Source organism: Ochotona curzoniae, unplaced genomic scaffold (assembly GCF_017591425.1).
Source record: "Ochotona curzoniae isolate NIBS_2020 unplaced genomic scaffold, NIBS_Ocur_1.0 contig_293, whole genome shotgun sequence".
NCBI classification, from domain to species: domain Eukaryota; kingdom Metazoa; phylum Chordata; class Mammalia; order Lagomorpha; family Ochotonidae; genus Ochotona; species Ochotona curzoniae.
Window position 1 is genome coordinate 201,287 of NW_024465655.1, and position 144,179 is coordinate 345,465.

A 144,179-nucleotide genomic window follows, 5' to 3' on the forward strand; every position below is an offset into this window, starting at 1 on the left:
GGTGAGCTTGAGAACCATGAAGTACCATGTGATGAACCGGCAGTACCATGTGATGGCACCTCGGCCCTGAGACAAAGGCTTGACGAGATGAGAACAGCAAGGCAGCCAGAGTACCTGAGAGGCAACAAGTAACGGGATGGATGTGGCCCATTCGTTAAGACATTGGCGTTTCCTTGGGGAGCAGAACCTGTCTGAAGGTGTTGAACCATCTGATGTGACACTTTCAGAAAGTGGAACATTCAACACGGAGAGTGTGGCAGGAGGACTGGGAAAGAGGAAGAGGAATTTAGAAGGCTGTGACAAGAACCCAGGACACAATGATGCTCTTAGGTCAGACTAGCAACAATGTGTGGGGAGAAGCGATGGAACCAGGATTTGGTAACCAGCACTTCTGCTAATGGGCCACATTTCTATCTGAAAAAATTGGAATTATGTATTTGCTGTGTGTTCACTATATTATGGATTAGCTGTGCAGGTTTGCCATTAACTGAAGTAGGAAAGTTTAGTGGGAGAAGCAGCCTTGGGAAGGAGATTATGTGAGATTTGATTTGTGGTATTGCGGAAATCCATATCAGACTTCTTCCAAATGGAGGTCTTGATAGGCAACTGGGAGTGACTTCGCCGATGAGGGAAGAGACAAAGCTGGAGGAGTTATTATCGGTTCATACGTGACACTGAACCCTGAGTTTGCATTCCAAGGGGCTGGTGTTGCTCCTCCGAGCAGGGATGTCCAGCACTGTGACCTGGAGCTGTGGTCCCCTGCTGTGTGGAGAGCACCCTGTGAACCAATGAGCTGGAATATCGCAAGATACCAAGAAATCAGGACAGGGTTTTGTGAAAAGACCACATTGTAAGAGCACAAGACAGCATCGGGACAGACACAGGGAGAAAACGCAGTCATAGGACCTCTACAGACTTGATTGATTTGCTCAAACGGAAAAAAAGAAAGCTTTCTCCAACATTTATGTATAAAACGTCAGCTGGAAAGAGGTCAGCTTGTCTCCATCCACTGAGTCTAGGTCAGCAGGGAGTGGGCCGTAAACTGGGCAGGGATGGGTTAGGGTGATCAAGCCCCCTGAGGGCTCCCCTGTTTTGGGCAGTCTGGGTGAACTGAGATGGGGTTAGTCCCCCTTGACACAGGCTCCAAGGGGCCTCCCTTGGAGATCACTGCTCCCCAGTATGTGCCGTCCCCCACTGCTGTGTGAGCTGCTATAGGAATGCCCTTCACCCTGCAACCACCACCACCACACATGCACCCCAGGACTCAGAGCTGGGATCCTGGACGTGGTCACCTCTGGGCTTTTCCTTGGGTCATCCAAGTAGGAGCTCCTATCACCTTTTTGCTGGTCTGTTCCTTCCCCCTCCCCCCCCCAAGCAACTCAGCCATTAGGCTTTGCTCACTTTTAAATCCCCCAATCTAGGTATAACCCACTGCCAGGTTCAAGGGTCAAAGTCCTGGGAGGGCAGAAGGGAAATGCTCTTCTCTTGGCATCCTTTGTTATGGATCACTCTTCCTAGCCAGTTTTCAGCTCCTGGATGTGAACCAGATCCACAGCACCTGATGTTGGATGACACAGCATACTCTACAATCAGGAGAGAAAGTAAAACCAAGGCGGTAAGGGACTAAGCATCATGTCCAAGGCCACCCAGCAGAGCCCGTGGAATCTGACCATCACGGCCAATGCTCTCATTTCCCCGGAAACAAGGCACTCCAGAGGGATACAGAGACTCGGGTAGCAGACTGCACATGGCGGAGTTCAGATCAAAACCAGACTCTTCACTTGCTGGATAGCTGCTCCAGGAAATTCTGCCTGAACTGCTTCTAGGCGATAGACATTTGCATTGTGGCTCACCCTGGTTGGTTTTTCCCCTAACCTCTGCTGGTCTCTCAGTTCTGGCTACAAGGGATAAAGAGTTTGATCACTGGAAAAATCAGTATGAGGACCCCATAGGCTGTTTGCCAGCAACCCAGGAACACAGTCCCCTGGTCACTGGGATCAGGCTGTGCCCTGCGGACAGATGTGCACCCCCTCCCAAAAAAAGCCGAAGTCAGCACAGCAGATAGACACGCAAACTTTTTGCCACTTTTGTATTTTATTGTGGAACTGAGTTTTTTTTTTTTTTCCTTTACATCAAATATCCTCAATGGAAGAGGGGATATTGCACACAAATATCATAAAAGCACTACATATTACTTTCACTGGAAACTAATTTTCTACATTAGATATGACTGGATAGAATAGAAGTGATGCAGGATTATAAGACGTCATACCATACACAGCTGCGGACTGACACAAACACCATTCAGAACGAGAGAGAGGAGTGTGGAGAGCTTCTCCGCGCCCGGCTCAAGATGCGCCTCTCCGGGGCCGGAGCGAGAAGGACTGCCCGCAGCAGCCGGGGCCGAGAGCGGGTGGGTGCCACCGCGGGTGTCCAGCCGGGCCGAGAGCGGGTGGGCACCGCCGTGGGTGTCCAGCCGGGGCTGAGAGCGGGTGGGTGCCGCCTTGGGTGTTCCACCGGCGTGGCCTCCAGCCTCTCCTCTGTGGCTCTTGCCTCGCGGAGCTCCACGCGAGTGCAGGGAAATTGTTGGGTTTTTTTTCCCCTTCCTTTTCAGTCTTTGAGGCTGCCTTTTAAGTGAACTTCATAAAGTCACAGCTTTTTAAAAATTTTTTTTGTAGGTTTTCAATAGTAAATAGTTTTAATACCAGGTGAAAAACCTAATTGCTTTCAAAGAATGCTCATTCCTAGGCTGCTTTTGGTGTGTTGTTCAGTTGGCTAAAAGATACAAGCTTTACATCGCTTCTCGGCCTTTTGGCTAAGATCAAGTGAAGATAAAAGCTTACAGTTCCTTTCAAATGGAAACAGGATCTTTTCTTCTAAATTCTGAAGAGCAAAAATAAAATTTAAAACAGTTATTATCCTAACTTACAAGATCATGACTGAGCAGGAACCTCCTGTGACAGGTGACTGAAAGAGAGGCAAGAAAAGCAATTTCAGACCTGTAGCTCCTGGGAGCTGAAATTTGGTAACAGAGGAAAATAGAAGGTGGTAGAACTTCCATTAGCAAATGATTAAATCTTATTTAAAGAAGTATCAGAAAGTTCCTAAAACTGCATAAGCTATCGGAGACACTTAAAACATTCATATACACTGGGGAAACCATTCACTATGATATGTAATGTTAAGAAAGAAAAAAAATTTTTTTTGAACTCCATGGAAATGGTGTTTAGGGGAGGGGGATTCAGTCCTTGTATCCAGTCCCACCACAAGACTGAGGGAGCATGCATGGGATTCAGGTTTAGAGAAGGGGGCGTTGGGGGGGGGGAGGGGGAGAGAATTGTTCAAATTGGAAATGGAGGCTCATGGCTAACATCTCATCTCTGCAGAATTTTGGTTAGGAATACTACCAGAAGGGTCGTGATCGTGGGTGCGATCTCCACAGAATGCCGTCCTTCAACCAGACGGGCAATTCCACTCAAGACATCCATCTACACCTTCGGCTCAAGTACTCAGTGCGAACAAAGCTCTAGAGTCCGGGTCAGTCTCTAGTTCTCACCATGAATGTACATGGTACATCGTGATGGCTGTTGCTAAACCAATTGTGAGTTGATGGAACTAGCAAAATTAGGTTAGTCACACAGGTAGGAGAGGTGTCCCAGGACAGGAGCAACCTGTAATGCAGATATTGGTTTTCCTGATATACTCCATGAGGCTCCGTGGCCTTCACTGAGAACAATGGATGGAGAAAGATACAGGCAGGTTTCCTAGGAAAACAAGCCAGCTGTCCGATGACAGTTTATATACATGTATTTCCCCCCCCCCATCAAATCCCATTACAGAAGAAAAAGGGTGGGGGAGGATTTAGGGGGCAGAGGAAATATAACTGAAGACTGGCTATATTTTCCTAAAGTATTTGAATTTCTGAAAGCAAAATAATGCACATTACAAAAATTTCATTTGGGAAATTGGAACACAACTCCATCTTCTATCACAGAAAAATCAACCAGAGGTCTGGCTTTGGCAAGAAGGCTAGACGTGTTTCTCTTCCCAGGCATCATGAGGATCAACTCAACCTTACCGCCGTTAGGAAATTATTCTGAGTGTCTCAGGTTGTCTCACGAAACGAGTTCGAAGTAGATGAGTTTATACTCAATGAAATCCATGTTCATCACAATGACTTTTCCATCATATGTTCATTTTTTTTTGTACCTTTAATATGTTCTTTTAAAGGGCTTGAAAGAAATGGGGAATAAATAAAAGCTGCATTGCTGGAGAAGCCTAACAAAAATAGAATATTAATCTTCTTAAAAAAATTAAACATTTGAAAAATGTATTTCACAGCATTAAGTAGACTGCATGGGTCTTCAGCAAAGCGACGCCAAAGAAGTACTGTTTAAACCCTCATCGTCGTTAGCAGTGCAAAACATCCACTCATCAGACAAAAATAAACGAAAATGTTAATTCTGAAATAAATAACTAACATAGAAAATAAAATGAGGTCGTTGTTCACTATGCTGTAGCTCTTAAGAGTCTGCAGGAAATGGAACGTGGCAGCCTGGCACGGCTGATGCTGAGAAGTCCGCCCCGTCTGAACACTGGGTGCACAGGTCCACGGCTTGGAACTCTGATGGCAGTTCTCGCCATGCTCTGGCTTCCCAGGATCACAGTTCAGTGATGACAATGATGGAAATCGTCTCTGGATTCTACAAGGATGAACCATAGGACTTGGGAGTTCATTTGTATTCCATAAATTATTCCTTTTTATTTATTTATTTTTTTTCCAGAAAAGAAGATCCCAATGCAAATTTTGCCAGGGTTCTTTAATCTGGTTCTTTTCCCTCATGCTTGAAGATATTGAAACAGTGTCACAACTGAGTGATGGATTTGCAAATGTCTTGAAGAGTAGCTTTGCCATGCTATTCTCCCCCCCACTCTCAAATACCATATACGCAGGTTTTTACATTATCGGAACCAAAGGGTGGGAGGTATCATTATTCCTGGTACTCATGGATTTTTAATAAATATTACTGCAATATCAGACTTCAATCTTGCCAGAACTTCAAAAGACATTATTCAATTTTTGTCTTATGAAACATCTAAAAAAAAAAAAAGAAATCATATCATTTGAAAATTTTCTTTGCATTTTCCTGTAAATGAAACATTTGTTAAAAAGTTCATCTATGAAAAGTTCTCACATATTCTAAAAAAAAAAAAATTCTTCTGTACACTTGTTCCCATAATTATGTTGAAATGAATGGAAAATTTAAAAAGCCGATGTAAGACAAAGGAAGGCAAATACTGTACACTTGCTGAGAGCTCTTCCCCCGTAAGATTCACTGCTTTCCCAGTTCTGATTAGAGAAGCCATTTCAATCTTGAACGTGCAATAGTGAAGAAGCTACTAGTGGTACAACTTGTTTGACTGAAGGGGCCACAGGTGCACAGAAGTGGTATTCCAAACACATGACTCAGCATCAAACTGTTGGACCAATCAGATGAGCTTCTGGTACCAGCACACACCGCGCAAACACGTGCTCCTTGACCTGGAGTGTCTATAATCCTACATGGATGTGTTATAAACTTGCTGTCTCCCATGAAAAAATAAGTGTATCAAGTATCTTTGTACATTCAAGTCACTTCCTAAGGCAAAACATCTACCGAATGTACTCCCAACTGCTTTGGTATTTGCTTCAGTTAAGTGGGGTGAACGTGGGTATTGCTGCATGCAGGCGAGCCATCAGAGTGGACTAAGTGGGTGGACAAATGCTGGGAGCATGCCTTAGATTGGTCTACTCGTGTGTTGAAAGGGTCAGAGAGTTCTGAATGGGGCTCAAAACCACTTGTGTGTCCAGTCTACACTCGCTACATCCTGTCAGTGCGTGACCTTCAAGTCTGAAGGAGTTGAATTAAGGCGTGAAGTTCTCACAGGCCCTCCTAACAAGTTGCGTTTCTCTTTTGTTTTGTTTTCCAACCAACTTGTTGTAGCAAATTAAGACCCTTTTGGATGACTCAGACGGACACAAATGGTAAACTTGACCTCTGTCGATTACATAAGACCTTCTGCCTGAGAAAACGTAGACCTAAGCGTTGGCCATGTCCTCCTCTGCTACCCCACCCTGCTCGCTCTGTCTGGGTGTCTCACCAGGACTTTACCATGTCATCACCTTCCCTCGCATCCTTTTTCTTTCTCATTCTTCTCTCTGTCTCTTCCTCTCCCTCATTTCTGCGTTCCCTTTGTGCGTTCCCTCTCTTGCTTGCTCGCTCTCTCCTTCTAAATGTCTCTACGTAGCAGAAGTCAGTTGGGTTTGCTAGTGCATGGTTTCCAACATGTTCAGCAGAGATGCACTGGGGTAGGTCATTTTGCAGTAACTTGAACCCTGTTGTGGGAATACTGTGACTTCCCTTAGCAATCAGCAAAAACTGAGAAATAGTGGTGACTTGCATTACCATGACACAGTATGGCATTTGGCAGGTAATTGTTCAGCGACTTAATTAGATGAAGTGACTTTTTTTTTTTTTTTTTTTTAGAAAAGGTAGTTTCAAAGTGAAGAATTTCTGGAAGCAAAGTCCAAATCCTGTGGTGTGGCTGGCCTTGGCTTTTACAGTTCAATCTTGCAAGCGGGGAAGGATTCATCTTGCATCACTACTGTGCTGCTGCTTGCTAACACCATGATGTTGAGGTCTTGCTGCTTCTCGTGAGTCTCCTGGTACCATTCCCTCATCACTTCTGAGTCATGAGTTGGGATCAGTGTCACCTACAGGGAGAGGGAAAAGAGCTGTTTAAGCGAAGAGACAGAAACAAGAGGAAGGCATGAAAGGTGCTAGCCATTAGAAGACCGGAGAACATTTTCTCTTTTTTCAAGAAATTCAAAAGCTTTTTGGACTTACATTTGCTAGAAACCAGAATAAAGCTGCATAAATATAATTTTCTTTCCTGGGGACTAAAACTAATGGCAACAAGTGACTTATCAATCTGTTCATTTATAGTCACTGTCAAGCTTTCAGTTCTTTCATGTCAAGAAATGTAATTTCTTGTAATGTGATTTTTGTGTTGCCTGTCATTCAACTAATAAATTTCACCCAACAGGTATTGCGTGTGTACTACAGCTCAAAGCCCTCGGAAGCCTCATCATTCCAATTCACATTTTGTCCTGAGGACAGAGGTTTGTATCTCGAATTCCTGCATGCGGCTGAAGATGGAGGAGGCATGGAGGTGCATAATATCTTTAATTGTAAGTTTCCAACAAGCAGTTCTAAGGAATGGTACACAAATGCACTTTACCATGTGATTCTCTACAGAACAACAAGTAAAACTGAATTAATAAGAGACAGTTCATGGCCAGGTATGGCGTGTGGGAGCTCTGGGTCTCCTTTTCTCAGCCATGCTCTTCCTCCTGTGGCATTTCACAGGGCCAGTGGAATATTTTAAGCTCTGGTTCACACAGGAAGCAGAGAGGTGTCAAGACAACTCTACACCAATTTTCACGTGGAACTCTGACCGCTTTGATCCACACAGACATAACACTCTTGGTATTTGGAGGTAACAGGCAATTAATCCTGGACTCGTTTTGGCGATTAATGAATGATGCCTTAGGCCAACCAGCTGGCTTGCCTCCAATGCCATGGCTACTGGTGGTGGCAGAGAATCCCAGTGTAGGCTATCCTCTGAAATGTTAAGCCTCCTTTGTCCCTGGGATATCTCAAGTGTGGCAGAATCAGGACGACCCACACTCCTTCTGCCTCTGGACACAGCTCAGATGCAGGGCAGACATGGCCCTGAAGCCCTTACCTGCATGTTGCTGCCCCACTGAGCCTTCCCTTCCAACAAGGCATCCAGGACAGCCCGGCTGGGCTCCTCAGCAGCTGGGTCGTTCCCACTCACCACGTAGTAGGATGACCTCACTCTCTTGAAAAATTCCACATCAACGTTCTTACTATTACTGTGGTTGGGGATGTAGCACAGGTCCAGGTACACAGGGAGACCTGGAGGCACAGCAGAGGGCTTGGCTGTCTTGGTGGTTCCTGGACCTTTGATAAATAAAAAGGTAAGATGGTAAGACAAACGTCACAACCATGTGAAGAGATCCAAGCATCCAGGGACAGCTCCTCAGATGCTCCACCCACCCCCTGGGACAGGCAAAGGGGGTGCACTTCCATCTCCTTAGCAACTGCAGTGGGCACTTGGCGCAAACAATCTGAGAAGGCAAAGCAGGGCTGTTTCCCATCTTGATAGGGGAAATGACAGATCTAAGAAGACGTCACTGGATGGTAAGAGGCCTCCTAAAAGAACCTCTAACACAGCATAATTTGAAAAGTTAACTAGAGGCTGGCATTGTGGTACAGGAGTAAGCCGCTTCCTGCAATGCCAACATTTCCCGTGACATCAGTTTGAGTCCCAGCTGCTCAATGATCAGCGCAGCTCTCCACTAACACAACTGGGAAAGGAGCACAAGATGACCAGTGCCACCCACGTGGGAGAACCAAAACGAAGCTGCTGCTTTCTGCCTGGCCCAGCTCCAGCTGCAGCAGGCCATTTAGAGGGGACCAGCAGATGGAAGAGCTCTCTCTCTCTCCACCTCTCCCTCCTTCTCTATAACTCTGCCTTTCACAAAAAAAAAAAAAAAAAAGTTTTTAAAAAAATCCCTGAAAAAAGAAGAAAAGTGATCCCAGGAAGGATTTTAAAAGTCAGAAGGAAGTATCTACATGCATTTGGCAAATTCTAATGAAATGATCCCAGTAATCCACTTTAGGGTCTCATTTAGTGGCTATTTTACCCACAGCTGAATACCCTGATATTTGGCCTAGTAAGCGATTTAGTTCTTAGTCCCACATGATTTCCAAGGTACTCAGCACCTCAGCCCCATGCGGAAGCCAGTGAGACACTGCCTTCTGCCTGCAGTACAGTGCCCTGACAGTGCATCTCTCCCAGGACAGGGCTGCATACAGAGAAAGGTTCAGAAACACAAGGCTTTCTCTAACTGACCAGAACATTCTAGAATGCAGAAAGGGCGTCCTGAAGCCAAAAATCCCAGTCTAAATCAGAAAGGCCTGGGAAAAGGAAAAACTTGGATTTACCCAAAAGATTTCTGGATAGGGCTGGTGTTGTGTCATATCTCATTAAACAGCTACTTGCTATGCCAGCATTCCATATAGGGACTGGCTGAAGTTCCAGCTTCTCCATTTCCGACCCAGCTTCCTGTTGAAACATCCAGGAAAGCAGCAGGGGATGGCCCAAGTTTCTAGGCCCCCATATGGGAGACCGAGGAGCAGCTCTCATCTCCTGGTTTTGGCTTGGGCCAGTCACAGCTATGGCAGCTATTTGGGGAAGTGAAGCAGAGGATGGAAGATCTGCCTTTCCCTCCTCCCTCACTCTAACTCTGCCTTTGAAACAAATCTTAAAAGCAAACAAACAACTTGTGAATTCCACCAACTGTCCAGTTTTATTTTTCAAGGAAGTAAGGGAATGCTGAGATTAAGCCAAAGTGGAACAAATGAGCAGGCTATTTTAATGAATCTGAGTTCAAAGCTTTCAAAGTACCCGTAATGAGCTCTCCTAAAGAATACTGACGTGTAACGGCCTGCATTGCTTCATGTGCACCACCACCACCAACAGATGGATACTGGGTATAGAAAGACATGAGGAAACTGCCAAAAGCTGACTCTGGTTTGTTTTCAAAGTTTAAGGAGTAGATTGACATTATGTTGTAGTGGATAAGGTGACCGACCACCTGCAGTGAGTTCCCCATCACTTCACTTCTCATCCTGCTCCCTGCTAACAGCCTGAGAAAGCAGCACAAGGATGACCCAAGCGCGGCCTCTGCCACCCAGGTGTCTCCATGTGACAGACTCAGATGAAACTCCTGGCTTCAGCCTGGCTTCCATGTTGTGATGATGTGGGGATTAAGTCAGCACATGGAAGATTTCTCCCTCTCTCCCTCCGTAACTCAAATTGCCAAAAGTATAAATCTTTTAAAAGAAAAAGTACAATCTTACATCTTTAGAGTTCTTGACTATTTACTCATCTTCATTCACTATTTTTCCTTGAAATTATCTGTTTAAGTATCAGAGTCTTAAAAACTCAACTGCATGGACTAGGATATGTATGTTCTGGCAAATCTGGTAGCAAATTTCATTGGTTTTTATTTGTTTGAATGGATTTTGTATTTTCCTTTCAGAGCAAGGTGGAAATCACTTTTTTCAGACCAAAGAGTTAATATCCAGTGCTTTTCCATTCGCTCCATAAGTTGGACCTAATTTTTTGTAAGACTAAATTTGATGAGAAGTAAACCCCAAAATTGATGCTCCACATTGCTAAAGTACAGTTTTGTAGATTGAACTAATATATCCTAGTACACACTGAATTTGGACACTCCCTAATCAATCAAGGAGATGTTATTTAAATTATTGAGTTTGGGTCATTTTTGGTTACCTTGTTAACTGTCATCCAAAACCCCTGGGCAATCATATCAAGTCAATGAAAGGCAGCATGTGGATCCTTGCAGGTAACTTTAAAGCAACAGAGTGAAGCCGAGCTGTCGGAGAGTCAGACTCATCACTGCTGAGAACCTGGTACATACACAGGAGTACCAGGACCAAACCCGGAATGATCGAAAGTCAGGCATGTCAGCCTTGCTCTAGCAGGTTTCAAACCGAAAGGGCATTGTGAGCCTCTTGCTAGGTTGTCAGATAGGAAGGTGGCCATAGAAAAACCTTGGGTTTTCCTTTCAATAAGTTCTGAGTATTCACTAATCAACGGAAATGATGGGACTCACTGGTTAAGAAAACAGAACACTGCCTGTAATGATAACTGCTTAAACAAAATGCTTTTTATTATTATTATTATTATTATTTTTAAAGGCGGATATACAGAGAGGAGAGACAGAGAGGAAGATCTTCCCTTTGGGCCGTCCTCGACTGCTTTCCCGGGTCACAGGCAGGGAGCTGGAAGGGAAGCGGGGCTGCCGAGATAGAACCGACGCCCATATGGGATCCCGGGCATGCGAAGCGAGGACCCTAACCACTTGCGCCACCGCGCCGGGCCCTGCTTTTTTTTTTTTTTTTTTTTTTTTTAAAGGGGGCGGATTCTACATCTCGGCCTAGACTGGTTATTGCAAGCATGGTGGAGCCTCTCATTTTTCCCATGGCATTTGGGAGCTCCTGGTGTGTGTCTCTGAGGCTTAATTCTGCAGAGCTGCAGCACAACACGGCTTGATGCACACAGCCTTGGTACTATGACTTCAGGGTGGTGGTTTCTATGTGACAGCATGGTACAAACCCAGAAATCCCCTCCAAGCAGTCCTGGCTACTCTGGGCCCTGTGCCAAGCTAACCCTTCAAGCCCAAGGACCACACTGAGCAGGAGAGAAGCCCAAGAAAAGCAAGATGAAACTATGTAAAAAAAAAATGTTGTGGAAAAAAACGAAATTAAAAGAGAAATTGGAAAGTTTGAAATCCGTGCTCAGTTGTATTTCTTTCTCATAGTATGCACTTTCCATGAGCTTTTCAAGAACCCTCATCTAAAGGCTCCAGAGAGAGGGGCTTTTTGGTGCTGTGGCCTCTCTCGGGAGGCCTGGCATCTTCAACGTACCTGCAGTTGCCGTCTTGGTTGATTTGGATGCAGAGACATTGGCGGCATTCTTGGTCTCCTTATCTTTCTCGTCTCCACGTGCAGCTTTGACCTCAGGAGTGGTGCTGGTTTTCGGCACTTTCTCCACAGATTCTTTCTTCTTGGGGGAAGCCACTCGGGATACCTTGTCTGAGGATTCTTTCAAGGTGGCTGGTTTTGGTGAAGCTGCTGCTGGCTTGGATTTCCCATCGCTCTTCTTGACTGGTGAAGATGACTTGGTCTTCGTCCCTGGCTTCTTGGTTTTGGTCTTCTCCTTCAAGTCTTTCTTCAGAGCTTTGCCTAGGTTCTGCTCAATGGCCAAGGCCTCAGGGTCAACCATGGACACATCAGGGTGGCGTGGAGAAGGGCTGCGGTCTTGCACGGGGGCTGGAGGGGGATCCATGTGCTTGTACGTGACGGTTTTGTCTGTGGGGATGGTCTCTGACTCATCCTCAGAGTCGATATTTGCATCTGCTGTGATGGAGGGGCACTCTTCCGTCTCTGGAGGCACATCAGAGTCGGTCTGAGATGGGGCTGACTCGCTGACAGAGGTGGGAGGGGTCTCATCACACTGGCGCCCCTGAACCTTTCCTCCCGGGGGAGGTGGAGCACCCCCTAATTGGGTGAGGGGCTTTTCGGTGTCATCGGTGGGATCCTCACTGGCAAACCACTCTAGTGGATTGGGATTAATGAAGGAGGGTGAGAGCTCTGTCTTAGGATGTTTGTACTCACAGGAGGACACGAGACATAGGTCAACCTCCTGGCGGGCTTCTGAGGGCGACTTCTCTGCAGCGTAGCATCGGTCTGAGGTCTCATAGGAGTAAGTAGAGCCCTGCGGGGTTTTGGTGATTTTCTCTGAAGTCTCATAGCAGTATGTGGAAGTATCAGGGGTGTGTGTGGTTTTTGTAGATGTCTCGTAGGAGTAACTTTCAGACTCAGGGAAACTGGAGATTTTCTCAGTGGTCTCATAAGAGTAGCTGGAGTCTCCCAATGTGTGGCTGCCATCGTCAGAGTCATCATAGCCATTGCTGATGTCATCCAGGAGCCTTCGAGATCTCTCAGTCTTCTCATAGCTGTAGCCACTCACTGCAGGGGTCCTTGTTGTCTTCTCACTCATCTCGTATGAATACCCATCCTCTGCAGGTGTCCGGGTGGTCTTCTCAGTGATTTCACAGGCGGAGCCGCCATCCTCGGGGCTCTTGGTAGTTTTCTCAACGGTCTCGTAGGAGTAGCCACCATCACATGGGGATTTGATGGTTCGCTCTGTCTTTTCATAGTAATAGCTGTCCATATCTGGTGCCCGTGTTGTTTTCTCATAAGACTCATAGTCGTAATCTTCTTCATCTGGGGACCTGGTTGCTTTCTCAGGTGTTTGATAGGCGTAGCTGAAGTCTCCAGGTGTCCTCCCTCCACTGTCCTTCTCCACACCAGAGGTTGTCAAATCTCTACTCAAGGCTAGGTGGTGTTGCATTGTATCGAATAACATCGAGGCACGGAAACCATAGGGCTCTGCAGAGCCTGCACCTGTGGGTGGGGAGGAAGAAGTGGGGCAAGCTGCCATGCTCTCTTTGACTGCAGAGGTAGAATCTGAAAAACCAGGAGAATATAAAGGAGAGGACTCCCGTGGAGTGAGTGGAGAGATATCAGATTTAGGAGAGAGCTTCTCTCCTTCCAGACTTTGCACTTTTTCAGAGGTCAGAGAGGCATACAAGGCCATATCTCGGGGAGCAGCAACGTCAGACAGAGTATCTTCTTGAAGAGGAGAAGCTATCTGAGAAGGGGTATGAGCAGAAGAGGTGGACGGGGAGGCCTCCACCTGAGACACTGAGATGAGTTCTGAGAGATCATTATCTTGCGTGAAGGATGGCTCCTCCATGGGTGGTATCTTATGTGACAAACTGGAGTCCTGCATGTCAGAAGGACTATAGTCCACCTCTGTCGGCCCATTTTCTGTGATGTGGAGCACACCTGCTCCCACTGCAGACTGATCTGGAGACTGCCTACTGAAGTCCATAGCAAGGGAATGCTCAGGTGATTCTTGGCCAAATTCAATAGACATGGAAGACTGTTCCGATCTGTGATCCTGGACCGGTGTCCTGGATTTGGCTGTTTTAGGGGAGAAATCTGGTGGAGAAATTGACATTGGTCTTGGGCATTCTTCTTTTGATGGAGACATTTCTGTTTCCTGGAACGTGGTAGGTGTTTGCACAACAGACACTGAAAGGGAATCATCGACTTCTGTGGAGTGTGGGGAGCCCACCTCGGCATGCAGAGAAGGAGACACGTCATCTGTGGTTGGCTCTGGGAATGAGCTTGTAGCCACAGAGGCCGTGGAGACTGAGGCCACCCCTTCCATATGCGAGTAGGTGTCTTCTGCTACACCCTCGTCCACAGGTGTGGCTGACTTGTCTGAGACAGTGCCCTCAGAGATGGACATCTTAGTGTCTTCTTTAAAAGACCCAAACTGACTGACATCTACCTGTGTTGGAGAAACATCTCCTAATTTTCTTTCATCCAAAGCTAGTGCTGGTTGGGAACTCACAGACTCAACATCGTCAGTCTTCTTGTCTTGATCGAAATCTTCCTTTATCGGTATAAAGTCCATGCTCTTCCCTTCCTCTCTATCTGGGTAAAGACTCGTGGATGCCATGTCAGAGACTGGAGACATCTGGTCTGGGAGTTCTTGCTTGCCATCCTTTCCTTCAAATGGACTTTCACTACTTCTGCTCGGAGCCTTGTCATCAACACTCAGGAAACTGTCATAGGCAGACTCGGATCCCAACAGGGGAGGACTACGCAGAGGTGACAAGACCTTCTCAAGGGGAGACTCAGAGTCAGGCACAGGCTCATCCATGGGGCTCACGGAGGCTCTGTCACTCTCATCTTTGGCATCACTGAATTCGAATCTCACGGGGACAGCTGGTGGCTTCTCAATGACCTCTGTAGGCAGGTGACTTGATTTCTCTTCGGTGGGAGATTGGTAGTAAGGTGTGTGGCCTGCACTGCCAGTCACAGACTGAGAAGGGGACACCACTTCCAGAGTCTTCTCCTCGGGACTAGCACAGCGTTCCTCAACTACTTCCTGTGGTACCTCAGGAGACACCGGGGCTACTTCTGCCTCTGTAGAGACTTGAATTTCATTGGGTGTCAGAGAGAAGTTGACGCTACGTTCCCCCAGGGGCGTCTTCTCTACAGGAGACTGCGGAGATGGGCTCTGGGATGGGCTCTTCGGCGGGCTGAGTTTTTCCTCAGAAACTGTGGAGAAGGTCTCTTTGACCTCCAGCGTGGCACTGGCTTTTGCTTCTTTCTCTTCTAAGTAGTAGGCATCACGCAGAGCGGATCTGCTGAATTTGTCTTCCTCCATGGAGGAGGGTGGAGAGATGGTGGATGCTGAGGCGTTGTAGTCTTTGCCATCAGTGGCATCTGTTTTTGACCCATCCGACAGTCCATTGAGTGATGTCACAGCAGGCTTGGCGTATTCCTGGGAATACAAGGCAGATTCATATTTGGTGATGTTTACAAATTCCTGTGATGGGGACTCTGTTTCTTCGTTATTGGTCTCATCACTCATTACATCGCGAGGAGTGGACATCTCATCCATGGGGGTGGGCTCGCTGGAGATCTCAATGGTAGACTGAGTGTAGCCCGAGGTGGCAGTGAATTCCTCAGGTTGGTCCTCTCGATTGTCCTCATCAGAGGCCGTGGCTTCGCTCTCGGAGCCTCCAGGTAGTGTCTCATCATGAATGGAAGAGGCAGGCTCTCTGCTGGGAGACTGGGCCCCAGGCTGCTTGACTGAAGCCGTGAGGAAGCCATACTGGTCTTCCGCACCTCTGGTCTCTGCGGCCTTGTCAACCACGGCCATCACGTAGTCTTCAGCTTCTGCTTTCTCAGGCTCATAGTCCTCCTCCCTGGCGTCCTCAGCTTTGTCCTCCTCATCGCCCTCCTCCTCGGATTGTTCGGCCTCTTCTTTTTCAATTGCTTCGTCCATGTCTTCTTCCGCTCTGTCATCGGCGCTGGCCACCGACTCCCTCTTCTCCTTGATGTGTACATCCGCCTCGGCCTTAGCCACCTCCTCGTCCTCGGCAGCGCCATGCTTGGGGGCGCCCATGCCCATGCTCTCCTCAGCATCCTCTTCCGGCTCCTCGGCTTCCTCGGTCTCAGCCTTCTCTTCGTAGTCTCCGGCCTCCGAGGACTCCTCAAAGCCAGCCCCTTCGTCTTCGTATTTCTCCGTGTCCTCCACCCCTTGCTTCTCCACGGGCTCCAGCTCCTCGGGCGTCTGCTCGCACTCGCCCTCCCCTTCGGTGGTCGTGATGCCCTCATCCGGGGACTCGGCAGGGCCTTTGAGGACTTCCGTCTCTTTCTGGATGACGTAAGCTTCGCCCGCCTCGGTCGCCTTGAGTTTCTCTTCGTCTTCCATCAGCTCCAGCTGAGGCTTGATGCCCTTGGCCACGTCCACCTCTTCGGCTTTTAATTCCTCGAAGTCCTTGGTGAGGTCCTCGGGGGATGACATGAGCGAGCGCTCGGCCTCGAGCTCCTTGCCGGGACTGGGAGCAGCCGTCCCTGCCGCGGCCACGGCGGCCATGGCGGCTGCTGTGGCGGCTGCTGTGGCGGCGGCGGCAGCCACCTCGGTGGGCTTGCTTTCCTTCTTAACCACTTTGATCTTGCCCTTCTCCTTCGGCTTGCCCGCAGCCACGGTGTCTTTCTTGGCCGGTTCCTCCTTCTTGGCAGCTACTTTGGGTTTCAACGTGGCAGGTTTTTTCGCATCAGACAGAGGGGTGGATGGTTTCTTTGTGTCTTTAGTGAGCTTCTTGATGTCTTTTTTAGGTTCTTTCTCTTCCTTTTTCATCTCCTTCTTTTCTTCCTTCTTCACTTCCTTCTTGGCTTCCTTCAGGGGCGTTTCCTTCTTAACCTCTTTCTTGGGTTCTTTCTTCTCTTCCTTCTTGATTTCTTTTTTGACTTCCTTCTTCGCCTCTTCCTTTTTCGGTTTCTCCTCTTTCTTGACGGGGGTCTTGTCCTCCTTCTTCACCACCTCCTTCTTGGTTTTTTCCTTCTCCTCTTTCTTCTCGTCAGATTTCGCCTTCACCTCCTTCTTCACCGTCTTCTCTTTGGAGACCTTGGGTTTGACGTCTGTGGTTTGCTTTTCCGCCACGTCGGCTTTCGCGGGAGGCTGCTCGTCCTTGCTGGGCGCCTCCTTTTCCGCCACGGTTGTTTTAGCCTCTGCTTTGAGGGGCTTGTCCTTCTTGACCGGCGCCTTTTCTTTGCTCTCCACCTTGGCTGGCTTTTCCACCTGATTAGCTTTGGTGACATCGGGGGCTTCTTCCTTTGATTCCTTTCGCACGGGTTTGCTGGGCACCGGTTTGGCGGCTGGCTTCAGGTTTTCTTTGCTGTCGGCCCTCTGCTTCAGTTTGACCTGTTTGACTGCGGGAGCGGGCACCTGGCCAGTCAGATCCTTTTGGGTGGCCAGCGGCTGCTTCAGGAAGTCTAAATGTTTGAGTTTTTCCAGTCCTTCCAGGATGTTGTATTGGGTGCTGTTGCCAGGAAACAGGACGCGGATGATTTTCTCAGCAGGGTTTGCCGGATGCCACACGATCAACGATGAGACTGAAGTTAAATAGGGAATCGGGATATCTACTTCCTGGCCATTAGGCAGGATGAGTTCAGCCTTATCTTTGCTGGTGCCAGTCCACTGCTGCATAAAATACTGCATTTCTTTGCTGCTCTTGACTGGGTTAAGCACATACATCTCAAGTTTACCCACTCCCATTTTTTGGAAAAGAATGACAGGATCAATGGTGTTGCCTACATTTCGAAACAGAGGCTCTGGCTTCATAGAGAGCTTGTTCAGGTACTGGAGAGTGAAGCAGGCTTCCTCCAGGCTTCTCTTCATCTTGATGTTGGGCTCTGGGTTTTTCAGATTTTCCGGGACGTTGAGAAACACAACGCCCAAGTCAGGGGAGATGAGATTTTTCATCCAGTCACTGTTTGTGGTCGAGCCCTGTGACTGCTCCTCCTCAAGTTCTGCAATCTTGCGCTGCAGCATGCTGTTGATGCCCGGCAGGTTGTCATCGCCAATGTGTGTGAGCAGGATGGAGTCCACTCGGTCCAGGTGTCGGATGAGTTTCCAGAAACATGACTTTCTCTCGGAGCCGCCATTGATGAGCATGTTGAATCCGTTGACCGCAAACAAGGCGGAGTCACCTCTCCCTCCTGGGAAGATGTAACAGCAGGGCTTGGAGAGCTTCAGAAATCCTCCCGACGTGGGAGGCTCTAGGATGTCAAAAGGGGACAGGACTTCCACTGATTCTGAGAGATACTCGGTAAACTCAGAGAGTCCTTCCATTTCTGGCAGTATAGAAGCTGAGTTGAGCTTGATGTTGATGAAGTCTTGCAGATTATGTCTGTCAAGATTGGAATTCTTCCAGTCCCCTTCTTCGGGACAGAACAGGGTTAAGCTGGCTTTGTTGGCAGGATGGGTAGTGCTCAGTAACTCCCCAATCTGGATTTTAACAAAAGAAAAGAAAGGAAGAAGGGGTTTAGGTGACTATCACCATCCCATCATACCACCTAAAGTTGCTGACACAGGACCACAGGCTGCTTGGCGACAGAACAGTACTTTTTGTCTGAGTTCTAAAATACCTGCATGTCAGAAGGGGTACAGCCTGTGTCCCCAGCATCCCCAGGTCCTTCTGCCCCATTCCCTGTGACCTCCAGCCACTCCAGAACTCGGCTCCAGTTAGAAGACCAGTGGCAACCGGACAATCAGTGCATGGCTCACTGGGGCTATGAACTACTCTGGGTACTCTTGCAAAGACACATCATGCCAGGATGCCCTTTAAAAGACACTGAACCAGCCCAGGAAAAAGCTGTGTGAGTCATTTAATCACTGACACAAGACTGTTTCTTTTAATCCACTTAGCTTGGCAAATGGTAAGCAAGTGATGTGCACATTAAAGAAATTTAGATAACATATTTTATATCTCTTTTCAGAAACTGATAGGCACCAAAAAAAATTTTTTTTGGTAGACTGTCCCTGCATGGGAGGCAGGAAGGCATTGACTATTACTACAAAAATTTACTCATTTTTGGTATAAGTCCCTACTACCTGAAATATGAGTGGTTTACCCAGTGGATAAATAAATGCTTTTATGATTATTGTGTGATGATTAAACTAGCTGGCCAATTATATAAGCCAATGGCCAGATTTGATTCCCCATTTGCTCTCTATTTCTTTGCCTTGCAAACAAAAATACAAAAACTTTTAAAACTAAATAGCCATGACTAAATTCTTACTAGCAATCCAATATGGGAAGCAGGTTCCCCAGATGTCTGCCCTAGTTCATGCTAAAGTCCAGGATGAGACACTCTGCTTGCTTTCTGCACTCATTCTTTACTTTTTTGAAATTAGAAAATAATTATTTAAAAGGCAAACAGACAGATGGACCTACAGGAACCTTCTTTCCGTTGGTTTACTTTCCCGATGCCCGCATGGCCAAGGATGGACCAGGTCCAAGCCAGGAGCTGGGAACTCAGTCCAGATCTCTCATGTGGATGGCAGGTATCCAACTAATTGAGCCACTGCTGCTGTCTCCCAAAGTGCACATTAGCAGGAAGCTGGAATCTGGAGCGGAGCCAGGTCCCTAACCCAGAGCCTCCATATGGGATGCAGTTGTCCCAAGTGGTAATCTTCAGCATGGCCCTGAAGGCCTGCCCTCCCATTCTTCTCATGGTCGAATGGGCAGGCGTGAGTGGCTAAGCCCATAATTAGCTCAGCTGCTTTTGAGTACATTGCTAAGTAGTTCCAAAGTATGGGGATGTGGAAAAGCAAACTGGGATCAAAACGGTGATTGTGGTTTAAGGAAAACGCTGCTTGCCTTTTCACTCCAGATTAAGGCCAGATGGTTTTAGTTTAGCAAACTATAAGGCAGAATCATGCGATGAGTCCCAGCCCTCTTGCTGTTTCAGCAAGGTTGGTAAGTCAACTCAATGGGTCAGCCCACAGTTCTCTAGGTCCTGGAGGGGCAGTGAGGGAGGGGAAAGGTACAAGGTTTCCTTTCATGCAATCCTCACCACCCATCAGCTCTGCAATGTAGCCTTCTAGGATCAGAGTGGTCTCCACTGTATCGCCATCAGAACATTAATATTCAGAGGCCACTCTAAAGTGTGTGTGTGTTTGTGTGTGTGTGTGTGTGTGTGTGTTGGGGAGATTAAGGATAATTTACACAATCTGAATTATCCTTACCCTCACTCTCTCCCCCGACACACACACACACACACACACACACGATCTGTTAGATTGCAGTAAGACAGTCCATTTTGTTGCTAGCCTATTCATTTTAAGTGAAATATCTTAGTGAAGAGTTACAAAACAGCAAAATGGCAAAACATTGTTAATGTCTTCTTTCTTAACTTTAGGTGCTCCTGTAAAAATCATGGAATCCAATGCCTATTCTGGAAACTATGAAGACAGAAAAGGTTCCCATCATGGGGGTGGGGGGGGAGTGGGGCGGAATCTTTGCTTCAATCATTTCTTGACCAAAGTAAACATGAGCACCAAATAAGAATCCTTTAGATCCTAATCTTCACGCACAACACCATTCTTCATGTTTGCTAATACATTCTTAGGGTTAAACCCAGGGTAACTCAAAACTGTTCATAGATACGTGTTATTTATTTATTTATTTATTTATTTATTTATTTATTTATTTATTTCTTAATTTTAAAAACAAATAGAAATTTCCTATCTACCCGTTCATTTTCCAAATGTCCACAGCAGCCATGGGTCGAAACTGGGAGCAGTGAACTCAAGTCTTGGTCTGCAAATGGGTGGCAGGGATCAAGTACTTGGGCAATGACCAGTGCCCCTCAGTGAGTACATTAGCAGGGCACGAAAGAAAGACAGGAGCAGGCTTAGAATCCAGGCACTTCGATGTGGTTGCAGGTACATTGAAAAACACCTTACCCATAGCACCAATGCCTGCCCTTTAGAATGAATTTTTTAAAATTACATTATTTTGAAATTGTACCTAGCTGAGATATTGGTGGTTGGGGGAAAGGGAGTCAAGGGCAAAACTCAGTTGTGCAAAAATATTCAATAGCTAGTTCTTGCTTTATTTTGTTTTGTTTTGTTTTAAGCTTATTATCTTGGGCCTGGTGCAATGGCACAGTGGCTAAATCCTTGCCTTACATGCACTGGGATACCATATGGGTGTTGGTTTGTGTCCCGGCTGCTCTACTTCCCATCCAGTTCCCTGCTTGTGGCCTGGGAAAGCAGAGGAGGATGGCTCAAAGCTTTGGTGCCTTGTACCTGGGTGGGGGGGCGCAGAAGAAGCTCCTGGCTGCTGGCTTCAGATGGACTCACCTCCAGCCATTGCAGCCACTTGGGGAGTAAATCAGTAGACAGAATATCTTTCTTTCTGTTTCTCCTTCTCTCTGTAAATCTGATTTTCCAATCAAAATGAATACAATTTTTAAAAAAGATTCTTATCTAGATTATTTAGAAAGATGTGGGAGTGATCACCTATCCATTATGTTACTCCCAAATGCCCCAACAGCCAGGGCTGAACCAGACTGAAGCCAGAAGCCCAGAATTCCATTGCGGTCTCTAGTGTGCTGCAGGACCCAAGTACCTGAGCCACTACCTGCTGCCTCTTAGGGTTGACATTAGCAGGAAACTATCGCATGTGGGTCAGAAATCAGTCCCAGGTGATTACATAAAACAACAGAATGCAAATACCAGAAGCAGCAGCTTAACCCTCTGCACCAAAACACCTTCCCAGATCACCAGCTTTTTTACTAGAGGTGTGAAGTCACAGAGCCCAAATGTGAGACGACATAAGAATATCTCCCTGCGGTCCATCCTCCTACCAGTGTACATCAGTTTCTATAAAATGCAGGAAATGATATAAAGTAAAAGCAAGATTACACAGAGTTCTAAGGAAGTCCGAAGCCATGGAGGGGAAAAAGCAAACGGGGGGTGGGGCGGGGAGCAGGGATGGAAAAACCACAATGTTTAAGGCAAAGCAGAAGTCTGTGCTGATGGATGAGTTTCTTTTCCAAGAGGAAAAAGTCTGCCCCCATCTCCCCCAGAGGAGCACTGCATGTGGTGTGGGTAAGGGGATAGCGGTCCTGGGGGAAGGAGGGAAGCAAAGCAGCCTTGGAGCTGCACAGCATAAAGTGAGTGCCTCAGTGGAAAGAGCTGTCTCAAGAGTGCCCAGCTCACGGTGACAGCCACTCAGTGCTTCTGCAATGAATGGAAGACACCAGTGAGGAGGATGCAGCGATGACATCAGCGGCCAGGAAGCTCGCAGCTTGGAAGTAAGACTTGGACCTGGGGAATATCCATCATCAGAGTAAATACACGAAACGTTTCGGAGTAGCAGGAGACATCTGTTTTTTTGTATCTTAGTTATCTTTGTTTCCTGAAAGCTTCATAAAGACTATGAAAAATGGAATTAAGTAACACATTTACTTTGCTGCAAAATTTTGAAATCTACGCTTTGTCTTACTGAACTCTGCATTTTCCGTGACTCTTGAAGAAACATCCCCTCTTTCACAGTCAGGCTCCATACATGTTGAATGCAATGCACCATACAAGGCCATTTCCAGCGCTCACTGTCTTTCCTGGACAGGGCCCTTGGGACGTGCATGGGCCTGCTGGGACTCGTCAAACACACCGACTGCTGCTCTGCTTCGCACAAAGATGGCTGACAGACATGACTAGAAGAAAGATGGCTTCGGGCGGAGATCATCTTTTTTGTTAATTACCTTCCCTGATTAAGTGCAGGCATGTCGGGAAGAGGAAGGAAGATAGAGGGACTAAATGGCTTTACTGCAAATGACATTCATGAAACAAGATTTGAATTTCTAAACCACAGCCCACTAACCACATTTCCTTCTTTGATTAGGTTACTTTGCCCAGCGGATGCGGAAATACAGTAGACGTGGTATCGCTAGGCTTTAGCAAGATGCTCAACAGAATCTTTGAGGCAAAGGAGAGCAGAATTAAATAGATTTTTAAGACCACCATGTAAATAGTGATGCTTTGTGTCAGCCTGGAGGAGGGCTACTGGGCTGCTGGCAGACCCATTTCAGATCCATTCACTTGGATGGAGGTGGTAAAAACATAAAAGTGAGAGGCTTACAAAGCATGGGGTGGCTGAATTAGTATATTTGTAAGAAGCTCTTGACACTGGCTGATGATAGTTAAGTCTTACAGGATGGCATTCTAAAGGGATAAGTGTAAGGTGCAGTAAACCAGCAGCGTAAAGTACAGGATTGGGACATGTGACTAACAGCTCCATGCACGAAACAGAAACGACTTGGGGATTTTAGCTGACACTGGAATGGATTTATCATGACGCTAAACCAGCTTAAACTTCAAGGCTCCTCACTCGTATGGTCCCCTATCAAAGCTGGCTACTTAATTGTGTATTGATAATTGTGTTTTCTTCTTAACAGGAGCTCTAAAACAACATAAAAGGCAGTGCTCCTCAAAGCCTGCATTCCTGTTGACATTGACTTGTGCATTAAGTCAAGAATTACTTTTAGATTTATTTAACAGAAGACTGTATTGGATGCAAACTGTGGCAATCACTGATGCCCCCAACCCTCACTTGGTAAAATGAGTCCAGGGAGATGGTGTCCAGGTTGAGACATGATATTAAACAAAACGAAACTGAAACCAAATGGAAACACACCTCCTTCCTTGTGCTCAATCTCTAAATGCTAAACGTGGGACCCTTTCTCGTCTGGGTTCATTTCCCTTTGATGATGTTCTCATCTACCATGCTTAACATACCTCTCATATGATCCTGGATTCCAAACTAACATCCATCAACTCTGAGCTGCCTGAGCTCTGGACTCACCGTACTTTGACCATCTGAAAACATCAAGGCATGAACACGTGCCCAGGACTGAGCTCTTGTATTCTGCCCGCAACCTGTTCAATCTCCGTTTCTGGGAGGATAAGGACCAGGGAAGCTAAAAGAACTTGTCGTATTTTATGGATAACTGTGGGTGAAGATAAATAGTCTTCTGGATGGGAGAGATTGGCAGTGGTGCTGAGGACTATGGAAGACCCTGGGGTGGGGTGAGGGAAGGGATCGCATTCCTTCCCTTGAAGAAACCAGGACACAAATAAGGGGGAAGTTTCCAACAGGGACGCTGAGAGACAATGACTTCACCATGGCTGGGAGAGGGGTGAGCCACATGGCAGCTCTGTCTTGCTAAGTTCTGGTTTTGTAATTGACCTCTGGTGATTAATTCTCCACAACTCTGAAGTTCAAAGCATGCTGACAGTTTTATTTTTTACAGCCTATTTGTTTCTAGCTATTCTTGTAAAAAAAAAATTATGTTTTTACAAAATTGGGTCTCTGGTTTCTCTGGTGTTGCGTAGTATGTTTATAGGACTTGATCAAAAAGGCAGAGCTGGACCCAAATTACAATTAAAGACCCTCTGTCACTGAGTCATTATATCCTGAACTCATTTTACAAGACAACAACAGGCAGCACTGACTCCAAAGGCTGATACCATTGGTCTAGCCCAGCAATCTTCAGTCCACTGTGGCATCCTTTTGTTAGCATCCCTGATGGTTTTCTGTGGTCAGGGCAGGAGGAAGAGTGAATGCTATGTGACATCCTCCCCCTTTCCTCTCCTCCCACCTCCCCATCACCATGGATCAAACATGTTAAAGAAAATGTTTTCCCATTTGGTGAGCACCACTTCCTCCAGAGTGTCACAATAGGAGGTCACGGGAACACACAGAGGAGAGAATGACATAGTCTCTGGCCTCCACAGTCCTGCCTAAGTTCAACGGAGATGTGTGTCCTTCAGACAGCAACAGCAGTGATTACAGAGCCTAGGGAATCCGCCCTTGAATAGAACTCAAACACCACATGCTACGCTGCTTCTTTGTCATCTGCAATCAATGAAAAATCTGGCACATGCACAATCCATCGTGCGACAGCTCTGCCTTTGTGGTCTTGAAAAATGATTGAGGCAGCAATATTTCTAACACTCTTGCTCATCTAGATGGATGAACTGTGATAACTCCAGATTTAAAATCTTGGCAATGACAAATACTATGCATTTTCTTTGGGTTTTATGGCCAAAAATGATAAACCAATGATAGTAGAGGGAAACAATCATTAGCAACTGATTCTAGAAGTTATACAGGCATGCAGAAAAGTACCTATGTGTGTATAAACCAAGTCAGGGCTTCAGGGCTGACCTGAGCTAAAAGCAAATCACCGAACTGCCCACCATGTCCCAGAGCCACTTCTAGGCCTTCATAGCTCCCCAAGGAAAGGTACTAATAGGGCATGTGACCTCTGAGCTACCAGATGCCCATTTAGGGACACAGTCCTGACCTTTTAGTGATCACATACACCAATTTCAGGGCAGGAGACAGAATTGTAGCTCTAGCTTGGGGATGTCAATACAATTGAACGCTGTGGCCTAACAGCTTTACTATGTGTCAGTACAATGGATACCAAGATGAAAGAGCTAGAGCTACGACTGCTCCACTCTTGACTGGGCTTCCTGCTCATGTGCCTGGGGAAGCAGATGATGGGCCAATATTTGGGCCTCTGCACACCCAGGTGGGAGAGCTGGCTCTGGTTGTAGCCTATTCCTGCCTTGAACATTGCCACTATTTGGGTGAATGAACTAGCAGATGAAAAGTCTCTCTCTCTCTCTCTGTCACACTGTCTTTCAAATAAACCATAGAGTAACTGGCACTGTGGTGTGCTGGTGGTATGCTGGTTAATGTCAGCATTCCATATGGATCCCAGTTCTTGTCCCAGGTGCTCCCTTGCTGATCTAGCTCCTTGCTAATCCACCTGACAAAGTAGCAGAAAAAGGCTTCCAGTCACTGGGCCCCTGTGCCCACGTGGAAGACTCCAATGGAGTTCCAGACTTCGGGCTTCAGCCTAGCCCAGTGTAACTGCTGCTGATATTTGAGGAGTTAACCAGCGGGTGGAGGACCACCCCAGACCTCTAGACGTGTGCGTGTTTCTGTCCATCTTTCTCTCCCATCTCTGTAACTCTGCCTTTCAAATAAATCTTACACCCCACCCCACCAAAAAAACAAAAAAAGCAAGAAATCTGCCAGCAGCTCTAGGTAAATCCCAGCATGCCACGCAGAGGGCCCTAAATTGCTTCTGGAAGTGCTACTGATAAAAGAGCTTCATAAAAAATGGGGGGAGGGACATCATTTGGGAAATTGTTCCAGCTAGGATCAATGCTCAAGCAGAAATCAATAAAATCTTTGATCAGGTTTTTATAAAAAAAAAAAATCCCTGGTTTAATCTAGTTTCAATCATTTTACATTCTTGACTAAGAGATAGGCAGTGGAAATACTTAAGGATCCAATTCCAGTGTTTGTGCCCCACTTCCCTATGTGTCTCCTTAGCTAGACCTCTCACTCCTTCCGAGTGTTCAAACCCAAGTTCCAACCCTGTGGTCAAGTATTAACAGTATAACAGAGCAGAAATAGATCCTCAACGTTGGTACAAGTTCTGAAAAGAGATGTAAGGCAGTTAAATCCCAGCAAAAGCCCTAGAGGTTTTGGAAGTATTTCTTGAGAAGACAGGAAACCAGAGTTTTCTTTGGCGCTCTGTAATTTCAAGTCTTCTTGATTACTTTTGACATCTGTAAGTGTTGACTGTTCCACTTACCCCCAAGCCCCCAGCCTCCAGCCCATCTAGAGCTTTGGTACATGCAGAGTGGCCCCAGTCCATTTCAGACGACTGCTCTAAACGCTTCTGGCGCGGAGCCACAGGACGGAAAGTCTTTTGAATCCCATGGTTTTGCTGATTTCAAAAGAGCTGTAGCATGCCCTCCCCTTCTTCCATCTCCCCTAGTGCTTTCAAAGAATGGCCTCAAAGCTATGACAATGAGCTCATCCCTGCAAACTCAGACACTCCCCCACAGGAACCCACCTCTTGATCTGTGAAAATCTCTATGAAGTTCTGGAAGGAGAAAGAGCCGGACTGGAGAATAAGCTCTCCGGTGTTCTCAAAGCACTGCCCGGTCAGCACGAGCAGCTTGTGTCGGGCGGCGTCAGTGATCAGCAAGCGCACCTGAAATCAAGCACAGAGCATCGGCTGTGAGCCCCGGGTAGCACCGCCACGCCACTGCCATCCCACAGCACACCAGCCGTGAGCCCCGGATAGCACCATCATCCCACCATCCCAACAGGACCACTGAGCCTTCGGGGCCCTGAGGCTTAGTCACCCATGAGAGCAGCTTGCTCTCTGAGACTTGCAATCCCACCCTGGGAGTGAGGGCTGGGGGGCTGCACAGAGCCCTGGCTGGAGGAATCATCTACAAAGAGTGAGTGCCTCCGTTCACCCACCAACGCCACGTTCACAGTTTTGCTACAACTGAGACATCAATGCAATAGTGCACTTTCTCCCCCTAGTTTGCTGTTCTGTTTGAAAGCAGAACTCACAGCTGGCCAGCATTTGTTCCACAGCTGTTGGGAAGTGTCTGCTGGCCGACTGTGGTCTGTGAAACGGGTGGAGGCGGGGGGATGATCTCCCAGACTAAGTCACCACACACAGCCCAGCTTCCCCCAAGGGGGCCCAGCCAGGATCCCCAAATCAGCCTCTCTTATCCAGGATCCCATGGCTCCTAGCGAGCCACACAGACAGCACAGCTGCTTCACAGGCAGTGCAATCAGCAAGGTGCTTGACCCTGGACATAAAGGAAAGGGCTGCCCATCAATAGCAACCTCTGACATTGAATTGCAAATAGTTTGCACGAAAGAACTCTCTGTGAACTCTGGGTGGCAGGAATCCAGCTGTCCTTCAGCAGAAATGCCCGTTTCAGCACCAAGGTATTTGTTCGCAGCCTGATTCATGAATGCTCCTCAGAGCATAGTATGTGCCAGGCATCATGCTTGGCCATAACCCCTTACCCAGGAAGCCCTGGTATACTCCTAGAAAAACACGTGTGTATAAGTAACGCCTCAATCCCATCTGCTCTACAGGCAGACTGGATCTGTAGAAAAACTTTCCTTTTTCCCCATTTTCCTTTCTCAGAACTGTTGCCAGTGGTCTGCCTGGACAGACACAAGTCCTCCAGCTTTTTCCAAGTTGTAATTACTTCTTGAACTGGTTATTGAGTTTCCTATCCCCCTCACCTCCCTCAACCTCCTGCCATCAATGGGTCAAGGGAGTGTTGCTGATCATACGCAGGCAGAAGTGGGTCACACAGGCTCCGTGTCACAGCCATCAGAATAGCAGCATTGCACGAGCAGTATGGCATGGCCACACAATGGAATATTATGCAGCCATAAAAAGGAACGCTGTGCTGATACATGCTGCCACATGGACCGCCTCTGATAAGCCACAGGTTACATGATTGCATTTTAGAGGGAGAGTCAAGAACAGCTAAATCCACAAATGGGAAGTAAGTCAATGATTCCCAGCAGTAAGATGGAATGGGGATGACTACTACTGGGGCCTGGGCAGGTTGGCATTACCGCAGATACGTGCTGGCATTCCATAATGGTGGGGCGGTCTTACAACACTCCCAAAATGTACAAGCCAGCTGAAGAAAGCGCATTTTAGGGCGTCATTTTAATTTCATTTGCCCCACAATTCCAACAATATAGCACATAGAAATTCTCAAAGCAGGGGTGCAAGGTGCTGCAGATAATGGAGATGGCAAGATAACTGGTGACGCCCACGTTCCAGAAGCAGCTCAGTCTGCAAGGCATCACACCGTAACAAAGGGAGCAGAAAATGGAGCCTCATCACCTCTGGCCAAGTTCCGGCACGGTCACGGGCTCTGGGATATCCTATTATACCTCTTAGCAACAACTTCATATGGTAATAATAATAATAATGATAATGACCATCACACACATGTCAGTCATTACATGCCACTCTTTGAAGCACACTGTGGGACTGCTAAGCACAGCGTTAGATACAAACATTAAATGCACAGGCAAGTTATGAGCTCAGTTCAAGGACAAAGACAGGCAATGAGTTGCTCGCTTGAGGCCACCAGCTAGCAAGTGGCAGAGCCAGGCTTATGAACTCAGGTGGTCTCTCATGCTGGCCACTAGGCCTGCCTGCCTTCCAGCCACAGGAAGGGGGTGCAGGGCACCTCTGAATAGCAGCAGCGGGAGAGGGAGACCTCCGAGAAGCCATTAGCCTTCAGCTCTGGGTCCCGCGAGTTGCAGCCTGGGGACATGTGGTCTGTTTCCCCCGCTGCATCCCTGCTGAGTCCACCCCAGCACATGCTCCCATTTCTACCTAAACTCCGCAGCCCCTGACCCCAGCCAAACCTCACAGCGCTAGCTGGGAGCCTCCTCACTGGGAGAGGTGGTCCTGTGCGGTGCTGAGACCCCAGCCAAGAACTGACCATGGACCGGGGCAGGTTAAGGGAAGCTGATCCCCACATCCAGGTCTTGCCCTCCCCAGGTGGCGTCTAACTTACCTCAGTGCTAACGGCTTCATCGGAAGGGTTGATCAGGACGACTGTCTCTAACACATCACTTCGGTGATGAAGGATCTTTTGTCCTGCAGGCACAAACGCAAACAAGACCTTGAGCTTGCTGATCCGAAAGCTGCCCTGCCCACGGCTGGAGCAGCAGAGGAATGCGTGTCTCTGCCACTGCCGCCTCCGCTGCTGTCTGTGCAAAGGGGCTAGCGAGTCTTGGGAAACAATCGGTGCTCCTAAGCCGGGGGTTGTGAGGGCAGCAGGATCCCCTCCCCCCCCCCCCCCCCGGCTGGGTCTGTGTGGTCCAGAGCTCCTCTCTCTCTCACCGACCCCCTCAAGTTTTCATGCTTGATCACCGGGCAGCCTGGGTGCCTTAATGGCGATTTTCAGCTCAGACAAGGGGCGGATGCCAGAAAAATCATCGGGGCTCTTGACATTTCCTTTTTCATGGTAATTGGGGATGTTTCTTCGCAGCAGCCTTTCTTCTGGTGAGAACTGCGCGGAGATTAATTAGAAGCCTTATTGTGAAATGAATGACATCCAGAAAGCCCAGCTAACAATTAGCCCAGCAGCCAGAATGGCTGTCTGAGGCAGGTTCTTGCGGGTCTGGAGGGGAGGGGGGCATTCCTTAATGAATGCACTTTGCTTGGAGCAAATGGGAGAAACCGTGAGCAAACGAAACGTGGTGAACAACCCTCCCATAGGCCGCAGCAGCAAATGACAGCAGAGTGGCTGGCGACAAGCACAGCGGGGTGTGGGATGAGGGATCGAAATCCCACGGGGACTTGCTCTCCACATCCCTGATGCTAAACAACTTACAAATTCTAGGGTCACGCCCTGCGGCCACAGTGGGCTGGGGCCTCCGGTGGACCTTCCCAGATTCCTCCCCCCCACAGTGAGATGATGGCTGGTGGGTGGGACCACGGAAGTGATGGATGGTCTGCCACCTGACAACCGAAAAAGAAGTGGGAGTTCCCTCCAGGAAGTGGGAGGGTGACGCATGACTATGAAGCTGGGGCACGGAGAGGTGGAGGGACAGGACAGGTAAGAGGGGCTGAAAGGAGACAGGCATCTGGAAGAGAAGAGTCAGGAACCATCCAGGAGCAGCTCTTTAAACATCCCCAAACAAGTGCTCTGTGAGCCAGTAATTCCTCTGCCAGTGGGGACAGAAGGCAACCTGCCCCCACAGACGCTTCAGGTCAACGTCAAGTACAGTGTCATTCACAATGGGTGAACCTGAGACGATGCAAACACTCATCTTGGAAGGATTAGTTCCAATGCGGGTATATCCATCCCCCAGAATACTACGCGGCCACACAGAGGACCAAGTTCAGCTAATGAGACCTGGATGAACCCGGAAGACATGGCGCTGACTGGAAGAACCCAGACATGAACAGGCAAATAGAGGCTGATTACATTGACATGAAATATCTAGAATAGGCGTATTCACAGAGTGGGCCAGCGGTTACAGGGAGCCAGGGAAGAGAGAAAGAAGTTATTGTCTAAAAGGTACAGTTTCTGTGTGGGATAATGAAAACATTTTGAAAATAGAAGTGAGGGTTGTAACAACCTTGTCAATTTAATGCTACTCAACTGTACATGGAAAAAAAGAAAACAGTTTAAAATGCCAAGTTTTGTTATATGCATATTTCTGTCATAACTTTAAAAGTTAAAAATTATACATCAATGGTATCCTTTAAATTGGGAATTCATTTAAATTCATGTGCAAATTCTATCTCAACAAAGTGGTTAGGAAAAACTAGACAGAACCTATGGTTTTGGGCTTGGTCACCACGGATACAGAACAGCGTTGGCAGAAATGCTTTTACCACCCGCCAGCACCATCACTGGCAAGCCCATTCTTTAATATCTTCTCTTAATGAACATTTACAAAGATTTATTCTATTTATCTGTTTATTGGAAAGGCAGATATAGACATAAGCTTGAGACAGAAAGAGCTTCCATCCTCTGGTTCACGACCCAAGTGGCCACAACTCCTCACTGCCATTGTGGTCTCGCCTGGCGGGAAGTCACAGGACAGACAGTCATGCAATGCCAGCCTTTTTCTTCCCTCCGCAATCCTATGCGACGTCCCCGAGGCTTCCTGCATTCTCTAGGACGTGCATCCAAGCCACAACACCCACGCGACCCAAGCTACTGCCCATTCTGCACATCCCTTCCCACCTGGCAGCCAGCTTGTCTAGAGCCTGGCTGGGATGCGGCAAGGGGCAAGGGATGGGTTACAAGGACTTCTTACCGTTCGCCAGTCAGGCTGGTCCTCTTGGGCAGCATCCCTCACAAACACAACAAATGCCATGGACAGCTGCTCACCTCCACTCCTCCCAAGCTTGTTTTCAGACTAGTTCACCCAGGACTCCAACTAATGATGTGCTTTGAGTCCAACTTTGGAAAGACTGAGAGCAGTGACACCACAGGCGTACACCAAAAGGCCACGGCCGCTCCCCCAACAAAAGCCTTTTGATATGATGAATGTGGATGAAGGAAGGGATTGAGAGAGAGAGAGAGAGAGAGAGAGAGAAAGAACACGCCTCTGGCTCTTGTCCCAGCTATAATGCTGGCTACGTTCTTCTTCAGGACCACAGAACCAGGAGCTGGGCCTCCTGGGGGCCTGGCTGAGGGGTCCGTGGCACCCCGCCCAGTGTTCTCCTGGGTGCCAACCTCTCTTGCAGGCGGCTGGGACCTGCATGGAGCTGCATACTTGAGGGATGTCTCATTGTGGGAATCTGGCCAGGCATTCTGCCACTGAAGCTGTCGCCCTTGGCTGCAAAGGTCACATTTGGATGCTTCAGAAAAACTTCCAGAAGGAAAGGCAGTGACCACACCAGCCTCCACACCCCTACCCTGCCACCCCATGGACAAGTGAGTCTTTAGCAACAGCCTGGCTTTCCTGGGGTCTGGGACCTGAACCCGGTGGGGGCAGGGCAGCAGCCAAGGCTTTTCTGTGACAAAAAGGGGCCGGCTCCTCCACCTCAGGCTCCAAGGAGGCCCAGGGCTGAGGCCCCTGGAAGCAGCAGGGGTCTTCGCAGACAATGAAACTTTTGTCTGCAGTGTCCCCGCGGGCCCCCGGGTTGACAAAAAGGACTCAACAAAGCAGCCTGGACTCTTCAAGTCATTGCTGAGGATTCTTTCTTCTCCCCCTTTTGAAAATCGTTCAATCCGTATGTCATTGAAGGCGGTTTGGGGTGGTGTTCGCTTTAGCATCTCCACGTGATGGGGAGCGCTCTAGAAGCAAAATGTTATCTTCCATGGTGATCATATGCAGTCTTTTGTCCCTGGAGTGTAACACTTCTCTACACACACACACACACACACACCAGGAAGTCTTTGTCAAGCACAGAATTTTTCCTCTCCCAGTGCGAGCCCCACCTGCGGCAGCTAGGAGGCTGGGGGCCACGGCAAGCCCAGACAGGGACAGCAGTGAAGACGTCTGCCCCAGAGGACAGAATGCTAGATACAAAGTGACAAAGTGGTGAAAAGCTCCGGATGAAAGCAATCAACAAGGACTAAAGCCTTTCCACTGGTCTTCCCAGGGCGGTTACTGAGTATCAGAAGGATGCGTGGCCAATCTCCACTGCCCTGAATGAGTGCTTTAGCTGACAAATTCCCGTACCTGAAAAATGAACACTTTGCAAGAAAAATCTAGAAACAATAATTAAAGAATAAAAAGCCCTTTGATTTCCACGTAGCATGATTGTGAGAGGCTAGGAAGGTTGTTAATCCTTGGTAACCAGAGGCAGGGTAGGGGCAGGGGCTGGGGGAGTCCAATTCCTGTTCCGCAGGGCGGTGGGGTGGGGTGGATCCAGCTCACAGCACAAGGGGAGGGCAAACTGCTCCTGCCCCGCCCCAGCTCTGCCCCAGCTCAGTCAGCTCCCAGCGCTGCCCTGTCTGCTGCCTCCACGTTCTCCCAGCTACAAAGTGGAGCAGATTCTCTTTGGAAAAAGCATTGGCCTTTCTTTCTTTCTTTTTTCTTTTGAAAGATGTATTCATTTATTTCACAGATAGAGTTAACAGAGGGAGGCAGACAGAAAGAGTGGGCTGGGGAGGCTCTCCCATTGCTGGTTTACTTCTTAAATGGCTAGGCGGGAGCCAAGAGCCAGACACTCCATCCAGGTGTCCCGTGGTGTGTGGCAGAGGCCTAAGGACTTTGGCCATCCCCCACTGCTTTCCCAGATGCATTAGCAGTGAGCTGGATTGGAAATGGAGCAGCCAGGACTCAAAACTGATATGTCACATATAAATGCCAGTGTCACAGGTGGTGGCTTAACCACAATGAGGGTTCCCCCAAAGGCAGCTTGTTATTGTGATTCAACTCTAGGAAAACTTTCAATGTGAGAACAACTGCAGTCTTACAGAAGGTTAGATCTTGCATGGGGACAGGAAAGAGAGGACGGAGAGAGGGTGAGGGAAAGAGAAGGCAAGAACAGTGAGAGTTCCCTAATTCTACCTCTTCATCAAGGTGAATTTGTAGAGGAAACATCTTTCTCCTCCCCCACTCCATATGCAAAAAAAAAAAGGAAAGAAAGAAAAGAAAAATACTCCCCAGGCACACTGTGGTGCCCCAGACAAAACGAATCAGTAATATAAGAGTGCTTGCAGCTTTACAAGCTCTTGACCTGTGTGGGGGGTCATGTTTGAGCCTCGTGACCTTCCCAGGAAGTGGCCAACAATGTAAACCTTGCTATCCCTTCTTTGTGGTTCAAGGCCTGGGGTACCTGTGACTTCTCAGAGCCTCAGACACACCCGTGGCAGACCAAGGCTGAGACCTGGGCTACGCACCGCCCATGGCCACTCACGATCAAGGTCAGGCCATGGCATTCTTTGTCCTTTTTCCTGATCCATTTCCATCCAAAATAAGTTTTCTAGTTTCTAGTTTTGTACAAGGCAGACATGCAGTATGCCTGTTGACTTGCTGGACCGAGCGCCTCACTCATCTCTGCTTGGCCCAGCAACCTGGCCTCCTGCTTGCACCCCGAGACCAATTGCTTCTTTGTTTCTGGCCACAAATCAGCCAACTTTTCTCTCCCTTGCCTCCCAGTATTCCTGGCAATGGCATTTGTTAGAAATATTTTCTGTTTAGAAATAGATTTTTGGTTCTTTTCCCTCTCTGATGCCAGGTCCTGAATGTCACATCACCCTCCAAGTTTTGCAATATTGTATGTGTGGTTTTAACAGAATAAAAACAAAAGTCCCATTGCAAACAAGTTCATATGTTGTATAAGTAAATTTTTTTTTCAATGTAATGTGCTGATCACTGCTAGGGAGTTTGCTTTTTTTTTTCTTATCTTGGATAGCCTTTGAATTTTTGAATTTGATTTTCATTGAATGGAGTGTGTGCCTAGTTTGCTCTGTATTTCTTGGGGGCTTCACTGCCCCTGCCCCTCCTTTTCCATTTTGTCGGTTTGGGTTTTGGCTTTGGTTTAGGTTTGGTTCTCCACATGTCCGAGTCCTGCATCTCATCCTTTCCTTGGGTCTGCCATGGTGTGCCCTATGATGTCTGGGCTTTTACAAGCCTGACTGAACAAATAACCCAACCCCTGGGCCTAAAGTGTTCACAGGAGGCAGACTCTAGCCCAGCCTGCCAGCCAGTCACAGGAACCTGGCTCTCAGTTGCGGATGGAAGCTTGGACTTGCCGTTCAAACCCTGATGGTGCATGCTAGAAGCTGAACTTGCAGGGAGTGGGCTGTGGGGCCCATGGGGCCCGCTCCTTTGGCAGGGCTCTCATGCCACTTGCTTTCCGCTCTCATGGGCACCCTCTGGCCCTCGCCTTCTGCCTTTGTTAAAGCCTCAAGGCCAAGGGATGAGGACCCAGGCTATCTGCGGGCGGGGCGGGGGGGGGGGGGGGCAATGAAGCAGAAAGTTGCTTATTTGTTCTCACTTTCTCTTTACTCCTCCGGCCCTGCCGGGGGCACTAAAAGAGATAGAAATTATCAACCTGGCAGGTGTTGGGGGAACTTGGGCTCTGGGTAAACAGGCAAGGAGAGCCAGCAGCAACAATGTTGCACCTGCTTAGTCAGACACAGGTATTGCCGATCTAAAAGGAAAGAAGCAAACAAGGACACAGATGTGACAGGTGATGTAGCAAGCTGTCAAAGAGCCAAGTGCAGGTGTCCTTGCCAACAGAGGTCAACGTCTGCCCAGATTGTCACTGTTGACCAACCAGCAGCCTCTGTGTGTGGTGGTCGAAGCCTTGCCACAGGCTCTACTGGCTCCATGTTCCCTAACCACAACTGCTGCAGACTAAAGAACAGGTGCATCATGCACAAGCCAGCAGTCCTACCGTCTGTTCCTTATATGTGAGGGCCTGGCAGGGGAGGAAGGAAGCATGGTTGCCAGAATCACTGCGAGAGATCCGCCCCTCTGGTGCAGCAGGAACTGGACTCTCTTCACTGCACAGCCTGGGAGGCCCGGGAGGAGTCTGGTGACCACAGCCCTCCTCTCCTGCCAGTCATCCTTCAGCTGGACCTCAGATACACACACCAGCCCGTCATGCCGTCACAGTGGGCCAAGGGTGGGCTCTGTACCATAATGTGTTTATTGCTATCAGTTCTTTGGGGCAGGTGTAGATTCCAGCACACACTACCTTTCATCTGAGAAGCACCTGATGGTTCATGTTGCTTCATGTGTGCCTCGCAGGGATCCGTGATTACAAATCCTGCTACAACTCCTCTCTCACACTCGGGGAAACTGAGGCAGAGGCAGGGTGCCTGCTGAGCATCGGCTGCCTTGTCTGACATGAGGTGTAGGGAGGCTTTCAGCCAATAACCCACCTGACTCACTCTCTCCCTCTATTGCCTGCCACCCCCCCCCCATACCAGATGGTTGTTGTACTTAACAAGATCTAAATCCTTCCCCTTTGAAAAGCAAATGGCCCATGGTGGTGACCATAAAGCGAGCAGGAGAGCACCCGCCTTAAATTCTCCAGTAAAGATCCACTCCCAGGTTTCCAATTCAACCCCAAACACTTGCTATTCACTGTTGTGGCACATGATGTGGGCATGGCTTTGTTTTCCATCGTAGATATGGGAGAAGAAAGAGTATAGGTTAGATTGCAGGTGGGCAGTCCCTGGGCTTACACAGCACCACAGATAGGAGGGGTGGCACAGTTGGCATACCTGGCTAGCCCTCTCCTGAGGTGCCAACATCCCATATGGGCATTGGTTCATGTCCTACCTGCACCACTTCTGATCCAGATAGTGCTAATGGTGTGAGAAAGCAGTGGAGGTTGGCCCAAGTTCTTGGGCTCCTATACCCATGTGGGAGACTCAGAAAAAGCTCCCGGCTCCTGGCTTTAGATTGGCTCAGCTCTGGCCATCGTGGCCATTTAGGAGATAAACCAGTAGATGGATGATCTGTGTGTGTGTGTGTGTGTGTGTGTGTGTGTGTGTGTGTGTGTGTGTACTCTCTGCCTTCAGATAAAACTACATAAATCTTGTTTTAAAATGCAGATTTGCATGGCTCCCCTGACTCCTGAGACACCTGTGGCGCCTGGAATTCTGCAGGTGAGTCCAAGGGTGACGTGATCCCTCCTTTGAGAAACTGTGAGCAGATGATGGCTTCTCTATCTATCAAAATGAGTGACTGCATCCCAAACGACCCTCCCTTTGTCTGCCGCACGCCCCTCTACCCTCATGTCCGCACACACTGCTAGAGCTGTTTCCCTTCTGAGTGAATGGGCTCACTAAAGGCTCACAGGCTTTCCCCAGGAAGCACTGATTCTTGGAATCAACTGACAGGTTATCTGACATTGAATTTGCCAACAAATTCTGTCCAATGGTCAAGCCGGGGAAATAGTTGACCTTTTACTCCCATTGGAGACTATTCAGGATCAAAGAATTCACATCATTACTCACCCTGAAGCTGCCCAGAAATTAGAAGTCAGACTAGCTGTTATGAGTATTAAAAAGGAAAAAGTACAAATAGCTGGTGTTACACATTAAAACCCAGCATCTCATTACTGCCCATCCTTTGGTACACCCTTCGCCGCAGCCAAAGGTTACAGGGCCTGAGCTGATACTTTCCTGGTGAGGTCTACAGGGACTAACTCCACCAGCAGCCACATTGTGCTGGCATGCAGCATTCGGCCGCTTGTTCATTTGCCAGGAAGGACTCCTTGAAGTCAAGATCCTGTTCTACAAGGATGGAGCTTGGGAGACCCTCAGCTTCGGTCCTGGCTGGGCAGTGCCTCCCTGGGGCATCCTTCTGCCAGGACAAATCAGTCTGATCAGAGGCGGAGTCCTGGCTCAGCCCCAGGAGCCTGTGAGTCGTACTGCGTGTTGGAGATGTGCTCACTCCGACACTGCCTCGTCTGCAAGGGACAGGTGAAAATGGTGGCAAGTACAGACCCCCGGCCTCTAAGTCCACTTTCCACTCTGCCTGTGTGGCTCAGCCATATACTTAGATGTAGCAAGCTGGGTCTCCTATTTCCTTTAAAAACACTGGCATGAGGAGTAGCCAGAAGGTTAACTGGCTTTAACGGGGAAGATGCAAGCTCCCTGTTGGGGCTGGGCGTGGTTTACATCCTTGCCAGAGCTCTAAAATGTAACAGAAAGACACAGCACCTGCTTCGCATCCAGGAAGCACCACCCATCCCCTGGCCATTGATTCTGGAGCTGAGCCTGGGAGAAACTCGAGAGACAAAGGGCCTTAAACTTGCAGGCAGCACCACTGCTCCATGTGAGTCAACTTAGTGATCTGGAAGATGCAGGCTTCAAAACAAAGGCTTGGAAAGGCAACCTGGGGCCCCCTCAGCTCAGGGCTGTGGACAAGCAGCTTGAGCTGGAAGGGGTTAGGAGCCAGGCATTGGGGGGACGGGAGGAGGTTTGGCTTGTTTTTGAGCACCGGCAGTGTCACCAGAGGAGACGTTAAGTTTCTTCTTTACTTCAGCTCACCTGAGGGCAAAAGGACTCCCCAAAACAAGGTCATGTGACTTGTGTCCTGGGTAGGGATGGAGGCTGGGTATCTTCTCTACAAGGCACAGGCTGTGCCTCACTGTGAATCTGGCATGTGCACTAGGGGGAACCTGGTACCCTTCTCCATCTGGGTGTGGGGAGCCTCGCTACAAAGTGATCCCACACAACAGGTGCACAGTCCATAGTTAGCCCGCCAAGGCACTACAAACAAGGGACCACGCTGCACCTCCCTGTGGGCAAATCCACGGTGCTTCTCCCTTGCAGGACTGACCCCTGCCGGTCTTTTGGTGGTGCATGTCTTGCTTCTATTTCTAGTAAAATCTAGTCAAATTTCCAACGACAGATGCAGTAACACACAACATTGCACACAGGCCCCCATGCCCTTCTGCTTTCCTCCAGGCTTGTGCAGAGACCAGCGGTGCTGACAGAGCACACAGCACATCTGCATGTCTCATGCCTGGCTGCCTTTGTTTCTCATCTCTTTTTCATAAAGTCTCCATTTTGGCATATCCATGTGGACTCTTTTGGTTCCAGTGCTTTCCAATCTAACATTTTCCCAATGGAAAAGGGAAAAAGATAAAAGGCTCTCTATCACTTAGCATATATTATGTGGCAGGGCACACTCACACACTCACAACCAGACCTGCCTGACAGGCCAGCGTGGGTCTTATTTTGTCTCGATTCCTGGCCTGCCCCGCCCAGCTCACAGCCTGCTGTTTGCCAGGCAGAGCTGCCCACCCCTCCCTTCCTCTGCTTGCAGCTCTCCCAGCCACTGCACAGCCACCATGGCTCGAGCGGCTTAATGAGGTTTTAATTCAGCTTTGCCTCTGGAAGCCTGCCAGCTACCGCTCCCTGGGCTTTGTGGTTCCCTTTATACATCATTCCGAGTATACAGTTGTACCCACAAGTCGTGTCACTGCTGGTTTTCCGTGGGAAGGATTCCCTCAACCCTGCATTAGCTGCTGACTGCACACAGTAAAAAGGCTCAAAGGAATCATATCAGCGAGCCGGGGGAGGACCCGGGAGACTCCTTAAAACCTTGGGGAAGCAACTGCCTCTGCATTTCCAGGGAGGGAGAGCTGCTCTGTCACCAGTGGGTGGGAGCCCAGCAGGGGACAAGGACAATGAGACTGAGTGAATCATCCTGGGGGGGGGGGCAAAGTCAAAATGCATTCTTACAAGCAGATGCTGAGATAGTCTCCCCCTCCCTGACGGCAGCCACCACTTGCCTGCTAGACCCCAACGTGGATCTGTGCTCCTTGCACACGCTCTGGCTAAACCATCAAAGCTATTTCCCGAGAAGAAAACTCTCCGAGACTTAAAGCACTGACTTGGCCCTCATAAATGATTTAGCTGTTTTTCCTGCACTTGCCAAGTCATAGCTAGGATGAGACAGTGTGGAATTTCAGTGCCTGTAGCTGGCAGCCAGAACACCCAAGTTAAAATCCTCTTAGCCAGTTGAGTCATTGGGAGCAAGTGACTGAGAGCTGTGTTTTTCAAATGAGGAAAGCAATAACGCCTGCCTACTGCGGAGGGCTGGAGGGGTGGAAAGGCAGAGCGACTGAAATGGCTGCTACGATGCTTTCTCCTTCCTACTCTATCTGGCTGTGCTGAGGCAGCTCCCTTGATGATGGTGCTTCCCAATGTGTGGGGTGGCCTTACTGAGCATGTGAGATTGGGGTGGCTGCTAATGAACTGTCTTTACCCTAATAGGAATGTGAGTTCTTAGGCTTGCATATCACATAGTGACACAGTTCTATTCCATGAGTGAGTAAGTGAGTTAGCGACCACTGCATCCATCCTCTGTTGAGTGGGTGAGAAATGGAGCCCACGAGAGCTCATGTGATCTGCCCAGGTCCTGTTCAGACTTGGGCCAGGATCGGGTTCTCTAGTTGACGGTTCATCCTCCTGGCCACACACTCCTTCAATACCATCTCATGCCAGTTGGCATCTCTAGTCTCTTAGCACTTTAACCAAAGGACACATGGCTTTTTAAATCCTGATTTGTTATTATGAATACTGGGTCTGTGGACTTGACCTAACTTTTAAGGACATAAGTACCCACTCATTGATTCAACAAACATATTGATGGCAGATCCTAGGAATATAATGAACAGCAAAACCTACTCCCTATCAGGATAAGAGGAGTGAAAAATCAAAAATAAGAATATATCAGAGAGTGAATGGCAAAAATACTAAACCATGGACATGTGAAAGAGAAACATTAGATAACCACCTTTGAGTCACAGCGCCAACAAGGATTAACTCCAATAAATCCACTAACGATCAACTGACAGGGGCAGGTGCCATGGTGCTTTGGGTCAAGCCACTGCATCCCATGTTGGGACACATGCATGTCTAGGCCATTCACTCCCCACTAACATGCCTGGGAAGGCAGTCAAAGATGGACCAAGTACTTGGGACCCTGACCAAGATGGAGTGCCTGGCTTGTGGTTTCCCCTAGACACAGCTTTCTCAGCTCACCATCTGCCCCAAGAAGATGCTCCAAGAACAGGCTGGTTGTCAAGTTAGTGTCATTCAAGGAACAAGCCTTTGACTCCTCAATCCACAATGTCCACTCTAACCCATAGTTGATGCCAAGAAAGAAAAAAGTGAAGGTCAGACGTCAGATGTCAACCTGTCGTGGCCCAAACTTAGGGTATCATTACTCCTCACCTCTACTGTGAAATGCCTCCTACCTCATCTTATCTCCAGGAATGCGCCTGGCCTTTCTAGGAGGAGCTGCTTCTATACAAACTTGCTTCTGGTGAAGAACTTAGATTCTATAGCCAAACTTGATGGACCTCAAGTTTCAGTTCCACCTCAAGCTAAGTTACTTAACCACTTACTGAACATCTCAGTCGCTCCACCAACTCACTTCTAAAATGAGAATACTAACAATAGGGTTGCTGAGACGAACGCCTTAGTTGGCCATGTGCATGTGATAGCGTCAGTACTGTGTGTTGGATGTATCTGCTACACTTTGTCACAACCCTCAGCACCACCAGACCAGCTCTTCCTAGCCTGGTGCCTCTGAGATGAACTCAGCTCATTACCATGGTTCACAAAGCCACTCACCATCTGGCCTGCCCTCTTCTTTCCCCACTTCATCTGTGAGGTGTCAAAGCAAGGAAACCATAAGCACTTCTTCAGAATTTCTCTGCTCTGTCTGATATTTGAAACCTGGCATGCACTTTTCCCTGTATCTGGACTACTCAGTTTCTCCTGTTGACTTGTCTGTCCTGCCTGTCCTTTAGGTCTGAGAGACATCAGCCCCTCTGAGGAAGCCTCCGTGAAGCCTGTCCCCCAAACCAACTGGTCACACTCTTGTGGCCACATTATTCTCTAGGTGCTCGGGGCTGACACCCAGTCTAACATCAGAATTCAGCTTTCATTGTCATCTGGGGGCAGGCCTTTGACCTGAGGGTAAGATGCCTGTACTGTTATACCCAAGTGCCTGGGTTCAATTCCAGGCTCTGGGTTCTGATCCTAGCTTGCTATCAATGCAATACCCTGAGAGGAAGCAGATGCTGGCTGAAGTAGTTGGGTCTCTGAAACCCATATGGGAAACTAAGATGGAATTCCTGGCTTCTGGCTAGGACTTAGCCCAGCCCCAGCTGTAGCAGACATTTGAGAAGCGATCAGCGGACAGAAGCTCTGTCTGTCTCTCTGTGTGTCTCCATGCCTTTCCACACATATAAATTTTTAAAACGATGTCATCTGGTGCTTTCTTCTAGAGAGCTGCTTGGCATTTATTCATAATTCACCAGTAGAGATGACTGTGGAAAAGAGCTTTCCTCATCAAAACTATATCTGGAGGTTCTGAAAAAAGTACAGTCAATATCGACCAAATAAAGGGAGAGCTGAAAAAAAAAGTTTTGCAAATGAGCGAGACAAACAGAAGTTACAGTTAGCATTTTAAGTAGTTGTGTAAATATATCCCACACAAGTTATGATTCCACCTCTTCATAAATGCCTAGAAAAAGCTGTTAAAAATAGGCACTTGATTTTTATCTAGTCATTAGACAAATCACTATATTTTACCCATAAATGCAGGTTTAAGTCCAATCAACTGATAATTTAGGTGTTTTAAAGTTCAGGCACATTTCCAGAGACCAAATGAATGGAGTTGGTTGTCTCATGAGGCAGCCATGTCTCCATGGAAAAAAAGCAATTCTACAACGGGAGGGGGGGGGTCTGGCTGACCACCAGAAGCACATGGGATGCTTGTTAAATGATGATGTAATTGGGCCCGGCGCGGTGGCGCAGTGGTTAAGGTCCTCTCCTTGCACGCCCGGGATCCCATATGGGTGCCAGTTCTAATCCCGGCAGCCCCGCTTCCCATCCAGTTCCCTGCTTGTGGCCTGGGAAAGCAGTCGAGGATGGCCCAAAGCCTTGGGACCCTGCACCCGTGTGGGAGACCCAGAAGAGGCTCCTGGTTTCGGATCGGCATAGCATCGGCCATTGCGCTCACTTGGGGAGTGAATCATCGGACGGAAGATCTTCCTTTCTGTCTCTCCTCTCTGTATATCTGCCTTTCCAATAAAAATAAAGTTTAAAAAAAATGATGATGTAATTGCTGGCCTGGATCAAGAACCACTAATCAGAAGGTCTTGAAGGAAGTCTGACATCTGGTGACTGTGGGTATGCATGTGTTAATGTCACATGAAGACATTACTTGGTACCACATAAGTGCATATAATTATTATGCTTTATTAAAAAAAATAACCTTCATGCTGAGTCTGATCACTAGCAGTCTTAGGAACCTGTGTTCTAGAATGTTCCAGGGCTGGCTAATGGGATGACCTCCCCTAACAGCTTTTCCAGGCTGACCTCTCTCAGAGGTTTTATGGCCCTACAGGCAGCTCTCCCAAGAAGCAATCCCTCTGAAAAAGTCCTACTTCCAAGTCCCACAATATGGTCAGAATTAAGTTCAGGATATTATCTATCTGTAAGACGATCAATAGAGAGGCAACAGGATTTGGCCAGTCAGAAGACAGGAACAGAAGAGATGGCTTTGCAGAAGTCCTGTAGCCAGGAGGAAGCCAGGACTGAGAGCGAGAAGAGAAACCAGGGTGAGAAGGAGCTGGTGGCTGATGAGGGCCTTGCTTCATGCTGTGATGTCTCTAACTCAAGTCGGCACATGGCAGCAGGGCTCTCAGCACTGAAGCCTGGAATCAGCAGAACGAACAAGAAGGCTCCTGCCTGTCAGCACAGGCACGCCGTGGCAGGCGAGATGCAATGCTCAAGGGGGCACACAAGAAAACCATGGGGAGAGAGGGGGGGCTCCCAGATAAGATGACCTCAAGAGGGCTGCCAGTAAGGAAACCACCGTTCCTATGGGACAGAGGGGTACAGCTGCTTCAGAAATCCTATAGCTTAAAATTTGAGATTATACCACATATGAATTTGCATGGATCTGTTCGAAACTCTTGCTTTATAAATAAGATATTAAGACCGAGAGAATCTGAGTGACTCAGCCAAAGTCACACAAGATCATGGCAGAGCTGGGAGTAACGAGTAGGAATCCACACACCCTGTTTCCCCAAGGCAACCGCTGAGGTGGCTAAGGTTACTCCCAAAAGATCTCATGACCACAGCTCCCTGACCCCCACCCATTCCACAGCAAATGGGAGCCTTCTATTAGGTGATATCATCTTCCGTGGTATGAAAGGTGTCACTGATTCCTGATTCCAAGATACCATACTGGAAAATACAGGTGGGTCACAAGAGAAGTCACTTACACTTGATTCTTGGGTTACCTAACTGGACCAGTGATGGCAAAAACACAGGGAATCTCATTGACTTGGCTGAAACTGTGGACCTGGAGCTGGTCATGCATTCTCCTTTCTTTGGACAGAAAAGCGAGTTCAAAACACCACTGCCTTGTCTATAAAAGTGTTTACAATAGAGGCAGGGAACTCGAGTCACAGAACGACCTGAGAGTCTCCACTCCTCAAGCTCCCATCTGGCTTTACCACCTTCCAAGATCCTCTGACCAATGGGTGAAACGAAGCTATTCATCCACAGCATGAAGGGGCTCCAGCTCAGGTGCACATCCCTCCCCAGCAACATTCATGGTGCCGTAGTTGACACGCTACCCAGGTGCCTTTGTGCACAGGGTGATTTGTAATGCCAACAGTTCTACAACCACACTGGGGTCCTTGTTGGGCATAGAAATATCAAAGGTCCCAATAAGGAGACAGAATCCAAGCAAGGGGGCGAAAAATGAGCTGACAATCCTTATACTACATGACAACTCCATAAGCATGGCTCCGAATGTTTGCCTGTAACTGCAGCAAGCGGGTGGGAAATGGTCTGTTAGGAACACATGTGTTTTTATTAAGACCATTATCTGTTCATCTGTCCTGCAAGGACAGAGAAAGAGGGAGAAAAAGAAGACATCCTCCTGATCATGTCACAGCCTCTTCAACAATGGTGTCTTACATGGGCAACTTTCAATGCATCTCGGAAGGAAAGGAAAGAGCTTTAGCTTGTCCATCCTAGCCTTGACTTTGACAGCCAAACAAACAAAACCAAACGCCAAAACTTCCCCTGTTCACTGGCTTCCTGCCTTTGAGTGCAGCTCAGACACTCACTCTGTTCTCTTACTTCAGCTCTGCTCAGGGACAGGCAGGTGTTGGCTCGCCTGTGCATCAGTGAGTCCAGGGCCCTGCCTGGCACCTCGCCCGTTGCGTTGTGCCTGGCATGGAACTGTCTCAGATGCGCGCCCTTTCCGCTCTCTGACCATGCTAACTTAGCACTGGCTCATCAGAAGGCCTCTGCACTGGCTGGCAGTTCCGTTTCCTACAACGCCTAACTTCTCAGAGCTTAGGGAGCTGAAAGTGCAAAAAATGAAAATGTCTCCAGGTAGAAAGAAAGGGTGGAGGAAGTCAGGAAATCACACAACTCCTTCCCCACCGCCACCTTCCCTGTCCCCCAGAACTCCGTTTCTTAGGGACAAGCGGCCATTTGGATTGAAAACGGTCTCAATGAAGAGAAACATCCTGACTGTTTTCATGCTTTCGAGGCAACACCAGTAGCTAGTACTATTCTCCAAACAACCACAGACTGCTCATTAAGCCTTCGCAGATTTCACATGAATTCTAACTCTCAGTACCAGCTGGAAGACTGACTTCATTGCACACACATAGAGACCAACCAGGGCGCAGAAAAGTCAAGAGACTGGTCCCAAACCACATGGCTGGTGAGGACTAATGCTGGGTTTCCAACGCAGGTGCACCTGGCCTCCAAGCTCACCTTGTCTCCCCAGTGCCACTGAGTGAAGGTACCTGGCTGAGTAAGAGCTGGGCTCTGCTCTGTCACCTGGCCCAGGGCTACTGAAGGCAGGTGGGAATACTAAGATGTTCCAGGAAAACAACCTGTTTTCCCAGGGGCTGCTGAGTTGCCCAGGCCACGACCCTCATTCTCTAGAAACATGAAGCCAGTGGCATGCTTGAGAATGAACTGAATGGTGCTGTGGGACTATTGTCCACAGCTATCTCCATGGTCAGTCTGGCATGTTCTTAGAGACATTCAGAGACAAAGCCTCTACAAGAGGACGAGTCCAGCTAGAGAACGGAGAAGTCCTGATGCTTGTTCTACTTCCCGAGGGTTAAGAGATACCTCACAAACCATCTTGGATGTTGCCTGTCATCTGGATCAAGGAATACGACTAGCTGTATGCACTCTCTGATATACTTAGAATGGTTCCTTATAGAATATAGTGATTACACATGAAGGCTATCAAATTGATACAAACACAGGGCACATGGGGCAATCCACAGCAGGGACACTCAGGAACCCTTCCTACCTCAAAGGATTGCAATAAAAGAAGGCTTTCTTTCTAAACACTGTAATCACCCAGCCTGGGTCCCAGCCTACACTCATTTTCCAGACAATAGTCATGGTTGTTTCAGTTGTTTGAATAACTTCAGCTATTTCTAGCCTGGCAGAGTAAATATAGACTCACAGAAAAGCATAACTTATATAGTAAAAGACTTAATACTATTGCTATCCTTTATTAAGTATGTGAGTCACTCTTCAGGGCCTTTTCACAAATAGCTGAGAACAGCTACAGGGAGATTTTTGGTTTGGGATTTTTTTTTTTTTTTAGCCTCCAAAGTGCACTGAAAACCATTCTTTGTTCTCTGCCCTTCAACCACAATAACATCTTCTTTCCTTCTGCTGCTCCATTCTCCTTAACGTTCAAAGTGAGGAATGAAAATGCAAAAGGAATGAAAAAAAAATAAAAGTACAGCTGAAATATGTTCCTTTGCTCAGCTCAAAAATGTGCTGCTACCCTTTCCAGCCGGTCGTCTCGTTGGAAGACTCCAGAGAAAATAAAGTGACACATGTACAGGTAGCTGGGTACAGTTCTAACAGTCTCATCCTCCTCTGGGTGCATGGAGCACTGGCTACCTCCCCAGCTCCACCTTCAAGTTAAGCCAAGTGTGAGTAAGGCCAGCATCTCGCTCTGTTTAGTTACGGAAGACTATTTCCCTTAAAAGTGGATTTGGACTTGACTGTGAACTTGCCATGAACCTCTTTAGTTCCTAGAGGCCCCCTGCAATCCCACCCCCCCATGGACTCTTCACAAATGTTCCTTTCTTTATTTCCATTACTTCATGCCTCAAAGGCTCCCTCTAAAATCCATCAATGCCAATTTTTTTTTTTTATGACCACTAAGAGAATCCAGAAGGCACTCTTTCCTCCAGGGTGTAAGTTAAATCACTGGTAAAATGGTGTTTATCAACAATGCAACAGCAGATGGTCAAGTTAAACAGCCCACTGTACACACACAGCCTAACTAGGAGATGACCCAGTGTTAATAACCTGTCACTTTGCCCGAAATATGCACCTGGTGACATTCTTCATGGCGTTAACATACACTATCTGCCTTTCTAGTACCTTCCACACACTGGACATCTTTGCTTTCTCCTAAGAACACCTTAAAGACGTACATCCAAATATAGACATAATCAAACAGTAACACAAGGGTACTTCAAAAAGTGCACAGAAAATGGAAACAAAAGGTAAGCTTACTGGGGTGCCAACATTTTTATACCCACGCGTAACCTTTTCATAACACATAGTTCTCATGAATTTTCTTGAAGACATCTTCCATGCACGGACTTCAAGATTTGGGCCATCAAAATGGACTTGCCTTTTAATCCTATTTTCCATAAACCTGTGGAAGCGCCTTTGGAAATCCACTCACACTGCTGAATACCTAACCATCCTTCTTCAGAGAAAGATCACGTCCTATAATCTTACCTCAAGGCCTGATATTCGTGATTAAAGGGGGATTCTTCTCTCCTGAGACATGCAGAATTCAGTTCAAATCCCAGAGCTAGGACTTGCTAGCTGCGATCCTGGGCAGGCTATATCATCCCTGGGTCCCTCACCTTCCACAGGTGACAGACCCTGACACACAGGTGCTCAGGTCAGGGCTGTAACCGTGATGATGACTGTGTTCAGCAGTGGACCTGCTGCGCCAGGTGAAAGCCCTGGAAGACCAGAGTACCAGATTCTCATGACCTTCATCTAACTTGTCACCTTCCCGGTTCATTCCCAGGGAAGACATATTTTGGGTTTCACCTAGAAATCCTCAAAATTCCAGTGGTCCTTTATTCAACAACAGATGGCAATTCTTTCACTGTTCCTAAACCCACAGAATTCCAAAGCCATGGAGAGTCTCCTCCATCAGCCACAGGACCGTGCTGTGTGCACCTGCTGTTGCTCTGTATAACAGGATCCAGTCACTGTTTCTTAAACCTCTCTTTTTCTCCCGCCACTTCCCTCGTTTAGATATTTGTATGACATGAGGACAACAGCTTTAAAAGTTGGTGATTTTCATTTTATTTGAAAGGTAGGGAGACAGAAAGAGATCCTCTACTGGTTGGTTCACTCCCCAAATGACGACAGCCACCAGGGCAGGGCCAAGTCAAAGTCAGAGCCAGAGATTCAACCCTGGTCTCCCGTGTGTGTTAGAGACCTGTGCACTTCAGCTTTCACTTACTGTCTCCATGGGTATGTATGGCACAAAGCCGTAATTGAGAGTGGGGCTTGGACTCAAAGCCAACACTCTAATAGGGGATGCGATGCCTCAAGAGGTGACTTAACCACTGTGCCACATCCCCACTCCCAGATAAAATTTAAGGTTCATTTAGATTCGCAACATGCACAGTTTGACAGAATCCTTTACTAAAAAAAAGTCCAAGGACTATCAAAATGCAAGGGTGAAAGTTAAAACCAGCTTGCATTTACAACCTGCTTTCCACAAGCAAAGTATTGCTGAAAGTGTTTTGCATGGATAATCTTCTTCATTGTCACTGCCCATGACCAGAAGCAATTACTAGAAATTACTAGAAGGCTTGGGACTTTTCTTTAGTAGACGAGACAGGGATGGGATGTTTAGTCATCTTTCTGGGGATCAATATTTCCTCTGAGGTTCTACTGCCCCACTCGCCCCTGTGCCCTCTCCTGTAACCAATGGCGGCTTCCCAGTGAGTCCTGGGTAGGGCACAGAAGCCCAGGATTCACTGTCCCCAGGGATTCCATCTCTTTCTTGCCCCTGGGCTCCTGCATCCCCTGGTTTTTCAGGGCTCCAGGACTCACCCCCAGTCCCCTGCATCCCCAGGCCTTTGTACACAAACTGAGTTACATCACCAAGCACTCTGATTTTGTGGTTTTCTGGCTGGGATCCAACCACGCCTCCTTCATGGGCAGTGTAGTTCACGAAGGCCTCCTCAGCCTGCACAGACAAGGGATCCAAGTCCCCTGGTAAGTCCCCTCTCACATCTCTCTGTCCCTTTATCCTACTTGTTCTGTCTCTTTGGACAACTGCAACACAATAGGATCGATCACAGCAGAAATTCTACATGTCACAGATTCCTAGTCTTGCCCTTGCAATAGAGTATGTACCCAGATGTACACGAAGGACAGGACAGCCAGCTCATCTAGGCCAGAGGAGGACATGGAATGCCTCATCAGGGGATGGAAGGCAGAGCAGGTTCAACAGTAACCCTGGCCAGGCTTTGCAGCCAACGTCTAATGTCTGTGGATGTGCCAAAGTAGACTGGTCAGCCAACAGACCTCGGAAGGGTGTTCTCAACCCTGATGCAATGAAACTGACAACATCTCAGAATTATCAAGACTACTCAAGCAGCATCCTCAGAACATTCTTTCCTGCAATGGGGTCTCTAAGGTGACATCAAATGCCTGTCTCCATCCCTGACCACAGATATTGTTTGACTGCAGGGAGCCCGACCCCTTTCCCACACTGTGGACACAGGAGGAAGGAAAAAAAGAGGGGGATGGGGAGGAAGAAAGTGGGACATTTGTCTCGCTTACCTGCCTCCATGCTTCAACCCTCCCCACCATGATTGGGGGCCTACATGGACATGTAACCCTCTCAACTAGTAAACGATATTCACTTTTTAAAAATTAGAACCAAAGAAAACCAGATTCTTGGGCTTGGGCACTCCCCTTGAGTGCAGAGACAAATGGGCACAGTAGGCTCAAAGGGAAACAAGTGAGGCAACTTGGCAACTACAGAATCCCAGGACTCATGCATCTAGGCAGCGAGGCCCCAGGAAACGAGCAGCAAGCAGCTTCTGCATTTCCCTTGCCTCTTTGCAAAGGATGCCCGGTGGTGGCTGGGCCTGGGAGCCTTGTTGGACAAGCACCCACCTCTCCATCTGAACACCTCTGTTTATTCGGGAAAATCTTGGTTGGCAAGGTTCATGAGCTCAGCTGGGTGAGATGCTGGTGACCCGCTGATTCCATTGCTTTGTTCCCACTCCAGCCTGCCCATCTGTATTGGCCAAATTAACTAGAACTTGTCAAAATTTCTTTCATGTTGTGCAGATGCTACCTCTGTGACTGTTTACAAATAGATGAGGCTGTTAACAGTAACCTGGAATAGAACCAAATATACTCAATTGGTCCAAAAATATGTCCATCTAATTGACGTGGGCTTGGAGGAAAGTCGGCCTGAGACACTGAACATGGGCACGGAGAGATTCCATCCCTGTTCCCTGGTCTTCAGTCCCACCCCCTGCAGTCCTGGGGACACCTGCTAGGCACACTGTTTTTAGAAATCTGACTGGGTCTACTGCTGCTCCACTGTGGGCAACACATGACAGGGAGCCAGAATCCTCCCGGTGGGCTGATGAGCAAAATAGCACAAGTACCAATAACTTCATCACATTTTGTTTTGTGTTTCCTTTGGTTTACGCTAGGGGCACTTGCATGGTATTGGAATCAACTGCAAGTTACAACCTGCGGATTTGCATCGGAAATTGTGTTCTGAAGGCCATCTTGCTAACCTAGGGAGAATTTTTTTTAAAAAACTGGGCATCAAAAAAGAAGAGCGGAAGACTTGGAGGGAGCCTTTCTCTGTGCAACACTAGGCCCAGAGCTGAGGGCGGGCTGGAGATGTTTTTGTCCTTTACATGCTTATTTCTTATTCAAGGTCGACTGGTGGGCTTTCAACAAAGAGAAAACAAGCCCCTGGGTCTCCCTGTAGATTGCCAACCAAAGGGAATCCAGAGAATAAAGCAGGGACGGTACGCTGCATGGGCCACATCCAAGGCTCATGTGCCCAAACACCTCACCAAGCCACAAATACAAGCTACACATCACCCAGCCGTGTGTGCTCAAGGATTCAATTCCTATTCATCCTCTCAAATCGCCATCACGCTGACCCAAGGCCTCAGCTCCGCTCGCCTGTGACTGACTTTTGATTAAGACTACCATGGAGGGTAGGGACCTATGGAAATGACAAAAGATCACGGCCAATTAAAAGACTGCAGGTTCGATTCGGGCAAGTGACTGCTGTCAAAGTAAATGTGGCCCCTGCACAGCTCAGAGCACCACACTCCCTCCCTGCCCTCTGGGGTGGGCACCTGGCCTGCTGCTTGGTGAAAGGCACAGCCCACGTGTGTGAGTGGCAAGGCAAGCCAGTCCTGCAAAGTCAGTGGACGTGGAGCTGATGCAGATGCTAGTCAGCTCAGCAAAGGCTGGGCTGCAGTCGGATCCGAAGTCAGAGACCCAGCTGTGGTGCAGTTTCCTGATGGTCTCGTTCTCTGACAGTCACTCCTTGGCTCTGGCAAGCTTTCCTCTGTGACTTCAGACAGCCGGGGTTTTCCTGCGGTTCTCGCCCCCCCCCTCCCCCCGCTGGAGGAGCCAGAGAGCTGCTTCCTGTTCCAGGCAGCCCAGCAGGCAAGGGGTCCAGAGTCCACGCCGCAGCCCAACCCTCTTCAAAGACTTCCCTGCACAATGTTCTCCTCCATCAAAACAGGATTTCGGAACAAATGCCGGCAGTTTTTAGAAACCCAGTTGATAGGCATAAAAACACCAGGGGTCTTTCAAACGCTTTCCACCATCCATACCAGACCTTCAAACAGTATGCCGTATTTACACACTGTGGGTTATGCCCACTTGTATCTTCATAAGGAGCCATCATCTCAATGCCACATCGGATGTTGGAACAGCAAAGGGACAGTTAAGTAGGAAATTAGGAGAAATCTGATGGAATCTGCTCTGTTTTGAATAGCACTGCAGCATGAATGTGAATGTCTTAAATCTAATAGAAAAGCAACTTGATTTTGTAAGTTGTAAACAAGATGAGAAGAACAAAGGGAAAGCCGGACATCTCTATACTGCCATCTGAAATTATTTTTAAAAGTAAGCTAGTTTTTTTAGTAAGGGGGTTGAGGGGTGGAGCAGACACTTGGCCTGGCAGTTCAGATGCTCCCTAGGATGTCCGTCTGCCAGACCCAAGTGCCTGGGTTTGAGTTCCAGCTCCGCTCCTAATGCCAGCTTCCTGCTAATGCACACCTGGGGAGGCAGCAGGTGATGGTCTAATTAACTTTAACCTTGCATCCTGACTTTGACCTTGGTATAGGCTGTGGACATTTAAGGAATGAACCAGAAGTTAGGACTCTATCAAATGAAGCCAAATAAAATAAAGGAATCATCCTGAAATGTCAACCTTGATTACAAAACCCAATCAGGACACAATGGTTATCTACTATCCAAAGCACCATGTAAAAGCACAGAAGGACACGAGCTGGACCCTGGGGTTAGCAGAGCTCAGCATCGTGGGGTTAGTTAAGACTAGTCCTGTTTCATCCTCCTGGAGATGGTTTGTCTTGAAATACTCCTTTACCCAAATTGTGAACTTCGATGCATGCCCACGGTGAAGTAAACGGACACCACCTATGAAGATGCACCCCCACAGGTGACAAATCGCCGTATCCAGAAACCATCGCCTCCATCCCTCATTGATCATGTTTCCTTCCAGTGCTTGTTCCAGGCAGGCATCCAGCATCGCAGAGCACAGGCTGGAAATCCTCTTTCTGTCCTGCTTTCTTGTTCCGTGCTAAAGGGTTCCCCCTACCCTCCATTGAATCCAAAGCTCTGTAAACACAGCGATTCATTACAGCTGCCAGCTACCACCTCCGTGCACCTGCACTGGCCTCCACCCACTCCCACGCCAACTGCTACGGGGAAGGTGCAACCAACGTGACCCAGACAGCTGAAGGGAAAAGACGGGCCCTGTGCCCAGTGCTCTCTGGACGTTAGCTAATTCCTCACTGGTAAGTCAGGCAGAAGGGGTGGCTTCTGAATGTTTGGAGTCATTCTGGCTTGTAGCCAGTGAGGGAGGCTTGGAATAAAATGTCAGCTGTCATCAGAGACAGAGTCAAAACAAGAGAGAGAAGAATGAGAATTAAGTGCATTGAGTAATAACGGCGTGGACTATAAAATGAATTTGCAGCTGGTAATTAGCACCTAAAATACAAACACTAGACAGTAAGACCTAGAAAGGCTAAGGTATTGTTATTAAAATGAGTTGGCTTTCGTCTGTTGCACAGCAAGTCAATGCATTCGCATTGGATAAGCACAGATATCAGCTCAGTTGCAAAAAGCAATGCAAAACTTCAGCGTGTAAAAGCTGCCTGGCTCTTATTAGTAAGAATGAGGTTCCTCATGACACATGACCGCAGAGGCACACACACAGCCAAAGCCTCCAATGAGCTTAACCCCGCTAAGGATTCTCCTCCCTGGAGCCCACTGAAATGCGACATCACTCTTCAGGGAGAAAAACCAAACACACACAGAGACGTCACCTTTGAGGTCACATGAATTTAAATTCTTATTTCAATTCCATCTGCCCTCTCTCCTCCCTTCCAAACAGAATATATTTGGAACTAGAAAAAAATGAAAACCTTCCCTTTTGCCCCGGTCATCCCCACCATCGTTTCTTTTTATTTTAGTTCAATTTTTTGTTTATTTGTTTGAGAGGCCCAGAAAGAGAGAGAGAGAGAGAGAGAGAAAGAATGCTTGTATCTGTCGCTTCACTCCCCAGAGGCCCACAGTGGCTGGGCCTGTGTCAGGCTGAAGCCAGGAGCTAAGAACTCAGTGTAGGCTTCCCCGGGTTGGAGTTCGTAGGACCCAACTACTTAAGCCGTCACTCCCAGGGTTTGCATTAGCAGAGAGCTGGAGTCAGGAGATGGGTATGGAACCCACACAGTCCAATGCGGGACACGGCTGTCCTTACCACTGTCCTTACCAGCTTCTTTAATTTCCTTTCCTTTCCTTTCTTTCTTTCTTTTCATTTTTTAAGGTTTACTTATTTTTACTGGAAAGGTAGATCAGATTTACAGACAGAAGGAGACACAAACATCCTCTATCTGCTGGTTCACTCCCTAAGCAGCCGCAACAGCCAGAACTGAGCCAATCCAAAACCAGAAGGCTTCTTCCAGGTTTCCCATATAGGTGCAGGGTCCTAAGGCTTTGGCCTGTCCTCCACTGTTTTCCCAGGCCACAGTCAGGGAGCTGGATGGGAAGTGGAGTAGCCAGGACACAAACTGGCGCCCATATGGGATACTGGCACTTGCAATGTAAGGATGTAGCCATTTAGCCGTTGTGCTGGGCCAGTCCTTACCAGTTTCTTAACCATAGGCTCAGCAAGCCTCCCTTCTATTCCAAACCATCAGTTTACTCTTCCTGGCTCTGGACAGATGCAGCCCCGGCTGCCCAGCACACACACACACACAGGGGCTGAGAGACTGTTTCCAACCCAAAGCGCACCCTGGCAGGTGCTGGGTCACTGGATCTGCACTAGACAGGAAGGAAGGAGCACCACAGGGGATCCCGAGCATCCTCAGAAGGAAATGGAAAACCCTGTGGGATGAAGCTCAGATGTGGCTGGATATGTCCTCTGGCTCAACGAACACACTGCAAATGACACACTTAATGAAATAACAGCCTTATGAACGAACTCCTACTCTACTCTCCCTCCAAACTCCACAAAATGTAGATTTCATTCACACGGGTCACTTCCTATTGCCTGTGTCGCACCTGTCCAGGTGATTGTTGTGGCATTTAGATCTGAGTGATTCCCCTCCCATCTGCAGTCAAAAGTTAGCAAACTCCTCATTGTTATCAGGTCACTGGGAAGAAGGCTTCGTTTGTAAATGCATAAATCTGCAGGAAGACAGCAAACTGGATCCTCCCTAGGCTTTGTAGTTAACAGGTTTCCTAGGCAACAACCAACAATGCTGTCAATCAAAGAATCACCGGATTTTCTCCCTTGATGTGTCTCCCAAGGCTTCCTCTCCCAGCTGGCACCCAGTGCCACATCACTAATCCTGCACCTGCAGAGGAGGAGAGGATGGGTACCATGAGGAAGATGCATGACTACAGGCCAGTCAGTCACCCTGGAGGCACGGGGGTCCTCTGGGCACCTCCTCCCGGCTTTTCCAAGGCCTAAGCAGCCACACCACTGCCCTGCCTTCTTCCCTGGTCACTGCCCCCTGTCCCATTTTAGTCATTGGAATTCATCCAATAATTCCTATTATTACCTGAGATATAAATTGCTCTCAAGCCGCAGGTGTTCTTGCAGATATTGGCTTGGAGACAAAGACAGGTTTCTCAGACATAGCATCACCAAGATTAGTGCCAGTGGTTTGGCTCCAGGCTTTGTTTCCTCCACCAGCCCTGGATGAGTAAACTCTTTAACAGGAGCCTCTGCTTGTGAGAGCTTCCGTTGCCACAGAAAGGGGGTGCAGGCAACAGGTCCAAAGCAGCTACTTCCTGTCTGGGCACCCAATGGTCCAGACTCAAAGACAAAAAGGGGTCTTTGGGACTGAGCAGTGGGGCCTGCTGGGGTCTGAGCCTCTACCCCTTTCTGGCTGCGTGGCATGAGATAGGCTACTTAACCTCTCTGTGCCTCAATTCTCCATTGTTAAACTCAGCAATCGGTGGGGACTCTGTTAGCTCACATGTTAACATGTTCAGGGGTGGCTGGGTACCCTGTGAGCTTTGAGCAAGTCCTAGCTCTCATTATCATCCCTAGTTCTCATCAGAAACGGAGAGCAAGGCAGCTCACATGGAGAAAGAGGAGCAAACCCAGGCCCAGGTACCACTAGCTCGAGCTGAGAAAGCCAAGGTTCCCTTCCCAGAGCACAACGCATCCACAGCGATTCCTGGAAAGGCACCTCACCTGGAATTATTTTCAGAGTTCACGATAAATGCAATTGAGTCCAGACGAGATGAGCTGGGTGACTGAGATCCAGCTGTCCGGCATGACACAGCTTTCCGGTTCTGGTGTCAGAATGCGGAGCTGAGATAATCTGATTCAGTCTCCCTCCTGGTAACTGGTATTACAGTGGCTCAGGAACAGCTCCACCAGACAAGCAAGCTTCTTGCAGAAGAGACTCTGAAAGCAGTGTGAATGCACCCTAGGGAGGTTCTTCCAAACCACTCCGGACTACTTCAGGATGTGGCCTCCCGACAGACACACCTGCAGCTTCTCTGGGAAGACTGCATTCCGACGGCCTGTAACGGCGCGTTTTTTACTTTCCTTTCTGGATGCAAGTCATTGGCTCTGGCCGCTGTTCACTGTGAGATCCATGTGGACAATACACACGATGCAGCAAGCACACTGCTAACCTGCGTGCACCCTCACAGCTGGCCCAGACCTTCTCAGAGACCGTGGGGCCCATCCGAGTTCACTAGGAACTCACCACAGCTCCGGTGGCCCCAGTCAGGGCCTCGGGACCCCAGGGAAATCCATCAGCTCATTGCTTCCTGGAGCCTGAAGGGCATCTTATCTGGTGATGATGCCACTTTGGAGTTGCGCAACTTTCCATTTCAAAATGTTGCTGATTCTGCAAACACCGAATCATTACACTGACTCACACCATTATGCCCCCTCGGCGTGACAAAGCGCCATCACTGGCACTCATTTCCCTTCTTCACTTTGCTAATGGAAAGCAGCAAGCTTTTAAGCCCACCATCCATCAAGAGAGAAAAAAGAATCCATTCAGAGGAATGACAGGTGCATGGCAATGAAAGCAGGGCTTTTTTTTTTCAATGTCTTCTGAAAATGTAGTCTTACTGACAAAGATTAAAATCGTTCTGTGTTTCGTATCATTATTTGTTTTTGCCAAAGAAGACAAAAAAAAAAAAAAAAGGCTGACACAAAACATCCCCAATTCCCGTAGGGACCTCTCTGTAACCTCAGCTTCTGTGGGGTGGACACTGCCTGCTGGGCTTGCAGCTCCTTTCTGGGGAAGCCAGTGACCTCCCCTTGGGCGCCAGTATCGAGCTGCACAAAGGTGCCTCTTAGAAAATATTAAATCAACTGCCCTGGGGAGGGAGCTGGGCCCCCACAGCTGTGCTGAGCGTGACTTCTGCCAAAACAGACTGCAATTCACAGGCAAGCACCGGAGACAGGCAGGGACGGGCCCTCCAGAACGGCACACAAGCTGGGGCAGTCCCCTGCCTCTCACTCAGATGGCGGGAGGAAGGGCGATCTGGGCATTGGTCCCCAGAAGAATGTTCTAGCGCCTCTTCCCACACAGTTGTCGTCTTATTTCTTGGCTGATTTGTCCCCTGAGCATCCTAAAAGCCTCTGTCCGACAGACCCAATTCACAACACTTCACGTGGTGGGTTCCTCTAAGGAGGAGGCTGGGGTGAGGGAAGGGGGCTAGGAGTCGGGGCAGGGGGAATGTGGCAAGGGAACAAACTAGAAATCACAAAGTCAGATCATTTACAGATTTAACTTGCAGCCACAGACCCCACTTGCGGCTTATCACAGAGATCCTGGCTTGCCTCTTAGATAGAAGGTCTAACAAATTTGGGCTACCCGGTTTGCTATCAGTAGCAAATGCCAAAGATCCAAACAGGGAAGTATCCTGGATTGAACTGTCTTCCCGAATCCACATCCATTGGGAACCTCCGGATGGGCAATCTCTTTTAACGGATACAGTTAGGGAAACAGGTCACTGCCATCAGATTAGAGAGGGCCCCTGATGTCCTTACAGAGAAAGGAAACTCAGAAATCACGTGCGAAGAAGGTGCCACATGACACAGAGGCAGGCGCAGGCATGATTCATCCGCCATCCGAAGAAGGCCGGAAGACTGTGGCCACCAGAAGCCAGGACAGAGGCTGGACCTGCCTGTCGCTCAGAGCCCAAGTGGTAGGGGAGTGTCCGGGGACAGCTGGCCTTGCCAACACTTGCCTAGCGGACTCCCAGCTTCCAGGATGGCAAAGGAGCGTATTTCTATTGTTCTAAGCCACTCGATTTGTGATCCCTTGTTCTGGTGGAAGGATACTTAGAAACAAATATCCTGAAGGTAGCAAGTAGTTCAGGAGACTAAGGGAGGAGACTAAGATAGAATTTATTTTAAAGACACGGGAATTAATGAGCCAGGGCAGGGGCCATTGTGTCTGGCGGCAAAGGAGCAGGTCCTCCCTAAGACGCTGAGGATGACATCAGCCTGTGCTGGGTCTTGTTCATGATGCTGACCCTGACGTGGTGGTAAAAGGCCGGCTTCTGTTCAGACAAGGCCTCCCCCCAAAGCCCTAAAAAGGAAATGTATGCGTTTGCCATTTGGATTGCACTACACATTCTCTTCTTTTTTGCCATCCCACCACAGCAGTGATGAAATCCTCAAGACGAACATTTCCCATCTTCTTTTCTGGGAACCCTGATAAAATCTCTCAGCTCATCAAGGGCAGGTGTAAAAGCTTTTCTACCTCTAGTCTCTCTCTGTCTCACACACACACACACACACACACGCACCAGCAGGAGCGTGCTTTGTGAGAACCTGGCACAGTTTGGATGGGTTGTGAGTGTGTCTCCCAAGGGATCAGGCCCTGTGAACTTGGTCTTCAGTGCTGTGACCTTGCGGGGTGGGGCTTCCTTGGAGGTCCTTGGACAGCCAAGGGTGAACCCCCCCAGCAGGGAACGAGAGAGCTCTCAGGGGACTCTAGAGAGAGTTACTGTGGGAAGGTTGTTCCAGAAGGCCAGACCCGGCCATCCCACCTCTCAGCAGAAGTGGCCTGGTGGCAAGCTCCTGGGTTCAGTGGGCTCAGCAAACCCCTTTTCTTCATAAGACTACCCAGCCGTGGTGACTGTTATAGTCAAAACATTCTAATGGACTGTCCAGATTGAGGTAACCGGCTTTCTCAGAAGGACCAGGAGATTTCAGTGCTGGCTGTGGTCGGCCTCGGGATAACTCTGCCTGGTCCTCAAACCGTGTGTAAACGGCACGTGTCCATCCTCCCCATTTGAAAAGGAAGGAGGAGGAAGAAAGAGAAGAATCCTTGGAGACCAACGTCCACACAGCCATGACCAGGGACAGCAGTGGTCCCTTCACCTCTACACCGCTACGCTTGTTCTCAAAACTTTCTGCTGTGTGCCTCAGAGAACATTTCTTTGTTCTGAGAAACTGCTTTTAAAAATGTTGACACCTGGAACAGGCGTGTGGCACATCAGGCTAACCTTCCACCTACAATGCAGGCATCCCATATGCGTGCTGATTGGTGCCATGGCTGTCTCACTTCTGACCCAACTCCTTATTTGTGGCCTTGGAAAGCAGTGAAGGACGGTGCAAGTCCTGGGTCCCTGCACCCACATGGAAGAACCGGAAGAAGAACTGAAGGCTCTTGTCTTCAGCCCAGCTAAGTTCCTGCCACTGCAGCCCTTTTGGGAACTGGCGGATGGGAGATCTCTGTCTTTCTTTCTCTCTCTCTGTAACTCTCCCTTTCCAATAAAAATAAATAAACCTCCCCCGACCCCCAATCACAGCTAGTTAGTCCTAAATCTTTTCATCTTTTGAAAATGATAAGTGTAGAACTTCTCCCTCTAGGTTCTGACTTTCTATTTGTTCCCAGAGTGACTGCTCAGCGAGCTCCAACATCCGGGTTCACACACTCCTGTCACAGGTGCTCCACCCCTACCCTGGCAGGCAGAAGCCTCAGGACACCCTGGCTTTCAGCAACACGTGTGGAGCTTTGCAGACAGCCTGCCTGTGCTGCACCTAAAAACCTAAGGATGTGGCTGACACGCCCTCCCCATGGGCAAAACAGAACCCACATCCCAGCCCTTTCTGCGCAATAAGTGGCAGCTGCAAATCCACCTGGCTACAGGTTCTAAATCACTCACCTTGACTTTGGCTTTGAAAGAGCTCCAGTTTTGTTCTCCACCCTTAGCTTTCTCAAGGCTCTGGATGCTAAGCAAAGACAGGGAAAAGGGGTGCATTCCTCATCCCATCTCCAGCCAGGCAGCTCACCAAGGTGAAGGGGGCCACCAAAGTATTGTTGGGGCTGGGGGAGAGGGAAGAGGAGGCCCTCTGGCCTTCTCTGCTTTGCCCTGTCAGCATTTTACAATTTCAGGAGGGGGGCTGCGATCCAGAAATAACACTTCCTGCCCCTTCTCTGCAGAGCCAGGCTGGGGTAAGGTCCAAGGTTGGCCAGGACCAAGGTGATGGGAGGGGGTGCTTCCTGCACAGGGCACGGTTAGGCTGGAAGGAGAAGGGGCATTTTCTTCATCTCCAAACCTCCTCTTGGATCACAACTTGTATGACTGCCCTTGGCTTTTCTCTTTTCTTTTCTGAACGCACGGTCCTCTTACAAAGCAAACAGAAAACTGTCTCAAAACCTCTCCATTTAAGGCATTCCCAGACTCTCTGATCCCCAGCTTTCTGGGCTGCGTGGTGGGAGAGCCCCAGGCTGCTGTGTGTGGGAAAGCTCGCTCCCTTGCTGCCTACCACTCCCTCTGCCATGTCTTCCCAGAGCCAAGAAACCTAGGCGGGCCTGGAGATAGGGCTGGCTGCCCAGCCAGGGGCGTCCGGCACCAAGGCACGAAGTCAGCAACTTCACTGACTCCAGAGATCATTAGAACCCTGTTAAGGAACTCCAAGGCTTGAAGCTAGCAAGCCCTGCAGCAGGGACCCGAGCCACCAGAGCCCTGGTGCCTACCGTCAGGGCTCTGCTCACAGCCGCAGGCACAGCCAGGGGATGAGATGAGATGAAAGAAGAGATGAGAGGAGAGGAGAGAAGCTAGGGGGCAGGAAGGGGAAGTCTCTGAGCACAGGGGCCATGCAGTTGGGTGGCAGGTACCCCATGTACCAGGGCCCCTGATGACCAAGACTACACATGGCCGGGATGAGGATGAGACTGAAATGGACAAAAAGCCCAAGGCAGGATTCAAAAAAAATCCAGGTGCCCTTGGATCTTGGCCATGTTTCTCCCAAGTCGTTGTTCATCTGCAAAGGTGTGAAACACCCACTGCCTTAAGTACACGATGACGCGAGCTCCTTCCCGTGAGGACTACGTGGGTAGCCAATCCTCTCTTGGCTTGCTAACTGTGTTACTACTGTGCTTGCTTTCACCACAATGAACTTCAAAGATAACGGGTCTACTTTCGTGTCCTTTCTCTCCATTAAGAAATCTGTAATATTTGCATAGAGTCACATACATTGGATTTGTGGTATCTGTCGAACTGTGCTATGTAACAGCTCTCAGGATACGCGGTAGTTTCTCCATTCTGAGCATTTTTTCTTTATTATTATTTTTTAAAGATTTATTTATTTTCATTGGAAAGGCAGAGTTACAGAGAGATGGGGAGACAGAGAAAAAGATCTTCCATCTACTGGGTCACTGCCCAAGTGGCCACAACTGCCAGAGCTGAGCCGATCCAAAGCCAGGAGCCTGGAGTTTTTTTCTGGGTCCCCCACGTGGGTGCAGGTCCCAAAACTTCGGCCCATCCTAAACTGTTTCCCAGGCCACAAGCAGGGAACTGGATGGGAAGTGGAACAGCCTGGATACGAACTTGTGCGCATATGGGATCCCAATGCATGCAAAGCAAGGATTTAGATGCTAGACTACAGGGCTGGGCCGCCATTCCGAGAACCTTTTCAGAGTCCTTTGTGTGAGTGTTTTGCTGAAGATTTGTTTATTTCAAAGGCAGAGTTTTAGAGACAAAGGGAGAGACATAGAGAAAAAAGATGTTCTATCTGCAGGTTCACTCTAAATGGCAGCCATGGCTGTGGCTGGACCAGACTGAAGCCAGAAGCTGGAAACTTCATCTGGGTCTCCCGTGTGGGTAGCAGGGGCCCATACCTGCATAGTAACAGGGAGCTGGCTTGGGAGTGGAGCTGCCGGAACTTGAACAGGCATCCCTGTAGGACGCAGGCAGAGGCTTAAGCTACTGTACGCTACACTTCAATGCCGAGCTCTAGCAGCTCAACTTTTTTTTCAGATTTATTTATTTTTATTGGAAAGTCAGATTTCTCCAGAAATAAGGAGAGACAAAAAAGGAAGATGTTTCATCTACTTGTTCACTCCCCACGTGGCCACAAAGGTCAGAGAGCTAAGCCTATCTGAAGCCAGGAGCCTGAAGTCTTTTCTGGGTCCCCCATGTGGGTGCAGGGTCCCAAGGCTTTGGGCCATCCTCTGCTACTTTCCCAGGCCACAAGCAGCGAGCTGGATGGGAAGCAGAGCTGCCAGGATATGAACCTGAGCCCACATGGGATCTTGGCATGTGCAAGATGAGGACTTCAGCCACCAGGCTATTGCACTAGGCCTGCCCTGTAGTCTCAATTTTTTTAAAACCATCTTTGCCACTGTTAGGATGAAATTAGCATGGTGATAATTAGGAACTCGAATTTTTATATAAGGAAAAAATATATAGCTAAGTATACAGCAGGCTGTTCAAAGTTTATGACATATTCCTGCCTTTGTTCCGGACCTCAGAGAATTAAACTGCCTTTCTTACTCATCTCCATTGCAGGGCTCTCCCGGGGCTTACGTCACTCACGGTCATGTATTCTTCCCAAATGACTGTGGAGTAGATGATTTCACAGGCGCCTGCGCCAAGGGAGGGGTCGGGGGGAGCCTCGGCCACCGCAGCACCAGCCAGATGCTGTTATCCTCCAGGGCCAGAAACTGCACCCAAAAGCCCAACTCCAAAACACAACAGACACCCAGCATTGCAGGCAAGCTCCGGATGCAGAGCGCCTGGGGTCGTGCCTGGAGCCAAGTGCAACACGGACTGGCCCAGCAGCCGGGCGCCCAGATGCCCTAGGCACCGCCAGGAGATAGGCTTGGCATAGAGACACCGCCTGACTGGGCAGCTGCCTGCTTCACGCTTGCTCTCTCTCTGCTAACCCCCTTAACTCACGCTGACAGCCGTGGCTTGCCGGGCCATGTCGTTATTCCACTACGCGATGGTTTGAGGTTTCTGAGGTTAGCATAGGCAACAGCGATCCAACGCCTGATTCACACGAGTCCTGTTTTTCCTACCAACACCACGTACTCCGGAACCTCCTTTCCAGGAGAGACGGCAAGGCTCACACTTCCTGAAAATGCTGGAACTGACAGGTGCCCAGGGCACATATTAAAATGACCAGTGATAACCCATAACAAAATGTGGATGTATTCTATGAAAAATGCAAATGTTCTCTTGGTACCAAACTGTCATCCAACCGCAAAACACCCCCATGAACTCTGCACTTCTCAACACCACGTGTCCGTAATGGGTCCACAAATTCATGATGCGTAAATTTATAGGCCAAATATCAAGGATTACAAATTCATTCTAAATCATTATTATTCACACCATTCACAACTTCAGGTCTTCTCCCCACCCCCAAATCCCAGACTGCACCCTCCCCCCAAAAAAATGTGGCCATAAACTTTTATATATATATAATTCTTCAGGCACATCTCCACTTAGTCCATGGAATGAATTTCTAATAGAGAGGTACTGGGTCAAAATATGTATTTTTCCAACTCTTGATCTGTAGTGAAAAATTCCGTTCCAGAAAGCTTGTTTATAATCAGATAGCAGAATAAGAACTGCCCACTTTGTCCTCTTCGTCAGTGACGACTGATGTCATTTCAAAGTCTTGTACTCTTTAAGTTAAATATCCTTTTTTTGCTATATTCATCCGTATCCCTTGAATTCTAGAATGGTGGCATATTTTCCATGTTTATTGGCCATGCAGTGTGCCATGTATACAAATTCAATCTTCATTTTCTATACCAACTTTTCTACCGATATGTTAGTTGTACTTATTCATTTGTAAAAACTCTTTATATAGTAAGGATTTCAAACTATTGACTTTTAGCCGAGACAAATACTTTAAGGGATTACTTTTTTTTTTTTTTTTTAACAATGTAATAGTTAAAAAGTGCAAGCTGCATCAGTTTTCATATGGTCAGCAGCATGGCAGTAAGTCATGCCACCTGCTGGTAGAAATCAGAACAGTTGCCCATTCTTCATGTTTTCAAGACACAAAGTCACCTAGCACTTTTTGTAAGCCAATCATTTTAAAGATATTGGATTCAAAGGATGCATAATCAATTGAAGTTTTTTTTTTAAGACACATCATACACATGGAACCCATGACTAAGAATCTTTGATCACATTTAAATATTTTTAAGGTTTATAGTTTTTTTTTAAAAAAAGCTTTGTTTCATATTTTACATCGTTAAGAAAGTAAAGCTTAGTTCTGAATCATCTGAAAATCGTCCTAGTGTCACTGTTGGACATAAAGTTCCTATGTACTGCTTTAAGGAATCACAACCAGAGAACAGAACTAAGCAAGCACTACATGGCAGAGCCATCTCATTGGCTGCTTTTTAAATAAAAGGAATTTGAAAGAGACATCTTGGAAGCAGAGCAATCTCCATGGGCGATTTGTGGTCAATCCACACTCGAGCTGGCCAGCGACACCAGGGAAATTGCATCCCGGATGTAGATGGGTTTCACCAGTGAGAGATCTAACAGCGTCACACAATTCAACTGGAAAACATGCTGTGCTCTGTTCTTTACAGAAAACAAGAGCCTGGGCCAGGTTTCATGCCTCTCACCGTCCTTCCCCTCGGCCCTTGTAGACACTCAGCGTTTCCATAGAAACTTAGCCGGTCAAGATGGTCAGCCACTGCAGCAACAGAGCCATTAAGTCACTGCTGTCACCCCCATGCACGGTGGGCAACAGTCGGCCTGCAGGATCTACCACTACAAACTGCCAGGCATCCCTCAGAAGGCAAAAACCGAAGAGCCACTCTCTGTCAGAAGCAATCCTTGTGAACAAACTGGAATTCTTTTTTTTTTTTTTTAAGATCTATTTATTTTTACTGGAAAGGCAGATTTACAGAGACAAAGCGAGACAGAAAGATCCGCTATCCGCTGGTTCACTCCCCAAGTGGCCGCAATGGCCAAAGCCAGGGGCCGGGGGCTTCTTCCACGTTTCCCACATGGGTGCAGGGTCCCAAGGCTTTGGGCTGTCCTCAACTGCGTTCCCAGGTCACAAGCAGGGAGCTGGATGGGAAATGGAGCAGCTGGGACATAAATCAGCACCCATTTGGGATCCGGCACATGCAAGGTTAGGATGCAGCTGGACCCAGAAGTAATTTTTTGATACTATGAAATATTAGTCAAAGCCTGAAGATTCTGATGGCAATGAAATGCAAATCCCTCCCATCACCCAGCCAATCAGGTGGGCTATAAACATGACTTTGGTAGCAGGGAAGAGTCCTTGGTCCACAAGGTGGGATAAGACACCCACATCCAGGTCCTTCTACAACTTGACATGACCAAGTTCAAAACCTTTTAGTAATGCATTTAGTAATGCATTTTGGTCTTCTTGCAAAATAAATAAATAACCTGTTCCTTGGGAAATCCATTTAGCTGTCCTACTCAGGATTTTTCTGGAAGGTTGGCTTATAGATACAACTTCTAACTGGGGGAAGACGCAAAGCAACTCAAGGAGACATCCTAAGTGGAAGGGAAGCCAGTGGTTGGGCAAGACCTGAACAAAGGAATGATTTGGGGGCAGGAGCCAGCAGAAGCAGGAGCAAAAAAAAATCTGAAGAACCCCAGGAAACGGCTCCCCTTTCCTCCCATGGAGGGAGGACGCCCGAGAGAACCACACACATAGCCTTGGATGAGGGCACGGAAGGACACAACTGGGGTGCAAGGAAGATGACCCTATTGTCCCTTCAGCGCCCCCAGAAAGGAGCACTGGCCATCCCCAACGAGCGACCTGTCCTTGTCCTGCATGCTATGGCCTTCCTGCAAGTGACTCCTACACTAGGCTAACACGCGCCTTTGTACTCTAACAATCCACAGTCGCTGGGGCAGGAGTGATAAAACCGAGGTGACAGTCCATGACTTCTGGACAGCGCAGTAACTGGTGTGTCACATCCAAGGTAGGTGCCAGGCACCAGATGGCCATTCTCCTTCCTCCCATACAGCAGTGACAAGACAGATGACCCAGATGCACCCCCCAAGGCCCTTCTGGAACATTCCGACAGCGTGGCTCGTCCAGAAGACCACATATACTGCGATTTGGGGTTCAAATACTGAGTGCTGAGACACGCCTTGAAGCTTTCTGAGTCACCCCAGAAAATCCACAGGAATTTTTTCTTTTTTTCTTTTCTTTTCTTTTTTTTTTTTCTTCCATTGCTTTGGGAAAAATAAAAATGCCTGACTTCCCCAAGGCTCTTTGCTCCACTCCTGGTGACGCTGGATCCATCTCGTCTCTTCCCAGGGAGGGACTTGAGGCTGGCCAGGGTCAGCTCCGTGGCCTGTTTCTACAAAACACTGACAGGGATGCCAGAGAAAAGAAAAAAGGAACCCAACCACCCCCGCCATAAAGAGGCCAGCACAGACCGCCAGTCTGTTTTTCTGAAAGGAAAGAGCTTTTGGAGGTAAAAAACAAACAAACAAACAAAAAACAAGAGGTGATGGGTGTCAGAGTAACCCTATAGCCAGTTCCAGCACACAGAGAGGGGCAAGCAGAGGCTGGGAGAAGACTAGCAAGTCGCCTGGGGTCACGGAGCCAGCAATGACCAGAGCTGGCCCTGGAACTCAGCCGCCCCTATCAGGTCACCCCAAAGCCCCAAACTCCCCCCACCGCCCCAGGCCTGCTGACGACTGTCCTCCTATGCTTGTTCGGGTTAGAGGAATTGAAGATGATGGACAGAAATTCTGCTCTGCCTTGGACTGGGTTCTGTGATGTGAAGCCTCCCCTTGTCCCCTACTTAAGCTTTCCTACAGGATGGAACGTAACCCTAAGAAGTAACCCAGGGGACCCAGAAATAAGTCACCCAATGCCATCAGGACAAAGGGAGCGGGTCAGGAGTCCGAGCGGAACGGCGCCTGCATTTCCTATCGTCTTCACTTTTTCAGGGACGTTTTCTGCACTGGGGACCAGGCCGTTTGGGGGTTTGAGAATGACACTCTGCTTTTGCAGGCGGGCTGCAGCGCACTTCCCAGGCGTGCTCTGTGTCCCAGACACTTGGTCGTAGTGATAAGGAACTGGGACACAGCCCGTCTCCATGGGTCCCGTCAGTGCCCCGCCATGTCCGCATTTTCAATATCATCTCGTTTTATTTATTTATTTTTTGAACATTTCTCCTATGAGGTGGGACCACAGTTCCCGCTAACAAAATGAAGCAAGATCAAATTCTGCTTTGTGAAAATGACAATGGAGGCCGGGCCTCTCTCTGAATGCTAATCCCTCGTTTGACAAGCAATGATGTCATTCCCCAGACGCCGGGACAAATGCAATGGGCGCTCAGATTACAGAGCTTGCTTTGCAGCAGGGAGGTGGCAGTGGGCAGACAAGCTCTTCCCCCGCCCCCGGGGACCCCTCCTGGGTAGCACAATGGGCCCCCCTAATGCAGTGGCAGACCCTTGCTGGGACCATTCTAAATGCACTCTGGCAGCCGACTCAGCTTCCATTTTCGGCTGTGAACTTGATTATCTTCAAGAGACCATGTGAAGAAACTTGTACTTTATCTCATTCAAGCAAGCCAATGTATGGCGTCACAAATGAAGGCATGCGCGCGCACGCGCATACACACGGCTGACTTACAAACACATAAAAAGTGAAGAAAGAAAGCTGTAATTTCTAAGGGTTTCACACAGCGGCAAGAATAACGAAGGTGGCGCTTGTTTTGGTGGGAGCTGGGAGTTGCCGGAAGGGATCTGCTATCGTAGCACAGAGGGGAAGGGAAGGATTTCAATCAGTTTTGAAATGGGAAAGATCCTGGTTAGCTCAAGTGAAAATGCAAACATTTAGCTCCAGGGAACTTCAAGTAGAGAGAACTGTATAAACAAACCTCTGCAGAGAACCCACTATACCCAACAACGCTATAGCCTTTCTGGACTAGCACGTGGTTGGTTCACTTGAACACGGAGTCAGGATGAAGGAGCTTCTCCAGCTTTGCCAACATCTTTTACTCATCTCCTTGAACGATGGTTTAAAAATCACTCGTCGTTAATAAAGACGCTCTTCTCTTGTAAAACCACTCTTGATATGGGGGAAGTAGGAGGAGTTAGTGAACAAGGCACTGATGAATTTCCACTGGCCCCTTGGTCACAGTCCTGCCCTGCCTAAAACTTCACCCTTTCTGGTGCCAAGACAAATGGTGGCAGGCTTGGTACCCCCTCCCATGCACTTAAGCCTCACTCCCCCATCACATGGATGAGGAGAAATCCACACAGCCCAGAGCACAGCTCAAACTCCACCCTCTTTGTATATTCAATCAGGGCACCTCCCCACCAACAAAGGGTCAGGTCAGTGTTATGGGGGCGGTACATGCCACCCTTTTCCCAGATGCTGCCTTGAAATATTTTGCAAAAAGACAAGAATTTGGAATAAATCTAGTTGGGAACCCTGTCAAAGAGAAGAGAAGAGGAGAGGGGAGGAGAGAAGAGGAGAGGAGAGGAGAGGAGAGGAGAGGAGAGGAGAGGAGAGGAGAGGAGAGGAGAGGAGAGGAGAGAAGAGAAGAGAAAAGATATATTTGATAAAAACAACAAATTTTTATAAATGAGGCAAGCTATTGGTTTATAACACAAACCACCTGCATTACTTAAACAATACTCTTTATCAAGGAACTAACCTTCACAGATATCATTTTATCCTACAAAGTACTATCTTGAAATGTATCAAATCGAACCACATCCTAAGAGCATCCGAAGTTTTCACCAGTGTTGACATCACATGACACCAGATTGAGTCAGATGGAGTTCAGAAGGCTGGCGGGTTAGCATGGCAGCATCTTCAACATGCTTGTGAACTTTTGAGAAATTCAAGGAAAGCCACAAAACCAACCAACCAACCAACCAACCGGGCAGTTATTTCAATGGGAGCTAGCCCTATGTTGGCAGGTGGGGGAAGCAGACTCAGGATGGGAAAGAAGACTGCCAAGGAGGAATCGAAATATCGCACAGTCACACACTGTGTCATGATGAGACGTGTCCTGAGCAACGAGCGCATCACCAGGCAATGTTGTCGCTTGTGATAGCATGGCTATGGCGTCCCCAGGTGACAGAACCCTATGGGAACAGTCTCACATCTAAGTGCCAGCCAGCTAACTGTTAGGTGGCAGGCGGCCGTATAGGTTTTCAAACACATGTTCCGCATGAGAAAAGCAGTAGTTGTGTTCAGCAATGGGAACATTTATGGAGCACTGAAGCACCTAACACCTTTGACATTTCCACACTTTACACGTTCTACAACCACTGCAGTTTTATCCACCCTTGTAAGGTAGGCTCATTGTTAAAGACACTGAGGTACAGTAAACTTGCCTAAGGGACAGAGCTTTCATTTGAACTTGCGACTGTTATTCCTGAGCCCTTCATCTTAACCATTCTCAAAGAAGGTTGAAAGGGAAAGGGTTCTTCAAATACATGGCCTTACTTCCAGGATGTCCAACAGCAAAGGGGCCAGGATGCACCTGCCCTTGCCTCTCTCCATCAGAGACATCCAAAGATGAAGTGCAGGCTCCATCTACTCCCCCAGTGGACAAAGGCTCTCTCAGGCCAGCACCTCCCCAGATGAATTCCTGCTGGACCATGGACACACACCTGCACCCGACGTTCTCAAATGGCCAGCACGGTGGACAATGAGGCTGGCTGAGGACTGCCAACAACCCATCTGCCAGCAAAAGCTGAGAGTAGGCAGATTTCTCCACAAAGAGAAAACAAGCAGAACTCAACATGAAACTTTGGGAAAAAGAATTCTTCAGCTTAAGGGGAAAAAAAGAGAGAGAGAGAGAGAGAGAGAGAGAGAGCATTGTCTTGAGATTTGCTGGGAAAACATCTCTAACAAGATTTCCTACGGAGGAAAAAAATAAAATTTTAGAAAATGGCATCTATTGTGGACAGATATAACACACATGATCTCTAGGAAATGATAGCCATAAAATCAGTGTGGGGGTGTAAAAGGACGAGTCAAGGAAAGATAAAATGCAACGGCATTATTTTAACTCTGCAGCAGAGGTAGGGCACTGTAGAACATGGATGCAGTGGTGTGTAGGCCAAACGAGAAACGTGTGTGGGGCACACATACAAAGAGACAAAACAAAAGCTGATGAGACAGGATGAGACACAAGCTCCATATGAAGAATTAAATATATTATTATGGCTGAGTTCAGAATAACAGGAAGAGGAACAATGGGAAAGGATGCATGGAAAGGCCCTCTGCTCTCTGAAAAAGGCTTGCAGACTTGAAAGGGTCCAGAACATTCTAGAAAAATATTCCCAGAAAATACTTGTATCATGCCAGATCGTCACAACATATTCTAACTTCAGATAGACCCAGGGGATAAGACTGGAGCAAATGCTACTGACAAAGTTACTCTGCAACTAAACTAGTAACACTTCCATCCATAAAATAAGAAAATATGCTCATCAGTATATATAATGGTGAACTCCGGTCTTCTTTTTTCCCAATAAGGACTCTGGTTCCAAATAGAACAAGTTATTTAATCATCTCCAGGAGAAGCATTTTTGTACAAAACAATAGAGGTTGTAGGTCATTTTCATCAAATAGGGCCAAGTGGTAGTGACCAGTCGGGGCAGGGGGCGGGGAACAAGTGGTCATTTCTACAGGGAGGTCTAAGATGACAGTGACTGGAGATGGGACTCAAGCAGGCCACCTGCTACTGCCTCGAAGGAAGCAAACACCCGTGAGAGACGATGTCCCAACAGAGCCTCAACAAGGATCAAGTTAGCATCCCAGATTCTACACAGGGAAGATGCTGGAAGAAGACACTGACCCTCCAAGAACCAGACACACTCCAGGGCCCCAGGAACCATAATGGGATTACAATCCCAATGCGCAAATTCTTGTTGAACCACGTTGGAGGCTCCTGTCTCCAGTTTTCATTGAGATTTCTGTAGCCCAGCACCTGTGTAATGGATCCATCCTGTCCAATAACTTGATATCCCAATGGATACTTCACTTTATCCTGACTCACAGCAGATTAGTGCGATCCTTGCAAGAATGTTACTACCTTCTTAGAAGCATTTGAAAATAATTTCTATGATTTGTCCCTATTTCCTAAGAAAGTTACCATCAAACCCTAACAGTGACCCTCACAAAGCTCAGGCTGTGAGGCGTGATTCGAACATTCCATCCTGGACCCGGCGCCATTTCTTTTCCCACAGCTTGCAAAGTTCGCACCTTCCAGTTATCCACCAGTAAGATTAATCTCAAGTCTTACCTGAGAATCCCACCCTGCCAATCTCTCGTGGCTCCGCCCCTAGTCCCCACCCACCTACCTATAATTCAGAGCATCTCGGTCACCAGTCCCCGGGGCCCGCCCACAGCCCCTCCTCCCAACCGACTCCCCACGCCCCCCACACCTTGCAGGCTCACCTGTTTTGTATAAATGAGCTTCCACGTATGCCCACCCCCTCTCTTCCCTTCCCCTTTTACCTGGCTCTCTCCTGTCCTCCATCTTGCCCCGGTCCCATGCCCTGGCAGCCTCTCATCCTGTCACCATGGCAGGAGACATGTCCCTTCCTAGTTTTCTCCTCTGCCACCCTCTCTCCTGTTCCTACCCTGCTGGAATAAAAGGACCTCTTAAAGCACTTTACTGCATTTGGGATTTTGGCTTGCAGTAAACTTATCGTGAAAAGAAGACTTGGCTGAGGGAAATGAGCTGCACGTGAGAACTTTAAGTGAATATAAGAACGTAGGAACTTCAAGAAATGTAAGTGCGTTTAAAACATAACACAGGGTATATTCCCTAGAACCTATAAAACTAGGCTGTATTGTTCATACATAAAAGGGAAACATAAAAATGCATCTTTCCTCAAGTCTCAGATCTAAGCTTCTTTCATATGTCCCCCTGCCAGGCCAACCTCTTTTTACATACTCAGCGCCATCTTCTCTTGCCTCTCCCTTAGCAGGGTTTGTGATGCACACCAGTGTGAATATCAGATGAATGTCTGAGACAGCAAAGAGAGTGTGTTTTTCTGCCTGTTACTAACTTCAGTAATCTCTGACCGAGTACCAGCTTCTACGAGACAAATATACACTATAGTTGTGGACCGGACAGTTGGTGTGTACACATTCTTACTACAAGCAAGAAAACCAAAGAACTTTAGACAAACGATTCATCTTGGCTCTGCATGTTAGTTGTGCTGAACACATTTACATGTAAATTTTGATCACTATGGCTTAATATTACATCACGGAAGGTGCAATAAAAAAAGCACCTCAGAGACAATAAAATTGAACGCAGTGTATAAATACCAAATAATTTATTCATAATGGTTCAAATCTGTTTAGCAAAGGGCCTGGGATTAGAGCTCAGCCTTCCTGGCCTCCACCCGCTTCCCTAAAGGACTGTCCATTGGGTCTCAAGACAGTCCAGGTTCTCAAGTGTGTGAATTCATCAAGAGTTTGGAAATAAACACACTGTCACACCCGAATGTTTAAGTGAAATTTGCCACAAAGAGATCATCTGTAATATAAACAATCCTTGAGAATCTTCAGATTTCTTTCACGGCTTCTTTTTCAAACCTAAGAGCTAATTATAGTTGCTCAAGCCCAGGACACCTCATCACTCATTGTCACCCTGGTCCTAAGCCCGGGGAGTCTGGCATTACTCTAAGGCTCTTTATCAAGGAGCATTAGCCTGAGGCTTCCTTAGCTCTTGGCTCCAAAGATAACTGCATTCCCCCTCTTGTGTTTCAGCTGCAACTGGAGACAAAGCCAGGGATGCAGAGTCAGAATCCTGAAGGATGGAAAAGTTCTCCTCAGTTTGCACTCCGGGCATCTGCTTTTCACATTCCAAGTATTGTTTGTTTGATTGTTTTTTCCCTCTTTTTAAAAACTGTGAATTGGAACTTTTTTTGGGGGGGGGGGTAATTATTTTGTGTTGAGTTTGTGATGAGTCTGCTTACCAAGCACAGAAAAATTCATTTGCAGAACAAAAGGTTTGAGCAATGAACATTTCTATCTGATGCTGGGACCCTATTTCTAGATGACCCCTGGAGTGAGTTCATTTGCCAAGTTATTTCATTTATATTTATAGGTTGGAATGTTATTTCAAAAGTCCCCAGGCAGTCTCTGTGTAAAACAAAACAAAGACACAATATAAAAATATCTAATACGTAATGCGATGTTTCTTTAAAAAGCAAGACACTCATCTCACATTAGATATTCTAAAAGACTTCAAGCCAGGATTGTTGGACATGATTAGACAGCAGGGAGGGAACAGGAGAAAGCAGAGCAAAATGAGAATAAATCCAGGAGGGAAACAGACACGGTTAAACGGGGGAGCTCCTGAGTCACAGAGATGAGAAAACAGAAAGAAGGAAACCCAAATTAAATGTCACGTTTTTCAACAACTAATTCCTTAGATATTCGAATGCTTCTCCAAAGGGAAAATGTTTCTCAAACAGTGTAAAAGCAAAGTAGCACGCGTGTGTGCGCGCACACACACACACACACAGTTACATGGTGCCCAGGGCTCATCACCGCTCTCTGTGAAAAGGCCATGGTGTTAGCACACGTGGTCACCTTGCCAGCAAGGCTGTGCCCCTGAGATTTGCGGTCATACAAACTCCTGCCCACCAGCACGCCCACAGGCTTAACAGTGCGGGTACCCCTGGGGTGCATGACCACCACCTTGAGCCACAAGAAAGAGACCCACCTCCTGCGTCATCTGAGCAAGATTCAATTAGGCTGTTCTGAATTTGGGTTTCAAGTAAACAGAGAACCAAGTGTGTCTCTCCTCGTAGTTGAATGTGTTTCTCTCGATCCATCCATGCTCGAATAAACTGCTGGTATTTGCCTAACGCTTACAAAACCTCTTTGGCAAAAACTCTCTTTGGGAGAGATGTAACAAATTGAAAAGCTCTGATTTTGTACAAAAAGTTTAAGTCTCTCTTAAGCTAATGTAAGCATTCATTTAGGAATTCTAAATTAATTCCAGATAAAGTTGATGCCTTCTATATAGAAGTGACTGCATCATTGGATTCTAAAGCGTTGAAAAATAATAAAACCAAAAGGAATTACTAGTGACTTTCTACTTGCTAGAATTTGATTAAGGAAATCAATGTACTTTTCATCTACAAATCAGTGTTTCTATTGTGCATTCGTTATTTCGTCTGAGTTTGGAAATACTCTGCCATGTTTATTGTAAACACGTCATATCAATCTAAGGGTTTTGTGTGTGTTGTGAGAGAGAAAATGATCACCTTATGGGTGGGGCAAATGAAAATTATTATCTTCTTTTTATTATTACCTTTAAGGTGTTAGAAATCAACAGTCAGTCATCAGACACACGTTCCTGCTGGATAACCATGGCTCTCTGCTAATGACAGCCTACCCGCACGTTGTACACTGTCAGCAATAATCTGACCTGACCACTGACTCCCAAGGGTGTTCATATGTGCATGAACTGACTTGCCAAATTACCTTGTGCTAATGGACAGTTCACATAAGCTGTGCGCAGTTGATCCTGCTTAGGAGGAGGCAGGCCATTCTCAACCATCTGCTGCCAATGACATGCCTGTGAGTCCCAACACAGGCTCTTCCCCAGGAGAGGAGGCTCAATGGTAAAGACAGAGGGGAGAGCCAAGTGCAAGGAATCCTTGAACCAAGACATCAGCCAAAACATCAAAGCCATGCACTTTTCCCCAAATTCATCCTCTTAATAGACAGGAGAGGCAGATTTTCTAAATGAAATTATTTCACCAGACCCAGGCGATGGGTTGAAAGCTACTTTAAGTTTCATGGAGTAGATCCAAGTCTACCTTTCAGGGATAAGGCAAGGTAGCAAAAACTTCACGGAATACATTCTTTAAGCCCAAATTGGGTTTTGCAGAAATCTGGCTCCATGGTGAGGTGGCAGAAGGGACTTGTCAAATAGGTTAAGGAAATTGATGCTAACACAAATAAATTGAGGCACAACTACTTTATGCTTCCTCTCATAACAGGACTGTGCATGCCACAGCTCCCAAACTCCTCTGACCATGGAATATTTTTCACACTGACTATCTGCTAATGTTTTTGCAGAACAATGGCTGGCAGAGCCACCAGAGGAAGATGTTCTGATCTAGTCAACCCCTTGATTGTTCAGGAAGGAAACAGCCTTTGGCAACTTTCCAGAGAACAGTGAGGGTACCCTGAGGGTCTCAGCTAGGGCTCAGAGCTACTGTGGGCAAGGCAGCCTTCCAGGACTGACCTGGGGGTGAAGGACAGGTGATCCTGGGAAGCAGCTCAGGCTGGGCACCCACTTCCTGCCTCCTCAATAAAAGCAGCTGAATCGGGCACTCTGGGCAGTGAACCAATGATGTCATATTTATTTCCATAAACCCATTCCCTTGCACAGCTGTGCCCTGGTATTTTCTGAGTGTGACACTCTACAAATTTCCAGCTCTCAAAGACAATCTTCAAATGATGCTTATGTACCTGCTCCAGCAGCTTTGTTCTCACAGGACAGCAGGATAAACCTTTACACCATCTATCTAATCTGTTCATCATCAAAGCTAAGGACTTCAAGGCAGCTCCAAACAAGGGAACACTTTCAATCAAAATTCCCTGCCCACAGGAGGATTCGATGCATTAGAATTTATTCTTTTTATACCCCAATTTGTATAGATACTACAATCTCAGTGCATATTTTCATCATCTATATTTTTTTAAGGCACCCGAGCAAGCAAGCAGAATATATGGAAGGTCCCCTTGTCAAATTCTCACTCAGCACCTAATAATAGACTGGCTTGCTCTGTTGGTCACCTTATTTCCATACTCAACCATAAACAGCTCTGGTGCCAGGATTTACTTACACATCTTCCTTAGGCCTGCGGAGCCAGGGGGCTGGAATGGTGCCTTGATGCAGCAACATAAATACTTAATGAGAGATGGGCTGATAACAGGGCACCTTCTCAAAAGACATAGAGCTTCACAAAGAATGTGAAAAGATTATCTCCTTGACAATGGATTAGAAGCCAGTACGGTATTTGCTTTCTCTCTCTCTCTCTCTCTCTCTCTCTCTCTCTCACACACACACACACGCACGCACACACACACAACTTGGAGGCACTTGAGCATCTTGTGGGGCCCCTATTTCCTATTGAATTACACTTCCAAAACCTCTTAGTACTGGGACCAAGAAAGTGTTTGGAATTCTAGATGAAAGAGCTGTTGCCACACCATCTCTGCACAGGCGGGAATTCCACCAAGTGATCTTCACATCTGTTCCATGGCCTTTCCCAAGTCAAAACTGCCTGGGAAGAGCTCCCAGTGGCAAAGGTGACGAGCGTTTCAAATAGCAAAGGGACTCCCACTAAGAAAGGACAGTCCACCTGGGTGGCAGCATGTATTTGCTCTTTCGTTTTCCTATGATCATATTAACATCCCCCCTTGGGACACCACTACCAGCTGACACTTCCCAAGGCCGAAAGCAGCGGGTGCACAGAGCAGTGTGGTTGGTGCTGTGGCGTGCAAATGTCTTGTTCCCTCTGCATGTGAGTCACCCATTTGCAAGCTGTGAATTGGGACCAAAATGCTCAACAGCGGCTTGCTCACTCTCAGATCCACTGACCCCTGTTTTCACTAGGAAAGACCTGGCAGGTTCACCAGCCAAGTGCGGCTTTAGAGGACTTCCCTTGGGATGCTCTTGAACAGTGTGTCGCAAACATTAGGGTTGGCTCTCTTTAGGATGGCTTTGAGCATCTGCTTTTTCCTTGCTTACGGAGCCTTTTTTCCTGCGCGTTTGTTTCAGCAGTGTCAACCACAGAGGGTAGAAGAGTTTATTAAAATAACATTGTCTTTGTCTTCATGTTAATTTCTCTTAGTCCTTTGGTCCATTTTAAAGTGTGCTTCCCTGAGGGGCACCTCTGTCTCACAAGTCCCTAAGACCAAGGAAATCAGACTTCACACAACCCAATTTACCCTTAGATCAGAGCCAAGAAAACAAAGGGGCCAACCCTGGAGCAGGGTGTTTGGGAATACTTGGTCGTTGCCTGGGTAGCAGCTGGGGGAGGAGTGCTGGTACCTGGGTAACTAACCTTTGTCATTGTCACTAAACAATCCAAATGTGACCCAGGATGCTGCTCCGATTTCCAGCCCAACTCCACATCTTCAGGAATTTGGCTCTCTCACACATACACACTTTGGAAAGTAGATCAACACTCTTGTTAAATAGCACCATATCTTTTTAAAGCTACGAACAAGCTCACTTGCCCTCCTCAGTTCTCATAGTAAGGCTATCATATTCTTCCATGCATCCTTTCACAACGCCTTGCTTATCAACGAGCACTCACAAGGCTTGCTGCCCCTGTTGCGTTTTCATCTAGTTGATGATGCAGTTATTTCTAGCACAGGACCGATGGATGCCAGGCAAAATGCCCCCAGAGAGAAGCACCCAGGGTTGGCAGAGAAAAGGAAAGGGAGAGCGAGATTCCACTGTCTGTAGCGGTTGTGTGTTTTAAAAATCAGATTGCAAAAGAATCTACAAAAAGAAAGCGCCTGGCTGAATTCCGTATCTGCAAATGAAGACAAAAGTGTGGATGGCTCAGCACAAGGTGGTGTCCTCGGTTAGCAACAGTTAGCAACATTGGCTGCTGTTTGGGAAAGCACTCAGTTGGATTTAATGGAGGGGTTATTGACATTCCCTAAAATGGCTCTTGGGCCCAGGCAGCCAATTTTCTGCCACCTTCCTGCCTGTGCTTGTCCGTGCTGAGTGGTTTCACAGTGGCTATTAGGAACTGCTTCAGAGGCATTATAGCTGCTGGATTGAAGCATCCCTTCCACTTTGGGGAAAAAAAAAGCCAGGGTGGCGAGAATAATAGCTGTTTCTAGGGAAGTCTGAGTGGGCAGTCATTAGCCACCCTGATGGAGTGAAGGCACCTCAACATGCTATGAGAAACCATGCTCTTCCTTTCTGTGGGACACACCTGCACTTCCTAGGGGGAATTGGAGTGTGCAAAGATGCCAATAGGAAAAAAAATGACCAGATTTCAAAGGTGAATGAGATATAAACCTGTGACACTGTGTGCCATGCACACTACACAACTCCTCACCACCCTCCTCCTCCAGTGTGGCCCCTGCACGCTTTCACAGGGATGCAGGGTGAGGCATTCAGGAAGCAGGAAGTCGGGGGGTAGTGCAGATCATTCTGACCCCTGCAAAAGAACCAGGAAGGCAGGTGGAAAGGAAAGTGCCAGGTGGAGAGAGACCAGGCATTTGCTTTCCAATGGGCACAGTGGGGACCTCCCCGCAGGTTCAACTACTCAGGGATGGTTGCTCCAGAAGGTGATGTGCTATTTTCTTTTCTTTTTCTCAAACATCAGGACTCCTCACATTACCTAAGATAAAAGACGAGTCAGGCTGTGTGTGTGAGCAAGGGGGCAGGTACCACAGCCCTGGGCATGTGGAGTTACGACAGGGAAACCGTGGGCTTCCAGTGGTGGGCTTTGCCTCTGAAGTCGTAGGACCCCTGAGGGTTAAGTCAGCTCCTGAATACAACACACATGGATTTGTGTGCTTTATTATTTGAACGCTGGGTACAGCACTGGAAACGTATTCATTACTCCCTGTCATGGAGCTGCTGTTGTATTCTGGGCACATACAATTAAGCTCTAATTCTACACAATGACAGACTAAACACTCAAGTCTAGACTAGAGAAAGATCACTACAAACAGTCTTTGACCCTTTTCTAAGCGCACTTGGGCCTGATCATTCTACTGGCAAATGCTAGCTGCAGCATCTTGCCTTGTTAATGTCAAAGCGGGGAGGGGACTCGCATGACTGGAATCCAAAGGGTGGATTTGAATTTGCCACAAGCAGGGCCATCTCTAGGCAAGATATTTTTAGCAGTCACCCAGCACACATCCAAAGATACTCAGCTGTGGTTTGTTTATCTTCTCTGAAGGAGGCGTGGATTCTTAAAGAAATCCGCCCAGCCATGCACTCTAACGTCAATCATATTTCATGAAGATTTTTGAATGTGATCTGGGCTTACAAAACTAGTGACAAAAATGGTAAATATGCCAAAGTCTATTGATCCAGCTAAGAAAACAAACCATCAGAATCTCAATTTCTTAAAACTGGAAGTCTACAGTCACCTGTTGATTGGAGAGAGTTGAAGAGAAAATAAAGCGACTGAGCTGGGTGGGAGAAGTGACCCAGGAATAAGGGCCCACAGCGAGGTGGATCCCCCCACACAGTGGAACCCCAGCACAAGCAGCGAGGGATTCACTTCTCCAGGGCTGGGCACCCACACTCAGCTCGGTCAGCTCCCCGAGACATCACCTCCCTGCTCTCCTGCGCAGGCGACCTTCACTGCGCTTACGGTGTCGCTGCCTCATGTCTCTCAACCATGCTGTTGGCAACCGCCCTTGGTGAAATATTCAGACACATTAAAACTGATCATGGAAAAAAGAAGTCAACCAAATATACAAACCCAGTATTTCCCACAGGCAATAACGATCACCAACTGTGCAGGGCCAATCATCTGGCAACAAAGGAGATAACACGCACCCCAGTTTGCCTTTGCTTGCCATGTGGTCAGCATTGAGTGGGAGAATGTTACACACGTGAATTCACTTCAGGCAAGCTCTACAAAGTAACCCCCCCACACTTTACAGACAACAAAACTGAGACACAGCATACCATGTCCAATGTCACATGGTCACATCAAAAGGCAGAATGGCTCCAGCACTGAGACCGTGGCTCCAGAATCCACACTCTTAATGCTAAGTCTATGTTGCTAGTGGGGAACTGGACTATGCACATGTGCATAGGGTCACTGTGCTGTTAGAATTCATTTCATTTTCTAATCCTGTTGTTGTTTTCCTTAGCACATACGCTAAGTAAGGTATAATTTCTTGAGGAGACACAAAATTGATTTTTGTCCAACAGAATTAATGCATAAAAACACATATAAAATTATATCATGGTGTTTGGATTTATAAGTAGGAGACACAAGATGGTTGCTCTCTTTTGAAACTTTGAACTCTTTGAACTTCTATTTGAGTGTCACACTGCAAAGTGTTTGCTCAAGAAAACCATGCTGGCTGAGCCACCGGGTGTGGCTGAGAGCAGCTTTCCATCAAGGCATGGACAAGCTGGCAATAGCCAGGGCTGGTGTCTGCTGAGTTACCTGTATGCAAATCGATGCTGCACCATGCCAAGAAATACAGTAGGAAGAAGTAAAGATCTCAAAACGGAAGCTTCCAGAGAGCAGCAGGTCGGGTGGGGAGCACCTCCCACCCACGCCTATTCCAGCATCACCACCTTGGGTAGCCAAAGCATTCACCCACAGTTTAACTACTCAGAGGAGGCTATTTGTTCATGATCATCTAAACATTCAGAATGGTCTTGAATCAAGACCAAATTGAATCTCAAAACCATCCGAGTTAAGAAAAAAACTAGTACAAGTGAATAAAGTTGGCTATGCCATTGGCACAACCTGTGAGCTGCAGTGCAAGGCCGTCCTGGGTATTGTCTGAGTGCTAATTCTTACAAACAAAAGGTGTGATAACCAACATGGAAGGGCAATCTGATCTACTTGTGTCAGGGCAGGAAGTGGCTTATTTTGTTGTAATTCTGCTGACTCACAAGCAAACCTCCATATAAGAACTAAACACGTGCTTGCAGCCTGGACTGGATGCCAAGTGCCAGGTTTTAGGTTGGGGTGTGTGTGCGACTGTTCGGGGGTCTTCTCTTATGACAAGAATATAAGCGTACAATAAAGGGAGTGACAGCTTTGTGCTCATCAAACTCTTGCCCACCTTAAGTATTTTTAGACTAATGGAACAAGTGGGTTTGTTTTTTTAAGGGATCCAGTTTTCATCTTATTTCTTGATTCTACATTAATGTAAATTATGAAAACTTCAAACACAGGGGTTTAGCTAAATCCGTGTTTGGGGAAATTGGATTACACGAATCTGCTGTTACAAAATTCCAAGTGAGTGACAAAGAGACCACCAGACCCGAAAACAACTTCAAATTTTTTCCCCCAGTTTGTTTATATAGGATGAAAGTGTGAGACTCAATCTAGAAATGACAGCCCGAGTTTTGCGCACTGGCCCAGTAATATCTCTTTTCCCCAGAAAGCACTTACCTGAAAGTGGAGCTGACACACGCTTTTACCGCCTAGGGCTCAGCCTCAAGGACTGGGGAGCATTCCGCATCTTTAGATCAGAGATTAGGGTGCTCAACAAATAAAGACTATGCAAATGTTTTCAAATGGAAAATCTCCATATTCAGAAACACCTCTCACTCCAAACACTGGGTTAGGGATACTACAGGTGAATTTTAGCCTCGGTTAGAGACCTGTATGGTCTCCTCACTGAAGCACCACAAGACCTACTCCTTGCAGAGAAGGAGGGTCCTGTATAGTGTTGGGTACTCAAAGGTTTGCAGAGGGCCAAGTCCCAAGACAAATTCTTTCCGGAGTTGATGAGAGGGTTAAGCGTGCCCTGTGGCTAGTCTCCAAAGGCAGCAGCCAGTGGCACTGACACAACCTAGTGTGTACTGTGTGGGTGGAAGAGGGCGGAAAGAGAGAAAAATGGGGGGTAGTGACCTCAAGTTGAGGGGGATTTCAACTTCATAAGCCCCAAGGGTAGTTAGTATAAAGCCTTTTGGTCCAAAAACAGTTAATTTTCTTCAGCAATTCTTACAACCTTTCATTTTGCAATCCACTCGCATTGTTTTATAACATCAGTCCAAATACAATAAAAGCAATTTGAACCACAGGATTTTCTTACAGAAAAGCAAAGTCATAACAAAAAGGCATAATCAGAAAATGAGAACAACCTACAGGGACAGAATAAAGGCTTGGCTTCTACATTCTGAAATAGGCATACCTTTTTAAAATGGACAGTTCCTTTTTGTTTTGTGAAGATGGCTTTTAAAAATTAAGGAGATTTTGCAAGACAGAAAAAAAAAAAACCCAACAGAAACAAAAGACTCTCCTAGTATATATTTTCTTAGTAAATTATGTATTGTCTGTTAATCCCTGGTTCATTCCCTGGTTTTGCTTTTATTTTTCCCTCAATGCAAAGTTGTTAGAAGCTTATTTTTTTTTCATATGGCTTTGCAGCGAAGTTTAACTTTCAATGAACCATTTCTTGCTAAATTTTTCTTAGCACATTTATTCAATTCCTTGCTTAAAAGCCACAATTTATGTGAATAGCTGAAATGTATGAAATTTTACTCTAATGTCAAACTCAAAAGGAAGAACCAAGACAGTCCCCTTGGGATGTAACCCCTTGCCAAGTATGATATATGGAGGCAAGGATCTTCTACAAAAAGTGGTTTCAAATCTAAGAAGATATAAGGCTAATGGAATGTGTTCCAATCAGTCAGAAAAGGCTGTACCCTACCCTGATGTCATAGCAATGCCAATAAGATTAGCAATCCCATATCAAAAGCATGTGTTCAGGAGTTTACCACATGTTACATCACATTTAAGTGATAGGATATTCAATGTAAGCTGTGTCCCTGAGGATCAAAGAGGAAGTTTTTCAGAAATTTATCCCAGGTTGGGAACTCTTTAGGGGCTAAAAACTATATCTTACAATCATCGAATGTGACCAACTAGGAGAAAGATGGGTCACTGTTGAAGCAGATGTGCTGGTGCCAACACATGCTCCTGCCCCCTGCACCAGACACGGGAGAGAGCACAGCCCGTGCAAGGTGGCTCAATACCACAGCACCTGGCATATGTCCTTACCTTTAATTACGCTGTTAGTAGTCTTTTTCATCTCTGGAAGAAAGGCTATTTATTAAAGTTTGTTATGAATTTTTTTTTTCTTTTTCAAAAGCAGAGAGAGAGAGAGAGAGAGAGAGAGAGAGAGAGAGACAAAGGTCTTCCATCTGCTTCTTCACTCCCCAATTGCCCATGACTTGGAAGCCAGGAGCCAGGGATGCTAGCTGAGTCTCCCACATGGAGACCCATCCTACGCTGCTTCTCAGGAGCATTTGCAGGAAGCTGGATCAAAAGCAGATACACAGAAAGAACCTGACCCCAGGCACTCCACATATTGGGATATGGCATCCTACACTACAGCTTAACATGTTACACCGCACATTTACCTCCAAAAGGCTATCTTAACAGCAGTTTGGAATACAAGACTCTTACCCACATTTTATTTAAAAAAAAAAAGAAAAAAGAAAAAGCATGTGACAGTACAGTGGGGGAGGTATTGATCATGTAATGATGATGTATAATTCATTTTGAAATGCAGCCAATGGTTCCTTAGAAGGGAAGGGAGTTGTGGATTCTGGTGGCATTATACTTGTATTCATAACTTCATTTGCATAGAAGTGATATTGAAATGGTTTGCAATTTTTTGAGCTTGGAGTACAGTAAAAAACAAGAAAGGAAGGAAGAGGAGAGAGAAGAAAGGAGGGAGAAAAGAAGGGACTACCCTACAATTTCCAAACTTCTCAGCAAGAATCCACAAAACGGGTAACCCACACAGCAGCTGCTGGCTAGCCTGACAGAGAATACCAAGCACAAAGAACCCTTGAGCAACAGGTTAAGACGCCTTCTGAATGTACCAGGCAGAGCTTTCTGGCTGGCGGCTGGACCCTCACCATTTCAGCTCTCAGCTGACTCACATGGAGCAGACTCCTCACCTGGGACTTCAGGAGAGAATCTTGCAGAGTGTCGCGATACAAAGAGCTTGAGTTCTTGGTCCAGATTGCACTCGATCAGGTTCGTGTCCCACGATCGGATTCCTAAGGAGGGAAAGGAACAGAGTTGACGGGCTTCTGGGGAGTCACCACAGCCTGGCGAGGTGAGGACACGGCTTGGTGACAAGCAGAGGGCATCGGCAAAATGGGAGGGCAGGGGAGGTCTCCCCAACAGGCCACAAGGGAGGGCTGACCACCAATGTGGGGTGACCTTCTGCCCTCATAAACTGTAAATGCAGCTTTCCTGGAAGAGTAAAAAGAAAACAGTTATTAGGAAAATGACAGGCTTCCCTCCAGGGAAGCAATAAAAGAGGCAGGACAATGGCAAGTTCTTCTGTGGCTGAAAGGCCACCAGACTAGTCTCTAGCTCTCCCAGGAGCCACTGTAGGTGGGAAAAATCCTAGAATGAAGGCAGGGGGGCACAGTGAGCTGCCTTCAAACCTAGGCCTGGGTTTCCAACTGACGGTCTGTGTGCATGCTTAATTTCATTACTTTGCCCCTCCCATTGGTGGTCACAAATGTTCATTTCAGAGGCTGAGAGACAGAGCAAGAACAAAAGAGAAAGAGAGAGAACTTTCTGGATCACTGTCCAAGTGCCAGGGTTGGGCAAGGCCAAAGGCAGGAGCCAGGAGCTCCATGGTTCCCACATGGTGGTAGGAAGTCAGTTACTTGGGGCATCACCTGCTTGGAGGGCTTTGCACTGCGGGGAGCTAGAATCCGGGGCCAGGGATCGGACCAAATCCAGAAGCTCCAGAGTGGGACTCGGGTACCTTAACCACAAAGCCAAATGCCCACCCAGCTTTTTGACCTTGATCTCTCACCCTCCCTCCCCGGGTATCCTTCTGATACCTGTGTTAGCTTGGCTAAGGAGGCTGGACCAGCCCTCCAGGCTTGGCCCACAGGTCAGGGGAGCTTTCGCTTGAACAGGGTGGCGGGCAGCTCCTTCATTCACAATGGCTCCTTGTATAGAACTTTTTTTTTTTTCCTCCAGAGGTAAAGACTTGTGGCCAGTGACCGCACTTTACAAAACTGTGATGGGGTCGGGGGCCAGGGATGTCATGCCTCCTTTCTCTGGGCTGAGCGCAGCACAGATCAGAAACATAGCAACGGCGGTTCCTGCGCTCGTCGGCTTCTCTGCACTCTTTCTCCCTCCTCTTCCTCTCCTGTCCTCCCAAAGCAGAGCTCAGCACAGCAAGCCAGGGGAGCTTGGGACACCCCAGGACTCTGGGATGCCTGTGTGTGTGTGCATACATAAATCTATGATATATACATAAACAGATATGTCACATAAAATTGCATTTTATGTATGATAGCAATCATGTATCAATGTGCATAAAATTATATTTTATGTCACGTAAAAGAATATTTAAACTATACAAAATGGTTATTACGACATTTCCACAAAATTGCTCTTTTAAAATTATCCTTTTCCCAAATAAAAATACATCTTTCTATGCTTGTGCCCTCGTATAGGACAAACTAGGTGTCTATATTTCATGTCTCCTGAGGACAAGGGGTTGAGCCTCTGAGTACCACGGCAGATTCATCATCTCCCGATAAGCACCCACTCATTTCTGAGCTTTCATTCACTCATAGCACATAATGGCTTGGGAGTAGAGACGGTAATATGTTATTTAAACACAGCTCTCAATCCTTCATGCATGTCTCTACAGACCTCCGTGTGTTTTACGCAGCCTTCCTGTCACGTAAAGAATCAAGATGCCTAAGCTACAGAAAAGCTTCCGGACACTCCACTTAGTGCGTATCAGAAAGATCTTCAGCTTGTACACCGAAGGCCTTTGCGATCCTGAGGTAGGTTTAGATAGATGCATGTCCATTAAACAGAAACTCCTCCCCTGAATAATGGGAAGAACTCAGGTGTGAAAAAGCTGAGATTCCTAAAGAGAGACGCAATTAGAAGGGACCATTTTATGGGTCTCCCTAGAAACATTAATGGCCTCGGTTTGCATCTATGCTTAATGGAGTACTGAAATCTGAACAAGAAAGGCATATTGCGATCTCCCTGGCTCTTTTCACTTGCAGAGATGACAAATGGGGTCTTTTTGTTTCATGGAGAGCTTGACAGGTTGAGAGGTCTGAATTCATTAGAATATTTTACTTCAACATATACACTATCTATACGCGCCTCGAGTGAAAAATCGCTGGGCGCCCGTCTGAGCTGCTTAATTAGTATTGTTGACGTGAGTCCATGCTGCAGATCAGAGCTCCATTCTGTCTTCTGGCTTGTCAGGCTAGGTCAATAAGTTAATAACAAGACACATGTATTTAAATGACATTCATATGATTGTTCTGTCTTTGTGCTCGGTAACGTCTAAATGGCCGCATTATCTGAACAACTCCATCCGAGGTTCTGCCTAGACCTGTCGGTGGCCAATTTCTCCTTTGGCTTCAATGAGTCTGTCATGGCACAAGCAATGGCTCTTTCCATCTATATTTGTAATTTAGCAATGGATAAGTGCTAAAGGAGACACCCACTCAGTAATTTTCAAAGTGCGCCAGTAAGTATGCAGTATAATTATTTCTCCTTTACACACACCTCTGTGACAAGAAAAACTTAGGATTCTCTTTTTAAGAAAACACTTTCCAGCCAAATTAGTTCTTAACAATGCACAATTACCAATAGCACTTGGAAAATCAAGGTTACAATGGGGACTGCTATTTATTGTGGCTGGAAAGGAAATTTTGGAATCAGGCCACTTCTTGAACTGATTTTAGAACCAGCATTCTTCCAACCTTCTCATCCTGGACGTGTTTCCCAGCGGCAGTGAACATGGCTCATCCCAGGGTTCTCCCTAACGCAGCCAGCGGTGGCTCAGGCTCAGGGGACTGAGCGCTATCCTCACTGGCCTTGCCCGCAGCCTCCTTTCTCTAAACGGATGGTTAACTCCTGGCGAGTTGGCAAAGAGGTTCTCAGCATCCGGTCAGCCTGGCCTCTGATGGGGGCACAAACATCACGAGACACCGCTGGCCTTTTTCTGTTGATCTCTGCAATGCCCTCCCTTGAGGCCTTACTTCTCCCACATTCTAAGAGGACTGTGGTCCTTTCTGGCTTAGCCTAGTGGGGGAGAAAACTACCTATGGATCATGCTGCAAGGGCAGACCCTTCGGCCATGGCCCAGCCCCGGAAGAGGTGGTGGTCTCTCGAGCTATCCTGCGTGACATGGAGGATAACAAAGGATCTTGCTCCTTCTCACTCCCCTGACCTCAAGGGGTAGCCGCACACAAAGAGGAGACACCCCAGCTCCTGACATTTACAGATGGACAAGGAAAAAGAAAAGGTAGGGGGCAGAGGCAGCACAGAGCAACCCAGAGTGAAAAATGACAGTGAGTCAGGAATCCTGGCGTGCATAGGCTGGAGCGCTCCCAGCCTACTGCTCCGGCAAGCCTGATGCAGTAGCCTCAATGAAACCAACAATTACAAAGGAAGAGCATCTCCCTGTGAAAGGCCAGCTGAGATCCATTCGTTTCCTGAAGGAGACAGCCGGCCCAAGACAGCACAATGAGAAGCCCTTGTGCAGTCAGATGTGCATGTGGCTGGCACACAGGTTTTCTCTGACAGATTGAGGTCCTTTTGTGGGATTTCATTGTCCACAGTGAGAAGGAGGCTGCTTACATTCTTTTTTTTTTTTTTTCAAATCTCAAAATGGTCAACCTGTAATCATTGGCTTTTGTTTGCAAAATGGAGTGAAAAAAAATGATCTGGAATCAGATTAGAATCATAAACTTGAGACAAACAAAGGGAATGCGAAGTTCAGGAAGGTTTCATTTCTCACAGGCTACTTCCTACTTTTCCTGCTCTTAAAACAAGCCAACAGCTGCATGTGTTTATATGCAGTACAAACAATAGATTTTATCCAGAGATCTGACAGTTTCAAAGCACTGCTCATCATTAAACCTTACAAGACCTTTTACAATAGACGCCAAAGGAAAGCAATGGAATATTATTTACTGACCTGGAAGTTGCAACTTGCTTTTTAAAATAAGCCCTGCAAGACGAACCACAAACCATCAACTTCATGACCTGAAGGTTGGGGACTGGCTTGTCTTTCAACTTGACCCACAGAGCCCTTAGTGGATAATAGCAGGGAAGCAACGTGAAGCAAAGAATCCTCTTTCTGGACTTTGAAAAATATAAGTGATTTAACATCTCATTGACTCCCCCCAAGGATGGTTTTGGTATGGTTTGAAATGAAAGAAAAATGAAAATTAGATGCCAGATCTTTCCTAGGTTACTGTCTCAGAGGGAATACAGTCCATCAAGGGACATCAGCATGTTACAATGTAATCAACTGAAACTACAGCTAAAAATCCAGGGCACGACAAGTTACAACATCTATCCTTTCATGAACAAAGCTTGCTGATTCCCAGTGTTCAACCAAGGCAAAATGACACGCTTCAAAAATCTCAAACTGCCCCTTAGCATTCCTTATATGTTCTAGTTTCTGAAAGAAAGGAAATAAACCAAAGAAAGGCAGGTCCTTGCACAAGGCTCTAGAACAGTTTGCCAGGTCTGACTGCAGGAAGGACGATCTTGAATCTCTCCTGCAGGTGAATCAGCGAGGGGGCAAAGGAGACCCCAAGGAACAGTGACTGTTGGTTGTGTCCAAGGTTTGGAATGAAGTCCTGTGATACCAAATCAATAAAGCTAGCTCCGTGGGAGGAAACCATTGTTACACCTGGCTGTATGAATGCGGTTGAGAAAGCAACAATAACTCCCTCTAGCTTGGATTCAAGAGCATTTACTAAGAATCCACTCGAATACTAAATATCCACTCAGCCTGTGGGTTACTGTGCAGCCATCATCTTCCTTGTCATTATGATTTCTTAGACTTCCCAGGGAGCCCTGGGTAATCCAAGTCACCAGGGTCTCCCAGGCCCCTGCGTCTCCGTGAAGCCCAGGAGGGGCCCAGGAAGCAAGGCTAACTGATGCAGAACAGGCTGCAGCGCACCATCAGGGCTGAGCCCCCGGGAGCAGCTCCATCTAGCTTCACACAGCGGCCCCGCAGGCACCAGCAGCTACAGCAGCAGCCGTGACCTCTGCAGGAGACCCAGCTGGCACCTGCCTGCTGAGTCCTGCCTGCTGGCCTGCCTGCTAAGTCATCTTAGCCTCAGAGGAGCTCTGTGGCTTCAACTACATCCAGACCCCAGGACCCAAGGGAGCCATCTCCAAGGGAGAGCAGCATCTGTTATCAGCGTGCGGAAGGAAATGGCTTCTTGCTCACTCACTTAGCTGCTGCTTAATGGGATCGATACAGCCATTTCAAGAGTTCCATGCAAACACCTGACCAAAAGAGGGAATATACACTCAGGAAGGCGGAGGGATCACCCAGGGGGCTTCGGGATTCCAGGAAAGGTTGTTCCTGAGCTGGGTGACATAGGTGAGTCCACTTGAACTCCACAGCTCCAGGGGGTGGAAGGTGCGGACCGCCACAGAACACTGAGCCGATGTTTTTTTTCCTTAATTTTTTTTAAGCCAGGGAAACAAATCCGAATGTTATCCCTGAGGCCTGCAACAGTGTGTTAAAGAATAAGCCGGAGGGCTGCCGCCTGAACAAACCCCCTGGAGAACGCGGGCACTAAGAGCCAGATGAGCTGAGCCACAAAGCAGCGAGATAATGACGGTTGCCAGGTGACTGTTGAACCGGCTCCCGGCAAGGGGCGCTGCCCACAAGTGGATGACTACAGAGGCCAGCTCGGCTGCGTGAAGATCCGCCTCTGATGTCCGCCTGCCTCCACCCGCACAACGTGACAGGGTCGGGAAAGAGTGACGCTGCAGCACCGCACTTGTCAGTCGCTCACGCCTGCGGTGACCTTGAGCCTGCCAGCCTCGCTCAGATCCCCCTTTCCGAAACGGGGGACCGAACCCCTCTCCGGGCACCTCCTGGGACAGGAGTGGGGAGGGATGGGGGCGTGCAGACTTTATGGCTAGAAAAGCACTTGCTCAGATGTGGTCATCTGTCAGCAATGCTGCTGACCAAGGATGACAGGAAAAAAAAAATCCAAAGTCATTCATCCCCCACAATGGCCACACCCAAAGTCGGGACAAGTGAATTTTCAGGAAAAAAAAATCGGGGACCAAAAGAAAGAAAAAAATCCACCTAATTTAAATCACATCTGCTCAAAAACCTATAGTTGGAAAACGAAGGGTTATCGGCTGTTCAAGCCATTTCTCTATTGAAACGGCTCTTGCTCTGGATTTTTTCAAATGAAATACCATCCAGGCTTTCTGCTCACATTTTTTTTTTTTTAAGCTGAAAGGGAAAAGCACAGCTTTAAAGTTAAACAAAAGAACCAGACCAGCAGTTCCAGTCCCCACCCAAGCAACCTTTTGTTCCCGAGACCAATGGCCTTTTCCAAACCAAGAGGCCAAAACTCCAGCATTTCTGTTTTTGGAAAAAAAAAAAAAAAAGCGAGATTTTTTTTTCTGTCGTCTTTGCTTGGGGAGCGGGAACGAGGGCTACGTTCTCAACGCCCTTTGTCCGCCTCGGGCTGCCGTAGAGACCGCAGTGCGGACTGCACCACGCCCACCAGCCGGTGTCTCCCGGCACAGCCGCTCCAGCACCCCCCAGGAGAATAGGGCGCTGGCTGCGGCGCCCCGCGGCCCCCTGGGCAGGGCAGGGCAGGGCAGGGCCGGCAGAGAGCCCCGGGGGCCCGAGGGCAACAAAAAGCCGGGCAGAGAGGGAAAGGAGGAGGAGGAGGGGGCGAGGAGCGCGCCCAAGCCTCTGAGCCCCCGCGGGGGCGCACGGCCGGCTCGCCGCGCCCAATGGGGGTACCGCAGTGCGGGGGACAGGTGCGGCGGGCAGGTGGGGGCACTGCGACATCGCGGGTGGGGCCGGGTCGGGCCGGATCGGGTCGGGTCGGTTGGCGCTGTGGAAGGCTGCGGCCCCGCCCTGGGTTGCCCGGGAACCGCTATCCGGCCTCTGCGGAGCGCGCTTCGGGTGCGCACCTCGCCCAGGGGCTGGCCCTCCCTTCTCCCCCCCCCCCCAGCCCTGACTCCCGAAGATGAGACTTGGAAAAGCAGCAGCCCCACCCTGCAACTTGGGGGTCCCATTGTCCTTTCCGAAAGCTGCAGCTAGGGGCCCCCAGAGGCGGGGATGAGGTGGACTTCGCTGCCTGGAAGGCGGGCGAGGGCGGCTCTCCATCTTTGCGCCCTGGGAGTGAGGCGGGGGGTGGTGGTGGTGGTGGTGGGGAGCGGGCGTGGCCCTCGGACCAGCCGATTCATGGGGGTGGCGAGGAAGGAAGGAAGGATGGAGAGCACAAACCAGAAAGGGCATTTCTAGGGGGCTGAGCGGTCCGCGGTGAGATGCTCGCTGTGCCCCAGGTGTGAGGGCACGGACAGAAGGGCGGGGGCGAAGGGAGTGGCTGTGTCAGGGCTCCCCACCCCGCTTTTCTTTCCTCCTGCGGCTGCGGCGTTGTTATGGCTCCTGCCTCTTTGACACCTGCCTTTCATGGGTAGCGCAAGGCTGCGGACCCAGCCCAGTGACAGAATGCTCAAGGTTACCACAGACTCTTCTTCCCCCCTCTGGGGCTCACACCCACTCAGCTGGCTTGTGGGCAAGGAGGGGGCCCGGGATGGGGGGGAGGGGAACAGCGGCGCCCTGGGGTGGGGTCGTGTGGCTGCACGCGCCCGGGGAGCCGCTTACCGAACTCGATGTTGCCGATGGCACGCCGCAGGTGCTCCTCGGTCACGATCTCGCCCACGACCACCAGCAAGTAGAACTTGCTGTCGAGGAAGCGGTGCGACAGGCTGGGCGAGGTGGATGTCGCCGGGTTGGCGATGCCGCCGGAAGGCTCTGGCTCGGTGGCCTCCACCACCACGGTCGCCATCCTGCCGGCTAGCTGAGCTGCGCGCAGTCCTCGCTCCGACCGCTCCGCTCTCTCCTCTGCGGCAGGAGAAAGGATTGTCCCCGAAGGTGCCGTCGGCGCTCCGCCCCCTGCGTCCCCCTCCTCCCGGCGCCGCGCGCCGCCTCTCCCCTCCGCCCTCTCCGAGCGAGGCGGAGAGGAGCGGGCAGTGAGAGAGGGCGGGGAAGCCGAGCTGCTTTTATATGGAGACCAGGCAGGGAGCCGGGGAGGAGGAAGAGGAGGAGGAAGGGACCACCCGGCACATCCTCACGCGGTGGCAGGCTCCGCTCTTCCAACCGTTGGCCCAGGGCTGATGTCATCCGCAGCAAATCATCTCTCCCGCGGCCCGGAAGCTGGAGGGACAAGGTGTGCGGACAATGGTCCGGGCAGAGCCGCGAGCCAAGGGGCTAGGGGACCAGAAGGGCTCTTGCTGCGGCTCTGGAGGGGCAGGGCTACCCCCCATCTCGGGCCCCGCTTGCGTCCCACATCCGCACCCGCACGATCCGGCTGCATTTCCAGAGTGGGGCTGGCTCTCTGGTCCAAGGCGCAGTCAGGGCCTGTCCGCCCTAGAACCTTCCTCGCGAGAAAGCTGGATTTTCAGATGTTCTTTCTGGCTGCAGCAGCAAGTTGAGGGTACCCCACCCAGAGAGGCGAAATGTTGTGCATTTAGGCCTATTTACCATTATTCACAAATAGCCCTTTTATCGTCTTCCTTTAAAGAATACGCCAAAAATGCAAAATCTAAGCCTCCTGTTGACCAGTCTTGGGGATCGACACTGCAGGAGTTAGTAGGTTAAGAAAAAAAAAAAAGTGCTGGCTTGTGGTGTTCCAGGGGATGAAGGGAATACAGATGTATTATCTTACATAGAGATTTTCTTTTCTTAATGCTATGCTGAGCAGAACAGCATAACAGAATAAAGAGAAGGTGCTGTTGCTACTCAGCAGGATTACAGTGACTTAATGTTCTGTTTACTTCCTCGGGGAACACAGAAGCAAAATTATTTTATGTGACAACGATGACTTTGAAAATATATGCAGCTTTGGGGATTTCTTATTGTCTTTGTTTAGAAGACCTTGTAAAAATGCATCGACAACCCGTCTACCCAAGGTTTGGACTGCAGCTTGGGTCCCAGGAATGCACAGGGGGATCGTGGGGGAAAGTGTTGGAGTTTGGGCGAAGAGGTCTGGATGGCAAGTCATGTTCATCAATCCAGCTTTGACATTAGAATACAAATGAGGTGTTCGAGAAAACACCAGGATTTCCGAAGTAACCTTAAGTGTTCCCTGGTCATATGCTCTTGACTCTGGGCTCATTCCGGAGCCCCTGCCATGGGGGATCCGCAAGGCAGCCAAGCGCTCTGAGTCCCACCCTCTGCCTGCTCACATCAAGGGGGATGAAGAGCCTGTCTGGCCAGCAGCCCTTGGGCTCTGCCCCTTGGAGAGCTGCAGCCACTGGGGAACAGAGACTAAAGGCTTCCTGCTGAGCTGGTCAGGATATCCGGTCACCATTGGAGAGGTGAGGCGGGCACCCAGGTTCATCGTGGAAGAAGGAGAGAGAGTGACAAGCATTTTCCAAAAGTCCTTGAGTCATCACTCAGCCTTGGCTAGTGTTTTGGTTTTTTCCCTTTTTTTTTTTTTTTTTTTTTTTAAGCAGTCCTTCTGAACCACCATCACTTTTATGTCTGTGGTTGCTTTCTTTTACTCCACTTACTTCTTTGACTTGGCAATTATGTACTTTGGAATGCAGTTCCAATGACTGTGTCAAGGCAAGTGCAACTGTCACATAGTAGGTATTTCTAAAAATATGCCCGGTGAGAATTAGATAATGTGGTTACATTGCTGTTACATACTGTTGCCATTTACCCCAGACCCTCCCACTTCAAAGCAGATTAGCAAGTGTTAGAGGTGTTGCACACACACTGGCGCAGGACTGACCTGTTCGCCCTGTTACCGCGGAGTTAAATGAGAATTACAACACAACAGCTCTGTGTGAGTCTGCACAGTGAATGAGCATGCACCCCCTTTGTCAGAGACTGGCAGGCTGTGAGCTAAGGGTACTCACTGATACTTTATAGCTTAGAAACTTTGGGCAGCTGACTGCTGCTTTTGGCTCTTTGGTCATCAGGTCTGTAGAATGGAAAAAATGATATCTTTGTAACTGTGGCATTAGTAAGAGGAGAGCAAATGAGCGGACATGGGAAAGCTTCTAATATAATAGTTGGAATACAGTAAACAAGGAAGATGGGACTTTTTCTCCCAATTCCTTGGACAATGAAGCGAAAGCAGCTTTGTAGAAGGTGCAGGAGACACCTGCAATACCATCTACTTCCAAACTAGAAAAGCAGTTTCCCATCCCTATCCAAAGAAAAAGATCACAGCTCCAGAAAACAACTAATGTGGAAGAATGCCTATACTACCAGCGGCCAAGGCCAAATCACCCAGACGTCCCAAAGGCTGCTCAAACTCAGCACACCGCAAGCCCAAATCATCAGTGCTCTCCAAACTCGATTCTCTCTCACTTTGCCTTTCTCCATGAGCAATATCCACTTGTATCCCATGACTCAACCCAGAAACCTCATACACGTCTTAGACCCTTCCCTGAGTCTTTAAACTCCTATGCAATTTAGCATAGAGTCTGTTCAATTTAACCTCCTCAGCATCTTTCCAATCCACCATGCCACCAACATCAAGGGAGATGGGGCATTTGTATAGAGAGTAAAACATGAGGTTTTAGGCTGTCTGTTTCCAAATCCTAACACCACAATTTATTACTTGTGTGATTTTGGGCAGGGTGCTTAACCACTTACGTTTGATTTCTTTATTTGTACAGTGGAGGAGAGTACCCACCTCATGCCCAGGGCACAGGTTAAATATGCAAAGTACTCAGAACAATGCTTTATTTAGGACAATGTTCAATAGTGCTTTTCTGTTGTTGCTGTTGCTTTTAACATTTTACTATGGAAATTTTCAAACAGTAGAGAGTGTTAGAAATTTCACTGTACCGATTACCTTCAATCAAATTTATAAATATTTTAAATGATTTATTTTTATTGAAAGGGCAGATTTAATGAGAGGATGCAAGACAGAACGATCTTCCATGGGCTGGTTAACTCCACAAATGGTTGCAATGGCCAGAGCTGAGTCGATCCAAAGCCAGGAGCCAGGAGCCAGGTCTGCCATGTGGGTGCAGGATCCCAAGGCTCTGGGCCGTCCTCCTCTGATTCCCCAGGCCATAAGCAGGGAGCTGAATGGATAGTGCAGCAGCTGGGACATATACTGGTGCTCCTATCGGATGTCAATACTTGCAGGGGGAGGATTAGCTCATTGAGCCATCAAACTGACCCAAGTCAAATGCTTTCACATATTAATTTTTAAGAATTGAGATTGAAATGTAGTGCATGTATTTCAGTTGACTGCTCAGTCTTAATTCTTGAATTTGTGAGTTCCAACTCTTTTCCTTGCATTTTGTTGTTCTTGCTGTTGAACAGTGGAAACATTTGTTCTGCGGTTTCACAGAGACTGACCTTGCTGATCATATTCGCTGTGGTGTGTCTGACGTGTGCTCATTCTATCTCCTGAAGCTTCTGTTTCTTGATCTTCAGATCCAGGGCCTCCATCAGATCCACATTTGTTGTTTTTGCAGGTACTCTGCACAGTGCTACTGTGTTTTTGCAACCAGAGGCAAAGAACGAGGTGTTGACCCTTGTGCTGTGATTCCAGCAGCTACTGCCCATCATGATCCAGGTTCATTACTTCAGTGCTGATTGGAAGATGATAATATTCCCGGTTTATTAGCCTTTATTAACTTGGCAGACTTCTGTGATGAGAGGCATCCATTGATTAGCCCAAGCTACAGTTTGTCCAGGAAAGAAGGGTAGCCACATGATTCTCTTTATTTACTAATTTTTAAAATAATGAATTCATCTCATAGCCAGCTCTGAGCTACTTGTTTTTTGGTGTCTTTACAAATATAATTTGCAGCTGTTATTCACGGCTCTGCTTTGATTTTCTCATCGTTGGCAGAACATTTCTACTCTGCTTTGTGAATATGAGGCCTCGGAACTTGGAACCCAAGTTCCTTAAGTGGGAAAAGATATGTTGAGACCAAAACTTGGGTATTAGGGATTACTTCTCTCTTAGTCACTGTTTTTGGATATTTTCAGTGGACAGAAATAGAAAATAATTTTTTAGCGATGTCATGCGTTTTGAGTTCACAGTGATATTGCCAGTTCAGGATGAAGACCGCAGGGACTTTGTGTAACCTTCTGTCTTGTATCTGGGTTTGCTTTGTCCTTTGTCTAGAATTGTAGTCCTCAGGGTCGTGAAAAGGGATGGGGCACGAGAGCCACGCAATCGATTGTTGCCTGTAGTCCTAATTTTCTGTGTGTTTTGTTTAATTTCTTCTCTCAGTCCCATCAGTTTTCCTTCTGTTATATACATTTTCTTCCATGTCTTTTTTTTTTAGCTTCAGCCTACACATTTTATGCTGTATTTTCTTTATCATTTACTTCATAATATCTTCTCATTTCATTGTAATTTCTGTTCACCGTAGATAATAACTGCCATGTGACAGATGAAGAACAGGCACATGGAGAAGTCAGACCATGCAGCCTACATCACGGAGCTAGTAAGCTGAAAGCCTGTACAAGCAGCTCAGGGGGTCAGGTTCCAACATCCGTGACCTTCCCATGTGACACCCTTACTCCGTGTGGTGGGTACGAAAGATGCTGAAGGGAGCCAGCACAGAAGACATGTTGGTTAAGAAGAATAAGAAGGAAACATTGAAGTAGTTGAGTGAATCTCCTGCCAACTCAGTCCCCAGTGCTGTGTTGTTATTTCAAGTGACACTAGAAATGGATCAAGAAATAGTCTGTATTTATTTAACAGTCATCAGTCTTTATCCATATTTTAAGCTCGTGATGGGACAATTAAGAGTAGAGACGGAAACAAAAGACACAGAAAAAATTTATGAGGTATTAGAGAAGGTTTTGAAAATATTCATATGCTGTGTTGTTGTTTGGGTGCAGTCCTTCTTAATGTCCATGAAACAGGCAAGTCTAACTCTCAATAAGTGTATTTGAAAAGTCAATGTAACCCTCATAGGTGAAACAAAATACCTCATATCTATTTTTTTCAAAAATTCCTTTATTAGTTATTTTCATTTCATTTGAAAGGAAATAGAGAGAGAGAAAGAGAGAGAGAGAATCTTCTGTTAGTGCTTCCCTCCACAATTGCTTGCAACAGCCACAAGGGTGTCAGGCTAAAAACAACTCAACCCAAGTACTTGAGCTAGCACCTGCTGCTCCCAGGATATGCAATCGCCAGAAGCAGGAATCAGACAGAGAGCCAAAATATGAACCCAGCACTCGGACATAGGATACGGGCATCCCAAGTGGTGTATTGACCGAATGCTTGCCCTTGCTTAATCATACTTGACTCAGAAGATGCCTCTTCTTTCCACAATGCCCACCTGCTCCTCCTTGTCTTCCAAACAAGTTTTAGGGCAGGCATTAGACACTGAGGCCAAACCAGCAGTTAGTGTGCCCGGAGCATCCCGTATGGAGTGCTTTGGTTCAAGTCCAGGATCCGGCCCTTGACTCCGTTTTCTGAGGGGCAGTGATGATGGTTCCAATCATTGGGTTCTTGAGGTGCACACAGGACACTTGGATGGAGTTTGGGGATCCTGGTTGCTGTGGGGCCCAGTCCTGCTGTCAGAAGATTTGGGAAGTGAACCAGCAGCTGGGAGATCTTTGTCTCTCTCTATCTGAAAGATAGACAGATAGATAGATGGATTGATGATAAATAGATTACACTAATGCACAGTAGTCTACACCATGAATTTACCAAAGCTTACCCATCCTTGGCCCTGCTGCTGATCGTTGAGGAGAGCTTTGTTGGCGTCTATTACGAATGATGCTGCAATCTGTGTTTCTTTGTACAATCAGATATGTCTGAGCATAACCCTACACATCAAGTCAGTGAGTCAAAGATAACATAGAATTTTCACTCTTGGTGACACCTGCTACTTTGGCCCCCTCAAAGATAAAGGCAGCAGTCGGTGCTCATATCATGTTGTTGCTTCTTTCTCTAGATTACAGCCAACATTTCTGTAGATTTTGCTCATCAAAGGCAGAGAAATGCATATTTGTAAACTCGAGAATCTTCTAAGTTGCTTTTTTTTTTCTTTTTCAAAATTAACTTCATTTTTTAAAACATTTGTTTCTTTTAAAAGGCAAAATAGATGATGTATTTGAAAGGAAGTGTCCCAGAAAAGAAATGGGGAGCAGGCAGGAGAAACACAGAGAGAGAGATGTGTTTTGTCCATTGGTTCACTCCTCAGATGGCCACAACAGCTGGGACTGAGAGCCTGGATCTCCATCCAAGTCTCCCACGTGGGTGTATGGAGACCCAAGCAGTTGGGCCATCTTCCATTGCTTTCCTGGGTGCATTAGCAGGGAGCTGGACCAGAAGTGGAACAGGTATGACCAGCACCCATGCACATACGGGATGCCGGTATTACAGGTGGAAGTTTAACCTACTGCACCTGCAACAGTGAACCTCACTTTTATCCTGAAGTTTGCCCTATTATTCTGTTGGATGGTTGGTTTTACCTTCATCGGCTTCTAGGGGATGTTCAAATGATCTGTATGACAACACGCTGTCATCAGTTTATCTTGCAGTTATAATCTCAGTGCACTAAGTTTCACGTTTACATTCACTTATGATGGGACTAATTAATTTAACATGCAGTTTTACATATTAATTTTTCATATAAAATATTAAATTCCTTTGAAGGGCAAAATAATCTTCTTCCTTTATTAATTATTGGAGGCTCTTTTACTTAAATAGATCTCTCACTCAGACTGCTCCCTGTTACTTGTAAGAATTTGTGAAGGGAATAATTTAGGAAAGGAAGAGACCTCTGGAAGGAGACTTTAAAAAATTATTTATTTCCTTTCTTATTTGAAAGGAAAACTACAGAGAGAAGGAGAAATAAAGATGGAGATCGTCCATCATTGGTTTACTCCCCAAGTGACCACAGTTGTCAGAGCTGAGCTGATCTAAAGCCAGGACCAGGAGCTTCTTCCAGGTCTCCTGTGTGGGCACAGGAGCCCAAGTGCTTGGGCCGTCCTCTACTGCTGTCCCAGGCCACAAGCAGGGAGCTAGCAGGGAAGCGGAGCAGCCGGGATTCAAACCAGCTCCCATATGGGACACCAGTGTTCCAGGCGGAGGATTAGCCTCCTATACTACCATGCCAAGCCCCGGTTTGGGGAGGGGCTGATTTCTTGTTGCAGCAGGTAGAGATAAAGAAAGAACCACCTCTCTGTGGAGGATTACAGAAAAGAAACCATCAACAGAAACACACTGGGCAGATTCTTGAAAACAGTGAGGAATCTGCTCCTTTTCTTCTTTTTTGACTGAAAGCGTAAATATAAATGTCATGTCTCTTACAGATCCAGTTTTTAGAGCACGTGAGTCTGCCCGTCCCACCCTCCCTTTCTCATGCCTCCTTGTTCTTTTCTTATGGTTAAACATCTTTTATAATGAATACTTTCAATTTTCCTTATACTCACAAGCTTAGCCCTCTAATAAATAAACAACACAACTCAATGGCTAGTAGGTAGAAAAACGACTATTCCTCCACGTACAGACAAAGGCTTGAAGCAAGAATCAAATACCAAAATGTCAATTTCACTCAAATGCATTGCGTTTTGGGGGACTCTCTATACTGGTTATTATAAATCAAGGAAAACAGGAAACATGTTATTTTTCTTTTGGGGGTCTGGCTTATTTCTCTAAGCATCATGGTCCCCAGTTGTGTCTATTTTGTTACAAAGGGCTTTTTTTTTCTTTTTTGTCTGAATAGTGTATAGACCGTAATTTCTTTATCTAGTCATCAGTTGATGGGCATGTGGGGTTGAGTCTCTAAATCCTGCTTGTACCGCTCTTGAGAGTCCCTATCACTTTGGCCCAATGCTTACAGTTCCATTGGATATGAGCACTTCTCTGTGGCTGGCCTCTCCCAGTCTCTGGATCATCCAAACCGTGCCGTGGTAAACAAGGTTTAGGAATGGCATTCCCCACAGCAGAGATGATCTGTGGGTTAAAATCAGAGGTGACTGCTAACTCATGGGAGCATACATACGCACACGTGTGATTCTGACAGATGCCGAAAACGTACCTCCCAGAGTTACTATTTCAATATGTATGTTCATCCATAATTTACAACTGGGCTGCTGTTTCCAAGTAACATATTTTCTTTGTGTGTGTGTGTGTGTGTGTGTGTGTGTGTGGTTTTTTAAAAAAGATTTATTTATTTTTATTACAAATTCAGATATACATAGAGGAGGAGAGACAGAGAGGAAGATCTTCTGTCCGATGATTCACTCCCCAAAGAAGCACAACGGCAGGTGCACAACGATCCGAAGCCAGGAGCCAGGAACTTCTTCCGGGTCTCCCACACAGGTGCAGGATCCCAAAGCATTGGGCCGTCTTTGACTGCCTTCCCAGGCCACAAGCAGGGAGCTGGATGGGAAGTGGAGCTGCCGGAATTCGAACCAATGCCCATACAGGATCCTGGCATGTTCAAGGCAAGGACTTTAGCCGCTAGGCCATGCCGCCAGGCCCAAATAACATAAATATTTTCAAACTTTTTCATTTGAGTACATATCCTGGGTTGCCTTAGGTCTGGGGCATTTCAGAGTGGGCATGAGGGCTGTGGCACTGCAGTCTGCACACTCTGGGGGAGGCATGTGGCCAGCCCTCTGGTCAGCAAAGCAGTGGCTCCAGCATGTGTCACCTGCTGAGGTCCAACAGTGCTGACCAAGCACCTGCCATCTGCTACACTCCCTGTTCTGTGCCCTGGTAGGGCACAGTGTGGCTCCTGGCTCAGGTTAGTAAGGATGCCCACTGGATAGCAGACATAGCAAGGCCTGCTGCTCCAGTTCATTTTTTTTTGAGATTTATTTTTATTATTTTTTTATTGGAAAACGGATATACAGAGAGGAGAGACAGAGAGGAAGATCTTCCACCCGATGATTCACTCCCCAAGTGAGCGCAACGGCCGATGCTATGCCGATCCGAAACCAGGAGCCTCTTCCGGGTCTCCCATGCGGGTGCAGGGTCCCAAAGCTTTGGGCCGTCCTCGACTGCTTTCCCAGGCCACAGGCAGGGAGCTGGATGGGAAGCGGGGCTGCCGGGATAGAACCGGCGCCCATATGGGATCCCGGGCATGCAAGGCGAGGACCTTAACCACTGCGCCACCGCACCGGGCCCTCCAATTCATTTTTAAATCTTTGGAGACTTAAGAATTGTCCACAGTTTCAGGACCGGATCTTCATTTTAAATTAGTTTCACTTGCTTTGTCATATTTTCCTGCCATACTTCTGTTTTTGTTAAAACCTGAACGTGAAGTATAATAAACTATGAACAAAGGTCCACCACTGTGCACTCATGAATTGCATAGACACATAAAACAGCAAGGATATACCAGCAAAGCAACATGAAGACCTGCTTGGCAAAACACTGTGTGGAGTATGTCACAATTTCTAATTGAGCTAGAGATCCTGAGAAAAGCACTGTGAAATGCAGCACTGTGGCCTGGCCCCCTGCCCCTTGGCTGATTGCAGTCCCCAGCTCAGTATCACACAACATCAGCCTGTTGGCCAAAGGTTGTGGCCTTCTGTTCCAGTTGTACCAGACCCCATTTCTGACTCAAACCAATGACAGAACAACCACCCCCACCCTGCCAAGCCACGTTCTAGCTCAGGGTTCAGCATGGAGCCAGCTGAGGGCCTGCAGTGTGCACCTGCTCTTAGTCGTGCTGGCTTCTGGCCTGGCCTTCTGACGACATGCCGTCCCTGGAACTTCCCAGAGAGCACGCCAGGTGGGAATAAAGATGCTGCCGAGTGCGGTAGGAGGAAGATACCCCTGAAACCATCCAGAAAGGCAAAATCAGGACACCGCGGCCACAGCGTGAGGGTGGCAGAGCCCACGCAGACAAGGAGGAATCCACTTGACAATCCATGCCACTGCAAAAACACATCGCTGTTGATAGCTACCACTCCCGCGGATGAAAATAGAGTATTTATAAATAATAAGAAACTTAAAACTTATGCTGGTGATGATTTCCAATGCTAATCAGGCCTTAGCTATCTCATTAGAATGCCTTTAAATATGAGAAGGTCTTTTAAAGATTGTCTAATTTGGGGCTCACATTTAGAAATATCACAGAGTGTAGATTAGAACTCCTGATTGCATGTTTGTTACCACACTCCCAGGAGTCCCTGCTGGAGTCTGCACCGCAATACGGAACATGGCAGTTTATGCTTCCCTTAGTCGTAGTATATTTGCTTAAGACAAGCAACAATGTTGGGCCCTGTGTCACACCTACAGGTGGAAGAAATATTTGTGGCAAAACGAAACGAAAAGGCAAGTTTATTTTGATGCAAAATGGTTTAGAAATTTTTGCAAAGTGTTTCCATGAACTGTTTGAAGATGCCATAACAAACATGGATTTTAAAACATTTCTGCAACCAAACATCTTTGAATTCCATTTTCAAGAACTTTTCAAAGTATTCTCATATACAATCGATTTTATTGAAACAATTCCATGATCAGTACAAGCTAGGTTATCAGAAAGTGCTGCCCAGCTCTACCAAATAGCTATCCGGGTTGTGATGCAGCCATCGTCCATCGCGCCTCTGGGGCTCTACAGAAGCGGTTCCTTCTGTTCTGGACAGCTCATCCCTCTTAGCTCGCTCACTTTATTAAAGAGGACCTCCTCCGGGCAGCATTTCCTGACTCTCCAAGGCGGGGCTAGCTGCCTCCCATGTCCTACTGCGTATTTCTTGAGTGTGTGGATTATGCTTCTGTTTATCAATCTTTTCTGTGTTAGAAATTAAGATGGGGGCCTGGTGCGGTAACCTGGTGGCTGAAGTCTTTGCCTTATATGCGCCAGGAGCCCATTTGGGCACCAGTTTGTGTCCCGGCTGTTCCACTTGCAGCTTCCTGACTGTGGTCTAGGAAAGCAGTGGGGGATGGTCCAAAGCCTTGGGACCCTGCACCCACGTGGGAGATCTGAAAGAGGCTCCTGGCTCTTGGCTTTAGATCAGCTCAGCTCCGGCTGTTGCAGCTAATTTGGGAGTGAATCAGAAGCTGGAAGACCTTTTTCTCTGTCTTTCCTTCTCTCTGTAAATCTGCTTTTATAATGAAAATAAATAAATCTTAAAAAGAAAAGACATTAAGATGGAAAAAAAATCTAGTTTGTTTACCTACTCATTTAAAGACAGTTTTTAAAAGCCCATCATATTCTTAAAACTACATATTTGATATACATTACATTTTTCTGTTTATATAAATTAAAAAATTAAAATACGGGTTGACACAGTGGCACGCAGGCCAATCCTCCACTCTGTGCTGTAGGCATCCCCTGTGGGCACCAATTTGAGTTCTGGCTGCTGTACTTCTGATCCACATCCTTGCTTATGCCCTGGGAAAGCAACAGAAGATGGTCCAAGTCCTTAGGACCACAGGAAGAAACTCCTGGCTCCCAGCTTTGGGTCAGCTCAGCTCTGGGTATTGCAGCCATTTTGCGGGGTGAACCAATGAATGGAAAACCTTCTCTCTCTTTCATCTCTCTTAAAAAAAATATGCCCATCAAATAAAAATAGATAAAATTTTTAAGATAAAATTTACAAATTCAAACTTTTGTGAAAATCATTCGTTTTTCTGCTTCTCTTGACTTGTTGGATCTGTGCTCCTCCTCCCTGGAGAGCGACAAACTCTGCACGTAGAGGCCAAGCCCACCTCCTCACCTCCGTCTCCAGAGCTCCAGCAGCACGAGGATGTGGCACATGGCAGATGCTCACCTGTGCGTTGACATGGGATGGACTTTTGGCCTAGCAGTTAAGACAACAGTTACGACACCCGTGTCCCATGTCTGGGTCCCTGGGTTTAACTTCCAGCTCTGTTCCTTGCTTTCTGCTTCCTGCCAGTGTGCACCCTGGCAGTCAGTAGTGAAGGCTCGCTCCAGTTGATTGAGTTTCTGCCACTCACCTGGCAGACCTGGATCGGGGTTCAGGCTCCATGGTGTGTCAATCACTCTTCCAAGCATTCCATGAAAAAGTGGCTAGCTCAGCTTGTAAGTCAAAAAAGCTCACACAGGTGTTTTTTCTTTTCAGACAGCCGTGATACTCTACCATGCAGCAAAGTGCTTCATTTGTATCTTCCATTCCACTACTCAGTATACTGAAAGATATATACGTCAAGTTAAGTGCAATAAAATTAACATCTTTGTTGCTTTATCAAGGACATTCTCCTTTCTAAGTGTGTTAGCTGATCACACTTAGAAACCTCTGACTTAGAACGTACGTATCTTTTCTATTTTATATTTAGTTATTTTTAAAATTTGTCTGAAAGACAGAGTGATAGCCAGAGAGGGAGAAACACAGAGAGATCCTCTATCTGCTGCCTTATTCCCCAGTTGCCCGCATCATCCACGGTTGGGCCAGGCTGAAGCCACGAGGTAGAAACTCCATTTGGGTCTTTCGTGTGGTTGGCAGGAATCCAGGTACCTTGGTCCTTAGCCATAGACAGACAGGCCTTGGTGGTTGCAGCCATTTCAGAAGATTCTCTCTCTGTCCTTCTGCCTTTCAAATTAATACACTTGAAAGAGAGAGAAAGAAGGAAAGAAAAATGCCAAACCTGACATGCTTGTTTTGTGTTCATTTTATTTCGACAACATTTTCAAAGGGAAAACTTTGGTTCTTTTTTCAGTATGTGTGCTGCCAAAGCGAGCGTGAGAAACTGGTTTTATTTAAGATTTATAAGGGAGGCCTCAAAAATGTTGCTCATGGAATATCAACTGTGGCTTTTGAGTGAATGGGCAGCCAACAGCAGCATTTTTTTTTTAAAAGATAGTGCCTGAGCTGCATTTTCACGATGTTCACATCCATCTTACATTGTCCAGATACACAGAAAGAAAACTTAGCTGTTACACAGCTTTCTTTGCAGGGTGACCCCAGGGTTGCTATGCAAGAAAAGGGACTTATGCAGGTTTGGGGTACAAATAAGGAAACCACAGCTGAGTAACAGAATGAGGGTCAGCGGGCTCTAGCTAGAGCCTTCCCAGTATATTACAGGGACCTGAGACAAGGGAGGGATTCACCACCCACTCGTGAAGGGCCACGGATCTCTGCTTACGATGACTGGCAGGGTTGGAGTTGGGAGGTGGCTGGAAGGCCCAGCTCCTTGCTGTGAGGTCTACAGTGAGCCAGGGGAGGCCGAGAGTGGCAGGTGTTGGAGGCTGGGCCATGAAACATCTGACAACTTAGGGGCCTGCTTATTCCAGATGTGCACTGGTGGGTTGGGTCTTTCTCAGGCATTTGTGGCTGCAGGAACTTTGGGACAAACAGTTAGCTGAGTGGTTAAAACTCTTGCAACCCACACTGGAATACCTGGGCACTCCAGCTCCTGATTCCAACTGTCTGTTAATGCAGACCCCCCTGGAGGCAATGGCAAAGACTCAAGTAATTGGGTTCCTACTGCTCTTGTGGGAGATCTAGGTTAAGTGCTGGCTATCAGCTTTGGTTCCAGCCAGGAGACAACTACAGGCATTTAGGGAGGGAGCCAGTGGACCAAAGGTCTCTCCCTCTCTCTGCCTTTCAAAGAAATCTAACAATTATTGAAAAATTGGGATCAGACTCGTCCTTGCTATCCTGTTTTCCAGGCTTTGTAACAAGTCTTTCACTTTTAGGCGGGTTGCAGCCACTTAGCTGAGGGAACTCACTGGGCTCCCCTCTGCTCTCAGCTTGATTACATCTGGGAGAACAGGCCCCTCTCAAGATCCTCCATGGATTTGGGTGAAAAATTCATCTAGGGCTCAAGGCTGTTTTAGAAGGTAGCAGAAAAGTGGGCTCTCCATGGTTTTCATGCCCACATTCAGGCCACAAGGAGTGGATCTTAGCAGGTCATTAAGCGGCTGATGTCCGTCTGGAGGAAGGGTGGGTCTGGGGCATCAGGGGCGACTGATTACCAGAAGGGACTGCAGCACGTGGCCTGGCACTCATAAGAAAAGCTCCTCTGGGCCTGGTTCTAAGATTCTCTCTTCAGAGAATCACATATGACTCAGTGGTCTGGCTTCTGCGCCAGGCGTGTTGTCAGCCTGTGGCAGGTGTCCTGGCCCAGGAAACTCAACCATTCACTGAAAGCACAAACCAGCAGGAGGAGACAAGCATGGAAAGGAGCTTGGGAAGCAGGAGGGTATGTCTGGCCTAGGGAGCATCCCAAAATAAAGCCAACATGGTTTCCCTGTTGTAGGAACCTACAGCTGGTGTGCAAAGCTCAAAGCTCGACTTCAATGTCATTCCTCAAGACTCTTGTTTAAGCTGACTCAACAGTCAGGATGACTTTACAAGAGTCATGAAGAGATCGTGTTTACTAGATCAGGATAAAGCCTTGGAAGTCCCATCCTGCTTGGACCCTTCCTGCTCCCACAAGCCCTGCCAAGTTCTAGAAGCAGATGTGGGAAGAGGCCTCAGGAGCCCTTCTGGTGTCCCAGGCTTAGAAACCCAAATCCACCACATGCAAAGGTGTCAATAGTTTCAATGCACAAACTCAGTTGCTCACAGTAATGACATCTTTCTTTTTCTTTCTTTCTTTCTTTCTTTCTTTCTTTCTTTCTTTCTTTCTTTCTTTCTTTCTTTCTTTCTTTCTTTCTTTCTTTCTCAGATTTACTTTAACTGAAAGAATTATGGAAAGAAGAAGAAAGAGAGAGAGAGAGAGAGAGAGTGTGTGTGTCTGTGTGTGTATCTTCCATCCACTGTTTCACTCCCCATAATGATCAGAGCTGAGCCAATTTAAAGCTGGGAGTCAGGAGCTTCTTTGAGGTGTCCCATATGGATGCCGGATCTCAGAGCTTTGAGCTATGCTCCACTGCTTTCCCAGGGCGTAAGCAAGGAGCTGGGTGGGAAGTGGAGCAGCTGGAACACAAACCAGTGCCCACATGGGATGCCAGCACTGCAGACAGAGACATTGCTTACTAGCCCACAGCACTGGCCCCTGCAGCTTCATTTCTGCTGAGCTCTTACTGTGTACATAGAGCTTATGCCTTCTTTATATATGAGTTTGACCTTATTTCCCACTTTAAATATCCCTGTGACATAGCTGCCTCCCAGGACCTGAGTAAGTATTCCTTAAGGGCTGCTGGGGGTGCAACAGGGAACAGGGCTGATGAGTCCCCTGCTCCAGGTATGCAAGCGTGCTAGTGGAAGAAGAGGAACAATGAGCACGTGGACTCTTCCATCCAGTAGGAATCCTTGATCATCTACTGGGCACCAGGTGCTGTACTGGGCCTCCTGGGGACACAGCAATGACTCAAGAGATACAAATGTCTGTTATCCCACAACTAAATCCTAATGGGAAGAAGGCAAGACATGTACTAACTAAACGAATAAGTTAACTATGATGCTTGCTAGGGAGAGACACAAAGCAGAGAAGCACACTCCAGAGAAGGGGGCGACCTCAGGGAATTCTCACCATGTAAACAAAGGGGCAAGATGGCTTCTGAAAAGTAGATTGTGTGAAATAACAGATGAGACATGGACTCGGGGAGCAGGTGCTTGGGATCATTTAGTGAAGGAAGGCTCTGGAAGGGGTGACATTCCTGCAAGACTAAAGATGAGTGGCAGCCAGCCAGGGCAGCACTGGGGGAGATATATCCAGATGGCATGTTCGGGCCCCTCTGAACTCAGTGTGGTTGAGAAATAGAAGGAAGGACAGTGCCATGGTCTGTTTTCTGTTGCTATAACAAGGTAACCGAGGAGAGTACTTTATGAAGAAAAGAGGCTCTTGTTGTGGCTCCAGCCTCTCCTTGGCTTCTGGTCGGGCTCTGTGCTGCTCCAGGCATGGCTAAGGAACAGGAGAGAGGGCTTATGTGTGAGAGCTGTGGCAGAGACAGAGGGAGGGGCCGGGTTTGCTTATAATAACCCACTCTGGTGGCAACCAACTCAGTCCTAGAGAGCTAGGCCGCTCCTGAGAGATGGGTGTTAGCCCCGCAACTGGCTTATTGTGTCCCATGCTGACCTAGCACCCTCCCCCATCTCTGGGAGGCACAACACTTTCAATTCTGTTATGTTGAGGACCAAGCTTCCAGCACATGAGCCTTGGGGCATGAAGGGTGTCCCAAGCCTGGCAGGCAGTGTGTGATGAACACAGCAGGTGTAGGAGCGAGGAAGAGTCAGACAAGGGGGAAGAGCAGATGGTTTCTGCTCACATTAGCACACTTTGCAGATGAAGAAGCTGAGGCTCTGACAGGTCTCATGAAGGTCACACAGTCCCATGATCCTACACATGCTTGCTCCATCCTGGCTCACAGTCTGTTCAGCCTGCAGAAAACACAGGCAAGCAGACATTTCACGCCAGCCCAATTGCTCCAAGAGGATTCTACAACACAGTACATGTGGGTGGGGGATTTCCATGTAGACTCCCCCAGGATAGGGCAAAGGGAATGTTCAGATGATTAGTCCCACAGCTTGAACAGGGTTCTTCAGGGTTCGTTTGCTCCCCCACCCCCAGCCCTTGAAGTCCCAACCAGGGTAAACGACTACTGCGACCTCTGCCCAAAGTTCCAGCATGTGGTCTTCAGAGCAGGTGCAAGCAGGACTTGTAGCAAAGGCCTCCATACTCTTACCTGCCCTTTCCTCAGCAGCACAACCTCCAAAGTTATCTAAAAGGATTTCTCATGTCCATGGAGTTGCCTGCATTGTGGGGCAATGGGTTAAACCACTACTTACGGTGCCCATATGTTAGGTCAGCGTGCTGGTTTGAATCCCAAAGCCTACTTATTATCCACTACCCTTCTAATGTGCACCCCTAGGAAACAGTTGATGACAGCTGTAGTACTCAGGGTCCCTGCCCCCACAATTGAGGCCTGGGTGGAGTTCTAGGTAGCTCCTGGCTTCAGCCTGGCCAGCTCTGGCTGCTGTGCGCATCTGTGTTTCAAGTAAATGCAAATAAATAAACTTAAAAAAAAAAAACTTCTTGAAGCAATGAGACTGGGAAAAGAGTTTATCATGATGCAAAAAGTTTTAAGACAGATGCAAAGTTTATTTGAACTGCAATTTTCCCTGACCTCTTAGAATCCCCCTTGTGTGCACTGGAGGGAAGGAGCTTCCAGCATGAGAGGGACCACTCTTCCAGGACCGCTCTACTATCCCCGCCTCCTTCTATGCCATGCTCTGTGCTTCCAGAGCTTTCCATAGAAATCCTTTTGCATAGATATTCTGTAAGCTGAAATCTTTTTAAAGGAAAGCAACTTCTCCCACAGTTTCAGTTTTTGCTCACTCCCTGCTGTGCTTCTTTTCACTGTTGTGTGCTGAACACTTGCTGTGGGAGGTGCCTTAGGTCTTGCAGGATTCGGAGTCTCTCTGGATGTCCCTTTGGATCCTGGCTTTGCCCAGTGGTGCTGGTTATCTGCAGGTGCTGCACTCTGCATGACCCAGGTAGTCAGGAGCAGTGTCCCAGGACACCAGGCCCACCTGACCCTGCCCGGCTGACTTTCTCCTTTTCGTGCCTCCCTGACCACTTTCTGCTCACCTCTCTTCCAAGCCTTGAGCCCTGAGCACACTTTCTGCATGAATGACTTTCTTTTATAATCCCCTGCCATACTATATCCTGAAGTCAGCCCGTGTCACCTCCACTCCAAGTTGCCTTTTGGTGCGGGTGTGCCCAGCGTTGACCTGGTTGGTCTTGCTGTTTTTGCTTGAACCATGCCTCTGAATGTTGATTTTCCCTTCCACTTCCACCCACAGTTCTCTCCTTGTTTGGTTGGTTTCTGTTCAAACATTCCCCTGACTCCAGCTGTTCAGGAGAGAGAAGAGATTCTTTGCTTTCACACGCACACAGGCACACAAACCCCAGAAAAGTCCACGTGGGCGAGTGGACAGCAAGGTCAATGTTGCAAGTATGCTTGCATCCTGGCATGGAAGATGCAGTCCCTGGAAGGGAGCAGCTGCCTCTTCCAAGTCACAGGGCTGCAGAGAGAGGCTCTGTGTGTGCTCTCTTGAACTCAGCAACTGGGCAAGGCACTTCACCTCTGGGTGACTTGATTTTCTTGTCTTGAAAATGGGGTGAGAGGAACTGCATTTGTGCTATGATGGGTTAAGTCGCTGCTTCCAGTGCCTGCATATCACATGAACACAGGCATGAGTCCCTGGCTGCTCTTGCTTCTGACCCAGCTCCTTGTGGCTGCACCTGGGAAAGCAGCAGAAGTCAGGCCACTGGCTTGGGTCTCTGACACACATGTGGCAGACCTAAATGAGATTCCTGGATTATGATTTTTGCCTGACCACAACCCTGGACATTTTACCATTTGAGGAGTGAACCAACAGATGAAAGAAATCTCTCTCTCTCTCAACTCTTTCAAATAAATAAGTCTTTCAACTTAACTAACTTAATTAAATGAAAGTAGCAACCTCTTATTTTGTATGAGTATTGAGTAACATTATAAAGCCACTAGAAGGGTCTACATTGAAGTGCAACAGGTTTAACTGCTGCAAACAGTGGTTCAAATCCTGACTGCCTCACGTCCAATCCAGCTCCTTGCTAATGTGCCAGGGCAGGCAGTGGATGATGTTGGCCCATGTGCTTGGGTCCCTGTTATCCAAACAGGAGACACGGATAGAGCTCCAGGCTCTTGGCTTTGGACTAGCCCAAAGCTGGATGTTGCAGACACTTAGGGAAAGAGCTAGTGAATGTAAGAGCTATGTAGTGTGTGTGTAATCCCCGCCCTCCCAACCCCCCTCACTCTACCTTTCAGACAAATAAATAAATCTTAAAAGACAAGGAACACTAGAGGCAGGTACTTGGCATACCCGTCATAAGACCAGTTTTGGATGTCCAGGTCCACGTTGAAGTGCCTTGGTTACAACCCCAGCTCTGCCGCCCATTCTAGTTCTCTGCTGTTGTATACCTTGGGAGATAGTGCTGATGATGGAAGCACTTGGTCCCTAGCAGCCTGTGGGAGACCCGGATGAAATTACCCGCCACTGGCAGGTGAGTGAACCAATAGATGGAGGACCTCTCTCTCTCTGGTCTCTCTTTTTCTGCCTTTCAAATAAATAAACCTGAAGTGTTTAGCATAGTTCAGGTACACAGCAGGTGCGCAACAGATGTCAACTCTTGGCAGAGAAGCTGAGAGAGCCTTTCCTGGCTTTGGGAGTTGGGGCTTATCTCGTTTCATCTCTTTTTTCCTCCCTGGGCTGGATCCACAGCCCGGTGTGAGTAAGTCACAGTCGGCCTTGATGATAAGGTCACCAGGACATGGGAGTGAAGCTCCAGGGTTAGCCTGTCACCCCGCCCAGACGTGGGAGTCATCTCCAGATTGTTTATCCCTGCCCACTGGGGACAGCATCACTGAGGAGTCATTCCTCTCTAACTGTGCCTTTGCAGTAGCCGCTTCCAGGCTTCTGGGTAGGCCGCAGTTTAGTAGAACCTGACATGCTGGATGCTGGATCAGTTTTAAAACTCTTTAAGCATCTTAGGAGTTTTGTATTTGGATCATTCATGAAACCCACTGCTTAGGGAAACTGCTGATTTTCTCTCAGAAACAACCCTGACTCAACCTTGCATTTTTCCGCATCTCCAGTTTTTAAACCATCAGTGCATGTTTTTACTCAAAAGAGACAGGAAAATTCAAACTAAAGGATTTGCTGTTCTTTTTCTTCCCCAGGGATACTTTGTACCTTGAAGAAAAGCACAAAATGTCTTTTGTCCCTAGAGTTTGCATTCTTAGTGGAATTTGGGGGCCCAGCGTGGTAGCCTAGTGGCTAAAGTTCTTGCCTTGCATGCACCGGGATCTCAAATGGACACCAGTTCGTATCCAGCTGCTCCACTTCCCATTCAGTTCCTTGCTTGTGGCCTGGAAAACAGTAGAGGATGGCCCAAAGCCTTGGGACCCTGCACTCATCTGGGAGACCCAGAAGAAGCTCTTGGCTCCTCGTTTCAGATCAGCTCAGCACTGGCCACTGCAGCCGCTTGGGGAGTGAACCAGTGGATGGAAGATCTTTTTCTATGTCTCTCCTCTCCATAAATCTAACTTTCAGATGGAAGATCTTTCTCTGTGTCTCTCCTCTCTGTAAATCTGACTTTCCAATAAAAAGAAATAAACCTTTAGTGGAGCTTATTATTTATTTATTTTTTTAATTTGAAAGACAGCATTTCAGAGAGAACAGACAGAGAGGAAGATCCTCCATCCACTGGTTCACTCCCCAATGGCTACCATGGCTCGGGCTGAGCTGATCCAAAGCCAGGGGGCTAAGGGCCTCCCAGGGGTTTCCTATGTGAATACAGGGTCCCAAGGACATGAGCTATACTCTGCTGCTCTCCCACCCCTCAGGCCATCAGCAGGGAGCTGGATCAGAAGCGGAGCTTCTCAGACATGAGCTGGTACCTATGAGGGATGCCAGCAACCCGAATCTCATGCATCTGCCACACAACTTGATTTTTTTCAAATGTTTTCTGTTTGACCCTGTCCATGGCTGGTTTTCCGTGTGTGTGAAGCTGTGCACTGATTTGCCCTCCCCCCCACAGTGTTTAGGAGTTCTGCTTTCTCTGCATCTGCACCCGCGTCTGTTCTCTTCTTGGATAATGGCCGTTCTGAGGAGGCCGAGATGATGCCTTGCTGTGGTTTTGATGGGCGTTTGCTCGCGATCAACATCGTTGGCACTTTTTTTTCAAGAACTTCTTGGCCATTTATAAAACACGATGGAAGCTCCTCACAGAACTGTTGGGCGAGTATGATCTGATTATGTCATTTCTAGAAATCTATCCAGAGGGAATAATATTAACATATCAAAGAAATACCCTCACTTCCACTGCTGAGTGATGTATACAAGGAATCCATTGACAGATAAATAGATAAAAGAAAAGCTGGTATTTATACCTGATGAAATATTCAGTCATAAAAACAGAGGGAAAGCCTGTCATTTGCATCCAAATGGACAGACCTGGAGGACAGTATGCTAAAAAAAAATAAGCCGGGAACAGAAAGACAAAAGCCACATCTTCTCAGTTCTAGGTGAAAACCAAGAAAGATGAACAAATAGAAGAAAGCAGAATAGTGATTTTTGAGAAGTTAGAAAGTAGGGGTGAGGGGAGAAAGAAGGCCATTGGGTAACAGGTACCCAAAATACAGTTAGATAAGGAGGAACAAGTTCCATCATTCTATAGGACCGTAGGCTAGTCAATACTACCCTGGTTTACAACAACTTCTTATGTATTTCATAAAGAGCCAGGACAGAGGGGTTGGAAGGCCGCAGACACAAGCAATGGTAGATGCTGGAGAGTGGGAAATGCCAATTACCCTGACTTGATCATTGCTCATTGTGTACATCTGGCACTCCATGAATGCATACTGGCATGATGTGTCAATTAAAAATAAACGTAAGGCAAATGAAAGACAGTGAGTGAGAGCAGGGGAGGCCTGTGTACTCTGCCGGCGGGTGGGTTGCAGGAGGCCAACGGGGTGGCTCTGGCATTGACCGAAGGCTGGCCCCCTTCGCCTCCCTGATGCTTCTGTACAGTTCTGCTCCCTAGACATTGTGGGATGAATGTGTGAGATTTCAAAGGCTGGGTCTTCTAGTTTAACAAATCTTACAGGTGAATATTTTACATTGTTCAGATCCCTGGCAACCCAGTGACCTCAGAGGAGCAAAAAGCTGTTTCAGATGAAGTGAAGGGGCTGTTGGAGTATGGGTGGTTGACCCAAGGCCCAGAGCCAATCAGAGCTGGTTGGTGCTTCCCTGTGGCGCCTTAGGCTTGTGTGACTTGTGGGATCTTGGATGCATATTCACCAGGGAGATCACTCCGTGCTGGAAGCTGTGAACGCTGGCTCCAATCAAGCCCAGAGCAATTAAAAATCTAACACTAAGCAAAGACCCTACTGGAAAGCTAATGGGTTCATTAAGAAAAATTTATACGATGTAAGAAAAGATGATTAAATCTGAGCTAATAATATGTTTGGCATTTTTATAGAAATAATCTGTGTACTTGGCAAAGGAGTTCACTGGTTTTATTAACCTCATTATTCAACGTGTTGAGTTTACAAAAATCTAAAATGTTGATAACAGTAATTAAGCAGGGAAACATGACAAACCGGAGTAGCAAGGTGAGCTGTGAGGCACTGGTCCAAGTGGGGCTAATCACCAGGCAGAAGTGATGGGTGAAGAGAAAGAAGAGTGGAGGGAGGGAAAGAGGGATGGAGGTAGAGATGGAGGGAGGAAGGGAGAAAGAATGGAAACGGGAGGGAAGAAAGGAAAGGAGGGAGGAGAGAAAAGAAAGGGTGGGGAAGAAGAAAGATAGGAAGGAAAGAAAGGATGAAGGAATGTAGAGAGGCAGGGGGAGTAGGAGAGAAGGGGAGGACAAGGAGGGACAGAGGGAGAGGTGAAGAGAAAAGGAAGGAACATGGAAGTGTAGGGAGCAGAAAGGAGGAAGAACAGAGATGCTTCTCCCCGACTGGGGTGCCACACCCACAGACGGCATCAACTGCAGATGAAAAAAAAAACGTGGTTAGGCCCATCGTGGTGGTGTGTGCATTGAACATGTCCAATGTCCAGACTTCTTTTGTTGTCGTTATTCCCTAAACAATACTATAAGAAATTGTTTCCGTAACATCTGCATAGCACTGGGTACTGCACATCCCCCAAGGATGAGTGAAAGTGGAAGGAGGATGTGCTTGGGTTACAAGCAGACACTTCATCATCTTACAGGAAAATTCAAGCATCTGCTGAATTTGGCATCCTGGGGGAAGCTGGAGTTCAGCCTGGTAGCTAATAAGGGACCAGTGGACTCTGATTTGCTTCCAGTCCTGGAGTTGACTCTTTGGCCTCAACCACATCTCCCCCCAACCTGCTGCCTCAGCGACACAATTCTTTCTGGGTTTTTTTTTTTTTTTTTTTTTTGAAATCTAATGAGATGATCAATCACTTACTTTGAGAGATAGGCCTGGTGGACAGCAAATTTCAGCGGCTAAAACAATGTGTGCACTTTAGAGGTGGGGGGATATTAGCTGTTGCATTAATTTATAGAATGTCACAATAGCCATTAGTATATGAAAGATGGAAGAAGTCTTATGGTTAAAAAAAAATTAAAACTCAGTTCATTCTGTTTTTTAAAAATTATCCTAAGCTCCTTGGAAACCACCTGTTAGCATCCCTTAGGACACTGCTACTTAGAGAGCAAAGCTGAAGGTTTTAAAGGTCCCTACTATTCCCATTCCCTACAGGGCTTCTGAAATCATTCTATTTCATCGCAGCTTAGTGAAGTTCAGCACGGTTTCACTTCCCCATTAAGCCATTTGGGAATGGAAAGACAGGGGAAGCTAGTCCCTGAATTCTTGGAGTTGATGGTCCTGTACGGGGGAGTGGACAAGTGACCGGGATAACAACAGATGCTTGGAGTAAACACACGATGGGGTTCAGGGCTGGGGACGGATGCCACCCACTGAGCCACTGAGGGCTCTGAGGCTTCCAAGCCCGAGACACGAGTTGGGATGGGTGTACAGCTGTCCCGCTCTTTGACCTCCGCACTCTCAAAAGTGCTGCCTTGTCTGCCTAAAGTAATGAAGAAGGCAGTGGCTGAGACGGTGGTGGCTGACACCCACGGAGGGCTCACTGTAAGCCCATCCTGGGGCAGTGTGCAGGCGAGCCCTGAGGTTTGGGAGAAGTGCTGCGTCTTCCTTTAGCCTCTGTGTCGGGCTGGTGTCATCGCATGCAGGCAATGAACTGAGCTCGCCAAGCGTGGCTGGAGGTAGGAGGATGCAGAGGGCATGCGCGAACACGTGGGCGGAGAGCTGCAGCCTGGCGCAGCAGTGTGGAGTGTCAGACCAAGGCAGTGGCTAAATTCTGTGGACACTGGTTAGCTACTGAAGATAAGAAGGTAATAGAATGGATACTAACTGCAATGGAATTTTACTAGAAAGTTTTGGAGGAAGTATATGTTTTTGTGTCTGATATTGCTTTTAAAAATTAATAGTATGGGACCTGGCGTGATAGCGTAGTGGTTAAAGTCCTAGCCTTGAACACACCGGGATCCCATATGGACGCTGGTTCTAATCCCAGCAGCCCCGCTTCCTATCCAGCTCCCTGCTTGTGGCCTGGGAAAGCAGTCAAGGATGGCCCAAAGCTTTGGGACCCTGCATCCGCATGGGGGACCTGGAGGAGGTTCCTGGCTCCTGGCTTCGGACTGGCACAGCACCAGTCATTGTGCTCACGTAGGGAGTGAATCATCGGACGGAAGCTCTTCCTCTCCGTCTCTCCTCCTCTCTGTATATTTGACTTTGCAATAAAAATAAATTTAAAAAATAATAGTGTGATAAAAAATGACCAGAATTTTATTTCACCATATTGTAAATAGGCAAGTGCAGTGTTCTTATCTGCTTTGTTCACTTCTACAGGCACAAACCGGAACCCCCTTCCTCACACATACTGAGAAGATGTTGTATTTGCTGCATGCATGAGTGAAAGGATGAACCAATTCATGAAATCTCTGTACAGATCCGTTGTGGTCCCCAGGTCAACCCCTTATTACTCGGCTCTCTCCTTTTCTCATAGTCAAATCCACCCAGACCATAGCCACCTTCTCACAGTGAGGAGTTTTTCTCCTGTGGTCATGCAGAACACAGTAGGACAAGAGTCATGGATCCAGGACAACGCACTGTCTCCTCGTCTTGCTGGCAGCTGGATTTCCACTGCCAAGGTGTGGTGGCACCGGTGAACTCCCTCTAAGATGTCTGCTAACTCAGAGGACCAGGCACCATGAAGGAATCTGTGGTACAAGGAGAAAAAAAACCATGCTTGGTAAACCACACCCTCACCAATTAAAGGTGATGCAGATTCTAGAACACCCTAAGGAATTTAGAAAGCGCAGGGCACACAGCCTCTGCTGTGGTTTTGTCCAGGAAGACCTAGGACTGAGTTTCGGGGACAAAGACCTGATGGTCAGGTATCATTCTTTACATCCTGCAAAATTTAGATTTCATCTTCCTTACGGGGTGGTGGCATAAGATACGAGGATCAGACCAAGGCATGTAGAAAAAAGTATTCCTGCCAGTATTTTTTCCAAAACTTATTTTTCATTTTATTTGAAAGGCACAGAGACACAGAGAGATCTCCCACCCTATGGAATGCTTCTCAAATGTGTGCAACAGCAGAGCTGAGCAGGGCTGGAGCCAGAAGTCACGAACTCCACCCAGGCTTCCTGCGAGGGTGACAAGGATCCACATGGAACCATCACCTGCCACCTGCCATCTGCCACCTGCCAGGCTGCAGATCTTCAGAAAGCTGGAGTTAGAAGCAAAGAAGCCCAAACTGGAACCGGGCACTCCAGCATGGGACGCAGGAGTCCGAAGGGGTCTTTTTTTTTTTTTTTAAAAAAAGATTTATTGGAAAGGCGGATATACAGAGAGGAAGATCTTCCGTCCAATGATTTACTCCCCAAGTGAGCGCAACGGGCCATGCTATGCCGATCCGAAGCCAGGAGCCTCTTCTGGGTCTCCCACGCGGGTGCAGGGTCCCAAAGCATTGGGCCGTCCTCCACTGCTTTCCCAGGCCACAGGCAGGGAGCTGGAAGGGAAGCGGGGCTGCCGGGATTAGAACCGGCGCCCATATGGGATCCCGGGTGTGCAAGGCGAGGACCTTAACCATTGCGCCACCGCGCTGGGCCCACCCTTGCCTGTTCTTAACTCTCCACAGACTTGCCCAATATTACCCACGCATCTTTCCATGAATATGACCATGTCGTTAATTCGAGAGCCTGTGTCATGCGTGAGTTATCCTGAAGTTAGTAATCACAAGGAAACGAACAACACAGCTGTTCTCCCAGTGCCAGGTGAGAGTGTGGAAATGATCAGCTGCTGATACAAGCTGGAGGCAGGACAGTGAGTTCAGGGAACACTTTCTAATACGACACAAATTCACTTGAGTGTTCTAGTCACACAGGAACTTGAGGTTGCTAAGGAGATAATTACTCTCAGTAAAACCAGTTTCAGCAATTTTAAGTGTGGCCTCCTTAACTGGTACTGGTACATGCTATTTGTATATTTGTTTCTCTATTTTTGAAAATGGAGTCATGTTCTGTATTTATGCCATGAGTGAATACAGAGTTTGTGGGTTTGAAGTTTATAAAATGTGAAAGTTTTGGTGTGGGCTAGCATGGTGGCTTCTCTGGCTAATCCTCCATCTCTAAGTGCTGCCATCTTATTTGGAGTTCGAATCCTGGATGCTCCACTTCCCATCCAGCTACCTGCCTGCGACCTGGGAAAGCAGTAAAGGTAAAGGATGGTCCAAAGCCTTGGGACCCTGCACTCATGTGGGAGACCTGGAAGAAGCTCTTGGCTCCTGGCTTCAGATTTGTCTCAGCTCTGGCTGTTGCAGCCTTTGGGGGAGTGAACCAGCAATCGAAGATCTTTCTGCATAAATCTGCCTTTGCAATAAAAAAATAAGTAAACCTTTAGTGATAAAAATAATACATGTGAAAAATACGAAGGCCGTAAGCAACTGTCTCGAAGTCTGACAGCAAGCACAGTTACAGGGCCAAGAACTGGATTGGTCTTGGAGTCCACATGACTGTAATTCACTAGTTTCTCGAAAAATCCTTCCCAATGCTCTGAGTCGTTTCATTATTTCCTTTACAAGCAGCAATACCCAGTAAACATCCACAAGCTCCTTTACCTTCCCATTTCTGCAGGAAGACACTCAGAAAATCTGAGTTCAGGAAGCACACGCTGGGCGGCTAGTGCATGCCAGCACTGGGACCACAACGAGAGGACACGGAGGCCTGAGCAGCATCCTTCTCCATAAGGGAATCAGCTCCGAACAGCCCAGTGCAGCAACTTCCCAGGCTCCTGAGACATCCTGGGAGCAGCACCAGCCACTGGGGTCTGGCTGAGAACCTGACCCAGCAGCATCTTGCGGGTCAGGCGTTGTGACTCAAACGCTCCCAACCGGACTGCAAGAGGATGAACCGCCCCACATGACACCACTTCCGGTAATCGCTTGGCCTTCCCGTCTCCCAGCACAAGAGCCTGTGCTCTCCCAGCATGCCTGACGGAGCTGGGTGTTGAGATTCATCAAAAACAGATGTTCCTCTGCCAGTAACACAAGCCCTGTAATCCTCAGATAGGGCCGTGCCCTTGCAGGCTACGGTTAAATGTGGTTCCAGGGCTGTCCAAGGGTAATCGTCAGAGCTTCAGTTGGCATCACGAAAGCTCTGAATTAGAAGGCAATTAATCCTTTCCCTCTGCATCTGAGATGCACGCCATGAGGCAAAGGGAGCGTTGCGCTGCGTAAAGTGCAATAGCAGCACAGAGCAGACGCCAACTGCATCTTCTCTTTCCACGTGTCAGCGCCAGGGCTGGGAGAGAAAATGCTACAGTCACTCGCACTTAAGCACACACGGATAGAGTTCCAAATTATTTGCACATCTTATTAAATTTTTCACACTTATATTTTAAAAATACCATTTAGAAAAAAAAAATCCCTAGCAATTTATGAGCACCTTATGGCCTAGTGTGGAAGGTTCTAGAGTGCAGGCTCGCAGCAACCCTCAGCTGACCTTCATGGGGCTAGGTTCACCATAAGGAATGCTGTTTCCCACATGTCATTCAATCCGCTGTAGGTGGAAATCTTAGCTCGCTCCAAGTAGACAGACTCCTAGGAGGTTCCAATGACCAGACCAAATTTAAATAGTCAGACCACAGGACACTGAAGACCACATTTTCTTAAAAAAAAATTTGCATTCACATAGTAGACTACTATCCAGCCTTGTAAAAGAACAGACTCTTGGGCCCAGCGCAGTGGCGCAGTGGTTAAGGCCCTCGCCTTGCACACCTAGGATCCCATATGGGCGCCGGTTCTAATCCCGGCAGCCCCGCTTCCCATCCAACTCCCTGCCTGTGGCCTGGGAAAGCAGTGGAGGACAGCCCAAAGCTTTGGGACCCTGCACCCGCGTGGGAGACCCAGAAGAAGTTTCTGGCTCCTGGCTTCGGATCAGCATAGCATCGGCCATTGCGCTCACTTGGAGAGTGAATCATCGGACGGAAGATCTTCCTCTCTGTCTCTCCTCTATATCCACCTTTCCAATAAAAATAAAAATAAATCTTTAAAAAGAAAAAGAACAGACTCTTTAGCTTCTGAAATCAAGAGAGTCCTAAATTATATATACATCTCTATATATGCACATATACACATATTTAAGATTTATTTATTATTTTAATTGAAAAGTCATATTTGTACAGAGAGGAGAGAGACAGATAAAAAGATCTGCTCGCTGGTTCACTTCCCAAGTGGCCACAATGACCAGAGCTTAGCTGATCTGAACTCAGGAGCCAGGACCTTCTTCCAGATCTCTCTGGGTGCAGGGTCCCAAGGCTTTGGGCCATCCTTGACTGCTTTCCCATACTATTAGCAGGGAGCTGGATGGGAAGCGGGGCCACCGGGATTAGAATAGGCACCCATATGGGATCCTGGTGGGTGCAAGGCGAGGACTTTAGCTATTAGGTTACCATGCTGGGCCCCCTAAATTGTATTGTTAATTGAAGGAACGTGAGATGCTGAGCATTCGCCGCTACTTGTGAAACGTGGGAAGTATGTATACATGTGCTTGCATATGCATAAAATACCTCGGACAGGAGTCACCGACATAGGTAAAAAGGAGAGATTTCTCACTGTAGATGCTTTCCTGTTTTCCAATTTTGGCTGTTGTGACTGTATCATCTTTTCAAAAAAGCAGGCTGAACACAAACATCCACGTCATCATCTCCTGAAGAAAAACTACTTTTTTTTTCCCTAAAAATTCTTATTTTCCCTTTGTTACACTCTTACTTTCATTTTATTTCAAGGACAGAGCCACAGAGACAGAGCATCTGCTAGTTCCTCCACCAAATGCCCATGACCACAGCTGCGCCTGGACTGGGCAGAAGCCAGGAGTCTGGAGTTCAACCAGGGTTTCCCATGCTGGTGGTCTGACCCCAGGGGTGTGAGCCATCATCTACTTCCTCCCAGGGTGCATGTGAGCAACAAGACAGAGCAGAGAAGCTGGGACTCTAAGAGGGACTCTGATATGAAACATGGGTGTTCCAAGCCTTGGCTTAGCCACGTGCCAAACACAGTTCATACATTTTTCATACCGCAATTCGAATCTGACTTCTAGGCTTAAAAGTCAGGTGCTTTTCCATGTTCCCTGTATCTTTCTTTAGGAATAGAGACCACGGGTACATGTTCCATCTTCCCCTACAAAACACATCCTGATCCTTCAGAAGGGAGCTCTGTTTCCTCAGTCAGCTTTCTGATTTGGCCGCCAGCGACTGGAGGAGACGTTGGCACCGCCCCCCCTTATCCCTCCCAGCAGTAGCTCCTGGTCCAGGGTTTCGCATTGTTGAGGCTAGGAATGCTGGTGGCTAACCTGGGCATTTATCTCCTCAGCACTTCCAGGCAAAAGTCCTTGTTCTACAGAAATAAAATCATTCCAGGATGGATGCCAGTGCATGGCACAGGTGAAAGTCGAGCTTTATTTGCTAAGACCTTCAGTACTAAAGGGGCCCATGGCAATATTCAAAACAGGAGTGTAGCCCATCTGGCTGGCTAAGGAAAGGCTCCTTGAAGGCAAAGTTTTCCTGCCCGCCCTGGTTCTGTTTTTGTGGATCACAGAAGTGAAGTTTGTTCTTACAGCATCAGAACTACCTAAAATAAACAGCAGAAGGTGACAGTGTCAGTGGAAAATAAAAGACATTTCAGTTCATCAATAAATGGACAGAGATTAAAAATAGGCACTCAGAAGCCACAGCCTAAAATAAGCCCTTGCAGTCCTGGGTTTACAGGAGCAAATGGATGCTTGGTGCAGAGCTGGAGACTCCTTGGAGGCAGGTGTTTCTGGAAGAGGCATGCTAAGGCCCAGATTATTTATTCAGTGCGTTTCTGGTGGTCTCTGGTGGTCTTGCTAGGCAACATGAAAGAGTCCCTTGCTGTCCCTTCCCAACGACCCAGTTTCAACTGCTGACTGGTACGCCTACCCCCAAGTATTGATGCTAACCATGTGGCTGTTTGCAGGAACTGATGCTTGGGGCTTCTTCCCAGCAGAATTAAAGCATCAGCACCAACCTAAAACAACAGCAACAACAACAACAACAAAAGCTGGGAAGGCTGAAGACTGCATGATACCTGGAATCTGTTAGGGACAGAAAGAAATCCCTGCTTGACGTAAGCTTTAAGCTTCCATTTGTGTCTCAGCCACCCACCTGACCAATACATCCAGATCTACACTGCAGGGAGGATTAAATGAGATATGAGTCCCTCTAAAGTATTGTATGGCACAGAGAAAATGATTAAAAGTTGGGAGCTATTATATGCATTATTATTATTATTTTTGAAGATTCATGTATTGACTTGAAATGGGAACCATCAAGAAGAAGAGTTAGAGACAGAAAGAGATACACTGAGAACAAGATTTGGGGGAGAGATATCTGCCATGTAATGGTCCACTCCCCAAAGGAATGGCCACAGATGGGCCAGGCTGAATTTCAGGAACTTAGAACACCATCTCCCGTGTGTGTGATAAGGACCCAAGTATTTGGACTATCCCCTGCTGCTTTCCCTGGGTGCATTAGCAGGAAGCTAGATCAGAAGTGGAGCAGCCTGGACTTGAACCGGTGCCTCAGTGGGATGCCAGCGTTGCAGGCAGCAGGGAAAGCCATCCTCCATTTGTGTATTCATATGGTGAGGTGGGCATCCTTGCTCCAGGAGAATGCCAGAATAGACCAGGAGTGCAGTCAGCCATTGTCCTTTAAAGTACAGCCCTGGAGGGCAAATGAAGAACAATACCAGCAGCACAAAGGGCTCTGGTCACATGGGGTCCTGGTCACATGGGGCTCTGGTCACTTGGGGCTCTGGTCTATGGGGTCCTGGTCACATGGGGCTCTGGTCACATGGGGCTCTGGTCATTTGGAGCTCTGGTCACATGGGGTCCTGGTCACATGGGGTCCTGGTCACTTGGGGCTCTGGTCACATGGAGTCCTGGTCATTTGGGGCTCTGGTCACATGGGGCTCTGGTCATTAGGAGCTCTGGTCACATGGAGTCCTGGTCACTTGGGGCTTTGGTCACTTGGAGCTCTGGTCACTTGGAGCTCTGGTCACATGGGGTCCTGGTCACTTGGGGCTGGTTCTGGAATGGCTGGCCGAGCCCCTCGGTGTCTCTTAAGGGCAGCCTTTCCTTTTTATCTGCAGCTTCCCTGCCAGCTTCCCTGTCATCCACATTACTCCAGAGCTGATTTGTATCTCATGTGCCTGTAATCGACACAGTTATCACACCATAAAACCCAAGGTCATGGAAAGGTGAAGACGGGCTAAAGAATCTATTATGTTCAATGAAAGGAATATGAATAAATCATCTTGATAGAAAAAAAAAAAACAGCTAAAGGAAAGCACGTAAACCCAAACACTACAGCGCATCTTTATGCGAGATTTTTATGGCTTCCTGCATTGCCTGTGTGACTTGCTACCCTCCCTCCAGGCACAGTGGCTTTCCCTTGTCTGAGGCAGAAATTCTCTGTTGTGTTCCATAACAGGAGTAGGGGATGAAAATATTCAAGCAGCCATGTAATACCCACGTGGAGAACACGGGTAGCTTCAAATACAACATCTTAACAGGCATTTGAAAACAAGAGATTACTGCTACCCGTTGTATAGGCTAGCACGTTCTTGCCTTTGGAAGTTGGGTGTGTCAGACACAGAATCAACGATCTGGTGGAGGCTAGGCTTTATATCTTGCCAAAGTACAAGCAAGGCACTGGGCTAGAAAGTTCTTTTGGAAGGTCCACTAACACACTTGTGGTTCAGCTCTCCCACCATCAGGCTGTGTTTCGAACACCACGTCTGTCCCAGAGCAGGTGTGTGAGCAAAACCCTGCAGAATATGGAAAACCCAACCCTAGAATCCAGAGACACACAGCATGGGGATAAGGGTCACCGTCCGTCTGCACTGCAAAGGCAAAGTGGTTGCAAGAGCCGGTGGTGATCCCAGAACAACGCAGGTGAGATCAGCTCTTACTGAGTGGAGGTTCTCTTTGCCTTTCTGTTGGACAGGACTAGTCCATGTGTCTCAGAGTTGCCTGAACCCCATCTCTTCCAACAAGGACAAGATCATCCAGCTCCCATCTGCAACAGGTATTTATGTTTGTTTTGCGTGTAAATAATGAGTATACAAAATAATATCTCGTTTGAACAGGACTGTCTTGACGTACCAAGCACTTTCACATGTATTGTGAAAGACTTCAGTAGCATGTAGTAGTCTGTGTGGTTATTGCCTCTAAATGTTTATACGCATGACCACAGTTTAATCATGCCGGAAGGGCCTTGTAGTCTGTTTTAAAAATCTGTTTTAAATTAATTCAGCGGAAGACCAGTATAATAAGATAAACAGAACTTGGTCCATTTCTGGTCAGCTGTGCCCCAGGAAGGTAGCAGCTGCCTGGATAAAAAGCTCACACGAGCCTTCGTTCTAGGTACTTAAGCCTGCATTGCTTCAGGATGTTTGAGCATTTCAGCTTCAAACAACGCTTTCCATTGAACAGCGCAGCAAGGAGTTCAGATTTGGGGGCTCTTCATAAGGGTCTGTATCTTGTGTAATTCCCCCCGACCCCGGACGCCAGCCTGTCAGCTTATCAGGGACTTTGGATAAAAGGTGTTTAGGTCTGTGGTCGCCAGATGGTTCTATCTTTCCCAACAGTTGAGAATCAATCATTATTTGTTGACTTTGAAAGCACTTTCTTTTCTTTCTATCATTGTGCTTTTGGGGTCTAACGTTGCCTTTGGCAATAGGAACTTATCATTCCTCTTTTCCTCTGAGAGTTATAGGTGAGAAAAATGCCAAGCCGGGCAGCTTTATCTGTGGTTAGACATCTGACAAACTGCCTCTGCCTGCATTTGCATTTGTGTGGGAGCTTTTTGAAAATGCAATAGCCTTTAGCAGAGTCACAATCTGCAATCTCTCATGTAGCTATTGCTTTTGCACGAATGGCCTCAGTTAGCCAAATTGGGCGAACTATCTCTAATTTTGCAGAACTATTCCTAGAAACTTTCTTCCAGAAAGAAAAAAAATAAAAAAGCATAGCGCATTCTCCTTCTCCTGTTTTACCAAGCGTGTCTTGTATTTTTATTTCACAGCTTTTAAAGGGCTACCCTTTTAAAGGGTTTGCGCGCTAGAGAGAAGGTGGCGTCCGGGGAGATGATGACACACAGCTCGCACTTTGACCACGCGTGATGACGTGGCAGCAGTATCCGGAAGGGAGCTGGAGTTTCTTTAGGCTGCTCGTCATTATTAATTGCAGCAGAATAAGACGATCCGGAGATCAAAACATAAAAATGGGTGTTGCAAAATATGGGAGAGAATATTCCACTACCACCATAATTGCCATTTGGCAAAAAGGTTTTTTGACATCTAGATAATTTACAGTATGTTTTCCTAGCACGATAAAACTATATTCACCTTTAAAAATCCTTTTACATTTGGAAGATATTGTATCTAAACTTTTAAATATGTTATTGATATATTTTGGTAGATGCTATTTTCTTATGTTTGCAAATATTGCATGCAAAGCACTATCACGCACGTTTTTATATAATGTGCAGTTTTTCTTCTCTAAGGCTGCACTGGGTTAGCAAAGCAGAAGAATGCTTTATGTTCTGGAAGGATGAATCTCCTGACATTCGGCAGACTCCACTCAACTTCCACACCAAGACTGACACCCAGAATTTATCCGCAATGTACATTAGTTCCCTGCTAGCAACGCCATTGCATGTTGACGCCCTTGGGCTCTGGCTCACTCACTGTAGCTGCTCCCTGTTATTCTGGAGAAGGTGCTGAAAAAATAACAGGAGGGAAGGATGGGTCAACAGGATGGAATCGTTCCTGTTGACTCGGGGGGAGGCAGGGGACCCTCAGCAGCAATAGCAAAAACTGCACAGAGAGGCTGCTCATGGGACAGTACAGGAAAAGGGAACGCTGGGGTTCCCCCTGAGGCACAGTGTTTGTCTGGCTCCTCCTGCATGCTGCGGGCTTTGGTGTTCTTCCAATGGCAGAAACTGAACTTGATGTTGGAGAATCCTTCAGACAATGGAAGGTATGTTCTAGAGCATTGTTATTCTAGCCTATCATGAGGGAGTCTCCATTTGCTCACCTGGGAAATGGATGGCTACCTCACGGAGATGTTGTGATAGTTAAATCAGATAATTCCCTACCAGTATGACCATGTAAGAAGTCTTGGTGGCTGCTTTTGCGTTGGTCCACTGGTCTTAGAGTTGATGATACAGGGTCACGCCCTGGGCTAATGGGCACCCTTAATGCCCTGTGTTCATGGGCCTGAGTTTCAAAAATCATGTTCTTTAGTTTCTCTATGAGGGAGAGATGGTGGAGGGCCCTTCCAGATGAGATCGGGCACGTTCAGAGTGGTATGGCCGTAGACTGGAGGGCCCTTCCAATCAAATTGGAACTCTTCATGATCTAGAGTATCTATTGCTTCTTTCAAGCCCATTTATGTTATCTGCTGTGCTGTTTGCTGTCTTTTTTCCCCCTCTCTGAGTATTTGCTCTTTTAGCAGTTTGGTGTGTTGGACAGCATTAGGGGGGAAAACATACTTATATATTCCCATCTGTATTGTTTGTGAAAATGAATGCATGGACACGGAGAAAGCCAATGCATTTTCCCACATCCAGTGAGAGACTGATTTTTTGATTTAAGTTGGAGGCACTGCATTGTGTTCTAGTTAGCCAAGAGCATAGAGATGAACATCTAAAAATAGAACCAAGGTTAACTGGAGGATTGCTGTGTACAGCCTATGTAAAGACGAGGCTTCATTTCCATCCAGTGCTTGCATGAAAAGAAATGCGGAGACAGCTAGAGTTTGACATCTTATGGATATGGCAAGCCCTGTCTCAAGAAATGTTTAATGCTGTGATGGGTTAAGGCCATATCGCTTTGAATGTTCACAAAACAACAAGTGACTGGCTTTCTTTATCCTCCTTAAAAATATATGAATCCCAAAGGCTCTTAACCTAAAGGCCAAAGACTGGTATGGATGTCTTTGAATCACTGTTCAGCATGGTTTGGACATGTGGCTCTAATGAGGTCTCTCTGAAAGTGTTCACTCTGGGAGTAACCTCAGCTTCCAGGCTGGGTAAGAGCCACCTGGACCTCGTGAGGTCCTGCTGGTGCCATTCATCATTTATGGACACAGAATGAGAGCACTAAGGATGGACACCAGGCGCCTATCGCTGAGCCCCCAGGCTTCATAGGCTGCTTCTAACCCTGATTTTGGGCCTTGGACTCCAACTCCCTGCCCTGACTGTTTGCTTCTCCCTGACTTAGCCGATGGCTTCAACTGTGCACAGCTTACCATGATTCCCAGTTTGGGCTCTTGTCCTTAGCCCTGTTGATAAAGTGCTCAGTTCTCTACCAGTGGAGGCTTTTTACGCATTCCAAAATAAGGTGAGACATGCTCTCCTAGTACACCTATCCGAAGTGCAGTGCTGTGAGTATTTTCTCTGATTATTCTAAGTTTGAAGAATTACGCTATAGACTTGTATCTTCTTCCCACTGTCTTTCATTTACATTTCCTTTCCCTACACAGAAATAGGCATAGGAATAACATTTCTTCTATTGTTTATAACAACCAAACAGTACTGAAGTATTTGGAGTAAAAGACAATCAGCCCACTTCTTCCAACCTCTGATGCAATTCATATTGTCTGGGATTTGTTTGCAACTTGGCACCAACATGCCAAGATATGGTGCCCGTCAGTATGTACGTGCATTCACCATGAACTCAGAAAAGGAGAGGTTAATGATGATCACGTCTCGGCAGCCATGCGGCCCACCACCTTGCTTAGTCTCCATTCTGTCCCGAGATCCTTCCTCAATGCTTGTGTGCCCTCTCTGCTGTCCCCAGCCAGACATTCCCGTCACCCGTCCTCCCGGGCACTCCTCCCTCCTTCAAAGCCACCGCCGCTCTCCACAAAGCCTCCTTAGCAATGTCCGTGCAGCTGACCGATCTCTCCCTGCCGATGCTCCTACCAGCGTCCTTCCCAGGGGTGGTGGTCAGGAGTCAGAGTGTGGCTATCAGACAACTACAGGTACGTTCGGTTGACACCAACTTCCCTCTCAGATTCCAGACTCCCCCCCCCCGTAGAACGGATTTAAGATGCTTTGTGTTTCATCACATTTTCTCTCTAGGGTGATCTCACAGGCCTAGACATGTTAGAGAAGGATATTTTCACTACAACCATTCACAGTTTACAGATTGTAAAATTACACGGTCAAGTTTTCCTCCCCAAGGTAGACACTTGTCCCCGTGGACGCAGAGCTGAACACCAGACAGGTGGAAAATTCCAGCTGAGAAGCAGCGGCTGAGAATTGATTTCAGGGAAGCAGTGAGTCACGGCCTTAAATGAACAAATACATTAAATGATGTAGTAAATACAGCAGAGGCAGGCTTAATGTCATCAGCTCCATTTCAGGCCTGGAGATGGTCCCAGGGCGATTGGGAATCAAACACATCTTTTTAAAAAATGATTGTGTGCCTGGGTTGTTTTTTCTCTCAAAGTCATGATCTTCCTGCTGTCCAATGTGCAATGCGCACGCACACACACACACACTTGAAGATTGGCTCCTGGTGATTTTTTTCTCTCTCTTAAAGGGCCATAGATTCACGTCTACAGCACACCAACAACCTGGTCGTGTGGCGCAGCAAGATGGCAGCATGGATGCTTCTCCCTGGTCAGTCAGGTGCTTGCCCTCTGGGTGACCTTCCAGAGCGGCAGCCTGCCGACTCCTTCCTGAGGCAGTAGCACCCTCCTGGGCTGTGGGGTAAACCAGCTATTGGCACAAATAAAGCCTCTAGCGACACAGGTGTGAAGAAAAGACTGAGAGAGGACGTTCTGTCTCTGGTCACAGAAACCACGTATGCTAAGCTGGGCTCAGGCACTGTGCCTGGAGCCGTGGATCTAGCAGGGAGACCTGACCCAAACCCATGGGACATCGGACAACAGTAGTAATGGCTGACTCCTGTCACCACCTTCTGTCTTGGTTTCCAATTCAGTTTCAGGCTGTTTAGTTCCACGCCCAGTTTTGTTCCCTGACATTCCTATCCACCAATCCCTTGTGGCCCCCTATCCCTGGCCCCGCCTACCGCCTTGCCTACCAATCCCCTTGACCCTGTATTCCCAGTACCCGCCCCTGCGCTATAAATGGATGCTCCCTTCCTTCCTCTCTCTCTCTTTGTTCCTCCCAGCTCCCAGCTCTCAGCTCTCCACCGTCTCAGTTTTCCGTTCTCTTGGTCCTCGGCCCTCTCTGCTCTTCCACTGGCCAGCCTCGGAGCCCCTCCTGCTGCTACGGCAGGAAACCTCTCTCTTCTCTGCGTTCTCTCCCTTCCCACAGCCATCTTCCACTTGCCCGTGGTCACCTCTTCCGCTGCAGTAAAGCCCTCGTGTGTAATTGGTTGCATCTGGGGCTTGGATTTTCACATTGCTTCCTTACAGAAAGTCTTCCAGCTGCTGGTTCACTTCTCAAATGGTTGCAGTGGATAAACTGAGCAAGTTTGGAACTGCATCCAGGCCTCCCACATGTGTGACCCTGGCCCACACACTTGGGCCATCTTTTAGAGTTTTCCCAGGTGCACTGGCAGGGAGCTAGATCAGGAGTGGAGCAGCCAGGACACAAAAGATGCTTAGATGAGGTGCTGGTGCCACAGTCATGGGGGTTAAGAGAGAAATCGATCTTCCATCTGCTTGTTATTTCCACAGTGGCTGGCCAGTGCTGGGCCACACTGAACCTAGGAACCAAGAGCTTCAGCTGGCTCTTCCACGTAGAGCGGCAGGGATCTAAGCAGTTGAACAATCTGCTGCTATCCCCAGGTACGTTAGCGGGGAGCTGGAGCAGAAGCGGATCTGAACGAGCACCCAATGGGATGCCTTTAGCCACTCAGGCAGTGGCTTTACCCACTCTGCCACAATGCCAGCACCTGCAGCATTCTTCCTTACTGATGATTTGTCTCTGCTCTTTCTTGATGACAATGTCTGAGGCTCAGAATGTTGCAGCGCGGTAATTCAATCTACTTTGTCTTTTGCTGCGTGTGCTGCTAATGCCATGAGACTCTGTTGCCAAATTCAAGGTCACAAGGATTTGCTCTTATGGTTTTTTTTTTTCCCTTGGAATTTTACAGTTTTAGCTCATACATCTTAGGTCTTTGATCTATTCCGAGATAATTTTGTGGAAGGCTCACGTTTCTTAACACTATCCATTTATTGTTTAATCAAAAAAAGTTAAAGCTGAGTCTCATTATTCATCATTCAACATATATTTATTGAGGACCTACTGTGTGTCAGGTCCTTTTTACTGCACTTGGGACTATTTCACAGTGGGTGAAATAGTCAAGCAATAGCATGGTGTCACAAGTAGCACCAAGTGGTGGCAGAGTTCACTGGCAACCTCAGGAATCCTGGGAGCGCGGAGGCAGGGGGAGGGCGCTGGCTTGGAGATGGGATGACCACTGGCAGCAGAAGAAGCAAGTGGTAACAGGAAGAGGGGGGTGGGAGAGCCCAAATTAGAGAGATCATCAGGGGCAGAACAGGCAAATTCTCCATGAAATGTTTCCTGTATGCCAAGGGCTTCTGTTCTTTTCCAATCAAATGATTTTGAAACATATTCCTTCCGAATCTGGGAGACAGTCTTGAGTCCAGAGAGGCTAGTGGAAGTTTAGAAGGCCCAGCCAGCCAGCAAGCAGCAGAGCTGGGCGGAGGGGCCCACAGCTGCCGTGTGAGGTCCACACCTGCCTTAGATGTCAGCAACAGGATCTGTGCCCAGGATTGGTGCCGTTCTAGAAAGTTCTGAGAGTCCATCAGGCAGGAGCAGCGTGGAGGAAGGCATTTGCCTAAGGCATTCTGGAAGACCAAGCCTTCAGAAAAGCCCACAGCACAGACATCTGAGGCCAGAATCTTCCATTGTGTTATGGGGCCAAATCCACAAAGGTCATGGGGAAAAGCCTCCCAGCCTTCAGTATCAGCAGCTTGAGCTTGACTGTCCTCTCATGAGAAGAAGATACTGTTTTAAGACAAAGTGGGAGAGGACAGTGGACTTGAGGGAGCTCGCTTCTCTGCAGTTACTCGAGGAGGTGCCACTCAACCTTGTACCAGCATATCAGTGGTCCTGACCCTGACCCGAGTGAATGATTCTTCCAGTTAGAGAAAACCAATACATCATTTAATCATCATCTCCTCCTTCCAAAGGCACCTCAGTCTTGTGAAGGACAGGCTCCCATTGTGGGGATGTGAATCTGAACTCTGCAGGTACCTGGGGAAGACTGCTACAGTAGGAAAACCTAAATGAGGTGAAGTTTCCCATCCCGATTACCCAGAAACAGGCAGTCAAGTGCCCTCCTCCTCCGGAAGATTCAGGCTTTTAGTGTTCACGTTCTGTCCAGCTGGAAGCCCGGGCAGGGATAATTAAGCAGCACTGGTGGCACAGCCTTATGAGAAGCAGGCATCTCAGGGACTTTGCCTGCCTCTGACCCCAAAGCTTCCTGGGCTGTCTGTGCGTCTCCCGCTCCACCCTGAGCCAGCAGTTCTCTGCTTGTCTGTGGCCTTGGAAATGAGACTGCATAAATGGGACTTTATCTCTGGGCCTTTTGCTCTTCAAGTGTGTGACACAGTCTAAGTACACCTGCTGTTCACGTAACGGGGGCCTAACTGCCTCATCCTTTTATTCCACTTCTTGAAAAAACTTACTTATTTTTATTAGAAAGGCAGATTTGCAGAGAGAAGGAGAGACACATAGAAAGATCTTGCACTTGCTGGCTCACTGCCCCCAATGGCCACAGCAGCCAGAGCTGAGCCAGTCCAAAACCAGGATTCAGGAGGCAGGAGATTCCTCTGGGTTTTCCACAGGGGTGCAGCGACCCTACGACTTTAGTAATCCTCCACTGCTTTTCTAAGCTATAAGGAGGCAGGTGTTTTATTCTTCCAAAATATTTCAAACATTTCATTAAAAGTGAAAATAAAAGACATTTATTTTGACACAGGAAAATTGAATTTAAGTATATGGGGGGGTTCTTCAAAAAATTCATGTAAAATGTATATCATGAAAAACTATGCATAGATATCCATTTTTCTTTTTTGGCAGCAAGATAAATTTATCTTTCAAGCTATAAGTGTTTGAAAGTAGCTTTGGTATGGTTGGATGATAGCTTGGTGTCCCCAGAGACCTGTACGTTGAAGGCTCAGTCCCCCAAGACTTAGATTCATGGTCAGTGGGTTAAGAGTGGAGACCTGATCTAACTTTGGAGCCTCGGAGGTTGGCCCAGTGGGTGGTTTGTAGGTTCTTGGGTGCTTGTCCTTGAAAGGCAAATGCCAAGAGAAGGCAGCGGTACAGGGCTTCTTGCTCAGCTCCCTGACCTAGCAGGTGGCTCTCCCTCTCCCCATGTTCCATCACCATCCTCTAGTCTCACCGGAATCCTAGCCTGTTGGGGCACCCAGTCTTGGACTGTGAACCTCCCAAACCCAAAGGTGACATAAACCTTCTCCCCTCTCCCCCAACCACCACCCTTGGATGTTTCAGTGAAAGCAACAAAAAGCAGATTAACACAACACTCATGCTTTGTTTGGGCAAGTCAGTGTCACAATCTCAAGATGCCCATGAAACAAGGCACATCCCATAAACTACTAAGATCGGCTGGGGGCACGTTTGGGCAAGAATGAACCATGGGAGAAACAGGAAATGCCTCCTTTAGAGGGGCAGTTGCCCTTCAGCCCCAAATCACAGTCACTTTGCAAAAATTGGGCCGGGACCCAGCAGATCTTAGCACGAGGGAAGTCAGGAAGCCTGCGTTCTAACAGATACTTGCACTGTTAGAGCAACGTGGGGTGCAGAGACGCTGCCAGGGTACAACCACTGCGGAGTAGCGCCATGCCCGAGAGCACAGGCTCCGCAAGCCAATTAGCTCAATTTGCATTCTACACTAACTGTGGACCTTGAGTGAATTATCTAATCTTTGATCATAATCATCAATTAAAAATTCACCCAGCTGAGATGTTTTGGGAATTTGATTTGCTTAGCACAATTCCTGACCTATGGTAAATGCTCAAAATGAAAAAAAAAAAAAAATTAACTCTTTCTGTCCCATCTTGGTTTCTTTTGAAATCAAGACGATTCTCTGCCCTCCAGGAGCAGGTTTGTAAAGACCCCTGGTGTTGAAAACTGCCCAGCAACAGGCCCTGCTGGGAGTGTGGGAGCTGAAGGCTCCGCGGAACAGCTGCTGACTCTCCTGCAGCTCAGCCAAGGCCAGAGCCCAGCCCCTCCCCCACCAGGCATGCCCAGAAACTATAGATCCTGCCTTAATTACCAGCAATTAAGCCGGCTTCAGCCTGTAATACAGGATCAGGCACTGCACGGTGGCCTCCGGAGGGCCTTACAGGAACTCAGCCCTTGCTGGGCCTCTCCCACCCAGCAACCATTTTTTTTTTTTTTTTTTCATTCCCTGGCTGTATCCTTACATCTCCTGTAAACACAGACACAGTGGGGAAGCCTGGGGACCTGGGGACCGGCAGCTGGGGTATGCCCTTAGCTGCGTTCAGCAACCAGCACTCCCTCCGGACAGTAGAATGGAAGGCGGGGTTCCTCATGCCCTCATGGGTGGCACCTTGTCTTCGTTTGCTGAGAAGTGCCTGGTGACATAGGGCATATCTTCCGTGGGATGTGGCAGTTAATACAGAGTACCCCAAACCCACAGTGTGGGAGAAAGAAACTGATGTCTCACGGTTCCATTGTTGTTGCTAACCCTTGCCTATGTTCCTGGTCTTCCTGCTTTTTACTTGTTGGAGGTGATGGATAGTGGTTATTAGCCCTGCGATTGTAAATTGAAGTCGTGTTATTGCAGAAATCAAAAGAGAAAAAGAGGCAGGCAGGAGGGAGCGGGGAATGAGGGAAGGAGGGAGGATGGTGAGCATCCCAGCATTGGTTCTATGAAACACATGGAATTTGCTTTCTATATTAATTTTTTTTTAATGCTTATATTAAGAAATGTGCTACTTTCGGTAAGGGAAGAATTTGTGTCTACTTGAGTGGAAAGAGAAATAGAAAAGAAAAATCAGAAGTCTTCTGGTGTGGGAGGAAGGCCACGTGGAGACGTGGAGATGGTGGAGGAGTTTCCTTAGAGTTCCCCAGGAGTTGAGGGGGTGACAAGCCATGCTGACAGTCCTCCAGGCACCACGCCAAGCATCCAGGGACACGTGCGAAGCCCAGGCTCCAATGGGGGGGGGGGGATCCGCTCTGCCAGAAGCACCCCTGCGCTGGGTGCACTGTGGGACTGCAGCCAGAAAAGCCAGTTTTTCTCTCTCTCCTTTGAGCCTGGCGTGTCCGGCACAGGCTGGCGCAGCCAGGAAAAGTCCCCCTTTTTTTTCAGCTTTTGTTTGCAGCCTGGGTCTCAGGCAGCTGGCTCTTCCTAACCCCTAGAGAGAGAAGGCATGTGGCCCACACCTGCTCTTGATCCTGGGGCCCTGAGGCCAGATGAAGCAGGGTTACAGCGGGCCTCAGGAGGGCAGGAGGCCTGGCCACCATCTCTGCCTCACAGATGGCTTTGTTCTATTTACAGCTCAGGAGTCAATTGCGATTCCCTAGTTCAGTGGTTATTAATGTCTGTTAGCCCAGTTAAACACACACACACACACACACACACACACATGCATGAACATTTAATTAGAATTTAACCAAGTTCTAGAATGAAGACTTAATGCCGCTTCCCCACATAGAAGTATATAAATCTTACATTTTAGGCACGTCCATGTTTTTCTCCATAATTCAGGCAAGGAAAAATCCCACCAGCTAGATCAGTGCCTGTTCCCCATGTCAGTACACTCTTGTCCTTGATTTTCCCTTTTGTATGAATTAATCAGATTGCATTGTGAGCTCAGGGTGCTTCACCAGTTCTCTGTCCTAGCCTGTACTTAAAGTCACTGCATCTTACCAAATGCAAGCCTACAGCATTAGGCCAGCCACACAGAAGGAGGGTAACACATCACAGCAGACCTAGCTCCTTCAAGTCTTAACCTTCTGGAAATCATGACTGACCAGTCAAATGCAGGGCAGCATCCATAAGAAATAGAAGTCCTGTGCAGAGGCCTGTGGAGGCTAGGGGGCAACTCTAACTGGAAGCCACATTATATCTGAGGACATGAGGTTCAAATGGAGATGTAAGCTAGAGAAATCCATGCACAGATTACAAAGCATTTCTACAGAAACTTTCCACTGTGTTGGAGAAAGCAGTCATATAATGGGGAGGACTGGATGAGAAATTTTTGGAGGAAATGTTGGAATAATCCTACTGGGCCCATCTTGTCTGATTCTATCCCATCTCAGGTTACACTGAGTCCTGGACTTTGGTTACATTAAATTTAAAAAAAGTAGGCTTATTCTCCATGATTGTTATGATTGTTTCCTTGATGATAAAATTAAGGAGTTGGGAAATTTCTGAGATCCATCCTAGCTGTCATACCCTGAGTTCTTAAGACATTCTTTTCCCCCTTTTTCTCTGACTTCCCCAACTCACCCCACCTCCACCTATGTGATGGCACAAGCTTGCTAACTTCACTATGAAATATGAACCACTAAGCTTGGAGAACAGTTATATCTTAGCCATAAACATTTCAGCACCGTGGAGAGCAACATAGGAGCTAAATTAAGATTCTACCCTTTTTACCCCCAATATTCTGATAGGACTATATCAAAATCATAAGTACATTTCCAAAAAAAAAAAAAAGTATCAACATCCTAATGACAAAAATGGGACCATTCACCTTGATATTAAAAAAAAAATTCTGTTTACTTCTTTAGCTTTAAATGGGTTAATCAAGTTAGAAGAGAAACATCTTCTGTTGCCCAGCCCCTACGCCTCTGTATAAAGTTAGAGGTGAGTGGGTATAAATCCCTGCCAACTCGGGAAATTCCTTCTAGTATCTTTGATAAATGACTCTCAGTTGTCTATCTGATTGTTTCCAGCCACAGGAAGCTTGGAACTTCACTAGGGACTGGAAAAACTATCAGGCAAATCTCCCATTGATCTGAAAGCTGCTTGTTAATGACAATCCTGCTGTATTCACTCCCCAGCGCTTTGGTCCTAGATACCATAAAGGAGATATAAGAGGTTAGAAGGAGCCATCTTCTCAGGACCTAAGTCATTCTCATGTCACTCAACTGCTCTACATTGTCTAATGAGTCCTCGTTTTCCTTAAAGTAAAAGCCAAATTCCTTAGAATCCTTTCCTCAGCTCTTTCGTGATTTGCCCTTATCCTTCATCTGCCTCTGACTCCCCCTCACCAGGTTCTCTCATGTACTCTTCTTCAGCTAACCTGGGTGGGTGCTGCTACAACAGGTGCCTTTCACTTGATGTGTCCTGGAGACAGAATCCTTTTCTTCTGGATGTCTCACAGCTCTTCTCACATCTTCCAACTCTGTGTAAATGTCACCCTAGATCTTCTGTGGCAAGACCATCCCTGGCCATCCTAGCTAAGAGCCTGCTTAGGTTTCATTTTCATTCTCAGGTTTCATTGTGGTTTGTCCTCCCAAGGTTCATGTGTTGAAAGTTCGACCATTAGTGTGAGGGTTTTGAGACATGGTGGACCTTTAAGGGGTTGGGCCTCTTGGATCATGGGTAGCACTGCCATCAGAAGGGATTCACATTGGTCTCATAAGGTACATTAGTTCCTATAAAAGCCTACTTTCTCACTCCATGTCTCTCCAGCTGATCTCTTCTCACCACAGTAGCCAAGACTATGGAGCCACTCAGCTTTGGAATTTTGTGAAATGTTTTTGTAAGATTCTGACCCTCAAGCATTTGGTTACAACAATGGAAAACTAGAAAGATATAAGCAATGATTGGTAAACATTGATATAATGTTCGTATCCTCATACAGAGCAGATTCTAATTTTTAGCATTTGGTGATTTCTGGCATGCAAATACTCCCACACAGCCAGTTGCCAGCTATCCATGTGATCTCAACTAAGGTTGAATTGAGAATGGGTAACAAAGTGCATCACCTACACTATGGTAGGCCAATGCGGGAGGGAAGATGGCACCTATTGCTGAAACCGAGTGCCACAGTGGCCATGGGGTTTAATCAGCAGAGCCTCAGCAATGGAAATCCACATGAGGAGTGAATTTTGTTGTGACAACAGGGAGCGTTGCTTTACTTCTGTTCTGGTTGCTTCTACAATAGCTAGACCCAACTGTTCTCACACCATATGCCAAGTTTGACTTCTTCCTCTTTGCTGTCCACATTTACCCCAGGAGTCTCAGCCCCCCATTGTATCCTGGGGTAACTCACTTCTGTGGTCTGGTTGGATCCTTGAATTCTCACAAATAGCTCACTCCGTCAGCAACCATTTATTGCATCTTCTTTTCCATCTGCATTTAACATTTCCTCCTTCAATAGTTCTGAGCCTGAGCCATCTCCACCACTGAAATGAGGTAGTTCTGCTCTTTCAGAAACTCCAGCATCATTGTTCCCGATCTTGACTTCTGTAGCACATTAGTCTCTTAATCTTCTCAGGGGAGAATGGGTGATAAGTTATCACTAAGAAAATATGCAGTCTGGGCCTGGCGCGGTGCCACAGTGGTTAAGGTCCTCGCCTTGAATGCCCGGGATCCCATATGGGCACCGGTTCTATCCCGGCAGCCCCGCTTCCCTTCCAGCTCCCTGCCTGTGGCCCGGGAAAGCAGTCGAGGACGGCCCAAAGCTTTGGGACCCTGCACCCGCGTGGGAGACCCAGAAGAGGCTCCTGGCTTCAGATCGGCATAGTATCGGCCGTTGCGCTCACTTGGGGAGTGAATCATCGGACGGAAGATCTTCCTCTCTGTTTCTCCTCTCTGTATATCTGCCTTTCCAATAAAAAAAAATTTTTTTAAATCTTAAAAAAAAAAAAGAAAATATGCAGTCGTATGCATTCTCACAATGTTGTGCAGGTGACTGAAGTGTTATGAGGACCATTCATAAAGCCAAGTCACTAATTTCATGTATAGCCATGCCCTCTGGGCTGAAAGTTTTAGACAGGATAATGTGACTAATTATATTATACTTCACCAAGCTTAGTTACTTGAGAGAGAGGGAGAGAGAGGAAGAAAGAGAGAGAGAGAGAGAAATAGGGGAGCAAAGAGAGAAGAGAGAGGAGAGAGGTGGGAAGAGAGATAGAAGGAAAGACAGAAAACAAGGCGAGGGAGAGAGAAGAGAGCTATAAACAAGAGAAGAGAGAGATAAACAAGAGAAAAGAGAGAGAAAAACACATAAAGAAAGAGGGGGAAAAGAGGAAAGTGTCAAATTCTTCTCTTAATTGTCTCTATAGCCATATAACAACATACTTATAAGTAAAATGCCTCTACATTATTCATACAGTTCTTATAAATGGATTTTTTGGGTAAATTATGTTTCACTGAAGCTCTAATAAGTTAATACACAAAAGTTGAAAATGAGTGATGACATAATTATAGCTTTTCTCCTATCATTCAAAATGTTTATTTCAACAGTGCAATTCAAAATAAAAATAGCCTCCAAATAAGATACTCAATTTCATGTAAAAAAGAGAAATTATCTGTTACAGCTAGTTTTTGATTTTTTAAACATTTTAAAATTTTCTTTCTAATATTGTTTATACAGTTGAGAAGGATGCATGCCCATGTGGGCCTCTGTTAGGGTGGGGAGGGTTGGTTACCAAGGAAGATGGGTGGGACACATGTTTAGTTTTTTTTTTCTTTTTTTTTTTTTTAGTTTTTTTCTCCTGTGTCCACATGGGAGAGGATGAGAGGACCATTCCTTGTTGTCAAATAACATCAGCGCTCTGGGATGGGGGAGCAGTCATTTGGTGATACCTTGGAGACCCCAATGTGATTAAGAGTGTTCTGAGGGTGTTATTTCAGTGGTTTTGATAGTTCTGAGAAGCTGTTGCTTTCATTGCTCCAGGGTTGAGCAAATCTTTTCAATGTTTATTGGTTGACAAAGTTCACCTTAGTGCATCCAAAGACCCAGACACTTGCTGCAAAGCCTAGCCAGGAGAATGATCCAACCTGTTCTGCTTTCCATCCTCTGACCCTCTGTTGAGGCAGCTGAAGACTCCTTCTGGTTTGGCTGAGCTGGCTGTAATGTCTTCTGTGTGTATCTGGTCGTGCCTCTGCACAGGCACCAGCAACTGAGGCCAGAGTCTGATCCAGTGGTCCAGTTGGGGAGCCCCACAAGAAATTTCACATGGGATGACCTCAGACCTGACTCTTATGCATGCCAGCAAGTGCAGAGTCAAATGAGGTCTGTCACCTATGCCAGCCAACACATATACCAGTGGATGAGCTGCCTGGTCAGTTCATCTCACTTGAATTGATGGGTGCTGTGGTCCAACCAGTCCACCACAGAGTGGATGCTGGAGCATAACCCAGTTTGGCCCACTCCTGGACCCAATCCAGTCCACACACATGCCAATAGGTGCTACTGTCTTGCTCAGCCAGGCATGCCCATAGCCCCAGCCTTTGCATTTACCGGTGAGAGCTACAGCCAGGAGTTCCCCTACCAGGTCCATTCCTAGTCCCGGGTCTTGCACATGCTGGCAAATGCTTTTACAGAGCCTGGTTTGTCGCACCCTCAGTCTCAGTTCTCATTGAAAAGTGTTGCAGTTTAGCCCTGCTAGGCACCGTCCACACCTTGTCCTGGCTCTCCTGTGTGCCAGAGGATGCTGAGCTCTGGCCCAGACTGGTTTGTCCCTAAATTCTTCCCACACAAACATTGACACATGCTGCAGCCTTGCATCACCCGGCTGTGCCCAGCCCCAGCTCCTGAGCTTCCCAGTGGGAGCTGTGGACTAGTTGGGGAGTTCTCTAAGTTTCCTTACCAGGCCTGCTCCAAGTCCTGGCTCTCACACAAACCAATAGGGACAGTGGCCCTGCTTGTAATGCTGTGCTCTCAGTCATGACCCTTGCATGGGCCAGTGGGTGCTCCTTCCTTGTGGTCTGGGAAAGCAGTGGAGGATGGCTCAAGATCTTGAGCCCGTGTACCCATGTGGGAGACCCGGAAGAAGCTTCTGGTAGTTATGGCCACTTGGGGAATGAACCAATGGATGAAGGATTTTTTCCCTTTGTATCTCCTTCTCTATATATTTGTCTTTCAAAAAGAAAACTTAGGTTGGCTAATTATGTATAGAATTGACCAGAAGAAAGTAGACCTTTGGTGGGATTTCTCAGCTGCTCTAATCACAGTCAATTCCCTCACTAAATCTTCATTGATTCACCTGTATACACATACACATTTCTAGAAAATCTGATTAACACAAAGAAGCCAACAGAGAGAAATAAGAAAGAAGCTCTCACTCCTGACTTGACTAGAAAATCAGTCCAATTTGGTCTTTGTGTCTTTGTTTCATCATGGTTAAGGCAATTTCTGTGCTTGATCTGTTCAATTTTTTGGAGCAACAATAGTACTCAGCTGATCAGGCTAAGAAATGCTACAGTATTCAAGTCTGTCATGAAGTAAATGCCGAGAGGGGATTCCATGTTCAAGAGACTTCCAGGAAGAAAACAGGAAAGCAAGGAGCGCTTTCAGACTCCAATACAGAACTAACACCTGCAGAGAGAGAAGGGGGAAGGGGAAGGAAGGAAAGAGAAGTGAAGAGAAGGGAAGGCAAGGGAAAGGAAGGGGAGGGGAAGGGAGGGGAGGGGAAGGGAGGGAAGGGAAGGGAAGGGAAGGGAAGGGAAGGGAAGGGAAGGGAAGGGAAGGGAAGGGAAGGGAAGGGAAGGGAAGGGAAGGGAAGGGATGCCAAATTTCACTGAAGTTTCCAGAAAGATTCAGTCAGAGTATAGGCAGTCCTTGAAATAGTCACCTTGGTTGAGCCTTGCATCCCACTGGAATGAGCCTTCCTTCACGCTCTTGCCATAATGATTGGGAGAAGTTATGGTCGTGGGTGGTAAGCACAGCCTTGGCATGAGTGTGGATGGTGTATCTTGAGGTGCAGCAGCTTAGCACACTGCCATTGGGAGATCTGAATGATGCCTTTTCAATCATCACACATCTCTCTGAACCTTGAGGAAGGTTCTTGCCCATTCTAAGCCCCCATCCCCATGGCTGCAGGTTCTGTCAAAGGTTGTTCACTGTTCTGAGATGCAGTCTTCACCCGACCCTTCAACAACAGCCCTGGATCACTTTTGATGTCTTTCAGAAGAAGTACAACGTCAATATTTCCTCTATACTCCAGTTAGACAACCAGCATTTTGTTTTTCTAACTGGGTGTCACTCATTTGTTAGATTAGCCAGAACATTGAGATTCATTGAAAAATTAGGTGGTAAATGCTGAGATTTTTCCTGTAACTCTAGCTCCCCTTATTCTTGCCCCCTGACACCACTGGAGTGATGCACTGGGTACAGTTCATGAACCTACGCCAACACCTCATTGTTGGCCTGTGTCTGTAGATTACCTGAGGGGTCACTGTCACCACTCCTCATTCCATGGGTTTGGGCAGATGTACAGCGGAAGGTAGTGCCATGCTGAGCAGTTTCCATGCCCCTAAAAGTCCTTCGTGTCCATCTGTTTGTCTCTCCTTCCTTACAAAAGCACTGGTAACTGCTGGTCTCTGCTGTCTCTGGAGTCTTGCCATCTCCAAAATGTCTCAGACAGCCAAGACATCCATATTCTTTGCTTCAAGCCATGCTTCCTAATGCTGTGAGTGGGTTGCAAGTGCCAAGTGCAATGACTGGCTGCCTTGGTCTTTTCCACTTATGAATTTTAAGTCTGCTTTGCTTCCTTGGGGTGAGGGAAATATTTGGCTGGCTGCATAAGTCAAAGAGTGGCATTTAGCCAATTGGCAGGAATTTCCAGAGTCCACCTTGCCCTTGCATGTGTTTTTTCAGGGTAAACTTAAATAAGAGACTGATAGAATTATGATTCCTTATGGAGGACTACACTCTTGTAACAAAATGGGAAAAATCTGACTAGGGGTGGGAGTTTCGGGGGGGGGGGGAATCCCAGTCTATACAAAATTGTACCACATAATGCAAAATTCAAAATAGAAATATATTAAAAAAAAAAGAAGTTGTTACAAAAACATTGTCCACAGGAGGAATAAATAACAGCTTTTGGGGAGAGGGAGAGGAAGAATACCACTTTACATCAAACATGTTGGTGGCTGCAATTGGAAAGGCTAAAGCCACTCAGTATCAGTCATTTCCAAGGCAGCTTTATTAGTGCCTGGTTTCAGGCTTGTGGTGGCTGTTCTATGGGAAGAAGGCCGTCCTCCATTAGCCCCGACTAGAGTCAGCCATCGGATCTCCTACATACAGTATCAATAAGGGTGAAGGAGGCTTGAGACAACAGATGGGGTGCCACAGAGTGGTGGTGACTTTCACACTGATCATAAATGCTCTACTAGAAAATAAAATTGTTAAAGGAAAGACATGGGTGCAGGCAGATAAAAATATACGGTGATTATTTAGGTCCAGGTGGATTCCCCTTGCTGCTCTGCAGGTCTCTGGGAAGCTGGGAATTTTATTGGGGGTATTATGACCAGACGAGATGCAATTTCTATCACATTGGCTTATTGTTGGTCTTTTTCAACAATAATAAATAATTTTTAAAAAGTTGATATTGAAGGGTTGCCATTGTGATCAGTGTTGGGGGAGTTAATGTGCCTGGGCTCCTTTAAGGCTCATTGCTGCCTAGGCCATGAGGGCTTTTCTCATCTCTATTTGCAGAAAGCACACTGAGGCTCGGCCGAGGCAAGTGAGCAGCAAGTCCAAGTGTGAATGTGAACACAGACCTGCCTGGCTTCCAGCTCGCTCCTTTTGCCATTAAAAGAGTTTATTGTCTAACATGAGAGATAGATCATACCAGAAACGTGTGTTTCAATTTTGTTTCTTCTTAAAAGATTTGTTTATTTGATAGGCAGAGTGACAGATAATGAGTGAGAGAAAGTAAGAAATAGAGACACAGAAGAAGAGAACTTCCATCTACTGATTCACTGCTTCGATGCTTATAATAGCCAAGGATAGGCCAGACAGAAGCCAGGAGCTAGAAACTCCTTCAAGTCATCCCAGTGGGTGCCAGGTATCCAAGTACTTGGACCATCATCTGCCTCCTCCCAGATGCGTCAACAAGAAGCTGAGTCAGAAGTATGGTGTAGCTGGACCTCAAACCAGGCACTCCAATGTAGGATGCAGGCATGTTGAGAGATATCTTAACCCGCTGTGCCACAACAGCCACCCCAGTCAATGCAATTTGACATCACCGCCTTTGCCAGATCCTGCTAAATCAGGCAAATACAACATTCAGTTTAAGTATCCCTTTTCCCAAGATGCTTGGTGTCACATCAGGTTGGGTGTGGAATTTTGTGCTTATGGCATTGTACCAATGCTGAAATAGTTTTTGATTTTGGAACCATTCAGATCTTGGGGATTTTGGCCTGGAGTGATCAACCTGTGCATGGATGTAACAAAGTCTGTGTGTGTATGTGTGTATGTTTTTTTTAAAGATTTATTTATTTCCATTGGGAAGTCAGATATACAGAGAGGAGGAGAGTCAGAGAGGGAGATCTTCCATCCGATGATTCACTCCCCAAGTGACTGAAACAGCTAGAGTTGAGCTGATCCAAAGCCAGGATCCTGGAGCCTCCTCCAGGTCTCCCACACAGGTATAGGATCCAAAGGCTTTAGGCCCCTCCTCTACTGCCTCCAAGGCCATAAGCAGGGAGCTGGATGGGAAGTGGGGCCAGCAGAACATGAACTGGCACCTACATGGGACCCTGGCGTGTGCAAGGAGAGGACGTTAGCTGCTAAGCTTCTGTGCCAGGTCCAACAAGGTGTTTGACAATGTCTCTTGTGATATTCTGGAAGGCAGAATGGATCATGGATGGTAGCATGTTACATGTACCTGGATCCAAAAAATGACTGATTCACTGTTAGACAGGAGGGATTGCGGAAGAGATTTGTAGAATGAGAAAGAATAGCCAGCATGACTCTGCAGCCCTGGAAGACAGCCCAAGCTGTGTCTGGAGCCAGAAGGGCAGGCAGGACAGCAGCAAACTGAAGTCGCTGGAGGCAGTGCCTGATGGAAGCCACCCCTGAAGTACTGGCACTCCAGGGTGTGGTCCAATCTACCACCACAGACTTCTTAAAGCTGCAATCTAACAAGAGGGCTGCCAATAAAACATACCAATGGAGATGGTTTTAATTATACTTTCTTAGCATTCCACTAACAGGAAGAGATCCCAAGACATCATTAATTCAAGTGCCTGAATTAAAGTCAACAACAACAGAGAAAGCTAGCACACATACATTCATTGTTATAATGAATGATTATACATAAGTCCACATGCTTTTATTTTGTTGAAGGTAAGAGAAGAAAAAAAACTATTGAGAGTAGCTGATATTGAAGGGTTGCCATTGAGGTCAGTGTTGGGGGTTAATGTGCCTGGGTTCCTTTAAGGCTCATTGCTGCCTAGGCCATGAGGGCTTTTCTCATCTCCATGTGCAGAAAGCACACTGAGGCTCGGCCGAGGCAAGTGAGCAGCAAGTCCAAGTGTGAATGTGAACACAGAACTGCCTGGCTTCCAGCTCACTCCTTTTGCCACTAAAAGAGTTTACCTCTGCAAGCTATGACTTTCTTCATAATAACTGGCAATATAGACACCTGCTTCTGGAAGATGAGAAGGATGTTTTGATCTTGTATTTATATAACTTGGGAGATGGCGTCAGCTCTCCACATCACATTCCTTCTTTGTGCTGACTTGGCTTCTGGCCTCATGGGAGCAATTCTGTTTTCTGAGACACACTGATTGCAGAGACTGAAAAGTGGGAGCTGCAGTTATCGTGGGAATTGATGGTCTCAACACAGTTGGCCCTGAAAACCACGATCTTCCCTTCCATCCCTCAGTGCTGGACTATTTTAGAAATCTAAGTCCATGCCTCGTTATTGTTCTTTGATATAACCCTGCTTTTGTCTGATTCAGG

At 47.5% G+C, this 144,179-nt stretch overlaps 1 protein-coding gene across 2 annotated transcripts; it reads right to left on the bottom strand.

The window, feature by feature from the left end:
- Nucleotides 1-2,078: 2,078 nt before the first annotated feature.
- On the bottom strand, nucleotides 2,079-91,331 carry MAP1B (microtubule associated protein 1B). Of its 2 annotated transcripts, XM_040979049.1 has the most exons (8): nucleotides 90,923-91,158; nucleotides 83,202-83,303; nucleotides 82,294-82,326; nucleotides 29,053-29,135; nucleotides 26,544-26,684; nucleotides 11,586-18,099; nucleotides 7,789-8,027; nucleotides 2,079-6,754 (listed from the first exon to the last, which is right to left on the bottom strand). In XM_040979049.1, the coding sequence occupies exons 1-8, from the start codon at nucleotides 91,104-91,106 to the stop codon at nucleotides 6,599-6,601; spliced, it is 7,452 nt and encodes a 2,483-aa protein (XP_040834983.1). In that variant the 5' UTR covers nucleotides 91,107-91,158; the 3' UTR covers nucleotides 2,079-6,598. The 2 variants fall into 2 exon arrangements, with proteins under 2 accessions (XP_040834983.1, XP_040834984.1); XM_040979050.1 differs by lacking the exon at nucleotides 82,294-82,326 and having other exon boundaries at nucleotides 90,923-91,331.
- Between the last annotated feature and the right edge of the window lie 52,848 nt (nucleotides 91,332-144,179).

Excerpts from the sequence above, each read along its gene's own strand:
- MAP1B (XM_040979049.1), bottom strand. The coding sequence starts at position 91,106 with ATGGCGACCGTGGTGGTGGAGGCCACCGAGCCAGAGCCTTCCGGCGGC. Across the intron at positions 83,304-90,922 it reads CATCGGCAACATCGAGTTCG|GAATCCGATCGTGGGACACG; the intron begins GTAAGCGGCTCC and ends TTCCCTCCTTAG. Across the intron at positions 82,327-83,201 it reads ATTCTCTCCTGAAGTCCCAG|AGATGAAAAAGACTACTAAC; the intron begins GTGAGGAGTCTG and ends CCTTTCTTCCAG.